At 39.0% G+C, this 138820-nt stretch overlaps 1 protein-coding gene across 8 annotated transcripts; it reads right to left on the bottom strand.

Annotated features, from left to right (window-relative positions):
- Positions 1 to 33432: 33432 nt before the first annotated feature.
- Positions 33433 to 125487, bottom strand: LOC136876224 (INO80 complex subunit C). 8 transcript variants are annotated; one of them, XR_010860556.2, is made up of 6 exons: positions 125391 to 125484; positions 78001 to 78153; positions 70629 to 70728; positions 46350 to 46417; positions 46030 to 46269; positions 33433 to 33767 (listed from the first exon to the last, which is right to left on the bottom strand). XR_010860556.2 is itself a non-coding variant. In XM_067149995.2 (6 exons), the coding sequence occupies exons 1-5, from the start codon at positions 125478 to 125480 to the stop codon at positions 33708 to 33710; spliced, it is 471 nt and encodes a 156-aa protein (XP_067006096.2). In that variant the 5' UTR covers positions 125481 to 125484; the 3' UTR covers positions 33433 to 33472; positions 33660 to 33707. The 8 variants fall into 8 exon arrangements, 5 of the variants coding, with proteins under 5 accessions (XP_067006096.2, XP_067006093.1, XP_067006094.1 ...); XR_010860557.2 differs by having other exon boundaries at positions 33433 to 33785; positions 46069 to 46269; XR_010860555.2 differs by having other exon boundaries at positions 46069 to 46269.
- Positions 125488 to 138820: the final 13333 nt, after the last annotated feature.

Here is a 138820-nt window from a genome sequence, read left to right as displayed (position 1 = left end):
AAAATCTCCTGAACTTGGGCTGGGAATTGCAACGTGATCGCCTGGATCAGCTCTTGCTCAGGCAATGGTGGATCCAAAAATTGCATCTTCTTAAGTTGCCCTATAAAATAATCTGAGTAACGGGATGTGTTTATAGAAGTATTGTACTTCTTAGCATACAACTGCAACTTAATTAAATGTTGCGTCTCTGAATTCCAAAAACGCTTCAATAGAGCTTCCTTGAATTCAGAATAAGTGTTAAAGCAATATTTAAAAGCGGAATACCATGATAGAGCGCGTCCCTCTAGTAACTTGGAAACGACACGAAGCTGTCGATCAGGACTGATTTTATTTTCTTGAAAATATTCTTCAATGTTGAGTAAAAATTCCCTAGCGGTGTATTCCTCCTTCCCAGAGAATTTGGCAGGTTTTTCATCGGTCATTCGGATGATAGTAGTAATGTTTGCGTTTTCATTAGTTTTTAATAGACTAGAAGAAAGTAAGGGAGTATCCTTCAGTTCTAAATTAGAGACTTTACTACCAAGGGTTTCTATCTGTTCTTGTAGTTCTGTTTTAACATCCTTCACCTGTTGTTTAATAGTATCTTCTACTACCTTAACTTCATCTTGGAGATCCTTTTTTAATTCGGATACGTCTCGACATATACGCGTAACGTGAGTGTGTGTAGTATCTAATTGAGATGTAAATTTTTTATCAAACTCTCCCTGTTTACTCTTTATAAGACTGACTTCATTGTTTACTCTTTGAATGTCATTTTTAAGCGTATCTCTAAGGTTCTCCTGAATAGAGGCTATTTTAACCTGGGCTAAAGATAATTGTGAATGTGATTCCTGTAACTGCGTTTTTAAGCCTTCCATCTCTTTAGCAATTGCCTGAGAAGTGGGGAGAATGGCTTTGAAGTCATCTTTAAGAAGAGCTACAACTTGGGTTTTAATTTCTTCTTTCATGACCTCCATGTTACTTTTCAATTGGTCATTGATTTCGGAAAATTTTTCATCTACCCTAGCGTTGGACTCTTTAAATTTTTGTTCAATGCGAGCACCAGCCTGAGTAAGTCTTTGTTCTAGGGCGGCATTCGCTTCTACAAACTTCTTATCTACTTCAGCATTAATTTGAACTACGGATTCCCTAAGTTGACGTTCAAGGTTAGAACTGGATTCATTAAGTTGACGTTCAAGATTGGAACTAGACTCATTAAGCCGATGTTCGAGATTAGAACTAGACTCATTAAGCCGATGTTCGAGATTAGAACTAGACTCATTAAGTTGTTCTTTGGTCTCGACGATCCTACGTTCTAAGTTTTCATTTGCTACTTTCATACTGAGCCTAAGGGCTTCAATCGCTGCCATAATCTCCTCCATTTTATTAAAATATATAACGCTAGTACCAAGTACAGAAATAATGATTGACACACTTCAAAAAAAATTATTTTTTAAAGATGTTCGAAACTTGCATGAGTCAAAAGTTCAAAGTTTTAAGTCCTAGTGCCAATGTTTCAACACACATTAATTAAACCAAGTCTTTGCAAATCACCTCTACCAAATCACTTAAATGATGCACTTATACTTCAGTTAAGTTAGTGTCCACTGAAATTTGAAAACGCTCCTATTCTGATTGAATTTAGTCACCATAGTTTGAGCTGTATGTAAGTCTTTCATGTTAAGTTCCAATGAAATCTGCCCCTAAAGGTGGGCGCCACGTATACTACCTCCTCTCTGTACCCGTAAAAATGTGTTCATATCTTTAAGGCGCTTGATATTAAATGAACGAGCATGATGCTTAATCTCAGTTGTGGCTTTATCATTGGAGCTGGTACAGAGAGGGGTATAGTTATCAAATTGAGAAATTATTTTGATAAATTGAGTTTATTGATCATCAAAAGCAAGTTCATATCACCTTCATACAGCAGCGTGGAAATGTCGTGGCTGGTTGGTACCTCCAAGTCCTGGGATGGTGCTGGACATCGACCGGGCAGGGACCACACCTGCTCGGATGAGGAATTCTGGAACGTCTGGAGGTTCTGGAAGTGTCTCGACGTTCTGGAAGTCTCGACGTTCTGGAATGTCTCGAAGATTGGTACGCGTTCCTGGGTTCGATTCGAGACGTAATTCACACCTGAATTTCCTGTACGGCACTCCACACATTCAGGACACTGTCTGAACAGATATGACCTTTTTAATTATGATTACTGCAAAAACGTTCTAGAATAATCACTCGAAGAACAAGTACTGGTAGAAATGCAAGTTCATAAGGCAAGCTCACTGTAAGTCAAGATGTTCTAGAGGATTACTGTTACTGCAGTCCTAAATGCACAGTTCTGAAGGTTGAAAACATATTGGCAATGAACTGAATAAGTAGCACTCGGAAACTGTCCTGTTGCATTAATAAGCGAAGTGAATAGCCATTAAAGAAAATAATATTTGAAAGAAAAAGTCTGACTTCATAAATTATGGATCACTTAAAATACTGGAAAGTTCTAGGCTTTAGGGAAATGCGATATGCGTATTCCGAATTGTCACAGTCTTTAAGAATCAAAACATAAGTCCCTGTGCAGCACTTGGAAAGCATTGCATATTTCACAATTAAACGTAATGTTTAATGTCCCCTAAGTTCAATGTTCCAGAAATTGATTCAAAAGTATAAGTTCGCGTAAGTTCAATGTGATACACAACACACGTGAAAATTCAATCGTCGTCGAATAAGTAAGTCCTTACGTGGCACTTAAGAAAAAAACAAAGTTCTAATGTGTAGAAATAACAAAGTTCCAATGTGCAAAAATGTTAAAGTCCCAACACGACACTCGAAGAAAATAAAGTTCCGTGACAATGTTCCAGTATGTCACCTTAAGAAAATAATAAAGTCTTATCGCGACACTCGGCGAAAATAACTAAGTTCCAATGAGACGCTTCAGAAAAAAAACAAAGTTCTTATATGGCACTTTAAGAAAAAAACAAAGTCCAATCACGACACACGAAAGGAAAGCAAAGTCCCAATGCTTCAATATGACAAAGTTCCAATACGTTGTCCGCAGAAAACAAAGTCCCATTCAGGCACTTCAAGAATATGGCAAAGTCTTGATACAACACTTAGAGAAAATACCGAACTTGGATTTCGCAGACTGTCGACTAGAAGTTCGACACGCACAACACTTCTCTTGTCACCCGTGTCACAGAGACGGCGGAGTGACAGACACTGAATTCGTAGGTCGGGTGGTCTTCCTTTTATACACGTTCGCATGGAAGTGTCTAGAACTCGGGTACTATCTACCCTTATAACTTCTATAATACTCGGTGGATTTTCTTGAAATCTGAACAGATGATGTCTATTGTAAGGGCCTTTAAGATGGCAGTGTCAAAATAGCGATAAATTAGCTCAAAGATGTACTTTTGAGGACGAGCTGGATCATTACCATATATGGTAGCGGCGAGCTGGCTTACGGCGGCCACGTCACTCGCTGGGTACGTCACTGCGTTCGGCGGGCTGCCTACCTTCCATCTCGCGCGAAGTTCAACAAACATACTTCGAACTTCTGTCGTAGCGGTGTTCCCGGTACAATATATATATATAAATCCCATACAACCTACTTTTTAGCTGTCACTATTATGTGTGTTTACTTGGCAGTAAATATAAGTGAATCTCTCCCGGTTGATGTATGTGACAGCCCTCAGACGATCGGGACACGTAATTGTGATATGTATGTAGTCGAAGCGACCTATAATTCCATGAAAATTACCCCATGTATTAATAAAATATATCGATGCCAAGAATTTATTCAATTTGACAGTGACCGGACTGTCACTTTGTCAGTCTCAAGAAACAAGTCTCTCGTAAAACGAATCCTTATTTTTTATTATCTCCCCGTGCATGTCAAACGAATTGCTGCGATTTAGGAACGGGCGACCCACAGAGAGGCCGTCGGACTAACCTTTCTTCCCGGAATCGTGTCAACATGATAATACAAATTACATATTTCACGGTACATAACCTCTGATTGTGATTTACTCCTGTCATTTGAGGTTAAACAGTACTCTCGGCAGTGTTTAAACATGACCGGTTGAACATCGGTTTCAGACAGTGTCTAAGTGATAAATAACGTCTCTGCAATGCGGCAACCATACTTAGGCATTGTTTAACCGTAGACATCGTCTAAATGCCGTTTCTGCAATCGGCCCAATATTACTTACATGTTCTTGTCACGAGGGAACCTGAAGAACGACCGCGCATTTTTCTCTACTTTGTAATTACTGCAGCCAAACACAGCACATACCTTTCCCCTCATGTTGAGAGGAGATATCAAGGAATGACACACGCTACTATTTAATTATGTCAACTCACAGAAAACGCATAAATAACACCAAAAACATCACACAAAAATACACGTGCTCTTATGACAGAATCAGTACCGTTCAGGTCTATCCGCTAGAGTGAGCTCCAGTAGCTGTCCCTCGATATCTCGCTCAGTGTCACGTACTGTCTCTACTGTATTTGATTGAATGCAGTTCTTGAAGATATAAATGCCAACCTTATAAAATCACATTACTAACATCAACGCACTACTTTTCAAAGTTAAATATGTGTGGTTACTTTGAATAGATAAAATTACATGGAACTTAACTTTTATCTGCTGGCGTTACTGGACTGGGCTGAATTCCAACTCGATCATATTTGGTTCCCCTGCTTGAGGTGATGGTTGCGTCATATTTGGGGAATGGCTACCAGTTTCGGGCTTGTAGAATCAGCTGGCCGGTGTCCATCAGTTGTCAGCCCCATCTCCGACTTAGTTACTCATCTCGGTGCCGTCGTTTGCATGCGATAAAAACATATTTAACATCTTCATTAGTTCCACAATTCAGTCTCACAACAAATTCTCCTGTTCTAATTTCTATTTTTTAAACAGGTTATTCCATCAAAATTCAAGGAAAATCTCCAGTTATAAGACTTGTAAAGTACTCTAGATAACTTCTAGTTTGTCGTAAATATATTTTGAGTTGGCGATATTTTATTTTCCTCTAAGTAACCCGTGTTAATATTCAATTTGAGCTTTGGTCTCCGATAACTTAATTCTTCTTCTCTTTTTTAAGTTTTCCTCCTCGTTAACCTTGATATTTATTTGTAGATTGGTGTAATATCTTTATAATATTACTCGTTCTTCCAATTATCCTTCAAATCTTCTTCCGTAAAACAGCTTCCTCATTCTTTATGTGACGATTCTTGTGTGAAAAACTTCATTCTGATGCTCAACGTAAATGTGATGGTTCACTTTTTCATTTTAACAATTTAAAATATTCTGCATTTTTTTATCACGGCCGCGTGGATTCTATAGGTCTGAATGACTTACTTCCTGATCATGGCTTACTTGATTCGTTAGATCTGTATTCTTTTTGACACATTCACGGCTTCTTTAATTCTATATCTGTACTTTTATTATAACAGAATCACGGCCTATTTAATTCTGTATGTCTGTACTTTCTTCTAATGTATTTCTCTACTATATAATCTTTGTCATTTTATTACAATGCATGGCAAACATTGGTGTCGTAACGTCTCATTTCAATACAATCAGGGTAATGAAATGGTACACTATTTTCACGCCAGGCCGCTTCCTTCTGTCTTAGCCCTTTCCTATTCCATCGTCACCATTAGACCTATCTGTGTCAGTGTGACGTTAAGCCAATAGCATTTCTTATAAAACGTGTTCATTTAATATTTTTTGTGTGTCAAGTTTTCTACATTTAATAAATAACTACATAAAATTATTTGATATCTACGTATTTTGTTTACGACACTATAGGAACTCTAAATAACCAAAATATTGCCAAATATAAGCTGTTATTGTAGAAAATATAACAATTATAAATTGGAGCAGCCAGGGTTAGTAATAATGTGAGGAAAAATAGGGTTAAAGAAAATATTAATAATCTTTCAAAATGTTCAACTTATGTAATCTCAATTTTTGTGTTAAAATAGTGGTATTATACCATAAATAGGTGAAACATAGTGGTTTATTGGTATCAACTTCATAATAAAATGAATGCAGATAGCGAGTTTTGTAAAAATTCTAGAACTGTATTAATATTCTACATATTCCACATAAAATTCTTTTTTCTAAATACATTCATCTATTCCATTCTAAGGTTCAAATACATCAAGTATATATTATTTTTTTAAATTCATTATTATATGGGCAGTTTTAAAAGCAGCTCTCATGAAAAAGTTTGTTTTGTTTGGTAGTAAAGGTATTACAAGAAAACTGTGACATGGGCATCAGGAAGAGGAGTTCCAATTAAAAATCAGCCAGTATATGCACTCCAGTCACGTTCTAAGTAATGATGATGTAGTTACTACTGATGGCCTACAGTGTCGTCATTTGGTCCATACACAAATTGTTTATCAATTCATTTTTCCTACTTGAAGGCCATTTCTCAAGAAAAGAAAAAAAAGAAAATAGTTGATGATATTCAAGTTTATGGAGAATATCCCTAAGAGGAAGGAACTACAACATTATATGAGGAAATATTACACACCTGGCTGTTATATAAGTAATTTAATTTTCACAATGTTTCCAGGGACTGGAGCAATAAATTTGTAGAGAGTAATATGTTAGTCTTGTACATACTATATTTTTAAAAGAATTAAATTTTAGTTGAACAATGTGTTCATTTCAGAAACAACATATCAGCCGTTTTTACAAATGTAAAGGAAGATTTAGAATTAGTTTTGTCTTCTTGCTTAATCAAAAACAAATCTTAAATATGACACAGTATGTTTATACCAATATGGTATTCTTGTAAAAATTTTGTTCTCCTTGACGTCGCCAGACTTGAATACGACCATTACTGAAAAGTCACTGTTCGATGACTTATCTTGTTTCTGAAATGAACTACTCAAATATACAGCTAAAGAAAAACTTATGGTCGGCAGTAATACTTTGTGTGCCTTAATTTTGCAGACGTAGATTATACAGAACCTAAACATGTGTTTATTTTACATAGTTTGTCATGTTGTTGTTTGAGTCATAAGTCCATAGACTGGTTTGATGCAGCCCTCCATGCCACCCTATCCTTTGCTAACCTTTTCATTTAGTTTGTCATATACTGTACATTAAAGTCTAATAATATTAAACAGAGTCAGCTTTTTAGCTTCTTTTTCCGCTCCCAAAACTTCTTCAGTCTGTCGGACCTGGCTGCCCTTGTTTGTCAGTAATGGCATGACGAATAGGAGAACAAGTGTGAGGACTCATCGAGTTCAAGTGCCAGGCAGCGCTAGTGTGTGGTAGGTCCACAGTACCGATCAGCTGGTCTTACGAATGGTGACACAGGAAACGTATTACTCCATAACTGATAAGTATATACTGTACCGGGAACACCGCTACGACAGAAGTCCGAAGTATGTTTGTTGAACTTCGCGCGAGGTGGAAGGTGGGCAGCCCGCCGAACGCAGTGACGTACCCAGCGAGTGACGTGGCCGCCGTAAGCCAGCTCTCCGCTACCATATATGGTAATGATCCAGCTCGTCCCCAAAAGTACATCTTTGAGTTAATTTATCGCTATTTTGACACTGCCATCTTAAAGGCCCTTACAATAGACATCATCTGTTCAGATTTCAAGAAAATCCACCGAGTATTATAGAAGTTATAAGGGTAGATAGTACCCGAGTTCTAGACACTTCCATGCGAACGTGTATAAAAGGAAGACCACCCGACCTACGAATTCAGTGTGTCTGTCACTCCGCCGTCTCTGTGACACGGGTGACAAGAGAAGTCTTGTGTGTGTCGAACTTCTAGTCGACAGTCTGCGATATCCAAGTTCGGTATTTCTCTAAGTGTTGTATCAGGACTTTGCCATATTCTTGAAGTGCCTGAATGGGACTTTGTTTTCTGCGAGCATCGTATTGGAACTTTGTCATATTGACACATTGGGACTTTGTTTTTTTGTCGTGTGTCGTGATTGGACTTTGTTTTTTTCTTAAAGTGCCATATAAGAACTTTGTTTTTTTCTGAAGCGTCTCATTGAAACTTAGTTATTTTCGCCAAGTGTCGCGATAAGACTTTATTATTATCTTAAGGTGACATACTGGGACATTGTCATCGAAACTTTATTTTCTTCGAGTGTCGTGTTGGGACTTAAAATTTCGACACGTTGGAACTTAGTTTTTTCGAGTGTCGTGTTGGGACTTTAACATTTCGGCACATTGGAACTTTGTTATTTCTACACATTGGAACTTTGTTTTTTTGAAGTGCCACATAAGGACTTACTTATTCGACGACGATTGAATTTTCACGTGTGTTGTGTATCGCATTGAACTTACGCGAACTTATATTTTTGAATCAATTTCTGGAACATTGAACTTAGGGGACATTAAACATTACGTTTAATTGTGAAATATGCAATGCTTTCCAAGTGCTACACAGGGACTTATGTTTTGATTCTTAAAGACTGTGACAATTCGGAATACGCATATCGCATTTCCAGAAAGCCTAGAACTTTCCAGTATTTTGAGTGATCCATAATTTATGAAGTCAGACTTTTTCTTTCAAATATTATTTTCTTTAATGGCTATTTACTTCGCTTATTAATGCAACAGGACAGTTTCCGAGTGCTACTTATTCAGTTCATTGCCAATATGTTTTAAACCTTCAGAACTATGCATTTAGGACTGCAGTAACAGTAATCCTCTAGAACATCCTGACTTACAGTGAGCTTGCCTTGTGAACTTGCATTTCTACCAGTACTTGTTCTTCGAGTGATTATTCTAGAACGTTTTTGCAGTAATCATAATTAAAAGGTCATATCTGTTCAGACAGTGCCCTGAATGTGTGGAGTGCCGTACAGGAAATTCAGGTGTGAATTACGTCTCGAATCGAACCCAGGAACGCATACCAATCTTCGAGACATTCCAGGACGTCGGGACATTCCAGAACGTCGAGACTTCCGGAACGTCGAGACACTTCCAGAACCTCCAGACGTTCCAGAACTCCTCATCCGAGCAGGTGTGGTCCCTGCCCAGTAGATGTCCAGCACTATCCCAGGACTTGGAGGTACCAACCAGCCACGACATTTCCACGCTGCTGTATGAAGGTGATATGAACTTGCTTTTGATGATCAATAAACTCAGTTTATCAAAATAATATCTCAATTTGATAACTATACCTCTCTCTGTACCAGCTCCAATGATAAAGCCACAACAGAGATTAAGCCTCATGCTCGTTCATAATATCAAGCGCCTTAAAGATATGAACACATTTTTACGGGTACAATACATTGTCTTTTTTAAAATGAGAGATTACAATTAAAATACCAGGGCAGAGAAAAATGGAAAAATATCATACACAGAAATAAGAGCTACGACCTTCATCACATGTTGCGAAAAGCACAAGTTACTCGAGTGTACATATACATAAATAACTCCCAGCATATTAAAACAAACACCCATGAACTATTTAAAGGTAATACTCTGCTCACCAACTCAGTTTGTCGCTTACTGCACTTTTGAAAGATTGCGTGAAGATTTGGCGGATACTCGAGATAGTAAATCTCGCTGGATTTCATTCATTCTGAAGAAAAATCGGCACTTCAGATAATGATAAACAAGTCTGGGGATTATATCCATAACATGTTGAAGACAACAGCCAGCTCCTGAACGATCAACTGAAATTTTGTCTATTGAATCGATACAATCAAAAATATTTCGCCCCACATCGATTTTGAGTTCCGTTTATCACCAATTACTTTCTCGGCCTGGAAAAGAATGTCACATATACTTTTCGAAGGGCGTGTTAAATTTTTTAAATTATTGTTTGAACCATAGTCTTTTATTTCGGAGAGAACTGAAAATGTACTTTGATTATTATCACGTAGAGAATGGGCACAGGGCGAACACTTAATAAATTTTGAATGATTAACAACGTACCCAGCCAAATGGTACACTAAACACTTCTCAATCGAAGAGTTTCGAACTGGACTATCAAATTCAGGTACAGAGCTTTCCCAGTCTTCGATATTTACAGCATCTTGAACCACAGTTTTTTCATTCATTCATTCATTCATTCATTCATTCATTCATTCATTCATTCATTCATTTATTTCAATTAATTCCAACGAGCCTGCAGGCTCATACATAGGAATTGTACAGGACATTACATACTGGCGGGCACTTACACATCAAAATATAGTTTGTGTATATAAGATAATTAGTAAATGGTTGAACATATAAACACATACAATATATAAAATATGTACATCATCAATATGAGGATTACAGAGAATTATTTCTGACTGTATTTACATTTACGTAACATGAAAGTTGCAAAAGTACAAGAATGGATTATGGAATATTTTCATTTACATAAGAGTTGCTGAAGTACAAGAATAATTTCAGATTATTTACAATTACATAACACAAAATTTGCAGACGTACAGGAATGGATTACAGAGTATTTATAGTATATATACATAACACAGAGTTGCAGAGGTACAAGAACACATTACAGAGTATTTACATTTACATAACATAAAAGTTGTAGAGGTACAAGAATAGTTCCGGACAGTTTGCAAGATTGTTTGGGAGAATGCCTTAAATGACATCTGATATTTTGATTTAAACAGCACTGTACCTTTCCCAAAAATAATGCTTGACTTTTTGTTTGAATTTTGCCAAAGTTGGTGCTGTTTTTATCTCCACAGGGATGTTATTAAATAACTGGATCGCAGAGAACTTCAAGCTGTTTATACCATATTTATAAGAGCAAACATTGTATAAGGCAAAGTCATTTGCATGCCTAGTACTATATGGATGGTTGTCAGAATTCAGAGTATATGTAGTGTTGTGTTGTATAAATTTATGTTTTATTTTATACATGAGTACAGCTGTATTGAATTCTGCACTCATGCTTAGGGGTGGTATTTTAGCACTTAGGTGTAGATATTTTATTGATGTTAAGTAGGGAAGATTAAGTATATTTCTAACAGCTCTATTTTGTACTACCATTAGCTCATTCAAGTCGGACTTCTTACAGCGCATCCAGATTACATTCAAATATTGTAGGTGACTATGAATTAAAGAGTAGTAGATGTGTTTTAGAAGATGTTGTGGGACAAGATAACTAAGTTTCTTTAAAATTCCTGCAACAGGTGTGATCTTTTTAGTAATGTATTCAACATGGTCTGTCCAGTTCAAGTTCCTATCAATCACCAACCCAAGATATTTGACAGTTCTAACTACTTTTATTTCAGTATTCTGCATATATATTTTACTGTGTGGGATTTCATTCTGACATTGTTTTGTCATTATCATATAATTAGTCTTTTGCACATTAATAGTTAATTTATTTGCTTGAAACCAAAAGCACAGAGTATTGAGGTCTTCCTGCATATCCTTAACAATGGAGTCTATATTACTACCAGTATAGAACAAGTTTGTGTCGTCGGCATACAGTGTGATACGTCCTTTCAAGCGGCACGTTGCAATATCATTGATGTAGACTAGGAAGAGAATCGGCCCTAATACTGACCCCTGTGGAACGCCATAGGTTACCCTAATTGCTGAGCTCCTACAGTTATTCAGCACTACATACTGTTTTCTATCGGACAGATAATTATCAAACCACTTCAATGCAACACCACGAACTCCTGCTCTCACTAATTTAGCTAACAGTCTTTCATGGTCTACTGTATCAAAGTCCTTCTTTAGATCTATAAACAATCCACCAGCAAAACTATTAAAATCTATTGACTCTTGCAGCATATTTATGAGATCTACGGTTGCTATTTCAGTGTTAGAGTTCTCACGAAAGCCATATTGTGCATTGTAAAAGAAATTATTTTTGTTTAAAAAAGTGAGAAGTCTCTTTTTAACAATAGTTTCTAATATTTTGGAGATTATGGAAAGAATACAGATAGGCCTGTAGTTACTAGGATTCCTCCCGTCCCCACCCTTGAAGACAGGAACTACTTTAGCTACTTTTAGCTCACTAGGTAATGTACCAGATGCCAAGGATTCGTTAATGATATCTGTTAGCATCCCACTTAAAGAATCCTGGAATTATTTTAGAAAGTTGGCAGTTATACCATCCTGCCCACAGCTACTCTTGCTTTTTAGATTTGAAATTATAGATCTTACTTCTGTTTCATCAGTTGGATATAGATAAAATGAGTTCAAGTAACTAGGAACTGCAAGTGTTTGAGTGCTCTGGGGAGGGATTGCTGTAGCCAGGGTTTTAGCAATATTTGTAAAATATAAATTTAATGATTCACATATTTCCTGACTGTCTGTAATTATCTTGCTATCTATTTCTAGAGATGTACAATTATCGCCTTTTGTTGTTTTTCTGTTATGTATGATTTCATTGATTATTTTCCACGTTTCCTTTGGGTTCTTGTTATGAATTCTAAATTTTTCAGAGTAATATTTGTTTTTTAAGCTCCTTTTTAGATTTGTCACATTATTTCTACACCTACGATATTCCTGATTGAGATTGATGTTATTCTTTAAGGTGGGATTTTTAAGTTTTGCATGTAAAATGTCACGTCGCTTAATGAGGCTGAGAAGTTCAGAAGATATCCATGGCAAGCTACCAGTTCTTTGTGCTTGATGACTATGTGCTTCTGTTTTTGTGTACCAAGCGGTAGCTGGTCAATAAAGGAATTATACATTATGTCAATTCTACTAGTAGTGTTGTTTATGACTTTTGTGTTATGTTCAGTGATATTACTACTTTCAGGTCTATCATTATTTTGGTCTACATTAGTTGCTTTCAGCCTTTTCAGTTCAAGCGATTGTGATGGAGATTTAGAATTTGGCAAAAGAATATCAAATATTAATATATTATGGTCACTTATATAGCTACCAACATTTGATAAATAATAATATATTCCAGAATTATTTATAGACACATGATCTATTAAAGTGCTTGTGGTATCACATATTCGTGTTGGATATACATTATTGCATTGCTTGAAATCATAGCAAGAAAGCAGGTTAATGTATTTTCTTTTTAGTTGGTCACTAGTTAAGATATCAATATTCGTGTCACCCAAAAATAGGCATAAATTGTTAGTTGTTTTACTTAGAAAATTTTCGAGGGATGCTAGAAATGGTATGGCATTATTCCTATTTGGGTTATATCCTGCAATTAAATCAATACTTTTATATTTACTACTACTAAATTTATCCCTATAAATTTCAACCCATATCAAGCTATGATCAAGTTCACAATTCATTTTCACATTTGCTTTCCAACAGTGCGAAATGTAAATACCTAAGCCACCTCCAGCTTTGCCGTCTCTGTGTGAAAAGATGCTTCTATAATTTGGTATATTATAGTATTTCGCCTCCTCACTTTTTACCCAAGTTTCTGTCACAACCAATATATCTACCTGGCCTAAAATGTGCAACAGAATTTCTATTTCCTCAAGTTTGTTTTGGATACTCCTGCTGTTTAGGTACAAGCACCTAACCGCACTGTAAGATTTTGACGGGCCAGTAGAGCTGTTTCCGTCCAGGTGAGAAGCAACTGTATATGAACTGATGTTCTGTAAAACAAAATTATTTATGGAATCGTATTGTATTTCATAACAGCCTAATGGAAAAATGGAATATTTGTTGTAACACTTAGGTACTGCCATTAACGAGTGTTGGTATGATATCTTGGCTGTGCCGTTACACTTGTGTCTTCGCTCTGCAACTTTTTAATATCATCAATGCTCCTAATTCGCACTGATCGATGGTTTTCAGTCCTTCTTACGTAGATTTTGCAGTCCCTTGTCCAAATATATTTATATCCATGTTGCCGTAGATCCCTGGCCATCTTGTGGAGATATTTATTCCCCGATGTCAGATGTTCGTTGATGTATACAGCTCGGTTAGCTGCTTGGATACCTAAATCTTTTGAGCTTAGTGTTGATTTATTTTTCCTTGCTGCGAGCAGCTGATCCTTTTTTAACCGGCTGCAAAATTTTACAAGGAGAGGAGGAGGGAGTTCCTGCTTCTTTTGGGGTAGACGATGACACGCATCAATATCACTGTCGGTCACTTCGACACCGAGCGCATTGCCAAGTGCTTTCACAACTGCGACTGGATTCTCGTCACCAAGCTGAGGCAGTCCATGAATTTCTACGTTGTTCCTCCGGACGTACTGTTGGAGGTCTTGGTTTTCCTCTCTAAGCTTACAGACTTCTTCGTCTGCTATTGTCTTTTCCCTTTCGAGGACAGCAACCTTAGATTTCAATGCCGCTAATTCTGCCATAGCGTTTTTAAAGTCATCAGTTATTTTGTGCAGCTGACGCTTAATATCGTCAAAACTCTCAGCACAGAAGGTCACCGACTTTCTGATTTCCGCTTGTTCAGCTTCGATTCCTTCTAGTTTACACAACCTTCTGTGGATGTCCCTAACTACAGATTCCATATCCCTAAGCTTATGGTCACTCGGCCCTACAGCCAGATCACCATTCACACTATCACACTTGCCGCAGTACCACTTCTTTGATTTGTCCTCAATTAGTGTCTTGAATTCCCGTTTATTTAATTTAACACACGCTCTGTGATGTTTTCTATGACACTTACCGTCACAGATGATGTAGTCGTCCTCAGCAGTAATTGATTTTATGCACTAACCACACACAGCTAGTTGCTTATTGTCCGCCATCTTGACTTGACCAATTTTCTTAATGGAAGTTTCCACTGATTGTTTCAATGTCTCATTATGCATTTCCACATTCCGGGCTAACATAAGCATCTGATTAACATACAAGGTCAAGATCATCTCCCGTTTAGGTTTACAATTTCCTCCTACATTTAAAGCCTGTTTTATAAGGACGTAGACACATTGAAGTAGATGCAAATGAGGGAAATCTATTGTCGATGGATAATCATTTGAACTGAAAGAACGCATAATTCCGAAGTGCCGTTCCAAGGGATCCTGGGTGAGCTTTCCTGTTAACACATACTTATAACCTCTTTTTCCAAAGCCATTCACATATTTCCAAAGTACTCTGTAGGGTTACCAAAGGTGATTCCAAGGTCCTGTTGGAGGCAAAGGTATTGATCTCACAGTTTGAAGAAAATTAACAAGAGTTGTATAAGAAGGTGAACCTCTACGAAGAGCCTAGGGGATGAATGCATTTAGTGCATCAGCAACAATACTTATACCACTGGTAAATGTTTCCTTGTCCTCACTACCTTGTAATCCTGCCAGTCCCATTTCTTGATAAAATTTCATACCTTTGGCAACACTGTCACTAAAAAGTTGGAAGCAAGCCTAGCATTCATTCTCTGGGGCGATGATGGGTCTAAATGAGAAACTGTCAGCTTTGGGTAGACTAGAAGTCCAGCATATCCTGATAGATCTTCTTTGAATTGTTTCCTATAGAAAATGAAATTAATGATTTTATCGTTAAGAGTGAAGTTCTACTTTATCATGAAAGTGGTTTCTTATGCATTTCAATACATGCATGAAGTCAGAGAAAGCCCAGATTTTTCTCTTAACATCTGCAGGATTAATGATGTGAGGTTGCAGAGAACTTGTCTTGCCACTGATTCCTAATGATTTCGAGGCCTTTTTATTTGTCTGACTACCATCACAAGTAAATCCAACCACCCTCGCCCCAGCCTCTTCTAACTGCAAAATCACCTGTATTCGAATTTTTGCGAGAATGTCTCCTGGAGTAGCATTTCTGCATGCATAAACAGCGACTGGTTGCACCCAATTATACATAAAAGGTACGAACATGAACACTAGTGCGTGATTTGCAAGCAAGTCCTTCTGGAGGTCTGGCGTGTGTTCACCTAAATCAACTAATCCATTTACTTTATGGGAAAAAACTATAAAACTTGATTTCTTCTCTTAGCTTAACTTCATCAAAAATAACACCACCATAATGTGAATTATAATTTTCATCCTTAAGAAAATCTGAAATAGCATTTATGCTATGCGAATTAACTCCATAAGGACACTTAAACCCTTTACAAAGTTTTCTCAAGTGACTTTCTGAGGGCAGAGGCAAGAGGTCAAGTTGCCGACAATGACGGAATCCTTTCGGTGATTTTATTCTCAACAATAAACTATCTAAAATGAATTCATTACTGTACCTCATTCCAACAGAAGATTTCACCTGGCATTCTTTAAGCATGGTATCGATTATCATCTTTTCCTTCTTGCTAAGGTGTTTTATCTCTATAATTAAATTGCTGTGTATTTCTAACCTGCTTTTCCAGTAAATTAATTCTCAATTTTGCTGAGTCTAGACTGGATCTAGCTCAAATTAAATTTCAATCAGTTTTTAGGCACCTTTTGAGCAATAATATTGTCCTTTCCGCATCAGAAAGCACACTAGAATAACCCAAATTTTGATCAACATTAGACTGACCTTTTAATTCTCCATTTGCTGCTGCACTCCCGTCTTCAATCTTCTTTCTTATTTTCCTAGTGGTGACTAGATTCTTTTTCCTGTTGGGAGTTTCACGGGACTTAATCTCATTTGAAAGGTATTTTGGCAAATTGGGGAAAATGTGAGGAACTGCTCCTGGACGTAAATTCCATCTCACACGAGACATACCCACTTTTTCACCATTCACTATAAAATTATCTGATTTTACTATCAAATCATCAGAGAAATGAACTTGACAAATTCTATCATTACGCGTTAACACAGTATCCTTTCGTGGAATAGGTTCTGGCCCAGTTTTCAAATTTATTGCTATCTTCGGTGATGAAAAGAATCTTATACCATTAACTACTCTACCATAGCCTGATTTTCAGCCAGGCACAAAACAGTACGGCATATTGAACTATTAATTTAATCAAGGCATATAACACATGTGCTTTAAGTGCACAACACACAATGAATTGAGTTTAGGAACTGAAAGCAAAGAAAATTCAACTTATTGACTTGAAATATCTTGCACAATTACGTCTCCCGCACTTTCCTACACATGACTTGCTGGTATTGCTGGAACACGTGTTGGACACCGTCGCTTGCAGTGCTCGCAGTGGCAGGTTCACAAACTACCATGCTATAACGGTTGAGTCATCACACTTGGTTCTTCCATTCGACATGGTAATGGTGTACTTCCTTCGTTCAAATATTATGAGTTTGAATCATAAGTGTTCATTCCTTAGAATCCTCTTCTCTGCCTTCAATTTGGAGCATTGATAAATTTAATTCTTCTAAACCATTCATGATCTCTGTGAACCAAGTGTTCTTTGTTTTATTTTTCCAAAAGTAACTAAATAACTGCTTCACTAGTCAGGTTTCTGGCAGCCTGAATACATAACATGTTCCTTTATTTGTACAGAAACCAAAAGTGAACAAATATACACACACGTTTACGTTGACTGTCCCAAACAGACACAGTGATCCAAAACCAAAATTCACGGCACTTGAACGCAACTGGAAACAAACTGAAACTTACCCTTAACACTTTTCGACTCTGTGTTCTCACCTTTGTCTTGCAACACAGCAGCACACCGGCGTGGCATGCGTCTGATAAGCCTCTGGATTGCATCCTGGGGGATGGTTCCCCATTCTTCCAATAATGCTATTGTCAGCTCCTGGAGTATACGGGGTTGCTGTGGGCAATTCTGGATACGCCTACCAAGTTGATCCCACAGATGCTCGATACAACTGAGGTCAAGGCTACATGTGGGCCAGTCCATTACTTGAATTCCAGGAGCTGCAAGGAAGTCCCTGGTGGCCGTAGCAGATTGTGCAGTGGCTCCATCATACACTAATGTGAAATGTTGCCCAATATTGTCTGTGATGGGTAGTACATGGTTCTACAGAACCTCTTCAATGTAGCGCACAGTTATCAATTGCCCTTCCCTTAGTCTACTGTGGACAATCTGTGTACTGACGACAGTCCCATGTGCATTAATTAGCTCATAGGTTCCTGGCTGTAATGCAGCGATTTCGGAGTGTCTGTAAACAAAAAAATCGGTCCTCAGCTGGCGTTGTTTTCCGTTTTCTTCCTGAGCCAGGTCGGTATTTGACAGTGTGTAGCTCTTGATATTGCTGCCACAACCTGCAGATGACTGGTTGAGACACTCCAAGCCACTCTGCCACGTAATGCTTAGTGTGTCCTTTCTGTAAGAGGGTTACTGTACGTATGACTTGTTCTGATGGTAAATGCCTTCCCATGACTTGTGCTGCTTCCCACTACGACAGCTCACACAGCACTGACAGACCATGCCGTACATCATTTCAATATTTCACCACATTAATGTCAACAAGGGATAAACAAACGACCCTGCAGAGCACCATGGATGTGATACAGCATTTGTGTATGCTAGTTCATACCAAAGTTGTGATTTTTTTTTGTGTGTGAGCAGTGTTTCCAGTCGAGTAATTTGGAAATGAAATGACTGTCATACGTTTTTTAAGTCTTAGAGTGCTTGTTTCTCAGTACACAAATAGATTACACACTCATTACATGAATTTGCAAATCTTCTCTCCAAGATAAATCATCTCATAAATATAATTTCATCGACACATAAGTAGAACAATAATGCTTATTGGTCTTTTCCATTTCTTTAAACCAAATTTGAGTTTTTACACACTTCTAGATAATGCATGTAATTAACTTCATTATTAAACATGCATATAGATGTAATATTCAAATCAAAATTAAAACCAAATAAAAAACATTAAATAAATGAACATTTGTCAGTAATCTTAAATCCAAATTACCATAAATGCCATAAACATTAAATAACCCTACCAACAAAGGTAATGAAGCTAATAAAGTATAAAACAACAGATATACCCCAGCTTGTAATCGCTCAGGTTGATATCCCCAACCCAAAATTAAAAATAAAGTAGGGATTAAGCTACTTTCAAGAAACAAATAAAAATAAAATATTCTCATTCTTCTAAAAGTACACATTAAAATAAAATATATACTTGAAACAACTGATTATAAAACTTAATATGGTAAACTGATTCTCTCGCCGTAACCATTAAAGCACAAATTCAAAAACTTAATAAAATGAGTCATAAGATAAAATATCGCAACCAAAATATTAACTCAAGTTATTGAATTCCCCAGATAAGATGCATCCAAAAAATAATTATGAAATATACTAATGACTGAACCACTCGCCAATAAAAAACATAGTGGGATCAAAAATAAAATCATAAATATGAACTTATCATGACTATATGTACAAATTATAGAAACCAACACAGATAACTCTAAGGCCCCTTCACATACTGCAAATGTTAAAAAAACATACTAAAATAAAGTTCATAGTCAAAAAAGTTTAAATATAAAAAAGTAAGCAAAAAAACTTAATATAATAAATTCCAAACTTAACAATATAGTTTATTATTATTATTTATTTATCGTATGGCGAGTATACAAAAGAAAAGGGAAATTTACATTATATACAAGGACAAGAATGTTGGTAGCATTCACATTTACAAATCAATGTCCAGTTGCTGTAGCCATTCTAAGAAAGAGAGTGTAGCACTGATGACATCTCGGGCTGGTCCACCATACTTCCTCAGAGGACACCCCTCAATAATGTGCTGCACTCACTGGAAAGGTGCTCCGCAATCACAGGCAGAGGATTCTCGAAGTCCCCACTTATGTAGCATGGCATTACATCTAGAGTGGCCTGTTCTTAAACGGTTGAGTTTAGACCATTGGTGTCTCTTCAGGTGAAATTCTGGGAGTCCAGTTGTGGGGTCTCGGATGCCTTGGTGCGACGTGTAGATAACCTCCTCGTGGTGTACCCTGGACAATGGACTGCTTATGCAGGACAGCTGATAGTCTACAAAAATAGGCGACCAAACTAGATGCTGGATCTCTCATGGTCAATCAAAGTTACATCAGAAGATGAAACAATATAGATAGTAAATGTTTACGCTTAGAAAAAACACTCATACCCCTACAAAAATACCAAAATCAACGCAACTCAATTTATACTTATTACTAGGGCTCGGATTCGAGCATATTAGCATATTTTTTCCTGAATAGTAGACATTGAAATAAGCCTTTCGGTTGTATTTTCATCTCTCTGGGACCAACAGAATTTAAATTTATCGAGCATATATATGCATAAAACAGCAGTTTTCAGTATAGAAGCATATAAATGCATATTCTTGTGGTTTTCGTCTAAATAGTTTGTTTTTCTTCGAATTTCCCCTCGAATTCGGGCCCTGACAATCCTTAAGGTTCTAAAACAGAAATAATTATTGAAAAGCCTATCTGGTGCGAATAGTAGAATCGCAGGTTTTTAACCTTTAGTGAGGTCATTCACACGCCCTAATTGGCCTCTGCCGGATTAGAGTGCAACTCGTCAGATAAGCTCTGGAAGCCCCGAGCATCCTTTCACTTTGAAATGTGAGGTATTTTAGTGGTGTGCCTATTTTGGGAACCAGTATTGTTTAAGTTGCTTTTCCCATGAAGTGGTGGAAGATCCGACCCGGTCAAGAGAAGTTTCTGCATTCTACTCTCAGTTCGTAATCGTATCCGTACGTACCTTATTATTATTTATAAATTTCATTTTCCGTATTGATTGGATTCAATTTATAAACAAGAAAAGTGTTCCACCGATCAATACTTATTTATTGTGAATGAATTATTACACTAGTACCGGTTTTGGCCTATCATGGCCATCATCAGCTAGTACATACCATTTTTAGTCATTAGACAAAATTAAAAAGATGTTACGTTAGATCATCCGGATGTCTAATGAAGAATGGAAGTAAAATATATTGCAGTATTGTTATGTTAAAATATTTGTGATTAAAGCGGTGGTGATGGTTACAATAAACTAAAACCTATTTAGTGTACATGGATATGTGTTCATTAAACACATTAAAACATGTAGGCCATAGTATAAAACACTTGAACAATTATAACACATTAAAACATAGTATATATTTTAAAAACGTCTATTAAAATTTGAGTTCATGTTGTGTAGCACACATTCTTCAATCTTCTTGTGGTTGTGCTAATTTAGTTGTGTTAGGTGATCGTCGAGAATGTTCTATGGCTGATATACTTTATATTGGTGTGTTGTAAGAACTCTTGTCATTAAAATTTGTTTTCTTGAAAATTGAGTACTGTACAATTCAACTATTGATGTACTCCAGTAAGTTTTATATATACCTTTAATCAGAAATATTTTAACATAACAATACTGCAATATATATTTTACTTCCATTCTTCATTAGACATCCGGATGTTCTAACGTAACATCTTTTTAATTTTGTCTAATGACTATAAATGTTATGTACTAGCTGATGATGGCCATGATAGGCCGAAACAGGTACTAGTGTAATAATTCATTCACAATAAATAAGTATTGATCGGTGGAACACTTTTCTTGTTTATAAATTGAATCCAATCAATACGGAAAATGAAGCTTATAAATAATAATACGGAAGCCAACCAGGCAAAGCGTAACGCATTCAAATACCAAAACCTGAAAATCAAGCTAGTGAACGCAACCACAAGCATTGCCTTTTTGAAGGAATGCCTTTCAAACAACTTAAAAACCGAAATTTCTCCAGAAATACAATAACAAACATAGACGAACTACTCAGACAGGCAAAACACTAAACAGGACTAATGAAATTTGGTTAAAAGAAGAAATAAAATTCCTATATCGCAAAAAACAACATCTCAATAATGAACTTTATTCAACACATCTCAAAGTATCCCACAAACTCCTACATAGCTATTGGAATTACTTTCAACAAATTTCTACAGATAAAATAGAAGATTTAGCCATAAAAAAACAAAATACATTAAACAAAAAACTGGAAACACTGAAACAACAGAGCAAACCGAAACCACTAACCATAATCGAAAATAAAGATCCTTCTAATCTTAACAAAAATTCCCAACATAAATTCCACCCACCCATAAAAATCTCACACTAACCGCATTTGACGATGTAGAGACGGCTATATTGAGCAGGGGACCCAAACACAACTGGGGTAATGCATCATCCTATCAGAATATTATAACTGCCGTCACCGAAACAGAACTCGCTTTACAGAAAATCCTGTACGATATACGTGACGAAGTTGGACACGAAATCAGTAGAAAGATCCCGCAATACATCAATAACATTCACAATAATAACCTAAACATGAACACCACCAATAAATCGAACCTAAACAAAATCAAAAACAAAATAAAACAGAACAATCTACTAATAACAAAGGCCGACAAAGGCAACACTACGGTCATTATGGATAAGAATGAATACATAACAAAGACTAAAGAATGTTTCCAAGACAACACTTTTTCAATAAAACGCCGAGATCCAACCAATAACATACAAAGGAATTTAAAAAATCTACTCAAGAACACACACTTTCTTCTCACCGAAACAGAATCGGCTAAACTTACAACTATGAATCCCCAATTACCATCCGCAAAAGCCTACCCTAAAATACACAAAGAAAATGTACCCATGAAACCGATTATAAACTATAGAGCCAGTCCAACCTATAAATTATCACAATTCATTCAAAAATTTTTGAAAAAGCATTATTCCTTTTTAGCAAACAAAACAATACAAAACTCAATAGATTTTTGCAACAGAACCAAAGAACTAAAGATCGAACAACATCATACTCTTGCTTCATTTGATATAGTAAACATGTACCCTAACATTCCTATCAAACAAACAATCAAAATAATAGAATCTAACCTAAAAAATCATAGCAACTTGAGTACCTTAGAAATAGAAGAATTCATGAATCTACTCAAATTCGCCATGAACAATAACTACTTCAGATTTCATGATACCATGTATCAGCAACAAGGCCTACCTATGGGATCTCCTGCTTCCAGAATATTAGCAGAAATACTGTATATATAGACCACCTAGAACACACATCAATCAATAAAATAGATATGTATTTTTGGTGCAGATTTGTCGACGATATCTTCGTAATTATAGATAATAGATCCATTGATGCAGATACTATACTAGACAAACTTAACACTTTAGACCCCCAAATCAAATTCACTAAAGAAACCGAAAATAACCGTACCTTAAATTACTTGGACTTGACAATAACCAGACATGACAACCACTTATCTTACAAGATCTACAGGAAACCCACACACACTTTAAATAGCATAAAAAATATCCCAAGGACAAATGAAGATCAAAATAATGAATTAAAATTAATCCACGATATAGCCAAACATAATGGATACAGCAAAGGAATGGTCAACAAAATCATTCACAAAATAAAATCCCAACCTAAAACTAAATTAATTAAGACAACCAAACCCAAAAAAGATTATGTCCTATTCACCTTCAACAACACCAATATATATACTATAACTAATATTTTTAAGAAGCACAACCTGAAAATAGCATTCAGGACCACACACAACAGCACCAACATATACACAACACCAAAACAGTCAATAATAATAATAAATACAACCAATCAGGTGTCTACCGTATCAAATGTAACAACTGTGACACAAGTTATATTGGACGTACCGGCAGAAACTTCACCATCCGCTACAATGAACACATAAATGCAGTAAAACACAACCATTTTTCATCAATAGGTCAACATGTAGAAGAATCTAAGCATAGTTTCACAGATATCAATAATGACATGATGATATTAAACATAAACTCTAAGGACGCCCTGCTCAACATAACCGAATATTTCTATATTTCTCTGGACCAATACGCTAACCCCAATCATAACATTAACGACATTACAGAGAAAACCAGCATCATTTTTGATAAAGCCATTCCTGCAATAAAGAATGACTATCTCAAAATAGTAAACACACGTCCTAACAAACCGACGAATCACAAGCCTAACCCCGCCCCTACCTCACAATAGCCACTCCTCCTTCCCCTCCACCTACATCCCTCCCCACAGCTAATATGAGCCCCAGACGTACTCGTAGCAGAACACAGCAAGTCTCCAAGCATACCGGTACACAACCTCCACAACAACAATAGTAAGTACTCTTTTCATTTTCATACATACACCAGGCATTCCTTCATACGAACACTATACTTACATTAACTTATCTTTACAGATAACAACCACATAACGCGCATAGACAAGAGAGGTGCCGCCACCAACTGCTCTAAAACCAAACCCTGTCTCGCAGTATATATAAAACTTACTGGAGTACATCAATAGTTGAATTGTACAGTACTCAATTTTCAAGAAAACAAATTTTAATGACAAGAGTTCTTACAGCACATCAATATAAAGTATATCAGCCATAGAACATTCTCGACGATCACCTAACACAACTAAATTAACACAACCACAAAGAAGATTGAAGAATGTGTGCTACACAACATGAACTCAAATTTTAATAGACGTTTTTAAAATATATACTATGTTTTAATGTGTTATAATTGTTCAAGTGTTTTATACTGTGGCCTACATGTTTTAATGTGTTTAATGTACTCATATCCATGTACACTAAATAGGTTTTAGTTTATTGTAACCACCACCACCTTTAATCACAAATATTTTAACATAACAATACTGCAATGCATTTTACTTCCATTCTTCATTAGACATCCGGATGTTCTAACGTAACATCTTTTTAATTTTATCTAATGACTAAATGTTATGTACTAGCTGATGAAGGCCATGATAGGCCAAAATCAGTACTAGTGTAATAATTCATTCACAATAAATAAGTATTGATCGGTGGAACACTTTTCTTGTTTATAAATTAAATCCGTATATACCTATCGAGTTCTTGTGATTTCCAAGTACGCGATGTTTAAAGTTAAGGAATCTCTGAGTGTTTTACTCCGACGATGTGCAAAGGAAGACCTTGACTCGTTTTCTACTGAAGGGAAAATTATTTTCTGCAAAATGTGCGAAAAAGAGGTAAGTTCTTATTGACATTTTCACATCTACGTTCTTAAAGATATTACTGGTCAAACGGTTGAAATTTCAAGTAAGCCGTATGTGCAGCATACGGTGCCTACCTACTAGGTAAGTAGAGAGAAGTCTAAGAATTCGGAGTGTAGACCAGTTAGATCCTCAGATTGTACATTTCCGAGACGGAAATTGACGTTTAGATTTGCTGGTTTTTCATGGGATCGTTGAGAGGGTGCTTGTATTTCTACTGCAATATTTGAAAATATTTTCATATTCCATAATGCATTATTTTTGTTCATTCAATGTATTTTTTCTCACTTATGCGTACCTACCTATTTATTTTCAGATCAAGATTTTGAAGGGTTTTCAATTTTCTCAATATGAAGCCACAAGTGGGCACTCAGCAAAAGTTGAAGAATTTAAAAAAAAGGAAATCGAAGAAACAAGTGCTGATACAACCTTCGTTCAATCAGCAACAGCACTCGGACGAGTTCTCTTCCAGAGTTTGTAGGTCGAACATGCTGAGATTAGAGCTCTCTTCAAGGACTTTGCAGGAAGAGAGTTGCCTCATGAGTCGACCCTACGTAAAAATTACGTTTCTTCAGAGTATGAAAAGGTATGAATTCATGCACGATTGCCGTATTCCACATTCTCGTTTAAACAATTTAGAAGTAATTTTAACATGGGTGTGGCTCTGTCGTAATGAAGGTACGCTCTCGATAATTCCTTCATTCCACGAAGAATATTCATTTAGGTACTTTCTTCACCAGGTTCTACACGCAATCAGGGATGACATCGGGAGCCGCCCAATTTGGTTATCTATCGACGAGACCACAGACAGTTGTGGAAGATACATGGCCAACGTTGTTGGAAAACTCAGTCCCAGTGAACCGGAGAAGGGCCACCTAATTCTGTGCAGGGAGCTAGATGTGACAAACCATGGTACCATTGTGCGAACAGCGCAAGCAGCTCTGCGTAAGTGTATTTTTGTTAATTTATTTTTTGAGTGTTTTGCCAAAGAAAAATAAGTACAGTCTGGCTATAATTTCAATACATTCTACGTATGCTCAGTGAAGACTCTGATAGTTCTGATAGTTAAATATCTCTCACAGTCGTACGACATGTCAGAATCTCATTAACTGAACGGTTCACCCTTCATTTTATGCATCCCTGTTTCAGGCTTGCTATGGCCAACATTTTACAGGTGAGGAGGTAAACAAAGTACTCGCATTGGTGATTGACGCTGCTCCCTACATGATTAAGGCTGGGAAGAGCGTCAAGCTTCTCTACCCGAAGATGTTACATGTTACTTGTCTTGCCCATGCAATGCACAGAGTTGCTGAGGAGCTGCGCGAAAAATCGCCCAGCGTGAACAGCGTCATTTCCTCAGTGAAGAAAATTTTCGTCAAGGCTCCTCACGCCCGTGCCTTCAAGACGATGCATCCAGAGCTCCCTTTACCTCCCGAGCCCATATTGACGCGATGGGGAACTTGGATATTGGCTGCCTTGTATTACGTTGAAAATCATAGGGCAATTGAAGAGGCAAGACTAGCTAAAATGTTTAAAATCTTCTCATTTTCAAGGTTTTCTCTGTAATTCTTTTCATATCTTTTATCTTTACTCCATCATACGGTACCTAATTCTGTAATTTTCTCAGTTATTCTCCTTGGCTAATGTTTTTCATTTTTTTTCCAGGTGATCAATACGTTTGATGAGTCATCGCGAAAGCTAAGGCTGCCTTTAAAATGAAGGGCTTGATGCTATCCTTGACTTTCATAAAAGCCTACATGAGCATCATTCCTGAGGCCATCCTAAAGTTGGAATCGCGAAGGATGGAGTTGGTTGAAGTGGTCGCTACAATACAAGGATAACAATTAAGTAAAAGGTTCCACCTGATCAATACTTTTTTATTATTTAGCCTTCGGCTAAATTTATGTCCTTAAAAACTTACAGAACATGTTTCGATTGCTTAGCAATCATCATCAGCTGTTTCACATAAAGGTTAGGTGAAAAAGCATAAAACATTTCATAATTAAAATTAAAATGTGTTAGTAAGGGACGTTTAAGTGGTGAGGGAGGGTGGATGGGGGTGGGGGTTGTGTTTGTTAGTTAAGATTAAAATTATACAAATTAAAAACTATTCTAAACTAAAACATCTTTGATTTCATTCGTTGTCACTTGCACTGGTTCATTATTAAGTTTGACAGTTTTCCGTTAATGCCTCTTGCACACATATCTTGATGGTATAGTGTTCCTTCTTTTTCTAGACCTTTCTTACTGTTCGGTGGAGAAGATTATAAAGATTGTTGGTCGAATTGTTCAGTTTTCATTTAGTTGGATAGTTTAGAGTACGACCTGTAACCGGCAGGAAAATGTTACTATTAATTAAAAATTATTTGAGGGTATGTTGCCTAAAGAAATTGTTTGCATTTTAAAAATGAAACTGTAAAGATTAAAAACTTACCCCTATCCAATTATTCGTTGTACGAATTTTATTCGGAATCATTAAGTGGGGAAGTTTGGTTTACTACCTGTAACCGGTAGAGAAAACGTGTTTGTTAATTGAGAATACCTGGAATTGTGTTTCCTAAAGGAGTTATTTATACTGTGAAAAACTTATTTAAACTTACCCTTGTCCAATTCGTTCTTGTTCCGATGTTTACGTGTTTGTATCTGTACATCTGTTTATGGATGTAGCGAAACTGATCAGTCTAATGGCATTATCATTGCTTTCGTCATGCAGACTTTCCCCTCCTATTGTTGGCACAAATTATTTTTTCCTTTCCAACTTTTGCATTGAAATCACCCAAAATCATTTTGACATCATGTTTGGGTAATTTATTCTACAGTTCTAACAAATCCTCATAAAAGGAGTCTTTAATGTGATCATCATTGTCATTTGTGGGGTCATGGCAGTTCACTAGTGATATGTTAAACCATTTAGAATGTACCCTCAAACAGCACAGTCTTTCATTCACATTTCAAAGGACAGCACTGACGATACTAGTGAATTTTGGACACAAAATGCAGTACCAAATTCGTGGGGTCCAGTTTCTTTACCACCCTTAAAAATGTATACTTCTCCATGTCCTGTATACCATTACCTAATAATCTAGTCTCTTGAATTGCAGCAATTCCCACTCTATACTTCTCCAACTGTTGACTGAGGATTTTGAAGGATTCAGGTTTATACAGGGTTCTTACATTCCAAGTTTCTATTCGTAAAGCCGATTTCCATTGCAGGGTCGTCATATTTTGATATCCATTCTTATTCATCCGAGGCAAATATGAGATATTCATAACAACCTTTTTTACGTAAGAGCTATTAACCCTATGTGCAACCCCCAACCTGGAGTGCCACAGACTTTTCTGTCAAGGTTGCCATACCTTAGCCGAGTAGCCCCAGTTTTAAGGCGCTAGGTACTCGCCTTTGTCCCTTTTATTAGAACAGGATTTGCTGGTTATAATGTATAGCAGGTGGTCCATCAGCCAAATATTTCTTGACTTTTAGCAGGTACACTTACTCGACATGAGTGCAACTCTCAAGGTTCTCAACCAGCCGATGCTTGGGATACCCATTCAGGTCTTTAATGGAATAGTTCCTGTTCCCTTCCCCATCCTATGCCGTTGGCCATCCAGTAGCTCTTCTGTCTTTAGGAGCAGTTTCTCACTCCAAGGGCAAGAGAGTGCCCTTCCTTCTAACCGCTCATCCGCCCTTCTAGGAGGCCGTTGGCATTTGGTAGAAGGTGGTCTCCTTATACCGGGAGATACTCGGTCCCTGCATTTGTCAGCCGCTTGTATATAATATACTGAAACGGGAATGCCCTGTCGACATTCACCGTCAAAGTATTTCTTACACAACTCGCGCTAACACCCGTCTACTATGATTCGTTAGCCGCTTGTATATAATATTCTGAAACTGGAATGCCCTGTAGACATTCGCCGTCAAAGTATTTATTACGCAACTCGCACTAACACCCGTCTACTATGATTTGAAAAGACCGCTGAGTGCTCCGGCAGTGGATGTGACATTCAAGCTGGTGATTGCTCGCTGCAGATAAACAGCCAAGGCCAAGTGACGTCACGATCGAACATTCCATTGCTTATATTTCGTTATCTTCAGAGTGGAATGTCCGATCAAAATTTTGACCATGTCATCGTGTAGATCCTTATAACAGATAATAATGTACCAAATTTCAAGAAAATCGGCAGAAGAATAGCCGAGTTATTAAAGGTTGAAGAATCTTGTATTTGAAACTTCGCACACTGACCCACGCGCATAAAAGAAGCGTGCTGGTTCAGTAGAATTCAGTAGGTGTCTTCATATCCCAGCTGCCACGTCGTGCGGGTCAGCTGTGGAAATTGTGCCGATGACAGGATGTGAGTGATACAGTTAAATTATCTAAGTATTAGAAGTGCAATCTTAGGACTTTAACTTGTGTGAGATTGAAGGAGGCAAATTGTCTCCAGTTATTGGTAGTGACTAACTTGTACAAACAGTGATACAAGAGTGATCGAATTGGTTTCATAAAGTGTCAAACTGAAAGGGCTTAGATGATTGATATTTTAAACAATCAAGATATGACTTGTGAATTTCATTTCAGTTCGCAAAGACTGTACCTCAGTTTATTTTACGGGACTGTTTCGCATGAACTTTTCTCAAAAGACTATGTTTTCTGTAAGACTGTGCTTAGCTCATTCCATAAAGACTGTGCCTCAACAAAAACTTAATTTCTTGCCATAAGACTGTGCGTCTCATTTAATAAGACTGTGCCTTCATGAAAGAATGTAATTTCTTTTCATAAGATTGTGTGTGCTCTAACTTGCATTCATAGAACTGCACATTCATCTTATTGTGTTCAAGCATTACGTAAGACTGTGTCCTAGCGACTTAATTTATTTTCATTGGACTGTGCCAAAGTAATGGTTCATTTCATTTCGTAAGACTGAACCTTGAAGTCATAGAAGGTTCCAGATTATTGTGTTACCCCATTAATTTCAAGTTCATTGACGAGTGTATCAGATGATAATTACTTTAATATTTTGAACTGTGCTCATTTTCCTCATCGTCACAAACTGTGATATCGAATTTATTTGAATTTCTTTGAAGTGTTTGCGTCCAACCCTACTAACTGTGGAACTTGTGAATTTTTGAACAATGTCATGCCACAATCTTTAGCGCAGTGCGGTGGAGAAGTGTTGTATCAGATTCTATTGACATTCTGTACGAAGTCCATACATTTCTCTACTCCCTTCATGGGATTTCGGTGGAATAAAAGCTAATTAAATATTCCACGCTGCATGCAGACATCAACAGACGTCAGATTCCCAGGTTTGAGTCTCATCCGAACTTCGAAGGTCATCAACCACCGTGGGATAACGTGGTGCCATGGTGCTGAGATGAGTTCTATGGAGAGGGGGAAGGAGTTGAACAACGTGGAACATCACCGACACCGAGGGACGACGTCTCTCCCTACCTCTACCTGGACATTCAAAATCTCAGTGTCCCCTCTACCACGGGGAGGTGAATGACAGAATTTCACCGTCATTGAAACTGGGACCAAAAGGTATTTCCCAATTTCTCTAGCTCTTAGCTTGATAATTCAAATTGCCACTGGTCTTTTCTTAGCCATACACTATACCGCAAATGTAGATTTAGCCTTCTCCAGCATAGCTCACATCTCTCGTGATGTCAACTATGGGCGATTATTACGAACTTTACATGCAAACAGAGCATCTTTCTTCTTTACTTGCCTCTACCTCCTTGTAGCTCGTGGGATATACTACGGTTCTTATAACTATGTACATACCTGATCAAGAGGTGTGGTAATCCTATTCCTAGTAATACGAACAGCTTTTATAGGATATGTTTTACCTTGAGGACAAATATCATTTTGTGGGGATCCTTCCATCAACTGTACCTTATTTAGGAATCAATCTAGTTCAATGAGTTTGAGGGGGATTTGCTGTTGATAACGCTACACTCAACCGATTCTTTACTTTTCATTTCATTTTACCATTCATTGTATGTACAATAGTTATAATTCACCTCGTCGTCTTCATCAAACAGGATCAAATAACCCTTTAGGTCTTAACAGTAATTCAGATAAAATCCCCTTTCACCCTTACTTCTCCTTTAAGGACATCTTTGGTTTTATTATCATAGTAGCCATTTTACCATTACTAATCCTTTTAGAATCTTACATATTAGGAGATCTTGATAACTTCACACGCGCTAATCCATTAGTAATACCAGTACATTCCAACCAGAATATTTTCTCTTTGCTTATGCTATTCTGCCCTATTAACCAAATTTTATTTTGATCGATAGTATCTCTTGTCATCCTCTTAACATGAATTGGTGCTCCACCTATAGAAGACCCATGTAATTTAACAGGCCAAATACTCACTATTTTATACTTCCCTTATTATATCTTAAATCCATTATCCTTTTATATTTGAGATAATCTAGTAAACTACAGTTTTGAAAACATAAGACAGAAGTTTAAGGGCCGATTGCAGAAACGGTATTTAGACGATGTTTACGGTTAAACAATGCCTAAGTATAGCTGCCGCATTGCAGAGACGTTATTTATCACTTAGACACTGTCTAAAACCGATGTTCAACCGGTCATGTTTAAACACTGCCGAGAGCACTCTTTAACCTCAAATGAGAGGAGTGAATCACAATAAGAGGTTATGTATCATGAAATATGTTATTTGTATTATCATGTTGAGACGATTCCGGGAAGAAAGGTTAGTCCGACGGCCTCTCTGTGGGTCGCCCGCTGCTAAATCGCAGCAATTCGTTTGACATGCACGGGGAGATAGATCTTAAAATACGGTTTCGCTTTTCGAGATTTGCTTCTTGAGACTGACAAAGTGACAGTCCGGTAACTGTCAACTTGAATACACTTCTTGGCAACCGATATATTTTATTATATACATGGGGTAATTTCCACGGAATTATGTCATTTCGACTACTGACGGTACATATCAGAATTACGTGTCCCGATCGTCAGAGGGCTGTCACATACATCAACCGGGATGGATTCACTTATATTTACTGCTAATTAAACACACATAATAGTGAAAACTAACAAGTAGGTTGTGTGGGGTTTATATATATATATATAATCGTATAAGTTTTCGGCAACTATCAGTTAGGAAAAGGCAAGTGGTGGTGAATATTGTTTAAAGAGTACTAGGTAAGAAGAGCCGTGGCCGTAATAACAGCCCTAGTATTTTCCTGGTGTAAAAATAGGGAAACTACGGAAAACAATTTTCACGGCTGCCGATAATGCGTTTCGAACCTACGGTCTCCAGAATACAAGCTACGTCCATATGGCCTGTACAATACACTCGGTTACACATTACTGTTGCTTCATCTTCCCTTCGTCGAAGCTACCGTATTTATGAGTAGATTACACTCACTGTTACAGCGTTATATTAAAGCTACACTTCCCCGTACAGTGGAGTGTCGCTTGTCGATAATACTGTGAGATTTAATTTCCACCGAAAGCGATACGGTACTCTTATCTGTGGGCGAGTCATGCTCAGCCATATTTGAGTAATGTGTAGGAAGACAAACAGCTGACTGGCGTTCGGCGAGCGCACCGACGAATTTCATTGGTTGCGACAAGCAAAGAGTTACATGAAAGATACTTCTGTCTCCATTTTCAAACCAAAATTGAAACTTTAAGCGATGTCTAGTTAAAAATCAACTGAACAATGTTTATGCAATGGAGGATCATGCTTGATTTAGACGTTGTTTAGGTAGACGATGTCTAAGGCTTAAAACTAGTCATGGTTTCTGCAACCGGCCCTCAAAATCTTCTATTAACTTTACTAAATAAAATACACTAAATAAGAAGAGAAACTATAAAAAACTTTAGTCCTAAAAAAGTAATAAAAAATTTAATGACAAAGGTAAATAAGCCTTTCATGCTAAATATATCAATTTATAATAATGAAATCAAGGAAGCATTCCACGAACCTAAATAAATATAAAAGCTAAAAAAGTAAATTTAAAAAATAAATTGTTAAAACATCCCCCCTAAAAAAATTATACAAAATAATATACCCATAAACAATATTCTAGCATACTCTGCTAAAAACATTAAAGCAAATCCCCCTCTTCTATACTCAACATTAAATCCTGAAACTAACTCAGACTCTGCCTCTGCAAAATCAAAAGGAGTACGATTGGTTTCAGCTAAACATGATGAAAATCACGCTAATGTAAGAGGAAAGGTTAGAAACATAAATCATACATAGCCTTGAAAAACTTATAAATCTTATAAGACAATAACTATCACCTAAAAAAATAAATCTTAACAAAATTAATGCCAATCTCACTTCATAGGAAATGGTTTGAGCCAGAGCACGCAATCCTCCTAGTAATGCGTAATTTGAATTAGACGACCACCCCGCAATCACAACAGTATAGACCCCTAAACTCGTACACACTAGAAAAAATAAGATCCCTAAATTACATGTAAACAAAGTCGTCATAAAAGGATAGATCATTCAGGTTAATAAAGCTAAAAAATACAATCTAAAAATAGGGAAAAAATAATACATTAAATAATTTGATACTATTGGATTGGTCCCTTCCTTTATTTTTTTCTTTATTTTTTAAATGCTATTTGTTCGGGGCATTGACCTATAGAGATCTTTTGCTCCTACTTGCACCATGTTGATATGAACCTGCGTATAATTGGAATGGAGGAAGTGTAGTGTGTTGAATGTGAGGAAAGGAACATTAAGGATGACACAAACGCCCAGTCCCCAGGACAGGGATATTAATCATTTACAATTAAAAACCTCTGACCCAGCTGGGAATCAAACTTGGTGCTGGGGTTACAGGCGGACGCGTTGCCTCCTACACCGCGGGGCCGGACGGTCCCTTCTTCGTACACACTAGAAAAAATAACATCCCTAAAATAAATGTAAACAAAGTCGTCATAGAAGGATAGATCATTCAGGTTAATAAAGCTAAAAAACAATCTAAAAATAGGGGGGGAAATAATACAATAATTTGATACTATTGGATAGGTCCCTTCCTTAGAAAATAACATTTTTCACATCAGCAAAAGGCTGAGGTAGCCCAATAAATCCTACTTTCTTAGGTCCTTTACGAATTTGAATATAATCTAAAACCTTACGTTCCAATAAGGCAAGAAAGGCCAACCCAATTAACAAACAGATAATTAACAACACCTAACATTCTTATCAACACTTCTACTATCAGTACTACCTGCAATACTATGTTACATTTTAAAATTCTAAATCCATTGCACTTCTCTGCCAAAGTAGTATTAACATTTATCATCTCAAATAAAAATAATTTTTAATATTTGGTCCTTTTGTACTAAAATATTCCACAACTATAAAGATAGCAACTGACCTGGCTTACGCCAGTCTGAATTCAGATCATGTAAGGATTTAAAAGTCGAACAGACTTATTAATTAAACTTCTACACATAATAATCCAGCATCGAGGTCGCAATCTTTTTTGTTGATAGGAACTCAAAAAAAAAAAAATTATGCTGTTATCCCTACGGTAACTTTAGCTTATCGTCAATAACGGATCAATCAAAAATAAATCACCATACTGATTACAACAAAGGCAACCCTTAATTAAATTATTAATTATAAGGTCCAAAATATGATTCAAAGGGACGTAAATCAACGATCATATTTAAAAGTTGTTGCTTTGTTTATCTTGTTGTAGGTCCCTCCAATTGCTGTTTGTCAGTTTGGTGTTCTCCGAAGTTGTACGTCCCTTTCAATCATGCCTTATTAAATTCATTATTTCAACATACTGACGTCAACAAGAGCGTATTTATTCAACAGCATTCGCCGAGGTCAAATGACAAGAAGCATTCAAATTTCTTGAAGACCAACATTCATCCTGTCACAAGTTCAATCATCAAATTGACAAGATATTTGGATCTTTATAGACTCTTATCCACAAGGAATAAATAACTTTTCTACCAGATCTCATTGCCAAGAAAATCTTCAAATTTAGCTCTTAAGATTGATTTTCAAGTCTTTCTAAGATTTTAGACATGCTACTTGTTTTAAATATTTTAGAACTTATTCTTCCACAATTTTAATGTATCTTTCCTATTAAGCACATGTAATTAAGGCATGTAACCAAAGATTCTGTATTTTATGATATTCTAATAGAGATAAGTTTGTAAAAATAGTCTAATAGTTCTTAAGTCATATGAACATAACCATTCTTCGAGATTCAGATTTGGCTGATGATGCTCTGTAAGGGAGCGAAACATGTCCCACATATAACTTTTTAACATGAAGATATTTTAAATGTGACAACATTATAATGTATTGAATAGGTGGATCATAATAAAACTTTGTTATTATAAATTGCCCTAGGTTCCCGTTCCCGTAATTTCAATTCTTTTAACTACTTCGTTTTAAACTACAGTATACATTATAATGTAGCATCACTTTCCTACGTTAAATCGAGTTTTTCTCTAAGTTACTGAAGTATGTCTTGATTCCGTTTCGTGGAAATGTATTTTGTTTAAGTCCTTTAAACCCCCTTGATTTGTGAATTAAGTATCAGTTGCTGTGGCATGACCTTGTTTCTTGTAATATTGGTTTTGATTATGTTAATATGATGAGTTTCGAGGTCATGATCTAAACCTTTTCTCCCCCGTAACTCCATACCTTCCCATGGACCTCATAGGGTTCCTGCACCTTCCAAAATCCTTCTTTGTTGTCATTTTTAGGCCTGTAAGTGTTCCCTTGTATATGATTTAATTTTGCGTATTGAAAGTTATCCGTCACGTTTCCATGCTCTGATGTGTATTCACTGCCACTGTGTCATTTTATTATTTCTTTATTCACATTTTATGTCATCATCATCATAATTTCCCTTTATCCAGCTGTAGCCGGGTAGGGGCAAATATGGTTCCTCTCCACTTTCTTCGGTCTTTCCACCATTCCTCCTCCAACACTGTGTCCCAGTCCAGGTTTCTTTCTATAATACTGCGTTGGAATGTATCCTTCCATCTCAATCGTGGTCGTCCAAGGCCTCTCCTTCCTTGGATTTGCATTTCCATCACTTTTTTTGGCATTCTTTCGTCACTCATTCTCTTTATGTGCCCAAACCATCTTAGTCGGCTCTTCTCTATTCTATCATTCATTTTTTCAACTCCAATTTCTTCCCAGATTTTCTCATTCCTTATTTTGTCTCTTCTACTCTTCTGTATCATACTTCTCAAGAACTTCATTTTGTCTGCCTGTATTCGACTCTCATCCTTCTTTATCACTGTCCAAGTTTCTGCTCCGTAAGTTGTTATGGGTACGTAATACATCTTGTACATAGTATCCTTTGCTTCCGTTGGCACATCTTTGTCCCATAACATGTTTCTTACACTATGATAGAAAGAACTTCCAGCTTGAATCCACTTATTAATCTCAGCATCCAGTCGAGCATTCTCCATTAATTCACTCCCCAGGTATTTGAACGTTTCCACTACTTCGAGGGGCTTGTCTGCAAGTCTAACCTGACCTTTCCCTTCTTTCTCCCTCTAGTCATAACGAGAGTTTTACTCTTTTCTACACTTATTTTCAATCCATATTCTTCGATCTTCCCATTCACCACATTCAACTGTTCTTGAACCTTCCTGTCGTCTTCTCCCCAAATCACAATATTATCTGCAAATAACATCACGTTCATTTCTCCTCCTCCATATGCTGCTTTTGCTGTTCTCATGATGTCATCCATTACTATTGTAAACAGGATTGGTGATAGAACACTTCCCTGTCTCAGCCCACTAGTTATTTTGAACCAACTTGTCCTGCCAACTTGTGTTTGCACGCAACTACAACATTCCTTATACAATGCCATCATCATTTTTATTAATCCCTGTCCAATTCCTTTTTGCACCAGACTGTTCCAAACTTTAGTCCTGGGGAACTGTTATATTGCCTTTTCAATGTCAATGAATGTCATCTCTTATATCATTCCCGTACTCCAATTGCTTTTCCATTAGTTGTCTCATAATAAAAATGGGCTTTATTGTTGACCTTCCACTTCTGAAACCAAACTGATTTTCCTGTATCTGATTCTCAACCCTCAACCTTATTCTACTTTCCAGTATCCTTTCCATTATCTTAGCAATATGGGATATTAGAGTAATTCCCCTTTAGTTCTTCAAAACTTTCTTATCTCCTTTCTTGAAAATTGGGATGATTATTCCTTTTTGCCAATCCTCAGGGACCTCCTTATTCTCCCAGACATTCCTGAGAACCCGTCATGTCCACTGCAGGCCTACAGCTCCAGCTGCCTTTATCATCTCCACTGAAATTTCATCTTTTCCAGCAGTTTTTCCATTCATCTTTCTTACTGCCATTTCAATTTCATTCATTGTAATTTCTTTGTCCATTTCTAGATCAACAAATTGCCTTTCCTGGTCGTCCATTGAATGACTGTCATCCGTTCTTATGTTCAGCAGCTTCTGAAAATACTCTCTCCATCTATTTCTTATTTCTTCTGGCTTTGTTAATATTATGCCACCTTCATCCTTCACAAACCTGGTGTTTACTTAATTTCTCTTTTTTGTTTCTTAAGATACCATACAATCATTTCTTACTGCACTGCATATCATCTCTCAATTTCTGTGTGAATAACGCCCAGCTTTTCCTCTTTTCTTCCTCTACTACTTTCTTGGGCAAATTCTTTGCCAATATCAATATTTATTATTATTATTATTCTATTTATTATTATTAGTATGTGTAGGCATAATTATCCCAATTACGGTAACAATATTAATACAAAAGTTGTTATTAAATACTGAATTAAATTCATTTCTTGGAGAACCAGATATCTTAAAAACCGACTAACATTTCATTACACACTCACTATTCCTGATAATGGTACCATATTAACAATATAGCAAATTAGCTGTTTTTAATTTGGAAAAAATATCATCTCTAATTTAATATTTAATATTAATTTACTTTCCTAGAAATCCATTTTCAAAATTTTTCAGTTTTCTCTCACGATACTACTTAACTATAATGAATAAATTTGTTCTATTCCTATACTAAAACAAAAAATATAAATGTTATTTAAGTTAAATAAATCTTTACCTCACTAACTCTTATAAAATTTGCACTTTCAAAATAATTCAAATCACACAAACCTCCTCTCAGTGTAAATTAGATGCTTCACTTTTAAACTTTATTTTGCATTCTAGATACACTTTCCAGTACATCTACTATGTTATGACTTATCTCACCTTAATAATGAGAGCGACGGGCGATGTGTGCATGTTTTAGAGCTAAAATCATATTATCATAATATAACAATATTACTTTCAAATCCACCTTGAAATGCACCATTTTCAATGCAAGACCCATTTAAACTCTTCTAATGTAATCCATCTCTTACTTGACCTTAAGCTGCATCTAATATAAACTCAAGAAAATGATCATTCTAAAAATATAATCTTACGATGGCAGTATACAAACTGAAAACAAAATCAAGTCGAATATAATGTGTACTATCAATTACAGGGCAGATTCTTCTGAAAAGATTAAAACACTGCCAAATTCTTTGAGTTTCAAGAATTTGAACTATTACTACTTAAGTATAACCTTTACATTTGAAATAATAGGGTATCTAATCCTAGTTTATAATTCAAATTTCAAAGCCTTACATAGATTCAAAATTCTACCTTAAAAATCTACCTTTAAACTTATAAAAACCTATTGACTTCTATACAAATAATGTTTCCTTCAGCCCTACAAATAACCGCGGCGGCTGCCACGACCCTGGCCGGCCACTTATCATATTACTAATTCTAATTCCCTTGATAAATAATATTAAATAATGAAAATCACACTTTTGAAGCATCAATATGTTCACAAAATTTCACATGTAAAAATATACAAAAAGTAAACAACTAAGCAAGAATAAAACTTTCAAATCTTATACTTAAATAAAGGGCCAAATATACAACAATCATTTATATAATAACATCTCATAAATAATCAGATGAAATATAGTGAACCCATTTGATTTGACACTTTTAGGTTACATGACATTGGAAAATGTTTGTTTGTCAGTCTATGTGGTTGTGGTGTAAAAAATCTCAGTGGCCATAAATGGCAGGAAAATGAAAGACTCTGCAGGCCTTGCAAAATTACCACAGTTGGAGCCAGAAGAGGTTACAAGGTGACTGCAAGAAGTCAACCCCATAGTTGACTGAATAGCCTGACACATTATCACCAGCAGGGTTGGGAATTTTAACCATCATTGGTTAATTTCACTGGCACGGGGGCTGGGTGTATGTGTCGTCTTCATCGTCATTTCATCCTCATCACGACACACAGGTCGCCTACGGGAGTCAAATCAAAAGACCTGCACCTGGCGAGCTGAACTTGTCCTCAGACACTCCCGGTACTAAAAGCCATATGCCATTTCAGCAATGCTCATCACTGATGGACTAAGCAATAATCTAAATTTGTGAATACCTCTGTTCTCACAGTTTGTGCAACTTATATTTTGTACCGTTTTAAGATAAAACTAATATTTGTAAAGATATTTGAAAGTTACAAGTATCTACGTTATTATTTGTTTTATGGTTTAAACATTGGAAAGATTGGAAATTATATATTGCAGAATATTTCTTTTGTATTATTGTTCATATCAATGCATTTTTTTTTTCTTGAGGAAAGTTAATTGGTACTCACTCGACTCATCCCAAAGAATACTGCAATTCAAGGCTACAGTTTCTATGGTGTCTTATAATCATATTATACTACCAGGTAGCTGATTACAGTAAATTAGTTAAAAATTAATTTTAAACACAGGTGTACAATAATGTCTAACCCAATCTATACGGAAAAACACAACTTATCCTATTCTTTACATTAACTTTCAGACTTCCATGTAACTAAAATGATAGTAAAAATAAGAGCATGAAATTAGTATTTTTTCCATTACAGCAACTTTCAAATTGGACCCATGATGCTGGTGCTGCCATCTTCATGTGAATGTTCCTCGCTCTTTGTGTCGGTCACAGGATATCTTCCTTTCAGGTACCTGGAGTTGACATATGGTAGAGGTCGAAAATCTTGTTCAGGTGGGCCTACCAGCTTGATAAACATGAATGAACCAACAGTAGTCAGATGTAGAGAAGCCCTTCTTGGTGTCATTATTAAGTTCACATTCGAGAAACCATGTTTATATTCAAAGGTAGGAAATGGGAATGCTGTTTATGGTGTTTACAAGTGGTAGTAGTGACAATGGCATTCTCAACAAGGAGTTCATGACAACCTCTTAAAACTTGCCGTCTGGAATCCTTAAATCACCTACAAAAATATTGTACTTCCATCTTCAACAAAAATTACATTCTTCTGAACATTATCTGCATCTGCTGAACATTCAGGATACAGTACTTTTGCTCATTCTGGTATCTGTGCGTCTTCTTTTGTTAAGAGGCAATTTTCCATCCATCGTCTCAAGCTGTCATAGAACATTTCAGGATTAAGAGAGCTTTTTGCATTCATATCTTGATTTTTGTCTCTATTCTCTAGGGTAACTCCTTTGAATTTCAAATTCTCAGCTGCACTTCGAGCTTCATGATAGTAAGATCCACTTCTTCAAACAGAAGAATCTGCCTGGATATTACTTTATGAGTCTTATAAAGAGTCATATTGCATGCCTCTAGTTCAACGCTGAGTTCTGACAACTCTTGAAGACCAAGATCAAGAATAAAAACATGTTTTTTTTTTTTTTTTTTTTAAAGAGACCGTCTTTACCATCTTTCACTCTTATCCCTGTTTTCAACCTGTTTTTTGCTCTTTCAAAATGTGCCACGAGTTATCCATAGTTTTTCTAAACTGCAGAAAAATCTTCTGTGACTTCAAGCTATGGAACAACTATTTAGAATTCTTCCAATGTGGTACAGTTGCCGGTCCAGACCATCACAAATATATTTTTCAGTTCTCTGGCATTTTGAGATGACTGGTGATAAAATGTATAAAGTCTGTCAAGGAATGACTTAAAATTATTAATCTGTGATGAAAACTCCTTTGTAACTACATCTCCAACAGAGAGTTAAAGTATATGGTTTGCACAGTGCCAAAACAACACTTAATCACATGCTACTGCAATAAGATTTTCTTTCAAAAATTCTTAAGAGAAGCTCATTTCATTCAAAACATTAATTAGACAATGAAAAATATCTTGGGCAGACATCTTGCTCCTCAACAAAAATCAATAAGTAGATTTGTATGTTCGTCCACATCAGGCCAATAGAATGCCTCTATGGCTCAGGCATCAGCACGCCAACCTTCCACCGCTGGGTTCCGTTATTCAAATCCTGAACACTCCATGCGAGATTTGTACTGGACAAAGAGGAGGCAGGGTAGATTTTTTTTTTTTTTTTTTTTTTTTTTTCCGGCATCTTAGTATCTTGCATATCATTGAAAAATCAATGAACAACATACAATTCCACCAGATGTAACAATTTAAAGATTGGCATATAAAGAGTGTATGATTTTTACCTGCTAAAGTAACAGGTGATCTGCAGTACGTACCTGAGTGAAGGTTGAAGAATCATTTCTTTTGTTAATTACTGTACTTGCTATCTTAGCAGCTTGTAGTTCCTGTTTGGTAAACGTACATTGGTGACATTTTCTTTCTTTTGATATCATGTGCATCCTCTGCACTAACAGAGCACTTAACAGTCAGGAGTTCATATTAGCACGGAATTCAGTCTTGCTCTTCCTCATCACACGCATCTGAAAAATCGTGGCTACAAACACTACAAAACAAGTGTGAATGAGATTCTGAGGAAAGCAGTAAACTGGGCCATTCATTCGAGTATTTCTCCCTAAGTTTTTGAACTATTTTTGGTTTATTACTAGCGTCACTAGTCACGGCAACGTCATTACATGTATTTTCCTGCAAAAGAAATCGCTTCATTATTTCAAACCTTTTGCATTTCGTAACAACATGATTAACATATATCCTAGAAGCAAAATCGCAATAAATACTTCTTCAACAGTCACGCACACAGCATTCACAATGAAATGGACTTTGTCACCACTTTGCCGCCAAAGCAAAGACAAAAGAACTTGCATACTTGCATGGAAGTCTGATAATGTGACGAACAAAGACAACAACTCCGCAAGATATACCACTTCACAGGTACCTATTTTTTCAGTACTGGAAGCACATACTGAGTTCGGCACATGAAAACTCGAAATATTCATAAATGAGAGACACGAAAGGGGTTTAAATGATTATTGAGAAATCCGAAAATAATATTCTGAGAATTCAAGCTGTAATGGTATTCCTTGTGTATCCTTTTGAACACTTCATACACTTAGATTTAAAAATCAACAAAAAATCATAATTTGTGGTGTGTGATTCGTAAGGGCGTAATTATAATGGGCGATTCATAATTAATACGATTGAATCATAACAGTTGGCATCTCTGCAACGTGCCTTTCGTCATCACTTCAATATTTCCGAGGTTGTGTTCCTGATCGGAGATGTGTTTTAATGTGGGTGGATGCCTTCACAGAAACGGGAAGTGTCTCCAAAGGGAGGAAAGGACCTTCAAAGACCGTTAGAACACCTGAAAATGTGGACAGAGTTCGTGTGTCTATTCTGCTGTCACTCAAGTGTTCTGCACGTAAACAGGCATTTAGCTTTGTTATAAGCCTGTATGTCCAAATGTTAGGGGATGTTTGGGATGTTGTCCCATTCTCTTTGTCGAATTCTTCACTATGAGTTCCATATTCACCCATACAAAATGATTGGGGTCCAACAGCTTACGGAGCAGGATAATGTAACCCGACAAACATCATGTGAGCAGTTATGTGACCGCATGCCAAATGACTCAGTTGTGTTCATCTCTGACAAGGCACATTTTCACCTCAGTTGCTGTGTGAATAAATAGAACATGTGGTATTGGAATGCAACAAATCCCAAATAACTTTATGAGAGGATCGTGTCATGGTATGGTGTGCCATATCAAGAGTAGGGATCATTGGTCCATACTTTTTTCAAGAAAACGTTTGTGCTGTTACCATCAATTCAGACTGTTATGTGACAATGATCCAACAATTCTTACCTGCTCTCCAAGAAATGGATCATGACCACGTGTGGTTTCAACAAGATGGGGCCACAGCCAACATCTCCAGGGTTTCCATGGGTGTTTTGAGAGCAGCCTTCTCGAAACGACTGATCTACATGCAAGGGGACGTAAACTGGCCTGCGTGCTCGCCTGATTTAGTCCCTCCTGCTTACTTCCTATGGGTTCATCTCAAGTCCCTATTTTACAAAGATCGTCCCAACACCCTGGAAGACCTACGGAACAACATCCAAGCCGAAATTGACAATATCCTGGTCAATATGCTTGAAAAGGTGACTCAGAATTTTCGAAGTTGACTGAATCAGCGTATTGACAATGGAGGACGACACTTAACAGACTTTGGGCCGATTGCAGAAACGATGACTAGTTTTAAGCCTTAGACATCATCTACCTAAACAACGTCTAAATCAAGCATGATCTTCCATTGCATAAACATTGTTCAGTCGATGTTTAACTAGACATCGCTTAAAGTTTCAATTTTGGTTTGAAAATGGAGACAGAAGTATCTTTCATGCATCTCTTTGCTTGTCGCAACCAATGAAATTCGTCGGTGCGCGCGCCGAACGCCAGTCAGCTGTTTATCTTCCTACACATTACTCAAATATGGCTGAGCATGACTTGCCCACAGATAAGAGTATCGCTTTCGGTGGAAATTAAATCTCACAATATTATCGACACTAAAGCGACACTCCAGCATACGGGGAAGTGTAGCTTTGATTATAGCGTTGTTACAGTTGAGTGTAATCTACTCATAAATACGGTAGCTTCGACGAAGGGAAGATGAAGCAACAGTAAATGTATAACCGAGTGTATTGTACGGGCCATTCTGGAGATTCTGGAGATCGTAGGTTCGAAGCGCATCATCGGCAACCGTGAAAATTGTTTTCCGTTGTTTCCCTATTTTTACAGCAGGCAAATATTAGGTCTGTTGTTATGGCCACGGCTCTTCTTCCCCAGTCCTCCTCTTTAAACAATAATCACCACCACTTGCCTTTTCCTATCTGATAGTTGCCGAAAACTTATACGATCATATATATAAAAAACCCATACAACCTACTTGTTAGTTTTCACTATTATGTGTGTTTACTTAGCAATAAATATAAGAGAATCCCGCCCGGTTGATGTATGTGACAGCCCTCTGACGATCGGGACACGTAATTCTGATATGTTCTGTATGTAGTCGAAATGACCTATAATTCCGTGGAAATTACCCCATGTATATAATAAAAGATATCGGTTACCTAGAATTGTATTCAAGTTGACAGTTACCGGACTGTCACTTTGTCAGTCTCAAGAAACAAATCTCGAAAAGCGAAACCTTATTTTAAGATCTATCTCCCCGTGCATGTCAAACGAATTGCTGTGATTTAGCAGCGGGCGACCCACAGAGAGGCCGTCGGACTAACCTTTCTTCCCGGAATCGTCTCAACATGATAATACAAATTACATATTTCATGCTACATTACCTCTTATTGTGATTCCCTCCTCTCATTTGAGGTTAAACAGTGCTCTCGGCACTGTTTAAACATGACCGGTTGAACATCGGTTTTAGACAGTGTCTAAGTGATAAATAACGTCTCTGCAATGCGGCAGCCATACTTAGGCATTGTTTAACTGTAAGCATCGTCTAAATACCGTTTCTGCAATCGGCCCATTGTGTTTAAAACTGTGTAAATTCAAATTTCCACTGTTGTGCAGTAGGCAAAAAATAACAATAAAATTGAATGAAACATATAGTATGTTTTATTGAATTTTCAAAACAGGAAGTTTCCATGCCCCACCCTGTATTTCATAAAATAAAACAATACAGCCAAGCTTTTTATTTTTCATGATCAGTCATTTTTTCACAAAACTCAGCTTTTTATTGTGGAGTCCAACACTTGGGAAGATTTTTATTTGCAATCGCGTGTTCGGTAGTCACAACTACGTGTTCAACTTTTACAAATTCCATCACAGCATTTTCCTTCAAACTTGTTTTCAGCACACTATATTCACTTTATTCACTCTCAGAAAGTTCAATTTCTTACCTGCCAGAGCGGAAGAGAAGAACCGAGTGATTTTCAAGTTCACTGTGTTTGATAAAGACCATAGGAAACAAACCGATTCACGTACAGAATGCACAACACACACAACCACAGCTCACAGCAACAAAGTTAAGTGAACAGGAAGTGAAGTGAAGCTGATCACAGTCACATGAAGGATATTCCCATATTTTAAGTGACAGGCACATACAGTCGATCGAGTAGTGCTATCGAACTGGATCGATATCATATACTTTGATACGCTCGATAACTATGGATGTGAATTAATCTATCAACATTTCCTGACATCAAAATTCAACATCAAGCGATGATGGCAGCACCTAAGTGGAGACACACTTTATACAATAAATACAAATTTTCATCACAACTCTTACAATCTGAAGTTTACCAGTACGCATACTGGAGCGCACCAGCAGAAAACAAGCCCTGTTTAATATGCAACTAATACCTAACAAAGATATTTGAGAATTCCTATCTTGATCCCTCGCCCAATATCACTACACTACCGAATATTAATAAAATAATGTACACCCTGAAGCACAATTTGACTAACACTCAAGTTTCGAGTTTAGGGAAATTAAATTCTGTCATGCCTCAATGAACAAACAGATGGACAGACAAGAACTGAGCCAAACTTATGTTAGACTCCTGTATACCTAATCCAAGATATGAGGAAGAAATATGAAATGTACAAACAAAATTACAATTTTATTTACATAGATGATACTTGGGTTCATAAACGACACAATGAAAAAGTGAGAGTGGGAAACATAGATCACAGATGGCAGTATAGGTATTACACTTCTACTGTACGAACAGAAACTCTCATATCAAATTTTTAGGACATGCTATGTATAACATATTTCTTTTTGTCAAAACTTAAATTTTCTCACTAACATTTTCCTGATTTGTAAACTAATATCAAACATGACTTTCAATAATTAATATTAAGTATAAGTTGACAGTAATCAGAATATTGAACAGGATTACCTAATATTTTAATATTCATAACAATAACAAAGTCAATACCATCTACTGCAATGGTCCAGCATTCAAATGGATAACCAAAGGTTGGGAGGAGACAATTCCAATATTTGGTCAGCCCATAGGATTATTTGCTCTTCTCAAAGCAAGGTAGCCAGCAGTAATATCCATGGGCAAACTACGAACTGTGCTGAATTCTTCAGCCATAGCATAATATAACTTTGTCTGTGGGTCAGTATATTTGGCCTGCAGAGAACAAAAGTAACATGTTTTGAATGAATCATTATTAAGTACATAATTACTATGGTGAATCTAGTAATACGTACCAAAAGACCTGATATATCTGAGTACTTTTTTGCTGGTTTGAAGGAAGGTGGAGCATCAATGCTGCTGTCTAGAAAAGCAGAAAGAAGAGAAGAAAAAAAATTATTTTGAACAAATTTACAGGAAAAAATCACTTGGTGTACTGGAATGAGAACAAACAAGTGTATGAATATGCACCAAAAATAGGAAGTTAGGAAGGAAGGTACAACATACAGAAAGAACAAACAAAGTGACAGGCTGTGGGCACAGGAAGCAACAACAAGAAGACAAGGACTGTTATAAATTGGGTATCATAACGGTTTTGGTTAGTGTTTGTCTCTGTCATATTGAAAGAAAGAAAACAAAAACAGGTCAGTAAGAGAAAAGTGTTATTTGATTTTCTTGTGATATTCCCAACATTTTTTTGGTGACCCTGACATGATCTTCATGACTATACAGTAAGATTAAGACATTTATAACTTAGTTATTTTGAAGATATGACAAATACAATTTTCATTAAGAATATGACGCCGTATATTAACTGCGTGTGATCACATTTTACAAGAAAACTACTTGAACTAGTGCCATTTAAATAGTGTCCGGCTCCATGGCTAAATGGTTAGTGTGCTGGCCTTTGGTCCAGAGGGTCCCGGGTTTGACTCCCGGCCGGGTCGGAGATTTTAACCTTAATTGGCTAATTCCAATGGCTCGGGGGCTGGGTGAGTGTGGCGTATTTAGCATTAGAAATCATCCTAGGTAGGGCACTCATCTTCACAGACATGCAGGTCGCCTAATAGGCCGTCTACGAGAAAAAGACCTGCACCAGGCCTCTCCGGAGGCCATACCCCATTATTATTATTATTATTATTATTATTATTATTATTATTATTATTATTATTATTATTATTATTATTTAAAAACAAATAAACTAAGAAATGGAGAAAATGACAAAAGCTAGACGACCAGTGAGAATTCTGTTTAATAGGGGGAAAAAGGTCATACTCGCAAATAGTGGGGTTATGTCGTCCGATAATAGCTATCGTTTACAGGTGTTTTTTTTTCTTTTGCTATTTGTTTTACGTCGCACTGACACAGATAAGTCTTGTGGTGACAATGGGATAGGAAAGGCCTAGGAGTGGGAAGAAAGCGGCCGTGGCCTTAATTAAGGTACATCCCCAGCATTTGCCTGGTGTGAAAATGGGAAACCATGGAAAACCATTTTCAGGGCTTCCGACAGTGGGATTCCAACCCACTATCTCCCGATTACTGGATACTGGCTGCACTTAAGCAACTGCAGTTATCGAGCTCGGTACAGGTTATTTTTCAGCAACTAGAAGAGGTAATGAAAGAAATGAGGGGATGAGATGAAAAGGTTATGAATATTTTATTACAGAATGATGGAATTGAAGAAAGCATTTTAGAAGAATGTGAGGGGGTTGAAGAGTATCATACAGCATTTGAGAATATGAGACTTAAAATACATAAAACTCTAAGAACAAACACAACATTCAAGGATGCTGATGGTCTTTCCTCTATGAATGAAGATTTCAGAGGCTACAGTCTGCCAACAGAAGCAAAAACAAGGTCATTAAAGTGGCCCAGAATTGAACTTAAAACCATTTAATGGGGATTTAAAGGAGTGGCTTGGTTTCTGATCTTAGTTCAAGAAAATTCATGAAGTTAAGACTTTGCCACATGACTCACAACAGCTGCCCCATTCAAATAAATGGAGGAATTTCATACATCCTGGCAGGCGTAAAAACATAAAAGTGCAAACTGGAATGTTATTGGATATGCTTTGTTTACTACCAGCATAAACAAAGTCATTAAGCAAATTAGTCAGTATATTACATCAATGATAATGTACTTTTGAGGCACTATATGATATACGCAAGGATAGGATGGATATTTTTAGACTACATCAATAGATCTGTTTGTTTTTAACTGTAAAGCCAAACACAAATGGAATGTACATGACTAATAGAACTTTCCTGAAGATTATCACGTTGTATTTGTAAATCAAATGGATGATTCAATTTGTGAACAGACCTACCTGAGTTTCTTAAAAATTTAAATCTGTGATATAATCAAATATGGAACATAACAGCTAATATAAATTTTGTTTGATAGAATTATGCTCAAGTACTGGCCACTTACACAAAAGATAGAGAAATATATGTACCCCCAATCTTGAAGTACGTTGTTTGAAGACTTAACATTTATTACTTAATCACAACTGAACACTGTCCTCTTTTATCATGCACTTCTCTTGTATTTAAGCTATTTGGGCTTTCTTTCTACTGAACAGAAGTATCACAACTATACTGTGGTACAGAGTGTTGACATGTAAGAATTTTAAACCATATCAATATCCACACAGTTTTACACTTATGAGCACAATGGAATAAGCTTTTTGCCAAATAGCTGAGATTTCAACTTGCCCTACTTGCTGCAGTGATTCTCTTGCAGACAGTGGTACTGGTGCTACCTCTAGTGTATTATTTACTAACTCTATGGTCTCGGCGACATGGCTGCTCCAATACACACGAATAGGCCAACTGTGCTGCAAGGCGTGCAGTTCATACAGAACCTTAAAACGACACTTAGGCACTTATTGGAGAAAGCTGTAGCTAAGTGTGCGCTCCTAATGTTCTGTCATTCACAGATCCTAACAAGGTTGCCAGATCACCAGTATCAGAATGGGTATCGATCTTTGGCTCAATAACAACATTTAATATGAAGGATGGGATCGATAATCGCTGTTCTGCAGCTCTGCAGATCGTATTATGAAGCCGAACCTGATGTACAGACATGCTGTACCCACTTGAAGAGTCGAGCTTAGCCAGAAGATTTGCTGCGGTCATGGCATTCCCATTCTGGCAAGACCCCAAAATTCGTCTGGATAATTTAATGAAGTTCATACTTTCAGAGGTAGAAAGTGAAGAGAGGATTACTATGGCAATGACAGGATTTGGTCTTACAACCTCAGAGTCTAAGCAAAAGAAAGGCGGCGGCAGGGGGGAGAATGTTTGATATTCTCAGGAAGAGGTGCCAACTGCAGCTGGCTTAGTACACTGTAAACAGGTGGCTGTCCTAATCTGTTGACGTGTGGCTTTTGTACTAAGAAACACCGCAACTCAGGCTGTTCTCCAGCCCAAGATATGACACTGACAAACACAAGATTTTCGCTAATAAGACATGTCATTATACAAATAGTCAGGCTCCATGGCTAAATGGTTAGCATGCTGGCCTTTGGTCACAAGGATCCTGAGTTTGATTCCTGGCAGGATTGGGAATTTTAACCATCATTGGTTAATTCTGCTGGCAAGGGAGCTGGGTGTATGTGTTGTCTTCATCATCATTTCATCCTCATTACAACGCACATGTCGCCTACTGGCGCAAATCAAAGGATCTGCATTTGGTGAGCCGAACATGTCCTTTGACACTCCCGGCACTAAAAGCCATACACCATTTCATTTCATCATAAAAATAAGTGTAAAATCAGTATAAAGTGTGGTCTTTATGGCAGAAAACACTTAGTTTTTATGTGTCCTGAATTGGCAGTAAACAGCAGAGCTAAAGTTACACTGTATTCAAGAGGAATGGAAGAGGTCATAACTAAAGAACAGGATTATGTCTTAGCTAGTCTAGCAAGCTGCCCACACATGTTTCTACAAACTGTGATGGTTAAAATACAGGGGACAAGAAGTGAATTTGATTCTGGATCTCAAAAATCTTATGGTTCTTTTTTTTTTTTTTTTTGCTGTTTGCTTTACTTTGCACTGACACAGATATGTCTTATGGCGACGATGGGATAGGAAAGGCCTAGGAATGAGAAGGAAGTGGCCGTGGCCTTAATTAAGGTACAGCCCCAGCATTTGCCTGGTGTGAAAATGGGAAACCATGGAAAACATCTTCAGATCTTATGTTTTCGAGTCTTCGGCTGCAAAAATGTCTTACGAACTTTGGGGAAAGGAAATTATAGTGCATTCCTTATTTGATGGGGTAGATCAGCAGAACACAAACATAAGCAGTATCAAATTCATCTTGCTAGTGTGGATGATTCTTGTAGGTGTAATTTTGAAGTGTTAGATCCCTACATGTGATATTTCTCAAGTGACAGTTAGACCTTGACTAAAGGAGCTAGTTAAGCTGGGCATTGTTTTAACAGACTAGGAAGACCAACCTGGTCCTATCAGTATTTTGACTGGTGCTGATGTACGAGTGAAGTTGTTCACAGGGCACAGAGTGTTTTTGTTTTCTGGGCTGGTTGCAGTTGAGACATTTCTAGGTTGGATTCTAATGGAGAAGGTACCAGAACAGTCCGTTAATACCAACATGGCTGTTATGGTGACCTCATGTTTGTTCAAGAGGCAGGTGTGTCAGTGTTGTGACTACTGAACACAGTAGGAATGTCAGAGACTTGTACGCAAAGGTCAAAGGAGGAAAAAGCTCTAGCAACAAAAAAGGGCACTTTCTAGAGACTGTTTATAGAGATGGGCGATACGAGGTTCGTCTGCCATGGGTTTACGGACACTCTCCTCCACCTAATAACAGGATTATGGCTGAGAAAAGATTATCTTCAGTAACTGTAAGGCTACAGGTATAAGGTTTGCTTCAAGATTATGATGACATCCTTCGAGAATGGCAAGGAGAGGAAATAGTGGAGGCAATACTTAAAAATGGTAATAATGTACATTACCTGCCACATAATGCAGTTGTGAAGGAGAGAAGCACAACTACCCATATTCGATCATTCTTAGACAGATCATCTCAAGAAAAGAAGGCACCTTTATCCTGAATGACTGCCTCAAGATTGGACCCAATTTAATAGAGCTTGTTCCTGATAATGATGATGATGATGATGCTTGTTGTTTAAAGGGGCCAAACATCTAAGGTCATCAGCCCCAGAGATTATTCCCTTAGAGATACAATGATTTAGAGAAAGATATTTGGGAGTTGTTGCTGACATAAGAAAGGCATTTCTGCAGATTTCTGTATTTCCACAGGAGAAACTTTTTAAGATTCTTGTGGTAATTGCCTCCATAACAACATTTGTGAACTTAGAATTGTTTCTTTCAATTTTGCTGCTGAATATTGTTTTAATCTGATAACGGTCATAATTTAGTTTCATTTATATTTAACTTGAAAGTCTTCAAAATAGATGAGAATTTTATGTAGTATTTTCTGCAAGTGTATTCTAATTGCCAGCCAGTAATGAAATGCTGTTGGAAGTAGAGGTTTTTGTTTTAAATATTAAAATTATAGTAGCAATACAATTGTCTTTTAGGAGTTCATTGGGAACAAAATTGGGACACTAACAAGGGATGAGTAATGAGGAATACTGTAGTGGATAGAAGGAAGTGTTGATTAAGTGGGGGTTGCATTGGGTCAGGAGAACAATTTTTAAAAATAATTCTGTTAGCTTACCATGCGGTGATGGTATTAACAGTAGTAGTTACTCTGCATTACGTAACCTCCAATATTTGACTCCTATATTTTTCCGGCCAAATGCTGTTTTTAGCGACACTTGTCTTAGTGAGCCTTTTTTATATTGACTAGATACCTACATCCAGAATGCCTAATCATTGTACATTCTGTACCGGTATGTTATCTGGCCGACTCGATTTGCTAGGCGGTTGCAAGAGAGTAGTTTTCACAGTTACGCTTTTGACTTGCCCACATTTTGAGCTTATTCTCGGTGTAGGTAATAGCTTATAGGACTGACATTTCCAACAAATCAATAGTTTCTCTTTAAATATCTTTTGCAGCATTAAATTTGTATATTATGTTTGGTTGCTTTTTGTCTGCGAGTGAGTTATTGTAGGACAGAATCGCTGTTAAATGTTGACTAAGTTGAGTTACGCAGTTAATAATAATAATAATAATAATAATAATAATAATAATAATAATAATAATAATAATAATAATAATAATAATCATATGGCTTCAATTACTGTGTTCAGACACTTTAATTTGATGCCATCTGGCTGTCTGCTCGTCAACTACAGCGTTTTGTTTTACTCTTGGCCTGCTAGATGGCAGAGTGAAATGAATCTCTATTGGGTGTTTATGGCTATGAATTTTGTCGGGCAAATGAAATGTGTCATCTTTTACTTGTATATCCTGTTCAAAAACCAGACTCCCTCTAAAGGGTTTGAACCTGCTATCTTGGAATCCGAGGCCGACATTCTACCACTGATCCACAGAAGCAGTTATTACCATACCTGCCAACTTTACAAAACCTAAATCATGAAAAATCAGGAGAAATCAGAAGCTACAATTGCTCAAAACTGCTTATTCTACATGTCTTGCGCAATACAGTTCTATGAAATAACACTTATTGTCTCAAAGCCCGACTGCTGCTATATGAGGCTACAAAGAATTCGGAGTAAACAACAGCACCCGCAGACCCACGCCAGGTATGACAGCTTACAGCCTGATTATAGGCCAAGTCTTGCGATTGTGCAACAACCCTGGAGGAGACAACGCACTCAAATAGGAACAATCAATGTACTGAGTTTGACTGGGAAATGTGAAGAGTTAGTGGACATTATGGAGAGAAGGAAAATATCAATCCTAGGACTGAGTGAAACTAAATGGATAGGTAAAGGGAAGAAAGAGTTGAGGAAAAGCTATACCTTCTACTGGAATGGTAACAACAGAGAGATGAGAAATGGAGTAGGACTGATATTGTCTAAAGTGTTAGATGGTATTACAGAGTTCCAGTACATCAATGAGAGGATTATAAAGGCAACAGTTCACCTTGGGAAAGAGAAGCTGACACTGGTGCAAGTATATGCCCCTCAGATGGGTTGCAGTCAAGATGAAAAGAACTAGTTTCTCGAAGACCTAGAAGAGACCATCAGTGAAGAGAGGGTAATCATCATCGGGGACCTCAACGCACAGCTCAGGACAGACAGGAATGGCTGAGAAGGTGATGGGACCACATGGCTATGGGAAAAGGAATTCAGAAGGGGAACATCTCCTAGACTTCTGCATAACAAACTGCTTGGTAGTAAAAAACAGTTGGTTCAATCAAAGAGTCAGTCACAAGATTATTCGTTACAGCTGGGATGGAAAGAGCAAGACGGTCACTGACTATGTCATTACAGATAAAGAAAGAAGTAGACTTGTGACTTATGTCAAGGTGATTCCAAGTGAGAACCTCAATAGCGACCACCGGTTATTAGTAGCAGATCTGAAAGACATTAATGTACCAAAGATAACAATCAGGAAATTACCTAGGATTAAGATGTGGGAACTACAACAGATTGGAAAAAGGACCGACTATCAGGACCGCATAAGAGGACAACTGCCTACAGAAGAAGTGGAGAGTGGTGAGGTAGAGTGGACAAGATTTTAAAACACCTTGATAAAAGAAGCAATGGTGGTTTGCGGGAAGACAAGTGCAAGAGTAAAGGAAAAAAGAGACACCCTGGTGGAATGAAAGAGTAAGATCCTCAATCAAGGAAAGGAACATAGCACAAAAAGAATGAGATAGAGAAAAATCTAAGCCAGAACAGGTAAGGGATGAGGGGAGGATCAGAGACCTCGAGCAAGTTTACCGGGACAAGAAATTGAGAGTTAAAAGAGTAGTAGAAGAGGAGAAGATAAAGTGCTAGGAGAAATTTACTAAAAACTGAAGGAAGAAAGCAGAGACAATATGAAACTATTATTCAGAGTGATCAAAAACATAAGGAATTCACTTGAAACCAACAAAGCAATTGAGGATCTTTATGGAAACCTGGCCAAGAAAGAAGAGGACATCAGAGAGATTCTGAGGAATCATTTTGATCACCTATTGAACAGAACGGAAGCAGATCAGAGAACAAAAGAACCAGCTGTTTAAACCTGTACAGAAGAACCTCCCATTACATGGGCACAAACAGAAGCAGCCCTTAAGAAGATGCCGCAAGGGAAATCGCCAGGAATCGATGAAGTAAGCACCTACATGATTAAAGTAGCAGGAATCCAGGGTTTACAGTGGCTACACAGAGTGCTCACTGCAGTTTGGAAAGATGGCAAGATACTGACTGATTGGAGCAAGGGTATCATTATCCCCCTGTTTAAGAAAGGAAATTGCCGAAAATGCTCCAACTACCGGGGAATAACACTCCTTTCTCATGGGTTTAAGATTCTTGAGAAAATCTTAGAGAGCATATTGGAAGTCATCTTAGAGCCACAGTTTAAAGAGGAACAGTATGGCTTCAGGCCTAACAGGTCCACAACAGACCTAATCTTCAGTGTCCATATGTTAATGGAAAAATATTGGGAAAAAGGCAAAGATCTGTTTATGGTTTTCCTAGACATTGAGAAGGCATAGGACAGCATTGCAAGAGATAAGATATGGGAATGCCCGAGAAAAAGAAATGTGCCAGAGGAACTGGTGAGGAAAGTTCAGATGCTGTATGAGAACTGTACCAACTGTGTGCAATTGGGTGACGGACATTCGTCCTGGTTCAAGACTGAAAGTGGAGTCCAGCAAGGCAGTGCACTATCCCCATTATTGTTTATTACCATCATGGATGGCATAATCAAGAACATCAAGAAAACCTCTGGTGAACTAAATGCAATGGCTTCGCTGATGATGTTATGATCTGGGGAGAAACTGAAGAACAAGTACAGCCAAGACTCAATGAATGGAAGGTTAAGTTCCAGGAGTTCAGTCTCAAGATAAGCGAACTCAAAACAGTAGTGATGGCAATAAGCAAAGAGGGACGACCAACAAACATCATGCTAGGAAACCATCCACTAGAGAGTGTGGAAAGCTTTACATATCTCGGCAGTGTAATATCTCGAGATACACTAGCCACAAAGGGAGGTGGCAAATTGAGTGCAGAAGATCTCTCACTTTTACCAGCAAATACGAACACTCCTCTGGGATCCCAAGTACCAACAAAATCAAAGCTGGTGATGCTCAATCAGTACTTCATACCAATATTAACCTATGGCATTGAAACCTGCACCCTCACTACGAAGGACTCATCAAGGTTGCAGGCATCCGAGATGAAGTTCCTTAGGTCCACAATTAGGAAGGAAGCTGGGATTATTACATCATTGTTAGATCGGGTCAGCATGTCCAGACTGAGGTGGTTTGGGCACGTAATGAGGTTGGAGCCAACAATGACAGCATATGTTGACTTGGGGAGACATGTGGCAGGGAAACAGATGGTGGGAAGACCAACAACCCACTAGATGGACATCATATAGATGGACATTGCAGATCGGGGAAGGACATAGGAGGACGTCATTATCAACAGAACGTACCTCAATAAGACAGAATGGAAGAGGCCTGACAACAGTACCCATAAAACTGGAACTGTAAAATGATGATGATGATGATGAACCCTTAGAACTCACGTGGCGGGCCATGCCTGACAACAAATTTATCCCGCACAGATCCAATGTCAGGCAATGTCCAACATGATTTTCTTCTCTGCGTAACTCCTTTGATGGGTTACATAAGCATGAATCACAGATTCAGCAACCTACTGCTATCTGTTGATGAAAATTTGAAGCCCTGTATTGCAATAATCTCTTTGAACTCAGGCTGTGCAGAGGATTCTTTGAAGACCATGCAAGGTTGTAAACAGACATTGCTTAGCAACATGGCGTCATTTGAGGAGCATGAGAAATAATCACTTTTAACCAAATGAAATGGCATATGGCTTTTGGTGCCGGGAGTGTCTGAGGACAGGTTCGGCTCGCCAGGTGCAGGTCTGTTGATTTGACGTCCGTAGGCGACCTGCATGTCGTGTTGAGGATGTAATGATGATGAAGATGACACACACACCCAGGCCCTGTGCCAGCAAAATTTACCAATGATATGGTTCATGTTTGTGGGTTACTGTAGTCACATCCTAGTTTGTGAGCCATGGGCAACGACTGAGTGGCCTAGTAAGTGATCCTGAGAGTCGGGATACCAGTTGCTATGGAATGGGAGTGGGCATCTCGGACATATTCTGAGTCCTGGCCCTCCTTGTGCTCAGGCGGCTAGGACTATACAATCCACCGGTGGTCCATAACCCGTTAGAGGAGAGATCCTCACTTGGACTATGTGCAAGTATGGTAGCATTCTGCTTCATGAATTTACCGAGCTCAGAACATTTTAAGCAAGCCTCGGACCTATGGGAGTAATGAAGTCCCACTCCCATTTGACAGGCGAGGGACTCCTTGGAAACAACTTGGCGAACAAAATGGAATTCGATGGGGAGCTATCAATATTATTGGGGCTTATGGAAGAAAGAAAGTAGAACTGGCTGAGTCAGCAAAGAGGATGCATCTGGATGTGCTAGGAGTAAGTGATATTCGGGTAAGGGGAGATAACGAGGAAGAGAGAGGAGACAGGTGTTAGAAAGGGAAGGGCAGAGTCTGGGGTAGGGCTCTTTATCAGGAATACCATTGCATGCAACACAGTTTCTGTTAGGCATGTAAATGAGCTAACGATGTGGGTAGATTTGTCAGTTGGAGGAATTAGGACTAGAATTGTGTCCGTGTATTCACCATGTGAGGGTGCAGATGAGGATGAAGTTGACAAGTTTTATGAAGCATTGAGTGACATTGTGGTCAGGGTCAACAGCAAGGACAGAATAGTGCTAATGAGCAATTTCAATGCAAGAGTTGGGAATAGAACTGAAGGATACGAAAGGGTGATTGGTAAATGTGGGGAAGATATGGAAGCCAATGGGAATGGGAAACATTTGCTGGACTTCTGTGCTAGTATGGGTTTAGCTGTTACGAATACATTCTTCAAGCATGAGGCTATTCACCGCTACACATGGGAGGGTAGGGGTACCAGATCCATAATAGACTATTTTAACAGACTTAGAATTCAGGAAATCTGTTAGGAATGTACGAGTTTTCCGTGGATTTTTTGATGATACAGACCATTATCTGATCTGTAGTGAACTAAGTATTTCTAGGTCTAGGGTAGAGAAAGTGAAATCTATCTGCAAACGAATAAGGGTAGAAAATCTCCAGGATGAGGAAATTAGACAGAAGTACATGGATATGATTAGTTAGAAGTTTCGAACAGTAGAAAGTAAGGAGGTTCCGGATATAGAAAGTGAATGGGTGGCATACAGGGATGCTGTAGTAGAAACAGCAAAGGAATGCCTAGAAACAACTGTGTGTAAAGATGGGAAAAGGCGAACATCTTGGTGGAATGAAGTGAGAGCAGCTTGTAAGCATAAAAAGAAGGCTTATCAGAAATGGCTCCAAACAAGGGCAAGGCAGACAGGGATTTGTATGTAGATGAAAAAAACAGAGCAAAACAAATAGTTATTGAATCCAAAAAGAAGTCATGGGAAGATTTTAGTAACAACCTGGAAAGGCTAGGTCAAGCAGTAGGGAAACCTTTCTGGACAGTAATAAAGAATCTTAGGAAGGGAGGGGAAAAAGGAAATGAACAGTGTTTTGAGTAATTCAGGTGAACTCATAATAGATCCCAGAGAATCACTGGAGAGGTGGAGGGAATATTTTGAACATCTTCTCAATGTAAAAGGAAATCATCCTGGTGGTGTTGTGAACAGCCAAGCTCATGGGGAGGAGGAAAATGATGTTGGTGAAATTATGCTTGAGGAAGTGGAAAGGATGGTAAATAAACTCCATTGTCATAAGGCAGCAGGAATAGATGAAATTAGACCTGAAATGGTGAAGTATAGTGGGAAGGCAGGGATGAAATGGCTTCATAGAGTAGTAAAAGTAGCATGGAGCGTTGGTAAGGTACCTTCAGATTGGGCAAAAGCAGTAATTGCACCTATCTATAAGCAAGGGAACAGGAAGGATTGCAACAACTATCGAGGTATCTCATTGATTAGTATACCAGGCAAAGTATTCACTGACATCTTGGAAGGGAGGGTGCGGTCAGTCGTTGAGAGGAAGTTCGATGAAAACCAGTGTGGTTTCAGACCACAGAGAGGCTGTCAGGATCAGATTTTCAGTATGCGCCAGGTAACTGAAAAATGCTACGAGAGGAATAGGCAGTTGTGTTTATGTTTCGTAGATCTAGAGAAAGGATATGACAGGGTACCAAGGGAAAAGATGTTCACTTTACTGGGGGACTATTGAATTAAAGGTAGATTTATTAAAATCAAAGGCATTTATATTGACAATTGGGCTTCAGTGAGAATTGATGGTAGAATGAGTTCTTGGTTCAGGGCACTTACAGGGGTTAGACAAGGCATAGGATAGGAGGATAGGTTACCTAGGAGAATAATGGACTCTGCTATGGAGGGTAAGAGAAGTAGAGGTAGACCAAGGCGACGATGGTTAGACTCGGTTTCTAACGATTTAAAGATAAGAGGTATAGAACTAAATGAGGCCACAACACTAGTTGCAAATCGAGGTTTGTGGCAACGTTTAGTAAATTCACAGAGGCTTACAGACTGAACGCTGAAAGGCATAACAGTCTATAATGATAATGTAGGTATGTATGGTTAAAATTCCTGACCCTGCCGGGAATCGAATCCAAAACTCTAGTGACCAAAAGCCGGCACACTAACCATTTGGCCATGGAGCCTGACACTTTTAGACAAACTGATGTTGATTTGAGCGATACTGGAAGCAATTTTTAATTAAGTGGTGATGAAGTTATTACAGAATTAGATTGTATTAGTGAATTCAGCGATGAAGACCCCGATAACGAGAAAATTATACGAAATGACGGTGCTAGTACCTCTACTGACAGCTGACTCAGACTTCGACTTCAAATGAATCCCATTCACAGATTCGTCTAGTTATAAACCACACCACACGACTAAATCTAAGAGTTTGATTCTTTTAAATTATTCATGACTGACGGGTCACTGATGGAAAGTGCGCGAAACTAACCGGTATGCCTTTGTAAATATTCAGAAGATTACACCCGTAAATGGTCTAAATGGTCATTCACACTTCATTTATTGTCATCTACAGAGGAGAAGTAAAGACTGCAGTTTTCAGTGACCGAGTAGAGAAGGGACGGTGATGTGAGATAGCGTTTTTTTGTAATGCATGTACAAGAAAGCCTGGATTACATCCGAGCGAGTGTTTTGAGAAGTTCCACAAAAAACACAATAGGAAACATGCATGGTCCGGGGTTTTAATTTAAAATGTGTTAATCTGATTCAAAATTTCATCCAGAATTCGAAAATATGGTCAGAATAGAGAAATAATAACTCCAAACATGATAAAAATCCAAATTAAAGTATGAAAATGTCATGTGATACATGTACGCGATCTCATTGGTCTGATGTCATCGTTCAGGTTGACTGTATTAGCAGACGAAATAACACATAGTGACTTGTGTCTAGGGAATGACGACGTCCAGCCATAAACGGCTATACTCGGGACTGCTCGAGGAATCTTGGCATTTAGTCCTTTCCACCAAGCATTTCCGCGAGATGCAGCTGATGCAGCTTATCATGAAGCTAGCAGTACTTATTCAATAGCCAGTAGCACGAGTGCAAACAGTTGTTACTTTTTAAAATTAGGTAATCAGTTTAATAGCCACAGGTTCTCATCTTTTTTTGTTTTTTTGTTTGCTAGTTGCTTTACGTCGCACTGACACAGATAGGTCTTATGGTGACGATGGGACAGGAAAGGCCTAGGAATGGGAAGGAAGCGGCTGTGGCCTTAATGAAGGTACAGCCCCGGCATTTGCCTGGTGTGAAAATGGTAAACCACCGAAAACCATCTTCAGGGCTGCCGACAGTGGGGTCCGAACCCACTATCTCCCGGATGCGAGCTCACAGCTGCGTGCTCCTAACCACATGGCCAACTCGCCTGGCAGATTCTCTTTTGATTGTGTAATTAATATAATTATATTTCAGTTATTCCTATGTTGGTCTCGTCATTATATACACTCGAGCACATTCTATTGTAAAATTTGAAAAGCACTGTTATTAACTTAAATAGGAAACCATATTGGATGTGGTCAGTACTTCGATGGGTGACCGCTTGGGAACACCACGCGCCGTTGGCTCAATTCAGCCGGCCCCGTAGTGTAGGGGAAGCATGCCTGCCTGTTGCCCGGAGGTCCCGGGTTCGATTCCCGGCCAGGTCAGGGATTTTTACCTGAACGTGGGGGCCGGTTCGAGGTCCACTCAGCCTACGTGATTAGAATTGAGGAGTTATCTGACGGTGAGATAGCGGCCCTGGTCTAGAAAGCCAAGAATAATGGCTGAGAGAATTTGTCGTGTTGACCACACGACACCTCGTAATCTGCCGGTCTTCGGGGTGAGCTGCGGTCGCTTGGTAGGCCAAGGCCCTTCAAGGGTTGTAGTGCCATGGGTTTAGTTAAGAAATCATATTATATATGCACATAATATAGAGTAGACCAAATAGAAAGAATGTAATAGCAAGAAACTTATCTAAACATAATTCTGGACCCCTTCAGCTGAACAATACTTGCATGCTGTTTAACATCGTTAGCTCATCAGTTTCAAAGTCACAACTCACAAAATATTTACAGTTTACAAAATATTTACACAATTCACCCATACAGTAGTTGTTACGAAACTGTTGTCTTTAGGATTGCTCCTATAAAACAGTTTATTGTACTGAAGTAGGGCCTATAACACATTTTGCTTACCGGAGTAACAAATCTGCAACAGTTACCTGTTGTGTTCACTCTCAGTACTGTAGGCCTTGACAAAGATGAAGCAGTTTTCTTATTGGGCTTTTTCATGGAAAATAATCTTCGCTGTGTTTCGAACTTTACCTCCTTTGGAGTTGAAGGTGCTGAGCTGATCATTGCTTTTGTGCTATGGGCTTGTATAGTTGGGATTATTGGTTGGAGGTATTTCTCAATTAAATCTACATGTTCTGGTGATCCTATTATTGCGAGAATACTTCCAAATTTTTGTTGAAGCTTGGCCTTGCGTTCATCTATGTCCACACTTAGCCTTCTTTTCAGGGGATTATGCAATTCCTTCAGAATAATGTATTTTTCTTCGTTTGAAGGTGCTTCTTGAATGACTAAATTGGTGCCCAATTCTAAATTTTGTTCGTTAACACCACCATTATATTTAACCACTAGGTGTATATGTTTGCACACATTAAATTTAATGGAAGTGTCATGGCATGTACAAACATACGAATGAATGCAGGTATTGCACTCTGTACACTTCAGGTCTCAGTCGCAATTCATTTCACCCGTTCTTCTGACCTCATACAGTTCACTTTTCTTCGCAGACGGAACAGTCCATACATTCTTGCCGCAAATAACTTTTAGATAATAAAAACAAGAATTGTAAATACTAGTAGGAAGTTCAATACGGATAAAAATATGGAATTGGTCTTTTGCAAATAACTTTGTCATGTTTGTAATAATAATGAATTGGCATGCCTTAGTTATTTGTGAGAGTTTATTTGTAAGTTTGCCATTGTTAATGTAAATAAGGCGGTCATAAAGTTTATCTTTCACAAATCGCACGAGGCTATGGATTGCGATGTCTCTTAGGTTTCTTACCCTCCATGTATATGTGATTTATCACTCCATGCATGCGCTCTAGATACATGTTAGTGTTGAGCCCAGCACCGAGACATTTACAATAGACCCAGCTAGTTGCAGAGTGTTAATAATTGGCCTCGAAATAAATACCAAAGTCTCTTGTGTCAGGGTCAATTTTTAATTAATTAATTTCTTGATAGAGCATTCTCGAAAAAGCAACCTCGTCTCTTTCCTCCAACAACATTCTCACCCTCCTTGTACAGTACACCTCCACCTGTCTTTCTCAGCCTTTAATTTTAGAAAGTTTTTTTCCTCCATGCACAGTCAACATACCACGAACAGAACAGGTGGAATTTTGCAGGCATCATTACGCATGGCCTGGCACTGTAAAATGTTTCTGCCATGTCTGACATGAACACTTTTGGCTGTAGTGTCATCTCCAGAGCCTCTTTAATAAATCTGTATTACGCTTCCATCACAAATGCATCCGTCCTATTCGATAGCATGAACACACACGGAAATCCTTGGCACTTGTCATCTATGACTAGGAGGGTAGTTAGTTCAAATCCGTACTTATTTAAACCTTGTGTGCTGTCAATACAAATGAACTTGTCGCCGTATCGTCGTAACATTTCTTGCTGCACCTTTTTCATTATAATTAGAAAGAAGTCCTCTGGTTTTAATTGATGGTGCGTCATAGAAGACATGTTTTGACCCTTGTAAAAGCATACTATGCCTCCACGTTCTTCCATTTCATGAATCCATGATTCGACACTCGTACAATCATTCTCATGCCGCACAGCTTCAGATTTTTAAGTGTAATCTTGCTCCACGTTAAATAGATCCTTTCTGGTCAGAAGATGAATGCGCTCAATATCAGTTTCATCAATAGAATCTCTAACCTCATAAAGGATTCTATCGAAAGGAATCTTCATTGCAATCTTCCTCGCTGAGTCATTTCTTTCCGAGAACGATAATCCCATGTGACCTAACTCTTCTTAGTGGCCTACGAGTGTTACACAAAATGAAACATACACTTCTCCAGACTGAAAAGTAACATCAGTTTTCAATGAACAATGACCACTTATCTTGTTGCTTCCAAGTACTTTCTGGTGACGCTCATGCTTACCCCTTGACTTAAAGGTCCCATCCCTGTGACACCTGCATTTCATTTTAGATGAACCATCTTTACATTCGTACTTGAAAAGGAATTCACACACTTGCTTATTTTCTTTATCACTTTTCCAGTAAAGGAAATCCTCTTCATTCGCAAATGTTGAACTTTCGTTCACGATACGAATCTCATGAAAATATATAAAATGTGCCACTATATCAGATTTTGTAGGATATTGTACACAAAGCAGACATTTCACTTGAGAATGTTCACACTTCGTAGGCTTATGCTGTGAATTTTTATGCCATTCTAAACTGTATCTTGTGAGAGAGTTAAAACTACACAAATCACACGAAAATTTAGCATTTTTGTTAATGTGCTTTATTCTTATGTGATGATTTAAATTTTTCCTGCAGTTGAAGAATTTATTACACTCATTACAACCAGGCGAGTTGGCCGTGCGGTTAGGGTCGTGCAGCTTTGAGCTTGCATCCAAGAGATAATGGGTTTGAACCCCACTGTTGGCAGCCCTGAAGATGGTTTTCCGTGGTTTCCCATTTTCACACCAGGCAAATGCTGGGGCTGTATCTTAATTAAGGCCATGGCCACTCCCTTTCCATTCCTAGGTCTTTCCTATCCCACCATCGCCATAAGACCTATCTGTGTCAGTGCAACGTAAAGCAAATAGCAAAAACAGTAGAGTCTCGTTAATCCAAACTAATTGGGACCGGAGGCTGCTCGGATTACGAAATTTTTGGATTAACCGGAACATATTTTCTAATAATAATGTTATTGTATTTATGTCCCGCTAACTACTTTTACGGTTTCCGGAGGCGCCTAGATGCCGGGATTTTCTCCTGCAGGAGATCTTTTACGTGCCGGTAAATCTACTTACACGAGGCTGACATATTTGAGTACCTTCAAATACCACAGGATTGAGGCAGGATCGAACCTGCCAAGTTGGGGTCAGAAAGCCAGCGCCTCAACCGTCTGAGGAAAATAGTTTCTACAATACTGTACAGTACATACTGTAATTTGAAATGTCCATTCTTTAGCAGTTACATTAATAAAATACTGTATACAATTACAGTAGGGTAGTTAAGAACCCGTAGCGGAGAAAACAACAATGAAAATGACAGTAGCGAGTGGATGGAAGCTGACTGTCATCAATTACAAACAGAGCAGGAAATTGTAGCTATGGTGGAGAAAGAATCTGGAGTTGATGAGGAACAGAGTGACGATAAAGAAGATCACAATGAACAACTAATTTCACATTCAGATGCCGCGGCAGCCTTAGAACTTGCCATACGCTACGTCGAGCAACACTCCGCTGATACGCCCACTGATGTGATGTTTATGAGACGCTGGTTTAACACTTCATCTTCGAGTAGGTTCCAATCACTGCGGCAAAAGAAACTAACTGACTTTGTAAAGATAAACGACGAGTGATTGATTGTTTATGATGTGTAATTATGTTTACATTAAGTTCTTCTAGTAAAATATGACTAATAAAATGCAAGTAAATCTTCATTCTATAATATGTTCTTTTTTCAATAAGGAGAATTTTTTTTAAATTTAATATTTCAGTTCGGATTAAGCGGACTTTCGGATTAACGGGACTCTAGTGTACCACAACCATCGTGCAAGCAAAAGAAATTCACTTCAATGCGCAATAAAGCACTTTATGCACATAACTAAATCACTATTTCATGACCTGGACACTCAAACCACTGTAGGTAAGGTAAGGGTTGTTCTGCCTGAAGGCAGGTCCGAACCTCCGCAGAGGTGTTCCTGAGCCGGAGTTTACGTACGGTAGGGTGGCCAGTTCCTTTCCGCTCCTCCATTCCCTTACTCCCCACCAACAGCGCGTGGCAACCCATCCAACTCCTGACCACGCCCAATGTTGCTTAACTTCGGAGATCTCAAGGGATCCGGTGTTTCAACACGGCTACGGCTGTTGGCCAAACCGCTGTAGAAGTCTATTAATACTGCCTGTCCTTCACAGCACCATGATTTAAAATAAATTCCATTACCCATGAAATTAAACCAAACCAACCACGATTTAAAAAAAAAAAAAAAAAAAAAAAAAAAAAAGACTCATTCCCGTGAAATTATGCGGCACTTGGCGTAAAGACTTGGAAAGTTATCTTTCACAAAATAAAACATAGCAATACTGAGATGCATTCCCTGTAATTGGGCAGAAATCGCTTGGTAGGAAGGACTAAACGCCCAGATTCCTCGAGCAGTCCCGAGCATAGCTGATTATGGCTGCACCTCATCATTCCCTAGACACAAGTCACATAGTCTGCTCTGAGAAACAGGATACAGTTCACGTAATTCTCCTTTATGTTAGTGTCGGGTAAAGATAGATTATTACTCAATGTATAGAAATTTAACTAGTGTTATTTTCTGGAGTTAAAATGAATGCAGACAGTGAGGCAGAAAAGTTATAAATGGTGTATAGTTTTTGTGTACTAATATCACCGGGAAAAAAAAGGAGAAATACCAGTGATATATTGGAAAAGTCTACAATTTATTACTGTGAAGATCACATTTGATAAGTTGAATTTGTTTGAACTTTTAATCACTTTTCCATGTCTGCTATTCTAGTGGTAAAACTTTAAATTAGAATCTATGATGCTTCAATTAAATTTCGGTATATGAAAGTAATACAGTGCATAAGTTACTGCTGATTATTAAAGTATTCTCTAAACCTAACCCAAGTTTTGGGTGAGTCATGTCAAATTAAGAAACCAAAGTGTTTATGAACCAAACTGATTGCTCTAATTATACCAATTTATTTATCTTGGCATGTGGCAGTTATTTATTTATATGGAGGATAAGAGGAGTAGAGGGAGACCAAGACAATGATGATTTGACTCAATTTCCTACGATTTAAAGATAAGAAAACTAAGCGAGGCCACAGAACTTACAGAAAACAAATTCTCATCTCTACAAAGCCAATGCTTGACGGTTAAGGTGGTCTCAGTCTTAAAAATTAATTATGCTCATTAATAATCATTGAAATAATATTAATGAAATAAATAACGTAATTGCATATGCTGCAGTGAAAATACATTACTACAAATAATAGTGATATTGATGTTTATAATATTGTCCAAACTTAGCCTATGTTTTAGATTATACATGCCAAATTAATAAACCAAAGGGTAAAAATCACAGCACCCAAAGATATTTATATATTGAGTGATTCAAATGCAGAGGTGTAACAAATGTGATAGGGCCCACCTGCCAAAATAAAAATTCACCCCCTTCAAATAAAATGTAAAACCTATGAATAACTAATATCAGGTAGAACTAATTCAATATATTGTCAAACTATATAAACATAGATTTTTAAATACTGTCAGATTATTAAAAATAATGTTTAAAAGGTTTTATTTGACTGCCTTTGTAGTGATCGGCTAAGCTGCTGAAATGACAACTGAACACCACTTAGCTGTTTGTACATAAAATTGGTTTCATTTTTCAGTAACTACAGAACTACACTTCGTAACCGATACCGAAGTCTCACTTAATAATGTATTCGATTACAACACAGAAAAATACACAGATAGATTTAAATTTAAAAAATGTTCAAATAAAATTTGAAAAGTATCAAACTTATCAACTGATAAGCCTGTTATTACCTTCGCTCAAAGACAGTTAGTTTGAAACTGAGTTGAATGATTGTTACTACACCAATTTATTATTGACATTATACACATATGTCGAATGAATGTGCGAGAAAAGTTAAATGTTCAGCAAAATTTGTGCATAATAAGGTTTCGGTGCACTACACATCAAGAAAGTATCATTTTCTAAATAAAATATGATATTTTGGAATCAATTTTCATTGCCACAATTATTTTTAAATAACACGGTGCAAGCCTTTTGTGAGGAGTGTGTCGCAGCGTTGCAACAGATGGCAAAGGCAAGCACTGTTTACAGCTGTGCTGTGTTACACTCAACACATAACTGCTGCTAGAAGCAACCAAATGACAATTCCTCTTAAGTACAAATTGTAAAATGAACTATTTCTACTTAATCTACAAAATTGCCCTCACCATTTCTATACAGAGTGGAATTAGGCCAGATATATATTTTATTTAAATTGCAAGGAGTCTGAGGGGACCCCTTAAACGCTCAGACCGGCTTGCACTGCAGGCCCTGTAGGCCACAACATTACGCCCCTGTTAAAAATGTCACCATAATGTGCTTGGCATGTTCAGCTTGTGAAAAACTAGAAAAATGAACTAAAGATATTTAATCAATATATTTCAGGAATAATAGGTTATGGAACTATAGCACTATAATGCTAGCCATATTTTATGTTAGTGCTGAAGTATGACTTGTTACTTTAGTAATGGTTAAAGCCCGAAAATTTGGGAACCAATCTAGAAATAAAGTGTTAAGGTTATTTAAGTGATATCTATTCATATTTCTTGTTATTCTAATACTATGAGTTACAATACATTGCACGTATTGCACTTACCATTTTGCTTTTGATCCGAGAATTTCTGCAGCCACAAAACAGTCTCTATTTTTCATGAATGATGCAACCATGATGGCATCCATACATGGCAGATTGTCTGACTGCCCTTTTTTGAAGCCTTCTTCTGTCCTTTTGAAGTTATTTGCTAACACGAATAATAAACATTCGGCTTTTAGTAACAGCTGATGCACAATGGCTGGTAGAGGTTCATGCGGTACTGAACGGTGACGTCACAGCCCGCCGCCTACGTCACGGGATGTTTTACTCACCTTGCGGAAGGAGACTTTTAAATATTTTTTTTACAGACAGAAAACAAAGCAACGTATCACAATGTCATATGTTTCCGAAATATTTCATTGGTGTACTTTTCAAATAAAATATTTTTGAAAATTACGCATGTTCTCTATTAACGATGAAAATGTGACTGAGATAATTTCAGGGTTAAAAATGCTGAATATTACACCTGTATTATATACTTGCATTATATTTATTTTGTATTTGTTTTATTTGATTTTTATAAATATGCTGCCCACATGTTTGTGCAGTCACTTACTTGTCTGTAGACAGATTTTTCACTGGAGCTGGAGAGACAAGCGTGTTCAGAAAGAAATGGAGGGCTAAGGGTTAAGAATCACTTTGGCTTGGAGTCGCCCACTCCAGAGTGATTAAGCAGCATTAAACAAGTTTTTATGTAGACAATGTCGCCAGTAGTGCATATACTAAGTAGGAACTACAAGTTTTCACTGAATATTCCCATTGGCTGATGGCTGCAGGAGGTTTCAACCTCACAGCATGAGAGCTTACTGGAGTTACATCAGATGAAAACTTGAGTGAACAGTCCAGTGTGTTAGGATTGTTGTGGAATCATTGAACAGATGTTCAAAGCATGATTATCGAGTTTCTACAGCAAACTGCCTTATTATATATAACAAAATGGAAAATATTGTTGTGTCCTAAACTCTTCCTCTATGGAATGACTGAGATTCAGAAGATAATGGAAGAAAGAAATTTTTGAGATGCTATGAAGAACTGCCTGCACTCCGAAATGTGAAGATTCCCAGGTGGATAGATTTTAACACTACCAACAATGAACAACATTGTGTCTGTACCTTCACTGATGCTAGTAAACATGCTTATGCCACAGCCATTTTCTTGAGTGTAGAAACTGACAGCAGAGTGGCAATACAATTATGGTTGCAAAATCTATAGTTGCACCTTTGAAGAAGATTATCATTCCACGTCTACAGCTCATAGCTGCTGTGGTGGGAGCTTGTTTGACAGCTTCAGTATTGGAGGTGTTTAAGTGGGATTCAGTATCTGTTTGTTACTGGAATGATTCTACCACAGTTTTGGCTTGGATACAAAGAGAAGGAAACTGGAGCATGTTTGTCTGGAATAGAGTAGCTGAAATCACAAAATTAAGCTGCAGTGAGAATCAGTGACACGTACCTGGAGAGTTTCCTGCTGATGTTCCTTTAAGAGTTTGCACTGCCAACCAGCTGTTGAAATCAAAATAGCGGGAAGGTTCTGCATGGATTAGAAGCCCGACCATGGAGTGACTGAGTGAGGAGATGAAATACAATCCTACAAAGGTCAACCAGGAGAGAAAGAAAGGTGGTCCAAAGGATTGTATGGTGACAGAATGCCTGCAGAATGAGGAAGGTTGTTTGTGAGTGAGTTGTGCAAGACCTCTCGATCTGACTCTATAATATGTAGGACTATTCATTAACTCTGCTGTGGGTATTTTGGGACTAAATGGTACTTCAGACATTTTTCCTAGTATTTGTTTGAAGATAGTGTAGCTGTTAGCCTGGATATTCAGATTTGTGAGAAACTGTCATTTTGTGAACTTTTGAAGAAATAGGAAGATGATCAGAGGCTCATTGCAAAATTCATTCAACAAGTATCATTTGGTGGTGAAAGGGACAAGACAGTTACTCCGTTGAACCCATATACCAATGAATATGGACTGCTAAGGTTGAAAACAAAAAAAAGAGATGATGATTTCATTTTTCAGTGTCCAAAGCTGCTCCCAGCCAAACATCCAACCATTAGTCCTTTAATCTTTGATGTCCATGTGTCAATGCCATGCTGGTGTCCAGATTCTTATAAACCTCTTTAGAGAGAAATATTGGAATATTGGAAGGCAATGAAGGAAAAAGCTGGAATTCCTTCACATTTCATTGCCTGTGTATTCAGATAATGGCACTAATTTTTTGAGGATAGACAATGCATTACACAGGGTAGAGTGGCAGAAAATCGCAAAATATGGAACACTTCAACAAATACAAAGAATCTTTAACCCTCCAACTGCAGCATGTTGGGAGAGGACGATGCATCTTCTTAAAGAACTTCTTAGAACTTCTTGGTAGAACTTGACTCTCCTATGTCTATGGTCCTCTGTTATTGTGAAGCTGTAATTAATGCATGGCCTCTAATGTATGTATTCCTCCAAGAAATTAGGAGTTTGAATTTCCAGACCTTGATGCCATCAACAGAACTAGTCTCAGAGACCAACAACTGTACTGGTAGAAGATAAAAGATGATTTGCATCAGCGATTTCAGAAAGAGTACCAAGGGCAACTTATTCATCATAGCAATACAAATTCTAGAAATCGTAACATAGTGTTGGGAGACATTATGCTTCTAAGCAGTGATAATTCCAAGAAATCTGACTGGCCATTTGCAAGAGTGACAGAACTAATGTCCAACCAAGATTGCGTTACTAGAACGATACATGTCAGAACTTCCCAGGGTGGATTGTTGCGTCCTATTCAATGTTTGTATCCCTCAAAATCTAGCAAGCTGACAAAGAACCAAGAACCAAGAAACTGATCAGCCAATATAGCAGTCAGAAAGGCTGAATCTGTCTCTCAAGGAGTTGGTGTAAGGTGACATTACCAGAAAGATATACCTTACTGTATTGATTGGACATTTTTGTTTTATTTTGTATGATTTAATTTTTCAGGAAGACCCTTATAAATTTATAATTACATTTCAGGTATTTATAATTGTCTTTCAGGTCTGTTGAGTAGTTGTAGGCAACCACTCAAAGGGGGAGAACGTAATGTAAACTCCAAGAATTCTCGTCGGACTAAAAAATAAAAGGAGAGGGAAGTGCTCAGACACAGCCAGGTTGAGGTGATTTTGTTTGAAGACTGTGGTGTTATGTATTGCAGTGCAAGTATTTGTAAAATTATGTGCATTAAATAGTGTTAAAGTATAATTGCTTAATTAAGATTCTTTGTAACACTTACAATGGACTGAATCATCCTTCCACGGTAAGGTCCGCTCTTGAGCCACAATCTGCTTTAGGGACTTCCACGCTCTCTTCTTATTGCTGCTTTTACTGGTGTGCTTAAAAAAAAAAAAAAAAAAAAAAAAAAAAGCATATGTAATAATTCAAATGAATCTGTCTTTTAACATTAAACAAATTAAATTGATGTAGTTTCTGATCAACTGTTAGGAAGTGCATTAGTTGAAATGAAAAAGAAAGGCTGTGTTACTTCCAATCAGTTACCACAACCTACATATCCATGGTTTTCCCAAGCTTAGAGAAATAATAAAGAATTTGATTCAGATAGTATTAATTCTTCTGCCTTATCATATAATCACATCATCATATAATACCTTAATTTTTGTACCACTGATAGCCCAATAAAAGTTAACAGAAAATAGTCAGGACAGAGAGAAATCAAGACCCTTTACCTAGATGAGAGTTATGCCCAGGAAGGAGGAGGAGAAGGAGAAGAAGAAGCCACTAGATACTCAGTTGGTATTTATCCACTCTATTGAGCATAGCTCAAAACCTCTAAAGACTGTCTAGTGAGCTAGTCTGAGGTTCATCTCTTGAAGACAACTGTACTAACAGCAAACTGAGAAATAAGCTGTCACAGCTCAAGAACATGCCTATCACAAATGTTACATTTCTACTATAACAGTGACATATTGTGGGTTCTTGTGTAGATGTGTTAGAGCTTCAGCAGTAGTCCACCTTCTTCTGCAAGCATTACTTCTTTTTCCATCTGATGATGGATGGGACATGTTGACCTCCATCTTCTCACTTAAGGGCAAGGATTCAGAAAAGAGATTACAGAATTAAATTCTGCAATGAGGAGACCATTTGATGGTTAATCATGAAGGCTTGAGTGGAGAAATCCTAACATGCACAGACACAATCACACCACATACTGCAAGTGTGTGCTCTGGTGCAGGTGCCATACGATTAGAGGCCCTAGGAAATACCTTCTTCCCTACTGGCTTTAGAATTTTAGTTGAGCTAGCTGTGCAGGGCCTTAATTTTCAGGACCTTCCTCTCTCAAGTATAATGGACAGTTCCCGTCACAAGGAGGGTGGATTCCAAAGGCATTTAGTGCACTAAGGTGGAAGAATGCACTCTTCTATAATATGCACACGTAGACTTGTTGCCTGGAAATAATGTGTCTGAACTCTTGGCAAAATTAACACCACATAGTAGGTGGGATGTAAGACTTCACACGACAACAATGGCTGGATTTTTTTACTTTGTCTAGAAGCATTAATGTATTACTCTTGAAACAGCTAGGCATCAGAACAAGACTGACTACCCTTATCAGCCGAAGACAACTCAGGGGACATGGCCACGAGACCACAGGCAACAGAAAGATTCATTATAGACAGTAAAGGTGGTGGTGACTGATTGATTGATTTAAGAGGAAGTACAACTCGGTAACCATTCTCTATTACCACTAATCAGAGGGAAAAAATGGAAGGTGGCCGACACTTCAAAAAATGAAGGTATCAGCCAAAGAAAGACAAGGGCCACGAAGGGCATGAAAATAAGACTCTCTAAGCCTCAGAAGCCAAATATCATAGGGGATGGAAAAGAACAAGAGTTGGCCAACGAAGTCCAGATATGACAGATGAAAGTGAGGAGTCTGGCACAAATAAGAGGAAACAATGCCAGGACTCAGCCAAGGATCCCATGGTCATAAAACAATGCTCCAAAACTCCTGAACGCCCCTTTTAGCTGCCTCTTATGACAGGCAGGGGACAATGTGATATTATTCTACCGCCTCACCCACAGGGCGATATAGAAGGGACATGCACCATTGTAATGGATGGACCAGATCAAAAGACTGACCGAGATGTGCCACCAACAAACAAGCAAGTCACCATCAACAGGAATACAGCATTATGCTACTACACCCTTGCATAGGATGAGAGTGTGTGTGTAAGAGAGAGAGAGAGAGAGAGAGAGAGAGAGAGAGAGGACATGGAGGGGACACTGGAAGAGCACAATGGGGCTATGAAGTCATCAGTTTTTAACATCCTTATTATTAACTCTGCCCATTGTGCACCAGACTTCGAATTTGCCAAGGTCCTTGTTGCCCTCCTTGAACCGTTCCTTTTTTTTATTGCTAGTGGTTTAATGTCGCACTAACACATCTACGATTTTTGGTGACAAGGATGAGATTGGGAAGGTAGCAGCCATTACCTCAATTAAGGTACAGCCCCAGCATTTGTGTGTTGTGACAAAGGGAAAACCATGGGAAACCATCTTCAGGACTACCAATGGTAAGATTTGAACCCACCATTTCCCAAATGCAAGCTCGCAGCTATGTGAACCTAACTGCATGTATGGCCAACCCGCTCAGTCCTTTTTGAACTCTTCATCAGTGTTCAAATCCAGGTTCTAGTGATATGCAACATCACGGATCTGATTCAGAGGTTTGTGCTTTTCCACTTTGACTGGACATTGTCAATGTGATCATACTTCAGCAACACCTTCACTTGGGAATGCTGCAGGTCTGGAGCAGTTAGCTACCATTCCACACATTCTGAATTCCCTCTGGTTCAACTAAGATACTTTATATATTTGGAGAACACAATGCTCTTCACAAGTTTGAAATCATTTCTATCAATCCTGGCAGCAATCAGGAACTCTGGGAACAAACACCTATTCTGTTCTGCTACTCTTGTTCCCTATGTATCCTCCCCAAATGTCACTGATTTAGATTGTGGGCCATCTCTGTAGCCACCATCTAATAAAGGCAACACCTGCTTAGCTTGGAAAATATTTCTCAGGGCCTGATGTTGAATTATGCTGTATTAGGATATACCTCATAGTATACAGATGGTTTTCAATTCAGGCATTATTCAACTATGCAATGACCCGCTTTGCCTGGCAGATACTACTGCTGGATACACTGAGCTTACACCCAATGGGATATGGAACTATTTGGGCTGTCAAGCATAGTTGCAAATGTTTCACACATGTGAGGTTCTTCCCAATGTAGCATTAACAAGAATCCTGATTGCTGGACCAAAAGGAGCTGGTAGTTGAATCCTCTAGAGATAAACAAATGCCAAAAGATCCTTACAGTCATCCTTTATGACAGGTAGAGGCTATCCATGGGTGCATTCTTTCACTCATAGCAGGATCAGTTCACAAATACCAAGCCATAAACCAGAGCATTGACTAGCAGGGGTGAAAAAACACAGGTTTCTCTTGGTTTAAACATGTATTTAAAAAATTAAACTATGTTTTATTTTATATTAAGTTTTAAAAATTTAAACTAGAGATGGGTTAATACCAGCTGTTGGTACTAGATACCAATAATAATATGTTTTTTGTCTCGATACTCTGATTCTGTCATTCTTGAAATAAAATAGTAAAATAAAAAATTCTCAATACAGTATTATTTATTAAATATGCATTTTTTATTAAATAGGCTGGGGCACATAAAATATCCTAAGATGCAGAGTTTATCATCTTGGTCTTTAGTGCTTCCCCAATTTCATGCCATGAAACGATTGCGATAATCAGTAAATAATCAATGGCCAAAACATAAAAAATAATCAACAAGCAATAAAAACTTGCTAAATCTAACATTAATATCCAAATGATGACAGAATATAACCTCAATTTTTAAAACGGAATCTTATGTCATATGACTGGAATCTCTTTTACTTGTATTACTCATTCATTGGGTCCCATTTTCCTTGCACTTTGCCTTCTACGATCAGCTTTTCCATAGTCCCAGTCCTCCTTGATATGTGGCTAGAGTATCTCAAATAGACCTGACTGATTTTCACGAGCCTGTCCTGGATCTTGAGCTCTTCTACGATAGAAGCGTTTTCGTCAGGTGCTCTGTCCAGGTTACTCTTAGAACTCAGCAGTATACTCTTCTTTCCAGTGCTTCAATCTTCCTCCTGTCGGCTTTATTAATTGTCCAGGTTTCAGCTGCATATGTGGCGATGGGGAACACCAGAGCATTTACCAGCCTGAGTTTGTTGTTGTTAGTGAAAGCTCTGTCTTTCCAGGTCTTGAAGTGTGCTAAACTGATTTATGCAAAGATTGCCAGTGAACAAATTTCTATGTACATCATGCTTTCTCTACACATAAATTTGTATTATTTTATGAAAATGATTCGCAGAAAATATCTTTGCATGAACTTCAACCACCTAATACAACTGTTGTTAATGAGCTCAAGATGGGAATCGGGGAAGTCTTCACGGGGTTCTAATTTTGATCTCACATGTAAGGTTACAAATTTCACCTCATTTGTTGCCACTTTTGACCCTTTTGTCAAACTGAGTTATGATGACACTTGTATCCGCGCAGTGAAGTTATTGCGTTTATTTGCTATTGATTGCATTGTGAAAACTGGGTTTTTTCATACTGTGGAGTGCTTAAGCACCTAGTATTTTATCACTTGTGGCGGCTTGATATTATACGAGTGTTGGAACTTAAATAGTGGCAACACTGCTGTGGAGACGCTATGCAACGGAATCTAATATTGTCGCTGATAGCACACGTTGGTTACATACCTACCTTACCTCAGAGCAAATGGACTCGCCTTTCCCACATCACCTGCATGTGCACAAGCGAAAGAAACACAGTCACTTGTGAGCTAGCGCTCTAACGTAACGTTGTGACTATGTTTTCCAAAGAGGAACAACGGAGTTGGATCAAGATTGAATGTGCGAATGTGCCAGAGGTCGTACAGCACGACACTGTCATCAAGATCTTCAAGAAGCTTGCGGGGAATCTGCGTTGCCTTCCAGAACAGTGGCACGTTGGGTAAAAGCCTTCGACGATGGTCAGCAAACTGTGGCGGACATTCATCAGGCAGGTCGTCCTATGAGTATCAGTGAAGAAGAAGTGCATGCTCTTGCCGCTTTACTGGACAGTTACCGTGTGTTCCAGTGCTTTTGTCTGCAGTTTTAGGAAATGAGGACTTAACAAGTTTGCTGGGCGGGGGTTGCTTGTTGGGTGGGGATTTAGGTTATAATTAATTGTCTGTTGCGCATAGTGGGGGTGAGGGAACTGGTTTTGGGCCGAAAGTAGTTTAAGAAGAAGTAGGTTGAGGAGGATGGAGGTGTCTTGGCTGTGTTGGTTGTTGTACTCATGAGTGAGGAGACCGGGGTTCGAAGGTGATGGAATTTTAAGACTCAAAAGTGGAGGAGGTTTGGTGTTTGTGTGCAGATGTTGTGCACGTCTATAGTGGTCTTTAACTGCCTTTTTGATGAAAGGGCAGCCAGGGAATGAGGCGGCATGACTGGTGTGACGGTGTGACCCGCCACATCTGTTGCAGCAGGTGGGTTCAGAGCATGTAGCTGCAGAGTAATGTAGCAAAAGGCAGTTAAAGCACTGGGTGACAAGTGTGGGTCTGGGAGGGGTGCGGATTTGAGTTTCTGTTGTGTTGGTGTCCCTTTTTTTTTACTTAGGAGGAGGTTTTTACATCCGCTTCCAGTCTGAGTGTACTTAGTTTGTGTGTCTGTGCCCGGTTGTGAGACTGATGGGATCTCAATCCCGGGCTCGGTTTCCGGTTGGGGGTAGAGGGGGGAAGTGAGGGATGTGTCTGTGTTAATTTGTATGTCTTCTGTCTGTGATGTTTTGTGTTCGTTGTTTGCATGGGTTTGTGTGAATTAAGTGAATCTTTAGAGGTGAGGGGTTGGTTTGTGCTGCTGTGTGTTTGATGTCTGGTTGTGTTTGAGCTACTGCCATGTCTCATCATTTGTATGTGGAGCACTCGAGTCCTCGCAATGATGTAATCCGCCTCCCAGCCAAGGCTACTGTTTTTCGTGAATCTCGCTGTATAAGCCTGTGTGATTGCACTGATCAATAAAAGAATTATCTTATTTGATATGGTAAATTGTCAACAAAATGCAGGATGATTCCACTTTTGGATTTTGGATTTTTTAAAATCTCCAGTGAGCGCAGACAGAGAAAATTAAGACAATTATACATCCTGTTAAGTTTTTGTTGGAACAATAAAACAGGCACAATCCCATTAAAAACAGGATGTCTGGGAACCCTCTATTATATCTCCCACTCTTAAAATTAACACATTCCTAAGTCCAACACAAAACTGCCTAATTCCTATCAATGCCCTGTAAGTGAGTCCAAGGGCAGAAGTCATCATACTCCCTACAAATTCCCCAGGCAAAGATGGCCCAGGTGGCTTTGATACAGCATAACTGTGGTATTCTGTTTTAAAATCTAGGTCTTTAAGGTATTCAGTTATCTAGTTTACACACTGTACAAGAAATGTAACATTAAAGTTGAAATTTCATTAAATATTTTACCTGAATCATTTTCGCTTTGCCGTAAGCACACTTTGCTACATGACTTTACATTCTGATAACGTGGACCTCTATTTCATAACCACATTTTCAACATTTTCTTGATTCCTTTTTAACTTTATCAAATGAATGCTAAACAGTATCACATTTTCTATCAGTCACATTGAACTGTTAAGCTTAAAATTCTCAAAAGCCAATGCCCAACAAGTAACACACGTACACACTTTGCCATGAGACTTCATAAACTGCTCTAGCTCCTTGCTTCACAACCTGCACCTGCATTTGGAAAGGGAATTTACATTTGGAAGGAGTACTACCGATGTGCACTTGGAAGGGGTTTCCTTAGAATGGGAATTCCAATTTGCCCGGTGTATGTGTGTTCTTTTTTTCTCCCAGGGTATAATTCATTAGGTTATAATGAAAGGATTATTGAATGATTTAACTGGGCTAATGTCAATGACTAAATGGTTAGTGTGTTGGCCTTTGGTCACAGGGGTCCCGGGTTCGATTCCCGGCAAGGTCGGGAATTTTAACCATCATTGGTTAATTTAGCTGGTGCATGTGTCGTCTTCATAATCATTTCATCCTCATCACGACGCGTAGGTCACCTACGGGTGTCAAATCAAAACGCCTACACCTGGCGAGCCTAACATGTCCTCGGACACTCCCGGCACTAAAAGCCACACGCCATTTCATTTTCACTGGGCTAATTATACAGAAACACAAATAAATGTATAGTAGTAATTAGCATTACATGTTATTAAAATATCACATTGGTTTATTTTTAAAAAACTTGGTTAAACCACCCAACCCTGTCGCCTAGGTCACACATTTTAGTATCTCTTATGACTAGTGGGGTAAATCACGGATGCATTCTATCTCCTACTCCACAGCAGGACAGACTAAACATTCCTTGAAAAACAATGAATCTATAAAACAGAAGTGCAACTGAAAAACCCACAACTTGGTTCAAATATTTGACATGAAATGTTTGACATGGGAATTTGAATATTTCTAAACTTTCCTTTTTTGGTTAGTAATGTATTCCTAGATACATACCTGAAAGTCTGGAACCTTAAATATAGGTCTCTTCTCCTCTTTTCCCTCTTCAGTGCTAGCCATTTCAGTAATGGTTGCTCCCGATACAGGGCTTGGTGCAGTTGATCCACACACACTGCTAGGTGTACTATAACTGTCTCCTTCAGCAAGGGGCTGGAAACAACATTGAAGTTGCTAATAGGACAATAAGCAGGGAAGACTTCAATACCGTCTTTAAAGTACAATGTATGAACAACCACACTAACAGTAGTTCTTGCAAATTTCATTTCTGTTGTGCTTAGTAGTGACATACGGTACGGTACCGGTATCGTAATTAGGATACGTCTGAAAGTAGTTTAAAAATTACTGTAGTGTACTGTACAGTAGTATACGAGTAATATCCTATTAGAATTTAGTGTGCTTATTTTATTATTGTAAAATATTTGTGTAGTACTGATGTAGTAGAGGTATCCGTAGAAACTCTTACTAAAATATTGTTGAAATTAGGATGGGCTTAATTGCAGTTTGGAATTGTGTAGTTCTTGTGTATTACTTTCGATATTCAGTAATTAACAGCAGCTTTTATCCTGTTAGGGGTTGTAGGATTAAAAAAAAATAAAAAATAGAGCACGACTAAGTAGTATTGTAGTGTAGTCGTATATTAATTACCTTATTGTTGTGTACTATCCCAGACAATATATCCCTCCGTTCATTTATTCTTTTTTGCAAATAAGTTATTTTATTTTTTAATTTAAAATTTTCCCCCCGTAAAGAATGGCTAAGGAGCGCGAGTGTACTTATTGTGGGTGTGGTGAGGCATTGAGGGGTATGAGGGAAGAGTTGGAAAGTTTGAGGGAGATAATTAGGATTCTCACAGAAGACAGGAAGGAAGATAGGACTCCCTCAAATAATGTACAGGTTACAGTAGGTGGAGTTGTAGAAGACAGGTGGTCTAATGTTCTAAGGGGAAGGAGATTGCAGGCCAAGGGCTCTATTCAGGATCAGAATTCAGGACAGGTGTCTGTGCGAAATCGGTACGAGTCACTCCAGGGAGAACAACACAGGGAAGATGAGGGACAGGGAACTGTTGCTGAGATGCGTGGAAGTAGGAGGAAGGGAAAAGGTAGGAAAGGGAAATGTAGACTAGAGGATAGGAAAAGACAGGTGGAACAGGGTCATGGGAAGGAGAAAAGGGAGGAGGAAGTAGCTTCTGCAGCTATCAGGAAAGATAGGGCTGACGAGGAGAGGAGGGGATCAAATGAGGTGGGTAGGGTTGAGGCTCTGGTCATGGGGGATTCCATCGTTAGACACGTGGGGAAAGTGTGTGGAGGAAAGGGAACCAGGGTAGAATGTTATCCAGGAATTAGGTTGAGGCAGATGTTGAGGAAAGTAGAAGAGAGGGAGGAGGGGAAGGAGAAGGTGGTAGTGTTTCACGTTGGTACCAACAAAGTAAGGCAAGCTGATATAAGTACCAACATAGTTGGAGATGTGTGGGATCTGGTAAATGCAGCACGGGTGAAGTTTAAGAAAGCGGAGATTGTTATTAGTGGAATACTGTGTAGGAGGGATACTGACTGGAGGGTGATTGGGGATTTAAATGAGACTATGGAGTGGGTATGTGGGAAACTGGGAGTGAAATTTCTAGATCCTAATGGGTGGGTAGGAGATAGGGATCTGCGCTCGGATGGCCTTCATTTAAACCGCAGTGGTACGTATAAGTTAGGAAATTTGTTTGGAAGGGTAATAGGGAGGTACATTCAGGGAAACGGGATGGCCTAGGGAGCAGTGATAAGGGAACAAAGAACTGGAAATCAAGTTGGGATGACATAAAATTGTTAGTGTTGAACTGTAGAAGTATTGTAAAGAAAGGAATAGAATTAAGTAATTTAATAGATATATATTTACCAGATATTGTAATAGGAGTTGAATCATGGCTGAGAAATGATATAATGGATGCAGAAATATTCTCACGGCACTGGAGTTTGTATCGTAGAGATAGGATAGGAAAGGTTGGAGGGGGAGTTTTCATTCTGGTGAAAGAAGAATTTGTAAGCTACGAAAAAGTTAAAGATGAGACACATGAAATTCTAGGTGTGAGGCTCATTTCTAAAGATAATAGGTAACTTGATATATTTGGAGTGTACAGATCGGGAAAGGGTAGCACTGATGCGGATTTGGAATTATTTGATAGGATAGTCAGCTATGTGGGAAGCAACATGGAAAGAAATGTGATTGTAGCGGGAGATCTGAATTTGCCAGATGTCAATTGGGAAGGAAATGCGAACGACAGGAAGCATGACCAACAAATGGCAAATAAGTTAATATGGGAAGGACAGCTGATTCAGAAAGTGATGGAACCAACCAGAGGGAAAAATATTTTGGATGTGGTGCTGATAAAACCAGATGAGCTCTATAGGGAAACTGAAGTAATAGATGGTATTAGTGACCATGAAGCTGTTTTTGTGGTAGTTAAAAATAAATGTGATAGAAAGGAAGGTCTTAAAAGTAGGACTGTTAGGCAGTACCATATGGCTGATAAAGCAGGTATGAGGCAGTTTCTAAAAAGTAACTATGATCGGTGGAAAACGGTAAATAAAAATGTAAACAGACTCTGGGATGGGTTTAAAGAAATTGTTGAGGAATGCGAAAACAGGTTTGTACCTTTAAGGGTGGTAAAGAATGGTGAAGACCCACCTTATTATAATAGAGAAATAAAGAGACTAAGAAGGAGGTGCAGACTGGAAAGAAATAGAGTTAGAAATGGCTGTGGAAGTAAGGAGAAATTGAAGGAACTTACTAGAAAATTGAATCTAGCAAAGAAGGCAGCTAAGGATAACATGATGGCAAGCATAATTGGCAGTCATACAAATTTTAGTGAAAAATGGAAGGGTATGTATAGGTATTTTAAGGCAGAAACAGGTTCCAAGAAGGACATTCCAGGAATAATTAATGAACAAGGGGAGTGTGTATGTGAGGATCTTCAAAAGGCGGAAGTATTCAGTCAGCAGTATCTAAAGATTGTTGGTTACAAGGATAATGTCGAGATAGAGGAAGAGACTAAGGCCAAAGAAGTAATAAAATTTACATATGATAACAATGACATTTACAATAAGATACAAAAGTTGAAAACTAGAAAAGCGGCTGGAATTGATCAGATTTCTGGGGATATACTAAAGACAATGAGTTGGGATATAGTACCATATCTGAAGTACTTATTTGATTATTGTTTGGCCGAAGGAGCTATACCAGATGAATGGAGAGTTGCTATAGTAGCCCCTGTGTATAAAGGAAAGGGTGATAGACATAAAGCTGAAAATTACAGGCCAGTAAGTTTGACATGCATTGTATGTAAGCTTTGGGAAGGCATTCTTTCTGATTATATTAGACATGTTTGTGAAATTAATAACTGGTTCGATAGAAGGCAATTCGGTTTTAGGAAAGGTTATTCCACTGAAGCTCAACTTGTAGGATTCCAGCAAGATATAGCAGATATCTTGGATTCTGGAGGTCAAATGGACTGTATCGTGATTGACATGTCTAAAGCATTTGATAGGGTGGATCATGGGAGACTACTGGCAAAAATGAGTGCAATTGGACTAGACAAAAGAGTGACTGAATGGGTTGCTATATTTCTAGAAAATAGATCTCAGAGAGTTAGAATAGGTGAAGCTTTGTCTGACCCTGTAATAGTTGAGAGGGGAGTTCCTCAGGGCAGTGTTATCGGACCTTTATGTTTTCTTATATATATAAATGATATGAGTAAAGGAGTGGAATCGGAGGTAAGGCTTTTTGCGGATGATGTTATTCTCTATAGAGTGATAAATAAGTTACAAGATTGTGAGCAACTGCAACATGACCTCGAAAATATTGTGAGATGGACAGCAGGCAATGGTATGTTGATAAACGGGGCTAAAAGTCAGGTTGTGAGTTTCACAAATAGGAAAAGTCCTCTCAGTTTTAATTACTGCGTTGATGGGGTGAAAGTTCCTTTTGGGGATCATTGTAAGTATCTAGGTGTTAATATAAGGAAAGATCTTCACTGGGGTAATCACATAAATGGGATTGTAAATAAAGGGTACCGATCTCTGCACATGGTTATGAGGGTGTTTAGGGGTTGTAGTAAGGATGTAAAGGAGAGTGCATGTAAGTCTCTGGTAAGACCCCAACTAGAGTATGGTTCCAATGTATGGGACCCTCACCAGGATTACCTGATTCAAGAACTGGAAAAAATCCAAAGAAAAGCAGCTCTATTTGTTCTGGGTGATTTCCGACAAAAGAGTAGAGTTACAAAAATGTTGCAATGTTTGGGTTGGGAAGAACTGAGAGAAAGAAGAAGAGCTGCTCGACTAAGTGGTATGTTGATATTCTGAAATATTTGTCCTGAATGAGTAAATTTATAATACCAATATAAATGGTCCGTTATTGGACATTATAAATTTTCCAGCTAACTCATTCTTGGTTGCCAGCGTTTCGCCCTCGTGTGCTAGGGTGGGCTCATCAGTTGGTACCTAGCACACCTACCAATACGCTGGCTAGTGCATACCGTGGAGGCCACTGCGTAGGCTAACTGGAGCCACCGGCAGTGCCAATGCACTAAGAGACTTTGTCTCATAACTAAAAATTGATGCCTGCTTGGCCATCAGATGATATTCTGAAATATTTGTCCTGAATGAGTAAATTTATAATACCAATATAAATGGTCCGTTATTGGACATTATAAATTTTCCAGCTAACTCATTCTTGGTTGCCAGCGTTTCGCCCTCGTGTGCTAGGGTGGGCTCATCAGTTGGTACCTAGCACACCTACCAATACGCTGGCTAGTGCATACCGTGGAGGCCACTGCGTAGGCTAACTGGAGCCACCGGCAGTGCCAATGCACTAAGAGACTTTGTCTCATAACTAAAAATTGATGCCTGCTTGGCCATCAGATGATATTCTGAAATATTTGTCCTGAATGAGTAAATTTATAATACCAATATAAATGGTCCGTTATTGGACATTATAAATTTTCCAGCTAACTCATTCTTGGTTGCCAGCGTTTCGCCCTCGTGTGCTAGGGTGGGCTCATCAGTTGGTACCTAGCACACCTACCAATACGCTGGCTAGTGCATACCGTGGAGGCCACTGCGTAGGCTAACTGGAGCCACCGGCAGTGCCAATGCACTAAGAGACTTTGTCTCATAACTAAAAATTGATGCCTGCTTGGCCATCAGATGATATTCTGAAATATTTGTCCTGAATGAGTAAATTTATAATACCAATATAAATGGTCCGTTATTGGACATTATAAATTTTCCAGCTAACTCATTCTTGGTTGCCAGCGTTTCGCCCTCGTGTGCTAGGGTGGGCTCATCAGTTGGTACCTAGCACACCTACCAATACGCTGGCTAGTGCATACCGTGGAGGCCACTGCGTAGGCTAACTGGAGCCACCGGCAGTGCCAATGCACTAAGAGACTTTGTCTCATAACTAAAAATTGATGCCTGCTTGGCCATCAGATGATATTCTGAAATATTTGTCCTGAATGAGTAAATTTATAATACCAATATAAATGGTCCGTTATTGGACATTATAAATTTTCCAGCTAACTCATTCTTGGTTGCCAGCGTTTCGCCCTCGTGTGCTAGGGTGGGCTCATCAGTTGGTACCTAGCACACCTACCAATACGCTGGCTAGTGCATACCGTGGAGGCCACTGCGTAGGCTAACTGGAGCCACCGGCAGTGCCAATGCACTAAGAGACTTTGTCTCATAACTAAAGATTGATGCCTGCTTGGCCATCAGATGATATTCTGAAATATTTGTCCTGAATGAGTAAATTTATAATACCAATATAAATGGTCCGTTATTGGACATTATAAATTTTCCAGCTAACTCATTCTTGGTTGCCAGCGTTTCGCCCTCGTGTGCTAGGGTGGGCTCATCAGTTGGTACCTAGCACACCTACCAATACGCTGGCTAGTGCATACCGTGGAGGCCACTGCGTAGGCTAACTGGAGCCACCGGCAGTGCCAATGCACTAAGAGACTTTGTCTCATAACTAAAAATTGATGCCTGCTTGGCCATCAGATGATATTCTGAAATATTTGTCCTGAATGAGTAAATTTATAATACCAATATAAATGGTCCGTTATTGGACATTATAAATTTTCCAGCTAACTCATTCTTGGTTGCCAGCGTTTCGCCCTCGTGTGCTAGGGTGGGCTCATCAGTTGGTACCTAGCACACCTACCAATACGCTGGCTAGTGCATACCGTGGAGGCCACTGCGTAGGCTAACTGGAGCCACCGGCAGTGCCAATGCACTAAGAGACTTTGTCTCATAACTAAAAATTGATGCCTGCTTGGCCATCAGATGATATTCTGAAATATTTGTCCTGAATGAGTAAATTTATAATACCAATATAAATGGTCCGTTATTGGACATTATAAATTTTCCAGCTAACTCATTCTTGGTTGCCAGCGTTTCGCCCTCGTGTGCTAGGGTGGGCTCATCAGTTGGTACCTAGCACACCTACCAATACGCTGGCTAGTGCATACCGTGGAGGCCACTGCGTAGGCTAACTGGAGCCACCGGCAGTGCCAATGCACTAAGAGACTTTGTCTCATAACTAAAAATTGATGCCTGCTTGGCCATCAGATGATATTCTGAAATATTTGTCCTGAATGAGTAAATTTATAATACCAATATAAATGGTCCGTTATTGGACATTATAAATTTTCCAGCTAACTCATTCTTGGTTGCCAGCGTTTCGCCCTCGTGTGCTAGGGTGGGCTCATCAGTTGGTACCTAGCACACCTACCAATACGCTGGCTAGTGCATACCGTGGAGGCCACTGCGTAGGCTAACTGGAGCCACCGGCAGTGCCAATGCACTAAGAGACTTTGTCTCATAACTAAAAATTGATGCCTGCTTGGCCATCAGATGATATTCTGAAATATTTGTCCTGAATGAGTAAATTTATAATACCAATATAAATGGTCCGTTATTGGACATTATAAATTTTCCAGCTAACTCATTCTTGGTTGCCAGCGTTTCGCCCTCGTGTGCTAGGGTGGGCTCATCAGTTGGTACCTAGCACACCTACCAATACGCTGGCTAGTGCATACCGTGGAGGCCACTGCGTAGGCTAACTGGAGCCACCGGCAGTGCCAATGCACTAAGAGACTTTGTCTCATAACTAAAAATTGATGCCTGCTTGGCCATCAGATGATATTCTGAAATATTTGTCCTGAATGAGTAAATTTATAATACCAATATAAATGGTCCGTTATTGGACATTATAAATTTTCCAGCTAACTCATTCTTGGTTGCCAGCGTTTCGCCCTCGTGTGCTAGGGTGGGCTCATCAGTTGGTACCTAGCACACCTACCAATACGCTGGCTAGTGCATACCGTGGAGGCCACTGCGTAGGCTAACTGGAGCCACCGGCAGTGCCAATGCACTAAGAGACTTTGTCTCATAACTAAAAATTGATGCCTGCGAAACGCTGGCAACCAAGAATGAGTTAGCTGGAAAATTTATAATGTCCAATAACGGACCATTTATATTGGTATTATAAATTTACTCATTCAGGACAAATATTTCAGAATATCATCTGATGGCCAAGCAGGCATCAATTTTTAGTTATGAGACAAAGTCTCTTAGTGCATTGGCACTGCCGGTGGCTCCAGTTAGCCTACGCAGTGGCCTCCACGGTATGCACTAGCCAGCGTATTGGTAGGTGTGCTAGGTACCAACTGATGAGCCCACCCTAGCACACGAGGGCGAAACGCTGGCAACCAAGAATGAGTTAGCTGGAAAATTTATAATGTCCAATAACGGACCATTTATATTGGTATTATAAATTTACTCATTCAGGACAAATATTTCAGAATATCATCTGATGGCCAAGCAGGCATCAATTTTTAGTTATGAGACAAAGTCTCTTAGTGCATTGGCACTGCCGGTGGCTCCAGTTAGCCTACGCAGTGGCCTCCACGGTATGCACTAGCCAGCGTATTGGTAGGTGTGCTAGGTACCAACTGATGAGCCCACCCTAGCACACGAGGGCGAAACGCTGGCAACCAAGAATGAGTTAGCTGGAAAATTTATAATGTCCAATAACGGACCATTTATATTGGTATTATAAATTTACTCATTCAGGACAAATATTTCAGAATATCATCTGATGGCCAAGCAGGCATCAATTTTTAGTTATGAGACAAAGTCTCTTAGTGCATTGGCACTGCCGGTGGCTCCAGTTAGCCTACGCAGTGGCCTCCACGGTATGCACTAGCCAGCGTATTGGTAGGTGTGCTAGGTACCAACTGATGAGCCCACCCTAGCACACGAGGGCGAAACGCTGGCAACCAAGAATGAGTTAGCTGGAAAATTTATAATGTCCAATAACGGACCATTTATATTGGTATTATAAATTTACTCATTCAGGACAAATATTTCAGAATATCATCTGATGGCCAAGCAGGCATCAATCTTTAGTTATGAGACAAAGTCTCTTAGTGCATTGGCACTGCCGGTGGCTCCAGTTAGCCTACGCAGTGGCCTCCACGGTATGCACTAGCCAGCGTATTGGTAGGTGTGCTAGGTACCAACTGATGAGCCCACCCTAGCACACGAGGGCGAAACGCTGGCAACCAAGAATGAGTTAGCTGGAAAATTTATAATGTCCAATAACGGACCATTTATATTGGTATTATAAATTTACTCATTCAGGACAAATATTTCAGAATATCATCTGATGGCCAAGCAGGCATCAATTTTTAGTTATGAGACAAAGTCTCTTAGTGCATTGGCACTGCCGGTGGCTCCAGTTAGCCTACGCAGTGGCCTCCACGGTATGCACTAGCCAGCGTATTGGTAGGTGTGCTAGGTACCAACTGATGAGCCCACCCTAGCACACGAGGGCGAAACGCTGGCAACCAAGAATGAGTTAGCTGGAAAATTTATAATGTCCAATAACGGACCATTTATATTGGTATTATAAATTTACTCATTCAGGACAAATATTTCAGAATATCATCTGATGGCCAAGCAGGCATCAATCTTTAGTTATGAGACAAAGTCTCTTAGTGCATTGGCACTGCCGGTGGCTCCAGTTAGCCTACGCAGTGGCCTCCACGGTATGCACTAGCCAGCGTATTGGTAGGTGTGCTAGGTACCAACTGATGAGCCCACCCTAGCACACGAGGGCGAAACGCTGGCAACCAAGAATGAGTTAGCTGGAAAATTTATAATGTCCAATAACGGACCATTTATATTGGTATTATAAATTTACTCATTCAGGACAAATATTTCAGAATATCATCTGATGGCCAAGCAGGCATCAATTTTTAGTTATGAGACAAAGTCTCTTAGTGCATTGGCACTGCCGGTGGCTCCAGTTAGCCTACGCAGTGGCCTCCACGGTATGCACTAGCCAGCGTATTGGTAGGTGTGCTAGGTACCAACTGATGAGCCCACCCTAGCACACGAGGGCGAAACGCTGGCAACCAAGAATGAGTTAGCTGGAAAATTTATAATGTCCAATAACGGACCATTTATATTGGTATTATAAATTTACTCATTCAGGACAAATATTTCAGAATATCATCTGATGGCCAAGCAGGCATCAATTTTTAGTTATGAGACAAAGTCTCTTAGTGCATTGGCACTGCCGGTGGCTCCAGTTAGCCTACGCAGTGGCCTCCACGGTATGCACTAGCCAGCGTATTGGTAGGTGTGCTAGGTACCAACTGATGAGCCCACCCTAGCACACGAGGGCGAAACGCTGGCAACCAAGAATGAGTTAGCTGGAAAATTTATAATGTCCAATAACGGACCATTTATATTGGTATTATAAATTTACTCATTCAGGACAAATATTTCAGAATATCATCTGATGGCCAAGCAGGCATCAATTTTTAGTTATGAGACAAAGTCTCTTAGTGCATTGGCACTGCCGGTGGCTCCAGTTAGCCTACGCAGTGGCCTCCACGGTATGCACTAGCCAGCGTATTGGTAGGTGTGCTAGGTACCAACTGATGAGCCCACCCTAGCACACGAGGGCGAAACGCTGGCAACCAAGAATGAGTTAGCTGGAAAATTTATAATGTCCAATAACGGACCATTTATATTGGTATTATAAATTTACTCATTCAGGACAAATATTTCAGAATATCATCTGATGGCCAAGCAGGCATCAATTTTTAGTTATGAGACAAAGTCTCTTAGTGCATTGGCACTGCCGGTGGCTCCAGTTAGCCTACGCAGTGGCCTCCACGGTATGCACTAGCCAGCGTATTGGTAGGTGTGCTAGGTACCAACTGATGAGCCCACCCTAGCACACGAGGGCGAAACGCTGGCAACCAAGAATGAGTTAGCTGGAAAATTTATAATGTCCAATAACGGACCATTTATATTGGTATTATAAATTTACTCATTCAGGACAAATATTTCAGAATATCATCTGATGGCCAAGCAGGCATCAATTTTTAGTTATGAGACAAAGTCTCTTAGTGCATTGGCACTGCCGGTGGCTCCAGTTAGCCTACGCAGTGGCCTCCACGGTATGCACTAGCCAGCGTATTGGTAGGTGTGCTAGGTACCAACTGATGAGCCCACCCTAGCACACGAGGGCGAAACGCTGGCAACCAAGAATGAGTTAGCTGGAAAATTTATAATGTCCAATAACGGACCATTTATATTGGTATTATAAATTTACTCATTCAGGACAAATATTTCAGAATATCATCTGATGGCCAAGCAGGCATCAATTTTTAGTTATGAGACAAAGTCTCTTAGTGCATTGGCACTGCCGGTGGCTCCAGTTAGCCTACGCAGTGGCCTCCACGGTATGCACTAGCCAGCGTATTGGTAGGTGTGCTAGGTACCAACTGATGAGCCCACCCTAGCACACGAGGGCGAAACGCTGGCAACCAAGAATGAGTTAGCTGGAAAATTTATAATGTCCAATAACGGACCATTTATATTGGTATTATAAATTTACTCATTCAGGACAAATATTTCAGAATATCATCTGATGGCCAAGCAGGCATCAATTTTTAGTTATGAGACAAAGTCTCTTAGTGCATTGGCACTGCCGGTGGCTCCAGTTAGCCTACGCAGTGGCCTCCACGGTATGCACTAGCCAGCGTATTGGTAGGTGTGCTAGGTACCAACTGATGAGCCCACCCTAGCACACGAGGGCGAAACGCTGGCAACCAAGAATGAGTTAGCTGGAAAATTTATAATGTCCAATAACGGACCATTTATATTGGTATTATAAATTTACTCATTCAGGACAAATATTTCAGAATATCATCTGATGGCCAAGCAGGCATCAATTTTTAGTTATGAGACAAAGTCTCTTAGTGCATTGGCACTGCCGGTGGCTCCAGTTAGCCTACGCAGTGGCCTCCACGGTATGCACTAGCCAGCGTATTGGTAGGTGTGCTAGGTACCAACTGATGAGCCCACCCTAGCACACGAGGGCGAAACGCTGGCAACCAAGAATGAGTTAGCTGGAAAATTTATAATGTCCAATAACGGACCATTTATATTGGTATTATAAATTTACTCATTCAGGACAAATATTTCAGAATATCATCTGATGGCCAAGCAGGCATCAATTTTTAGTTATGAGACAAAGTCTCTTAGTGCATTGGCACTGCCGGTGGCTCCAGTTAGCCTACGCAGTGGCCTCCACGGTATGCACTAGCCAGCGTATTGGTAGGTGTGCTAGGTACCAACTGATGAGCCCACCCTAGCACACGAGGGCGAAACGCTGGCAACCAAGAATGAGTTAGCTGGAAAATTTATAATGTCCAATAACGGACCATTTATATTGGTATTATAAATTTACTCATTCAGGACAAATATTTCAGAATATCATCTGATGGCCAAGCAGGCATCAATTTTTAGTTATGAGACAAAGTCTCTTAGTGCATTGGCACTGCCGGTGGCTCCAGTTAGCCTACGCAGTGGCCTCCACGGTATGCACTAGCCAGCGTATTGGTAGGTGTGCTAGGTACCAACTGATGAGCCCACCCTAGCACACGAGGGCGAAACGCTGGCAACCAAGAATGAGTTAGCTGGAAAATTTATAATGTCCAATAACGGACCATTTATATTGGTATTATAAATTTACTCATTCAGGACAAATATTTCAGAATATCATCTGATGGCCAAGCAGGCATCAATTTTTAGTTATGAGACAAAGTCTCTTAGTGCATTGGCACTGCCGGTGGCTCCAGTTAGCCTACGCAGTGGCCTCCACGGTATGCACTAGCCAGCGTATTGGTAGGTGTGCTAGGTACCAACTGATGAGCCCACCCTAGCACACGAGGGCGAAACGCTGGCAACCAAGAATGAGTTAGCTGGAAAATTTATAATGTCCAATAACGGACCATTTATATTGGTATTAAGTGGTATGTTCCGAGCTGTCAGCGGAGAGATGGCGTGGAATGACATTAGTAGACGAATAGGTTTGAATGGCGTCTATAAAGGTAGGAAAGATCACAATATGAAGATAAAGTTGGAATTCAAGAGGACAAACTGGGGCAAATATTCATTTATAGGAAGGGGAGTTAGGGATTGGAATAACTTACCAAGGGAGATGTTCAATAAATTTCCAATTTCTTTGAAATCATTTCGGAAAAGGCTAGGAAAGCAACAGATAGGGAATCTGCCACCTGGGCGACTGCCCTAAATGCAGATCAGTATTGATTGATTGATTGATTGATTGACAGGGCAGTGTTACTACCTCCCTAATTTTCTGCTCTTCTTTTTCAAATGTTCCAGTCTTTTACTTTGGTCCACCTTAACATCAACTGTCATACAATGCCAGTGGTGAATGGAAAATGCATGTGTTCATTCACATGTATCTAAATATTAGTATACTGTTATGTTAAAACAGTGCTATTAAGCAAGCATGTTTGGAGTTTTATGTAATATATCAGGCCACATAATCTACAGTTTTATGTGGAATACGAGCAAGAAGGATGGGACTTCCCATTTCAAACATTTGATGCACAGTGTTTTCAATTCAAATTGTAGCTATACTGGGGGAAAGCAGGAAACTATACATGAACTGTTACATCCAAGGTGTGCTGATAAGTAATTGAGTACAAATTAATTAATTACCAGTAACTATTACTGCACTTCATTGTTTATAAGATCTCTGGTGACACATACATATGGTGTTTAACCAACAATATTAATTTTAAAACTTGATCTCAGATTGTCCAGGAAAGTCTTTATTTCTCTTGCATCTGGTAGAATACAAGGCCTGTTCAAAAAATAATTGGAAAATAACTCCTTAGTGGCTTACTTGCAGCCTAGTTAGTTTTGTCCTCTTCGAAGTATTTCCTTCCTGTATTAACATAATGCTATTTGCTTTACGTCGCGCCAACACAGATAGATCTTATGGCGACGATGGAGTAGGAAAGGCCCAGGAGTGGGAAGGAAGCGGCTGTGGCCTTAAGCCCCATAATTTTACTGGTGTGAAAATGGGAAACCACGGAAAACCATCTTCAGGGCTGCCGACAGTGGGGCTCGAACCTAATATCTCCCAATTACTGGATACTGGCTGCACTTAAGCGACTGCAGCTATTGAGCTCAGTTTAACATAATGCTCCCACTGCTAGCCCCAGCTTGTATTCCCCAAAACTGAGTAGGAAATTTTACAGGAGACACATTTTAAAGTTTAAACATTACTACACAAAATACTACAAAGGTATTTTATTTGTATGTAGGTGTCTAAATAATGATCGCATATCTGTGCATTATATCCATCAATATGATGATTCTAAGTTAACAGTTACTCTAGTAACATATTTTTCAGTTAATTAGTGTAAGGACTATGGGCATATTTCCTCTGAAGTCTCCTATATGAATGTAAACATCCATGATATTACAATGATTATTCCTTCAATATTGCATTAATAATACTTCAATATTTGTATTTAAAAATAGTTTTGACAGTATGTTACAATCTTTTTTTCTAAATTAAGAAATTGAAATTAATACAAATTAAAATAAAAACATTATACTCAATTATGCTTTTATTGTGTTAAGATCACTTTAAATATTCACACATTAAAATGTTTCCATCAATGTCTTGTTAAAAAGGTTCAATTTGTACAATTCTGGACTTCGATTTCAAAAATTAAAATAACCGGTACATAGAATAAACAGTAACTTAAAAATTTTTATAACTGAATATGGCCATACACATATACGAAGGTGGATCAAGTATAAACAGGAATTCGAATGTACCGCTGCTGTTAGTAATAATTCTGAGGTGGGACTTTGCCAGAATGTTGGTAGGGGTGTCTGGAGAAGGGGTTTGCGAGCACAAACGACAGTGGAGAGCTGGGCTGCTTCAATACGCCATGAGTAAGCAAGAGGTGCACACGTCTGTTGCACAACGCATCATTATCAAATTTCTCGCAAAAAAAAAAAGCACCAAACCTTCCGATATTTTGAGACGGCTCTGCACACAGTTTTGGGAAGAAATACTTGCACAGACTTGAGTGTATGAGTGGACTAAAAAAAATTGTGGCAGGAAGAGAAGCTGTGGAAAATGAATCTCATGAAAGGAGACCACTGACAAGCATCACTGCAGACAACATTGTTGCCATTCGTGACATTATTGGTGAAGATCGGTGAATAAAAATTTTACAAATTGTTTTAGTCACAGGAATAAGTTACGGAGGTGTTTAAAGCATCATTCAAGATGAATTCCATTTCAGGAAAATGTCTGCCAGGTAGGAACAAAAAACTTTACGCGAGGAAGTTTGTCAGAGACTCCTGTGTTGCTACGAGGAGGAAGGAGAGGATTTCTTGTGTCGTACTGTAACTTGTGATGAAACTTGGGTGCATCATTACACCCCAGAGTCAAAGCAAGCAAGCATGGAATGGTCGTGAAGAGACGAAGCTGGTCTGGTCAAGGCCAAAACACGGCCATCTGTTGGAAAGGTGCTTGCAACCGTTTTTTGGGACTCCGTGGGTGTCTTGTTGGTGGATTTTCTTCACGAACAAAGGAGAATTAATGCAGCCTATTACTGTAGCTTTTTGGATGAAGAAAAAGCTGCGTAACACAACGGACGATGCTGTCAACCGATCCGAAACGTTATTCTCCATCACAATGCAAGGCTGCATACTGCCACTCTTAACGCGGGAAAAACTAGAGGAAATTCACTGGACACCTTTGGAACACCCTCTGTACAGTACAGATTTATCGCCCTGTGACTACCAATTGTTTGAACCACTCGAACAAGACCTAGGAGGACAGCGGTTCGATGATGACGATGCAAGTGTACAAGAGTTTATGTGCAACTGGCTCTGCCAGGGCGGCATAAAAAACTTACCAATCCGATGGAGAAAACGTGTATCAAAGGCAGGACACTATGTAGGAAAGTGATCTTTATAGGTGTATATTTTTTTTGATTAATGCAATCATTACAAGTAATAAACTTCATTCCAGTTCCATATTGACTTTGAATATCTAAGACGAAATTCTAAAAGAATTCAATTATATTAGGTCCACCTATTCAATACATTTCTGCCATTTATTAAATGGTCTATTTGAAAGTTACATAGTAGTTTAAAATACCTTGTACATGTTTCGACCTGACTTAGACGTCATCATCAGCAAGATAACAAAGAAGAAAGACATACAACACAAAACACTGATACATAAAAATCTGAGATAAAACAGAGTCAACAAATGCAATAGGAGTTTACATTAAAATGTACATAGCTTCACTATTTAAAATATATTTGACAAGTACAATGGAAAACTGCTAAAAATGTACATGGATAAACTTGGACAAAATAAATTGATAGTGTAGGTTGAAGCGCATTTTGTACCATATTACATAGCTGGAGGACATATTTAAGAACTAGTGAAGACAGTTGGATGTTGTTCTAATCTATCATATTCTGGAAAACGGAGTGAACCGGGCAAGTTGGCCGTGCGGTTAGGAGCGTGCAGCTGTAAGCTCGCATCCGGGAGATAGTGGGTTCGAATCCCACTGTCGGCAGCCCTGACGATGGTTTTCCGCGGTTTCTCATTTTCACTTCAGGCAAATGCTGGGGCTGTACCTTAATGAAGGCCACGGCCGCTTCCTTCCCATTCCTAGCCTTTCCCATCCCATCATCGCCATAAGACCTATCTGTGTTGGTGCGACATAAAGCAAAATAGCAACAACAAAAAATGGAGTGAAGTTTATAAAAGATCCATTGTAATGCATCACAGGGAACACTTGTAAAGCTACTTTCAGATCATGTCCAAGGAATTTATACTACTATGTAACTTTCACATAGACCATTTAATAAATGGCAGGAATGTATTGCATAGGTGGACCTAGTATAATTGAATTCTTTTAGAATTTTGTCTTAGATTGATGCAATCAATTTTAAAAGAATAAATCCTGTTTATATTTGATACCCTCGTATATATACTGTAAATCTCCTAAAGCCACATACGTAGTTGCCTAGGTTCCCCAGACCCTTCATGAATCACCCTACCTAATATTGAAAGGAAAGCACCATAATAAACAAAAGCCCTTGCCAAATTCTACTCACATCTTAACTGTGTCTCTTAATATTGTCATCGAGCCTTACCATTAGGTGACAATGTTGTTGCAAAAACACAGACCCGCAGCACATGTAGGTACTTCATCACTAGTTTGGACTTCATCCAAGATCCACCTACCATCTATCATAGTACCGGGAGCATGGAATCTCAGGATACCTGGAGGTCCGCCGCCCTAGATCTGGCCCTCGGCGATGTCAGCCTCTCTCACCATCAACTACACTCAAGCATGCCTGGACATTTTGGATGCAGTCGCCTGCATTGAGTAAGCATCCACCGATGGATTTACAACGTAATATGGGCTAAACCACAAGATTTTATTCAAACTCAAACATTTTGTTGTTGTTGTTAGAAAATGTTTTAAAGTTTAGGAGAGAGAGGTCTACCAAGCCGAATGACATACAAGAAACAACCATGAAATTAAACGAAGACCTATTTAACATTAACGAATGGACTAGTAGCCACTGCCTGAAGGTAAACCCATTAAAATCTCAAGCCATCATAATAGGATCTAAAAAAGCGCATGCCAAGTTAGAAAGTATCAATATACCGGTTATCAAGATCAATGAAACACCTATAACACTGAAAGACTCCGTTAAGAACCTTGGAATAATTTTTGATAAATATTTAAGTTGGTCAGAGCACGTAACAAAAATTTGTCAACGTGTATTCGGCTCATTACACTCACTGCACAAACTGAGGGACTTTCTTCCTGTCAAAACCAGGAAACTGCTCGTTCAAGGATTAATTCTACCAATATTTGATTATGGTGACATAGTCTATAATAACATAAGTTATTCACTTGGTTCCAAACTTCAACGGGCGCATAATGCCTGCATTCGATTCATTCTAAATGTTCCGCTCCATTCCCACATCAGGCCATTCCTCCATCAGCTGTCCTGGTTAAGATTATGCGATAGACGCAAGCACCATGCTGTTTCTCTTCTGCACAAAATACTACGAACAGGTAAACCAGACTACCTGAGAATAGATTTTAGCTACCTCTCTCCCTCAGGCAGAACACCCGCAAGGTCATCAACACGATCCCTGTTGTCCATCCCCATTCACCACAGTAGGATGTAAAACAACTCATTTGTACCAGGGACCATACGTTCCTGGAATTCCCTCCCGGCTGAAATTAGAGACATAAGCAACCTAAAGGTATTCAAAAGAATGTGTTGGAACTTTTATCTACAATCAGAATAATTTACTCCAAGAAGTACCCTCAAATGTTAGATTAAGTCAAACGAATAAAATGTAAATGTAAGATTAGTGACATTGACAATTTTCGAGGTATAGTTTTAATAATAGTAAATACTATAAATTCATTTTAAAATGTTAAAAACAAATTATTAAATTAAATTTCACGTTAATTTTATATTATATTAAACTTATTTTTAATTTTAAGTAGTTATAATGTTCTGTTTACACAGGTGTACAATTTTATGGTTTGGCGTAATAGCAGGCTTCATAGCCTGAGCCCTGCCATGTACAGAAAGACATTAATAAATAAATAAAAATAAATCAATAACATGAAGAAGGCCTCTCCCTAGAGTTAGGCAACACCTTAATCATCTGGCTTAGTGACATCTTGTAGTGAAATGCTGGACTATCCAGTTAGCAGTTCTGTAGTCTACCTATACGTATTACTTTCACGGATGGTGGCTGCCACCTACGAGCTTGTACTGGAACTTTACTTTTGAGGAAGAATTATAATGGTTAGTAGTTGGCACCTCCTGTAATTTCTCTCCTTAGAGTTGCCTCTACTGTTTTCTCTGCACCCAATCAAAGGCCAGTCTGCTATTAAGAGGCTCGGAGAAGACTGCTAAATTTGTCTAATCTTGTTTGGTCATCAGCTGAAGTTCGCACATTGCTTAAGGCGGCCGGCGCAACCATAAGATAGGCTACTACATCATAACATCATGTAAACTCTAAAGGCTTCGAGAAGCATCAAGTGGCCAAAGGAGATAATTATTCTCACATATCTTTAGAGCATAAAGTTTAGGGTAGTGCCATTACCCGATCCATTTTAATGTAGGGATTCTGCCAACTTAATTATTTCTGTATTATGCAGGTTTTGTAGTTTCTTTGAGTGATGTAGCAGCCCTAATGGGTATGGGTATAATATTTTAAAACGAAGCACGAGTGTAGACCCTTGTTTCCCTTTTTTAAATCTTTTCTCTTATGGCTAGGACTTTCAAAATTTAACCTTAGCTTTTTCTGCTCTAGTTTTCCATTTCCCTCATCACAAGGTAGCATGGGATTATCCTCTGTTTAACAGGGCCTCACGCTCCGTTAGGTTTTATTTTTATGTCATGGGATCACTTGGTTAGTTTCAGCATCTCCTTTCTCTTTTATTTATTTATTATGGCTTCTTTTATGTGGCGAAGTTAGGGCAAATGGCCCTCTCTTATACTTAACTCTTACACTTTTGTGCCGGATGATTTTCTAAATTTCATTTCTGATCTTCTTTCGGAATTTAATTTGTTCTTGGCCTGTATGTAGTATGAACTTAGCTCCTGTTTACCTCACGATTCACTCCCTTCCATATTGTGTGTTGTTATTGCCTTCCTTTACAAATAAAAAGGCAATGAGTGTGTGTGTTTACTCTTTTATCGGGAACTCAAGTTATCCCCTGTTAATAATGAGGTTCTGAGAGCACTCAACCTGTTGTAAAGTTCACATATCTTATAAATGTTATTGACTGTTATCTTTGTTATTGAGAGTGGTCAATCACACATTATTGTTGTCATTTTGTTAAAAAAAAAAAAAAAAGAGAGAGATAATAAATATATTATAGATTGCTTTCACGTAGGAAGGAAGGAAGGAAGGAAGGAAGGAAGGAAGGAAGGAAGGAAGGAAGGAAGGAAGGAAGGAAGGCCATGGAATGTATTAGCCAAGGATATTGCATGTGATCTTTATAGGGTTATTCTCTTACGTGATATATTCTTCAGCATAATAGGATTGTGATTGTGGTTATTTATAGTGATTTTTATATGATACTATGTTGTCTATGTTTTCGTTAGCCTATTTTTTAAATATAATCTATTCAAGTTGAACGTGAAGTTGAACGTGTATATATCTTCAGTTTGGGAAGCCATATTTGTTTATTTACTTACAGTCCTTAGTGACCACACCACTCAAATGATCAGCTGGTGATCACATATATTGAGATGGATGATTCAAACAGAAGTAATGTTTCGGCTAATGAAAAATGTAATTCCTCTCAGTCTGTGTGTAATCATTGCAGGCAACTGTTTAAGTCCACTCGGGGTCAATATTAATATCTCAAAAGCACATCCAAATGAGCACCAAACATGGTTAGTGAATAGACAGATAGCTGGAACATCAAACCACAAAATAAGTACTGAAATAAATTTAGGAACATCTGCAGAACAGGGCATCAATATAGAAAAGAAATAAAACAACAAAACACATGTAACTCGTACTACCAAGAGCAAATGGTGATATGGAGGGGAAAACTACAAAGTGACATCAATGATTCTGAATTGTTCTTATTTGTAGAAGACTTTCTAAAGTTTCTGTCCACTGCTATTGATTTTTTGCCTGGGCATAAACACCCAGCAAGAAAATTTTATGAGGCACGTAAAAATAAATCGTATGTTAATACAGAAAAAGGATATAAACAAAGTTCAAATCCGCAAAGGTCGGCTAATAGGGAAAGAGAAAAAAGACAAAGTGAATATTTATATCAACCCAATTTCAGTTCCACAATCAACGTAGGAAAGCAGAACAGTCCTTCATGAAAGCAATGAACGATGTATGATTAATTCTCAACATGTATATGGCTATTTCCATGAAATAATAGGACACCAGCGAAAGAAAATGATCCCCCAAAAATTAGCGAAATTACTCAAACGGTTCACAATGACACGTTTAATGATGCTATAGCTAAAGATGAAATACAACTTGCAAAAAGGAGAATCGCAGTGGACACTTCACCTGGACCTGATTATGTCATCGTTACAGCTATTAAAAGGGACATAGCTTCCGAGATAATCGCTACAATAGCCACTCGTATGTTTCAAACAGGTGCCATCGTGTTTTAGAAAGGCAAGAACCATTCTTATACACAAGGGAGGTGCCGTTGATGACATTGCAAACTGGAGACCAATCACAATCTTTTCTATCGTTAGGAGAGTAATTGAATGAACTCATGATAAACGCCTACGAGAATACGTTGCTTTTAATCCACAACAACGGGGATTTATATCTTCAGCCGGTACACGTATCAATATTTCTACCCTCGATTTGGTTTTAAATTCTGCAAAACTGAACAAAACTGATGTAACAATGATTATTCTAGATGTCAGAAATGCGTTTGACAATATTGGGCACCATCATTTACACGAGACCTTGAGGACATTAGGAATTCCTGAGAAATTAAAGGAATTAATAGTTAATCTCCAGATAGCAAACACTACAAAAATAGAAACTGTAACTGGAAAGCCAGCCACCTTAAGTCTAAAAAGGGGTGTTATGCAGCGCTCACCTCTTTCTCCCTGTCTCTACAATCTAGTAACAGATCATATTTTAGACCAACTAACTGAAGACTCTCTCACAAGCCACTATGGATACTACCACATCTTGCACCTTTAACGATCATAGGTTTCGCTGATGACTTGGTTGTCATAGGCAATAGTCGAACAGCAGCACGTAAGCTCTCAAAAATAGCCACAAGGAGATTGCATGAAATAGGGCTTTATATCAACCCAATGAAATCTACTGCAATCTGCATTGAACGCGGAAAGTTAATCAAAGACCCAGCTAAATTTAAGAATTATAATAAATCAAGTTTGCAACATGGAGAAACAATCCGCTATCTGGGAGTTAACTTTTCAAATGAAATAATATTTCAACTTACACAGGAACTTAAACAATTACAAAATAAAATGAAATTGATTTCTTCTCCACTATTACATGCTGATCAGAAATTTAAAGTAATAAACACAGTTATATGCCCATCTCTCATATACCCATTCCAAACTATCAAGCCAGAGAAAATTCAAAAAAAAGCTCCTTGCTGATACAGACATACTAATACAAAGTGCTCTTAAGGAAATTCTTCAAATACCTACAGACGTTCTTAATGGAATGGTCTACACTGAGAAAAAATATAAGGGGCTCGGTCTCCTCTGCGCCACTTGGGAAGCGCATCTTCAGCTCATTAACATCTGGAAGGTACTATTAAGCTCAGGTGACGAATACATCCTTGCCACAAGAAATCTGAAAGAAGAAATAACTCTCTCACTACAATCCCTTAATGTTCCTCCATCTGACAATTTGCTCCATCCTCGCTTAGAAATAACTGATGCCAGAAAAGTGAGAAGTGTACTGAGAAAAGGGCATTCAGTGAGTGGTGTAACTTGCAGCAGAAACTAAGAGGCGTATGTTTATACAATGATTATACTCCTGCCAACTACTGGATTCGAGATCATCAAGGCTTGTCGTGTAGTAAATGGCGCGAGGCAATTAAGATGACAGCAAACATTGCAGCAGTCAGATCGGTACCAGGAAGATCTCAGAACGATTCCCTTTGTAGGCGCTGCCTCAAGGAGATTGAAACTCTTGCGCATGTTCTGGGATCTTGTCCTCATGGTGAACTGTTAAGGAATACACGTCACCATAACATCCGCTCATTAATTGCGACAACGCTGAAATACCATGGTTTCCAGGTATTTGAAGAGATCCATGGCTTAGCGGACAACAGAAGCCACAGAAGCATCGACATCATTGCCTTCAAAAAATAAGAAGAGAGGTTTTCCATCTGAGCTTTTAATATTCATAAACCTAGTTTTCCTTTCTCCAAAGATTTCCTTGATTTTCCTGTATGCAGCATCTACTTTTCCTAGGACCATACAACCTTCAACATCCTTGCACTTCTCTTTCAGCCATTCTTCCTTAGCTAACCTGCACTTTCTATCTACTTCATTCTTTATTCACCTGTATTTTTTTCTGCACTCCTCATTCTTTGCATTCTTGTAGTTTCGTTGTTTGCCAATCAGATCTAGTATCTCTTGACTTATCCATTGTTTCTTAGTTGATCTTTCCTTTCTTCCTACCTTTTCTTCAGCAGCCTTACTGATCTCATTCTTCATGACAGTCCATTTTTCCTCTACCGTGTTTCATTCAGCCTTTTCATTTAGTCCTTGGTGTTACATGTTCCTTGAAACAATCCCTCACACTCGTTTCTTTCAACTTCTCTAGATCCCATCTCCTTGCATTCCTTTCTTTCTTCAACTTCTTCAATTTCAGATGGCATTTCATGACCAACAAGTTGTGGTCAGAGTCCACATCTGCTCCTGGGAAAGTCTTGCAATCCAACACCTGGTTTCTGAATTTCTGCCTAATCATAATGAAGTCTATTTGATACCTTCCAGTGTCTCCAGGTCTCATCCATGTATACGGCCGTCATTTGTGGTGTTTGAACCAAGTGTTAGCAAGGAGTAAAATTATGATCAGTGCAGAATTCATCCAGCTGGCTTCCTCTTTCATTCCTTTGTCCCAATCTGAATTCTCCTCCTATGTTACCTTCTCTTCCTTGGCCTACCACTGCATTCCAGTCTCCCATTACAATTAAATTCTCGTTACCTTTTACATATTATATTAAATCCTCTCTCTCTTTGTATATTCTTTCTATTTCTTCATCATCCCCTGAACTAGTAGGCATATAGACCTGCACTATTGTGGTGGGCATTGGCTTGGTGTCTAACTTGACAACAATAATCCTTCCACTATGCTGGTCGAAGTAGCTTACCCGGTGTCCGATTTTCTTATTAATTACTAAACCACCTCCTGCATTTCCCCTGTTTGATTTTGTGTTGATAATTCTGTAGTCGCCTGACCAACAATCCTGCTCTTCCTGCCAACGTACTTCACTTATACCAACTACATATAACTTTAGTCTATCCATCTCCCTATTCAGATTCTCTAACCTAACACACCGAGCTTGATAGCTGCAGTCGCTTAAATGCGGCCAGCATCCAGTATTCGGGAAATAGTGGGTTCGAACCCCACTGTTGGCAGCCCTGAAGATGGTTTTCCGTGGTTTCTCCATTTTCACACCAGGCAAATGCTGGGGCTGTACCTTAATTAAGACCACAGCCACTTCCTTCCCACTCCTAGCCCTTTCCTGTCCCATCGTCGCCATCTATGTCGGTGCGACGTAAAGCAACTTGCAACAAAAAAAAAAAAAAAAAAAAAAAAAAAAAAAACAACTTACCACAACGATTCAAACTTCTAACATTCCACCCTCAAACTCACAGAATGTCAGTATCCATCTTCCCGATGATTGCCCCCCCTCCTGGAGTCCCCACCCAGAGATCCAAATGGGGGACTATCTTACCTCCGGAACATTTTACCCGGGAGGAAGCATCATCAGTACAATCAGTACATCATTCATACAGGGAGAGCTGCATGTCCTTGGGAGTTAGTTACGGCTGTATTTTCCCGTTTCTTTCAGCCGTGTGGCAGTATCAACATAGCTAAGCCATGTTAAGTAATATTACAAGACCATATCAGACAATCATCTAGACTGCCGCCCTTGCAACTTTCGAAAGGCAGTTACACCACTTTCGATGAACCATTCGTTAGTCTGGTCTCTCGAGAGATACCCATCCGATATGGTTGCACCTATGGCTTGGATACCTGCTTCATTGGGACACGCAAGCCTCCCCACCACAGCAAGGTCAGATGGTTCACAGGGGAGGGTTAAAATGTATATTTTATGTATTATGGGAAAATGCAAATTAATGATTTTGGGTTAAATAAAGTGCGGAATTGAAATGGAGAGTATTTATTAGACATTATTTTTATGATAAACGATACTCTAATGGCCGTTAAGTGCTAATTTACAGAGTAAGTGTTCACCAAATGTTATGTAAGTAGAGTAAAGAGAGGTGAATACTTTAAATGTGTATGGTCATTTAGGTTGGTTTCCTTAGCTTATTTTTTGTATGCAATGTAAATTTCGATTGCTTCCTTAACATTCAAGGATTTACTTTCATTTTTGATGTGTAAAACTTTTAGTTCTGTGTTGATGTCTGTGAAATGGTGTGAACTGAGGGAGGAGGGGTAGGAGAAGGTGGCAGTGTTTCACATTGGTACCAACAACGTAAGACAAGCTGATATAAGTACCAACATAGTTGGGGATGTGTGGGATCTAGTAAATGCAGCACGGGTGACGTTTAAGGAAGCGGAGATTGTTATCAATGGAATTCTGTGTGGGAGGGATACTGACTGGAGGGTTATTGGGGATTTAAATGAGACTATGGAGTGGGCATGTGGGAAACTGGGAGTGAAATTTCTAGATCCTAATAGGTGGGTAGGAGATACGGATCTGCGCTCAGATGGCCTTCACTTAAACTGCAGTGGTAGGTATAAGTTAGGAAATTTGTTTGGAAGGGTAATAGGGAGGTACATTCAGGGAAACGGGGTCGTCTAGGGAGCGGAGATAAGGGTACAGTGATCTGGAAGTCAAGTAGGGATGACATAAAAATGTTGGTGTTGAACTGTAGAAGTATTGTAAAGAAAGGAATAGAATTAAGTAATTTAATAGATATATATTTACCAGATATTGTAATAGTAGTTGAATCATGGCTGAGAAATGATATAATGGATGCAGAAATTTTCTTACTGAACTGGAGAGTGTATCGTAGAGATAGGAATGGTGGGAGGAGGAGTATTCATTCTGGTGAAAGAAGAATTTGTAAGCTACTAAAAAGTTAAAGATGAGAAACATGAAATTCTAGGTGTAAGGCTCATTTCTAAAGATAATAGGTAACTTGATGTCTTTGGAGTGTACAGATCGGGATAGGGTAGCGCTGACACGGATTCAGGATAATTTGATAAGATAATCAGCTATGTGGGAAACGACATGGAAAGGAATGTGATTGTAGCAGGGGATCTGAATTTACCAAATGTAAATTGGGAAGGAAATGCAAACGACAGGAAGCATGACCAACAAATGGCAAATAAGTTAATATGGGAAGTACAGCTGATTCAGAAAGAGATGGAACCAACTAGAGGGAAAAATATCCTGGATGTGATGCTGGTAAAAACCAGATGAGTTTTATACAGAAACCGAAGTAATAGATGGTATTAGTGATCATGAAGCTGTTTTTGTCGTAGTTAAAAATAAATGTGTTAGAAAGGAAGGTCTTAAAAGTAGGACTATTAGGCAGTACCATATGGCTGATAAAGCAGGCATGAGGCAGTTTTTAAAAAGTAACTATGATCGGTGGAAAACGGTAAATAAAAATGTAAACACACTCTGGGATGGGTTTAAAGCAATTGTTGAGGAGTGTGAAAATAGGTTTGTACCTTTAAAGGTGGTAAGGAAGGGTAAAGACCCACCTTATTATAATAGAGAAATAAAGAGAGTAAAAAGGAGGTGCAGATTGGAAGGAAATAGAGTTAGAAATGGCTGTGGAAGTAAGGAGAAATTGAAGAAACTTACTAGGAAATTGAATCTTGCAAAGAAGGCAGCTAAGGATAACATGATGGCAAACATAATTGGCAGTCGTACAAATTTTAGTGATAAATGGAAGGGTATTTTAAGGCAGAAACAGGTTCCAAGAAGGACATTCCAGGAATAATTAATGAACAAGGGGAGTATGTGAGGATCTTCAAAAGGCAAAAATATTCAGTCAGCAGTATGTAAAGATTGTTGGTTACAAGGATAATGTCCAGATAGAGGAGGAGACTAACGCTAAAGAAGTATTAAAATTTACATATGATAACAATGACATTTACAATAAGATACAAAAGTTGAAAACTAGGAAAGCAGCTGGAATTGATGAGATTTCTGGGAATATACTAAAGACAATGGTTTGGGATATAGTACCATATCTTTATATATAAAGGTAGATGAATTTTGTGACCAACTATAGTCTCATTTTGGAACTTTAAACAAGACCATTATTCCAAATGTTAAATGTTTGAACTTTTAAATGTGTATATATGTGTTTTTTGTACATCCAAAACTAGTACTATTCAACAATATAAACCAGGGCCTCTCAGAGTGCATGCACTGTGCACGGTGCAAAAGACGACTTTGCTTGGTTGACCAGAGTGCAGACCACCACGCTACAATTTGGAGCAATAGCGCTGTCTCTCTCTTTTCCCACGCCTGTCTTGCTTGCTCCCCTTGTCTCCCTCTTCCTCACTTGCTCCGTAGTGCTCCAAATCCGAGCCTAGTTGAGCCAAGCTTAGCCGAGTAGCCCAGAGACGAAGCGTTGGTCCAAGCCGAGCCGAATGGGACCGATGCACTGTGCACAGGAACCCTGCGCCTCAATTTGCATGCATGAGATTTTGGGTGATTGAGAGGCCCTGATATAAACTATGTATTGATTAGGTGGAAGAATAAATTAAAATGAAATTTATTGCATATACTAATATTGGCTGTTTTCAGTTATTTTTATATCCCTCCCGTCTTACCACTCCTCAGGAGCAATAACAACAACTTGTAAAATTTTCAGCAAAAACTATCCAGCCGCTTTTGTGTCTATACAGGACAAACAAACGAACATTCATTTTTATACACAGGATGCGGCAGAAATACCTGATGAATTTCAGACGTAAATAACTCAGCAACGCAACAGGCCATTCACAATTTTGTTGCACAGTTTAAAAGAGCAGGATTTACCATTTGTGTAACATACAGTAGATTGGAGCGAACTAAAGATCGTATTGACCAAGCTTTCAAACAGGTGTTATTGTCGTGGTGCGCACAGTCTTGGCCTTGGCAACCACGTCCAGGCTAGTCAGTAAGTAAGCCAGCCAGTCACTAGCATGGCGTGGAGTGGTGAACACCGACGTTTCGTGATTGAGACTTATTTTTAAAATGCCGACTTTATTAGCACAATACAGCGTTTGTTTCGCAGACACTTTGGCTTAGGTCGACATGGAAAAGTTCCGAGCCGGAACACCATTCTGTTATGGGTGAACAGTTTGAGAAAACGTGGTTCGAGGGTGAAAACGAAGCCGCCTGGTAGGTCTCGTAGCGTCTGAACACCAGAGACCGTCCGTGCTGTTACGCAATCTCCTCAACGTTTAGTGCGTAGGCATTCACGTGCTATGGGACTCTCGGATCGCCACCGTAAGGAGGATTTTACACGCAGACATCAAGTTCCATCCATACAAAATGGTGGGTGTTCAGAAACTCAGTGAACATGATTGGGCCAACGCAGAGTGTGTTGTGAGACTATCCTGGAAGCTGTAGCAGCTGACACCAGTGTCCTGGCAAGTAATGAAGTGCACTTTCATTTGTCAGACTACGTTAATAAACAAAATTTTCAGTACTGGTCCACAACCAATCCTCAACAGATCCACGAGTGACTGACCTCTTCACAGTGAGCGTATTACTGTTTGGTGTGCTGTCGCTGATTTCGGAATTGTAGGCCCTTACTTTTTTGAAGAGGAAGACAGAACTGTAACAGTAACATCGGATCGTTATGTACAGCTGTTACGCAACTTCCTGCAGCCGACACTCACTGACTTAGGGAATCCTGTTGTGTGGTTCCAACAAGATGGTGCCACTGCACACACAGCCAGGGCGTCGATGGGTCTCCTCAGAGAAATGTTTCCAGGACGTCTCATCTCCTTGCGGGGTGACGTTCCATGGCCAGACCGTTCCCCTGACCTCGCCCCGTGCAATTTCTTTCTCCGGAGATATTTGATGGATCAAATCTTCTGTCGTAAGCCGCGAACACTACATGACCTGAAAGCTGCCATCCGTGAAGAAATCGAGGCAATACCACAAGACATGCTCAAGCGAGTGATGCGGAACTTCAGCGAGAGACTTCAGAGGTGCATCGAACAGGACGGTCGGCATTTGGAAGACATTATTTTCAAAACCTAGTGTGTATGTGTGTGTGACACAAATGGCAAACACTACTCTTTCCAACTGTGCAATAAATATTTAAATGGCTTGTTGTGTTGCTGAGTTATTTACGTTTGAAATTCGTCAGGTATTTCTGTCGCACCCTGTATTATATAGACAAGAAACTTCTTTCCCTCCAGAAACATGAAGAATTCAGAAATCATCTTGCAGCTGTCTTGGTATTCAATACCCAACTGGAGATCTCCCCATTATTTGTCTTTTTAAGTTCCTTTCCTCTTTTCACCAACACAATACTCTCTCTGTTACTATGCTTGCCATTCCCTTTAGCACGTCAGCTGCCTATAATCGCTCATTTATTGCAATGGGAACTAGATTATGGAACTAGGTTCCAAATAACATCCTCAGCATGAACTCTTCAATGTCATTCTAGTCTTCATACAGAAAGTACCTCTTAGATACATAAACCAATAGAGTAAATTGTGATGAGTGAATGATAGTGTGCATATGTAAATTGGATAATTTTATCGTTTATCTTTGCAAATTAGTAGTTTGAATAATAATATGCACCTATTAATGCCTTTACTGGCAGGACCTAGTATTTAGAGTGCACTATGTCTTCTGGTATAGGCTAGAGCAATTTTGTTACTTTCATTGACCTGTCATAGTCTTATCCTTGGCTCTGACAATATGAAAGAGACTGAGGTATAAGCGATTCTAGTAATGCCATTCCTTATGCAGCCAGTCCCTGCTATGAATGGTGTGAAAATGTTGCTCATAGGGTCAGTTGATGCATGCATTTCAGTGGGCTTGGCAGACTGATATGTAATAGCAACTTCTGGCTCGGTGAGGAAAGCAACGGGAAACTACCTCACTCCTCATTTCCCTAGCACGCCTTTTCAGTGATGCCTAGGCCATCTATGACAGCTGATGGCGGAGCTGTTGAGGATCCAACCAGCCTTCGGGCTGACGACTGAACATACATACATTAGTTCAAAGTGATTCTTATTTTGTATTACTATTCGAACGAGCTTTTATCATTTTTACAGTACAATAATGTGGTTAAATGTTAAAAGAGTAACATGAGTCCTAACTTTGTCACAACAAAATACAAGTAAATAATACAATGTTTAAAAAAAATATTTCAACAAAATGTTTTAGACAGTAAATAATAAATGATTCAAGAACTGGAAAAGATCCAAAGGAAAACAGCACTATTTGTTCCGAGCGATTTCTGATAAAAGAGTAGTGTCATGAAAATATTGAAAACTTCGAGCTGAGAAGAGATGAGCTGTTCAACTAAGCGGTACGTTCCGAGTCACTGCAGGAGAGACAGCATGGAATGACATTGGTAGACAAATAAGCTTGAAAGAAGATTTTAAAATATTTTGAAAAGTATGAAAGATCATAATATGAAGATAAGTTTGAATTCAAGAGGACAAATTTGGGCAAATACTCATTTAAGGGGTATTAGGGATTGGAATAATTTACCAAGGGAAATGTTAAAAAAATTTCCAACGTATTTGAAATGATTTAAGAAAAGACTAGGTTAACAACTGATAGGCAATCTGCCACCTGGGCAGATGGGTCTGACAATAAAACCACAGGTGATGATAGGTGACACCAAATTCAATATAAATAACACTGCTTAACAAAGCATAAAAATAAATCAACTTAGAAAGTGAAAGAATCTTTATTTCTTTTTTTTTTTTTGCTAGTGGCTTTACGTCACACCAACACAGATAGGTCTTATGGTGACTATAGGATAGGAAAGGCCTAAGAATTGGAAGGAAGCAGCCGTGGCCTTGATTAAGGTACAGCCCCATCATTTGCCTGGTGTGAGAATGGGAAACCACGGAAAACCATCTTCAGGGCTGGCGAGAGTGGGATTTGAACCCGCTATCTCCTGGATGCAAGCTCACAGCCACACGCCCCTAACCGCATGGCCAACTTGCCCAGTAATCTTTATTTCTAACTTAAAAGTTATTTTCAACAAACGAAAACACATTCATTCATTTTACCATCAGTCTATGCATGATTAACTGTTAATATACAAAGGTTATTGCGTAAATTATTTAAAAGGGGTGCTGAATGAGGTGTGGCAATTCCAGAAGACGTGTGCAAGGCCCCTCTTGGTAATGCCCTTGCCTGTGATTCTAATCCTTCTAATGTAATGAGAAGAACGACGTAACTGATCATTTTCTCAATAAGTTTCCTATTTGACACTGTAATATGTAATGGCCAATCTGTGACAAAGTTATTGAACTCTTCCAATTGATTAATGTTGATGCAGATGCCAGAATCTCGACAGGCAGAACATTCTTTTGACTATTATCATGCCTTTTCCTCTTATAGTTTTGCAATTAACTTTTGGAACGTTTGGATTAACACTTTAGAAAGATCATGAGCATGAGTTCTTTTTTCTACAATAGCAATGGCCATCTCTCGCCGATACTTCACACTTTGGTCGCAAGTCACGACTTTCTAGTTTCCATATCAGAGTAATTAATTCTGGACGGTTCATATGCTTCCACAACTGTCTTATTTAAATTTTTCCAATGAGATTAACGCAACCAACAAGAAATTAAATCTCTTTTATAAAAATGATCCCCTTACGTTGAAGATTATTAATGTAGACTGCTTTTATTTTCAAATGAAGTAGGTAGAATTCATTGCTATAATAATAATAATAATAATACATTATAAATAGGTAGGATAACGTGTCTTGATAAAAAGTAGCTCAATGCACTGCCCAGGTGATTTTTTTTTAAATGTTTACTTTTAGGATTTGTACTACCTGTTAAGTATGCGTGAAGTAAATTTTGGATATTTCTTTATTTAACGTTGATTAATATTTTATGAAAGATTTTGTAGTTTTAGAGTTATTGTTATGTATTTCATTTAAAGTTTTAGTTTTGAATTATTTTGTTTCACATGGAACTTAGTCTTTGCATCAGCCCAGATTGTCTGGGAAGTGGCTGATCTTTTCAAATCTAATATATAAAAATGAATAATTGTTTATTCATCTCCAATGGATTCATAAATTATAGGACCGATTTTGCTGAAAATTTCACAATTTGTTCTTATTACTCCTGAGAGGGTTTAGGACGTGATTTGAATGAAATGCAATAGTTCATTTTTTATGATGAGTAATTTTAGGTAATTAATTAATTACAAGGCCGCACAAAGGTTGGATCGACCTTGATGGACATACTGTCACTAGTCGATGACTACTTACTCTGTACCATGATAGTCTGGTAAGAAATCCATATATAAATAAAGTTGTAGACCAAGCGAGTTGGCCGTGCAGTTAGGGGTGCACAGCTGTGAGACAGTGGGTTCGAACCCCACTGTCGGCAGTCCTAAAGATGGATTTCCGTGGTTTCCCATTTTCACACCAGGCAAATGCTGGGATGTACCTTAATTTAGGTCATGGCCACTTCCTTTTGAATCCGAGCTTTTCTCTATCCCACTGTCACCATAAGACATACAGTATCTGTGTTGGTGTGACGTAAAGTAACTTGTAAAAAAAAAAAAAAAAAGTTATAGAGGGTCCTCTGTAATTTTGTTTATTTTGCCAATTTTTCAGAAATGTATCTGTTTTAGGTCAACTCAAGACCGTATCAGTGGTCTTTAGATTTTGTGTTTGTCTGTTCCACCATCACGGTGAAATGGCTGCATAGATCTCAAACAAACTTCATATTTAGAGTATGCTCATACAGGAGCCGGTTTTGATATGCATATGACTTAAAAATAGTGGAACAGACTGGGAAATTATAGGGAGATCAAAAGAGTTATTTGATATTTTCTCATATACTCTTGATTTTCTGTAAAATCTGTAGACTATAAATGTGAAACATTCCTTCATTTAATTTCTTAAAAATCTACATCCTCCCCCATGGTCTGGTGCCTTGACGTGGTGGGGAGGCTTACGTGCCACAGTGATCCCAAGAGTGATGCCGGCGGGAGCTTCGGCTCCTGGCAGGGTCACCCTTGCCGGTAAGGTTGAGGGTGAGGGGCCAGACTAAATGACAGACCTTCAGCTGTAGGTCCTGAAGGAAGAAAATCTTTGTCTCAGGGAGTAGGGAATGAGAACACCATCAGTCCTGAAGTCGCAGTATGGCAGGGGCAGAGGCCAAAAGAGGGAAGCCCTCTCACTGCCCTATAGGCACTGTGGGCCCATATCTCACATGCCCGAAATAACTTCCATGAAAAGTCAAAACGAGAGATACACCGGACTGCTGAACCCGATGGCAACATGGCGAGGAAAAAGGATTATGAGATTTGGAACATGGAATATACAAGGATTAGCTGGAAAGGAGAATGAACCAGTAGCAGAATTCGAGAGAGCAAGACATGTAGTACTGGCACTGACAGAGACAAAAAAGGAAAGGTCAAGGGGTGGATACAATGGTGAACGATCATGTACTCATTTATAGTGGAGTTAGCATCAGACTAAGGGCCAAATCAGGAGTAGCACTACTGACCCACAAGAACTTCAGAAATAAGATTCCAGAATGGAAATTCCACACGGATAGGATTCTAACGGTCAGCATACGATTAGATCCTGAGACAGAGCTGATAACGTTTATTGTGGTTTACGGAGTGAACGACGATGTAAGAAAGGAAGAGAAGGATAGGTTCCACGAAGAGCTCCAGAATGTGGTGGATGACACTCGAGGGGAAATCATTGTATTAGGAGATCTCAACAGCAGAGTCGGAAATCAGCCAGAGGGAAGTGGCGGAGCTGTTCGCCGGCATGGTGAACACGTGGTTAACAACAATGGTGAGAGGATTGTTGATTTCTGCGTTGCTAATAATCTCGTCGCAGTGAACACCATGTTCCCGCATAAGACGATACATAGTTACATGAGGGAGGAACCCAGCTGAGATGAGCGCTCCATCATAGATTATGTGTTAGTGAAGAGAGATCACCTCCAAAAGGTGACAGATTGTCGAGTGTACCGTGGCTACGAAATAGGAAGTGACCATTTTCTCTTGATAACAACAATGGAAACAACAGCAAAGGTAAAGAGGAAACAACCTAAGAACAAGAAGCAAGAAAAGATTAAGGTGTACAAGTTAAGGCCGGCCCCAGGGTGTAGGGGTAGCGTGCCTGCCTCTTGCCTCTCACCCAGAGGCCCCGGGTTCGATTCCCGGCCAGGTCTGGGATTTTTACCTGGACCTGAGGGCTGGTTCGAGGTCCACTCAGCCTACGTGATTAGAATTGAGGAGCTATGTGACGGTGAGATAGCGGCCCCGGTCTAGAAAGCCAAGAATAAAGACCGAGAGGATTCGTCGTGCTGACCATATGACACCTCGTAATCTGCAGGCCTTCGGGCAGAGCAGCGGTCGCTTGGTAGGCCAAGGCCCTTCAAGGGCTGTAGTGCCATGGGGTTTGGTTTGGTTTGTTTGTACAAGTTAAGAGAGAACAAGGAGGTACAGGAGCAGTTCACACAGGAAGTGGAGGAGGAGTGTCAGAGGATAGAGGAGAGGATGAAGGAAATGGACCTGGAGGGAAAGTGGAACACATTCAAGAAGATACTATTGGAAGTGGCAAGTAAAGTATGTGGAACAACAAAGGTGGGGGAGTACAAGAAAAGAACAAGCTGGTGGAATGATGACATCAAGGAAGAAGAAAGAAAAAGGAAATATGGAAGAAATACTTAAGAAGCAAGGATACTGAGGACCATGAGATGGATAAGGAACAAAGAAGAAAGGTTAAAGACCTAGTGAAAATAGCGAAAAGACAGTCTTGGGAAGAATTTGGACAAAGAATGGAGAAAAATTATAAAAAGAACCAGAAGCTGTTCTATAGAGCACTGAAAAACATGAGAAAGGAGAAACAATGCCCTCTAAAGTTTATAAAAGATAAGGAAGGGAAAATCTTAACAGAAGAGAAAGAAATAATGGAGAGATGGAAAGAATATTTTAATGATTTACTGAATGGAAATGAGAATGAAGACAGGCCATGGTCAAGTGAGGAAAGAGAGGAGATGGGGAGAGAAGGAGAACAAGAAGAAGGAGAGGACTTACGGATAAATGAAATGCAGTTGGCTATTAAACAACTCAAGAATGGGAAGGCCCAAGGGCATGATGAAATCACCCCAGAAATGATTAAGAACTTGGGAAAGAAAGCCGAAGACTTTATATTCAAGATTATGATGGAAGCTGGAAAACAAAAGAGGTACCTAGGGATTGGGAGGTAGCAGTCATCATCCCCATCTTTAAGAAAGGAGACAATCGAGAGTGCATTAATCATCGAGGCATACCGTTGTTATCAGTGCCTGGGAAGGTCTTCTCAAAGATCCTGGAGACTAGATTAAGATTAAGATTAAGAAGCTTGAAGAAGCTCAGTGTGCCTACCGCCCAAATAGAAGCACGCAAGATCTCATATTTACTGTTAGGGTACGAACATACCAAAGATGCATCGCAGCTCGCGGTTTACATCGCGGTCGATGCCTCAATGTCACCTCCTGGTAACACAAACAAACAGTTTTAAATGAAAGAGTTCATGTCAAAGATGCTCGCTTCCATTCACCATCGCGATTTACCAGGAGGTCTAGCGCAATGACAAGAAAGTTTGTGTTCCCATCGCTGTAGAACGGGAGGCATCGATGTAGCTTGCTCCAGATTGGCTTGTCCGGATTGAGATCACGTGATATATCCCCCCGTTCTACTGTGTCCTTGATCCAGGTGTTCACAGAGCCCACGTGTGCATTCGTGTGGTAGTTATTGTACTTCCCAGTATCAATTTTTTATTCTACATTGTTGTATATGTATTGGAATGTCTCGAGGGACATTCTCATGTTTCTCATGTATGAATGGAATCTGTCCGGGTGGTGTTTCAGTTCTCCAAATAAGTTGTGATATTCCCCCAGTTTCTGCCTTCTTTGTTTTATAGGATGAGCATTCCACTGGCGGACTGACTGATTTGAAAGTAACCACCATCGTGTGCTTATGCACAATGAATCACTATCTCCACTGTCACTTGAATACATACTGTATACTTGTAAATGCTCAGCAATAGAGGATAAATTATCCTTACCTCGAACGCGGAGATCTAAACATTACGTCCACTAACTGTAAACACATCTCAGAACACTGAAAGGTAAACCTCTCCGGTATGTTCACCCTCCATTGACCGCGACATAAACTGCGACTGCAAGGTGCGATGCATCTTCGGTATGTTCATACCCTTAGGATGGCCAGTGAAAAGCTACTGAAGAAGAACAAGACCCTTCATGCTGCCTTTATTGACCTGAAACAGGCATTTGACAGAGTCCCGAGGTCCAAACTCTGGAAAGTCCTAAAGGAGTATGGAGTTAGCAAGTCACTTTGCAGTTCAATCACGAGTTTGTATAAGAACTGTCGGAATTACATGCGGACAGGAAATGTGAGGTCAGCAGAGTTCACTACGAGACAAGGAGTCCGGCAGAGCTGCAGTCTTAGCCCTCTTCTTTTCATCATGTACCTCGACCGAATTATGAAGTTGTGTCATGAGAGAATCAAGAAATTGACAGTCAGAAATTACCTTATGCAGTCAGTACGATTTTCTGACCTGGCATTTGCTGATGACCTGATTGTTGTTGCCTCCAGCGAACAAAATCTGCAACACAACATCAATGTATGGGTGGAAGAGCTTAAGAAATAAGGTATGGAGGTGAATGTGGACAAGAAAAAGACTATGGTTATCAGCAGGAATGAGGAGAGACACTGTATCATGGTCAATAGTAAACCATTAGAGCAAGTCACCATGTTCAAGTATCTTGGCTCAATCATCAGCTCATACAGGAAGATGGAGGAAGAAATAACAGAAAGAATAGGAACAGTAGGCCGCTTGTTTTATGCCATCCGAACAAACTTCCTCAACAAGAAGGAGATCTCAAAGGGCACAAAATTAGCCATTTACAAATCCACCTTTGTACCCACATTGACCTATGGCTGCAAATCCTGGGCGCTAACAGAAAGAATCAAGAGCAGAATCCAGGCGGCAGAGATGAGGTACCTGCAGAAAGTAGAGGACAAAACCAGGAGAGACAAGATCAGGAATACAGCCATCCGGAAAGTATTGAATATGAAGCCACTGGAGAAAACCATCCAAGAATATCACTTGAGATGGTTTGGCCATGTCCACCGAATGTCGACAGACCGCTTGCCGAGGTTAATGAGGAAGGTGAGAGTGGAAGGAAGGCTCGAGGAAGACCACGGAAGACATGCGAGGAGGGGATTAGAGAAGCACTGCAGGAGAGGGGACTCTCTGTACAAGAGGCTGTTGCCATTACTGGAGATAGGAGTAGATGGAGATCTCTCGTATCCTCGACACCTCATGGTACAAGAGGACCGGATTAAGTAAGTAAAAATCTACATACTTTTGCCTACTCTTCAAATAATAGAGAAAATTAATTTTCTATGGGTTTCATGCTCTGCGTCGAGTGACGGACACCCTTGCAGACCGACAACGAACCTCTGGCGGGGTTCAATGAGGCCATAACGATGTTAAAATAAAAAACAATGTGTGAAAACTATATACAAATTTCACCCTATTCATGGTTTCTTGCTAATAATGCTTGTTGTTTAAAAGGGCCTAACATCTAAGTCATCAGCCCATTCAAGGTTTCTAACCCAGTATAATGCAGAAATAGAGGAGATACGAAAAAATACCATAGGACTAAGCCTGTAGACCACTAAAACTGGGCATCTGATGGCGCAATCGGCTTGTCGATATGACGTACCGTTTAGCAGCAGTTAATCTCGAAATGAAGGTCTAAAATTGTAAACAACCATATTCTTTCGTATCTACTGTTACACTGAAGTCGATTTGAAGCAATCTAGAAAGGGAGGCCTGCCATCATGACTAAAACTCTCCAAATTGATTGTGACTGTCAGTAGGAGAGAAGTCTGCAACTGTAATCAAAACTCCCCTCATCGACTGCGGCTGGCAGTAGGAAAGGGGGCCTGCCATTGTAAAGAAAATTCCCCTTCTCAATTTCACTGCCAGAAGACAGGAGAGCCTGCAATTTTGGTCAATTCTCCTCTACCCTATTGTATCCGTCAGTAGGCAAGGTTGTCAGCCATTATAAACAAAATTCCCCAACTAGACTGTGACTGGAAGTAGGAAAAGTGGCTTGCTTAATCAAAACTCCCCAACTCGAGTGTGACTGAAAGCAGGAAAATGTGCCTCTCATTATAACGAAAGACACCCCAATTCTATTGTAACTGCTAGTATGCAAGGGGGCCTGCTGTTATAATGAAAGCACCCTAACTCATTTGTGACTGGCAGTATGCATGGAGGCCTGCCATTATAATCAAAACTCCCAATCTCACTTGTGACTGGCAGTAGGCAAGTGTGCCTGTCATTGTAATTGGAAATCCCCAACTCAATTGTGAATAACATTAGGAAAACGGGCCTGTCATTACAATGTAAACTCCCCAATTCGATTTTGAACGGCAGTAGGCAAATGGGTCTGCTATTATAGTAGAAACTCCCAAACTTTATTGTGAATGGCAGTAGTAAATGTGACCTGCTATTTTCATCAAATCTCCCCAACGCACACCTTACATTGAAAACAATGTATCGGGAGCTCCCCGTGTTGATTCTTGGATAATGCTAAGAGACATGCAATTCAATAAAATCTTACTCACTGCGCGTACAGTCATTTACGTAGAAATCCGAATACAACGTAGGATACCGTAGCGAAGCATACGTACGTTTGCTAGCAAATAATAAAAATAAGTGATAACTGTATGTATTTATGCACTGCATTACAGATATGATGTACAAAATTCAAACTGTCGTTGGGACAGTCACCAATCAGTCTAGAGACCCCAAAAACTGTAGATTCAACACTAATTTCAGTCATTTTATTTTTCACTCCTGCCTCCATGCCAATGGGAGGTGAAAGTGTTCTTATATGGCATTTAGAGTGTCACAATTCATCTCAGCGACCCTGAAAAGTATGGGTGTTAGGGGTGTCTTACCCCCCAAAGTATTTTTTTCCATACATCAAGTCATACTCGAAGTATTTTCTTCCATACAGTAAGTCATACATGTAAATTATTTTTTTTGCAAGCTGCTTTACGTCGCATCGACACAGATAGGTCTTATGGCGATGATGGGATAGGAAAGGGCTAGGTGTGGGAAGGAAGCGTCCGTGGCCTTAATTAAGGTACAGCCCCAGCATTTTCCAGGTGTGAAAATGGGAAACCACGGAAAACCATCTTCAGGGCTGCCGACAGTGGAGTTCGAACCCACTATCTCCCAAATATTGGATACTGGCCGCACTTAAGTGACTGCAGCTATCGAGCTCGGTGTGTAAATTATCATTCAACTCACCTCCTGTTGCATGCAATGAAGATTTTTGAGAGAATCCTTGATCAACGACTGCGTGACATCGTCAGGATAAGTACAAACCAATGCAGCTTCGTCAAGGGTACTGGAACATCCGATGCAATCTTCACTGTCACAATGCTCATTGAAAGGTACAGAGAGAAAAAATAGTCACTGCATATTGCCTTCCTTGATCTTGAAAAGGCTTTCGACTGTGTTATCGTGTGATCTGGTATGAACTTCCATGACCATGATATACCAGAAATGCTCATCAAGTGGATCAAGATGCTATTCTTGAACACCTCAAGTCATGCTCTTTGTCCTCGTCATTGACACAATCACACAGGACCTGCAAAGGAGAGTCCCTTGAACTTTCTTATATGCAGGTGATGTCACACATGCTGATACCACCAGAAGAGGACTGCAGCGTTTAGTTGAAGATTGGAACAGTGGTTTTCCACAACATGGTCTTATACGAAACAAAAACAGAATACCTGAAAACCATTCCAAGCAATGACTCCATCCAATATGATGGAGATATCTTAACGAAGACCATAAGCTTCAGGTATCTAGGATTTACAAACTGATAGTGGGATAGGTGATGAGGTGCTAAGGAGGATAAAGGCAGCATGGATGACACGGAAGGAAATCACAGGCATGTTTTGCGACAGAAGGATGCAACAACATCTGAAGTCCAAAATATACTGCATGATAGTATAACGGACTCACCTTGGTCACCTGACTACTTCATACTTTAGGAATCTTTCCCAGTATTGACTGTGGAAAGTACATTACGTCCACCTCACTGCGTGCTCTACACTGAACTGCATCACATGCTATCCCGCCCAGTAACTGTGCTTTAGAGCTTGAATGAGCTCATTTGTTGCCTCTCGATCTGCATGTCTGGTCACCACTTGCCAGCCGAGGTTAAGGTAGGGCTTTGTCTTGAATTTTAAATGCTTGCTTTTAACTGGGGACTCAGTCACTGCCAAGTCACTATGGACTCTAATCCAAAGTTCCCTCTATTCTTCATTCATCTCATGGTAGTGCTTTCTGCATAAACTTTCCTCAAGGTGAAATTGTATTCCCTGTCTCAGGCAGTGGGATAGCAACGGATTACAGACTGTTCTATTGCCAGCAAATTGTATGAATAGAAATGGCATTGTATCTGAAGGAACTTCATTATATCTTACTTAAAACTATATTTTAAGGTAAATGAATTGTCGGACTATGTTTCTGCGGCTTTCCCCTGTTTACTCTGTGAAAAGTGCCTATCTGTTGGTTTACGTGGTTTATGTGAAAACTGTGTAATTACTATTAGTATTTGGGTTAGAAATAAGTTCATGTAAATTTGTATGACTTGTAGGTCTTAAGCCCACTCACATGATTGCTTCATGTATTATCTTGTATTGCCAAATGTTGTGTGGGTTCATCTCTCCTCCACGACATTATGATCGTAAATTATATTGTACTAATCTTCAGTCTGCTTCATCTCAAAAACTAATGAATTGACATTCAGTCCATCTGCCTGTCTCACCCATACCTTCTTTTAAGGGTGAGAGTACCTATGACTGATAACGAAAACTATGGTTTCAGAATACTATGTAATTCTTCTCTTTGCGTGGAGTTTGAGTATATTAGCTTGTTTGACAATTTCTTTTTTTTCTTTTTTCTTTTTGCTAGGGGCTTTACGTCGCACCGACACAGATAGTTCTTATGGCGACGATGACAATTTCTTAGTAGTTAAGGTACCTTCTCTCTGGGGTTTTTCATAACCTATCTTGCAAAGATGCAGTAAATGATCTTTGTTCATTAATATTCTATTTACTGTATTCATCATTGCAACGTTTTTTAAAATCTTTGTTATGATCGGTACGTCATGTATCTGCTTCTTGGGCTTTATTATTATGATAGTTCTGTCGAACACCCCTCCCTCTCCGGGTCCAACCTTTCTTCTTTATTATCCTTAAGGGTGTATATGTTCAGAATTTTTTTCTTTATTCAAACGCTGGTCATGAAAATTTGGGTCTGAAACAACTTCTTTTTTTGTTGGAAATAGCTATCCTTGAAACTAGCCCAATAGTTTCTTTTAAGTTTAAGATTCAACTAACACTGTTATTAATTGCTTACACACAATTGTTATACTGACTGTCCTAAAGTTCTGAAGGGGAAAAAAAAAGGGAGGGGGGATATACACTACTTAAGCAGAGATTACTATAGGCTTGTTGATGCTTTGATTCCTACAAATTTGCACGAATTACTTGTCAAAACCTTTTTGTTCTTTCTTTTCTCAGGAGCTATCCCTGATTGTGAATATTTCTTTTGTAGCTAAAATATCTTCGTATTCCTTAGTTTGACCAATTTACTATTATTCATTCCTATCCATACCTTTGCCACCCGGACCCCACATTTTTCTTGTCTGTCCTTCAAAAACAAAAAGCGGGAAACTGCTGTCTACTAGTGTGCCACTCTATGTAGGTCTGTTATGATAATATAGTATCTATAGATTTAAGTACCTCTCTAAAGAACCAGAGAAACAAGGAAATGCCATTTGGTCCTTGATTCAATGATGGTGAAATCCTGACACTCACCTCCCCGCAGTAAAGAATATTTTATATGCAGGCGGCTAACAAATGAAGGGACCGATTATCTCCCGGTATAAGGAGATCCCCTATACCAAGTGCCAACAGTCTCTTTGAGAGTGGATGAGCTGGTATGGGTAAGGGCACTCTATTGTCCTGGGGACAAGAAATTGTTCCCAAAGGCGGAGGAACCAGTTTGGTCAACGGCATTAGGATGCAGAAGGCAACGGGAAACCACTGCATTAAATATCCTGAGAGATATTCCAATACATTCACATGGCATGGCTGCAACGTCAGGATCAGAGCTGGCCGTGTGGATCGTCTACCTCCGTTTGGAGACGACGTCTTAAGAAGAAGATTTAAGTACTTTGCCTAGTTGGAATTAATTCTCGATCCACTGGTTAGCCAATAATCTTACTGTTAGGCTATTCTCATTTGTCCATCTTGTGTTCTGTGAGACTTAGTGTGTTGGTTCCTTTTATGGTACTTATCCTTATGCATTACTGTACTTTATGGTGGCTACGATAACCAATCCATCATCTCATAACTAGTCTGATTACTTGTTGGAGAAGAATGTATCTGGCTGCTACTATAGTTAATTGTCATCCTTGCATTTTAACATGGCTGAAGTATAATAACTAAGGTATGGTACGAGATCATAGTGCCACTGTAATAGTACGTCCAGTTGCTTTATACGGTGTTCAATATTGACCAGCTGACAAAGCTATGGAACACTATGGAAATGCATATGCTCCGCTGGTCGATGGGCAATACACTCCGACATCATGTAAAAAGCGACATTGTTCGCTAGCAAATGGGCAATGCACCCATCAATGAGAAGACACAGGAAAAACGTCTTCAATGGTATGGTCACATCCTACGTGCTGTACCTGGAAGAGTTGCCAATTTCACCCACTCCTTTGAAACTAATGGGCAACGACCATGTGGACATGCAAAGCAACACTGGCAAGACACAGTAAATGCCGATATGAAGACTCTGAACTTAATGACCACGTGATGCCCAAGATCATGCAAAATCACGAGCCAAGGTTAAAATAGGAGACCCTGCACAAGCGGAAAAACTCTAGGAAGAAGATGTGTACCAAGTTTGTACGAGAGCTATGCTGAAAAAAAAAAACCCACACACACATCCATAATCTTAGTCATTTTGGACATTTTCTTTTTCACCCCTTTCCCAGCCCCCATGCCAATGGAGACTTAAACGGCATTTGGAGCGACACTATTCATCTCAGCAATCCCGAAAAGTATGGATTTGATACTAATTTAGTCATTTTTTATTATTTTTACATCACTTCATCCTAAACCCCAACGGTAGCGGTGCTAGGGTGTCTTACCCGCACAGAACTTTTTTCCAGATAGTAACTCATGTGTACAAAGTCTGTTGAAATTACAGGTTTGCGTATGGTTGCCTGCCATTTTTAATCTTCCTCTTCACCGATGTCTTTATATAAAGGTATTGCTCCTTAACTGTGTGCAACCTACTAAGTGGAAAATGCATTGTGGAGTAAAACAAGCCTTCGCCTGCAATTAGTGGAGTGGTCATTTAGTGATTTCATTTTAGGATTATTCAAAGTTAACTAAACAGAGACTTATCAATGCCTGATGATTTCTCAGCAGGTAATTCCAGAGAGAATAACAAAAAAGGATGAAGCAAATCGGTCCAGTAGAATGGCTAGCTATTTTAGTACTTTTTTAAACATATAGGTCATAATAATCAATAAGGTGACGATATATTCCAGTTTTCCTCGTACGTGTCCCAATATTTTAAATTTTGTCCCAGTTTTTACAGAAACAGTTATTTTCATTCTTAATTTTGTTAGTTAAAAAGAACCATTAAAAATTCTTAGCAGGACTTTACATATATTGTCCACATATTCAATACAAAATTATACACCACTGTATAGCCATGATGTCCAGAGAAAATGTTAAAGCCATCTTCAGTTTAATAAAATGATAAGACATACACAGAAAAACCACTACGTCCATATGAATAATTTTACAAATCGAAAAGAAAGGTTTTTACATATACAGTAAAGCGTAATTTTACGAGAAAGAAAGTTTGACATAGATTTAAAATCTAGCTGCAATTAATACTGGTGGTGATTTGACTAACACTCCAGCTGAATAAAAAGTGCCTGGCTGGAGGAATATTGTTGATATCAGTGGACTATTTACAATGGTAATGTCTGATATGATCAGTCGTCAATCTCAGAACAGGCGTGAAATTTAAATTCTGTTTTTTCCATCAATGATGAATAAATACTAAGTCAATACGGAACTGAAGATGAAATTTATCACATGTTAAAAGATTGGTACGTCTGTATGAGAAATATTCTCTTTGAAAGTAACAATGTATTTTCATCATCTGTTCAGTAACTTTTCTAGCTAGTAAGCAGTGAGGAAGATATTGCCGTGCCAGCTTTCTGTTCATCTATCTTTCATCTATCTGTGGATTGTGAAATTGAATACTATACGCTGAAATGTCAGTGCACATTTAATGAAGCATGAATGAAGGACGACGATAAAATGTACTGTAAGTTCTTAACAGTGATCTGAACATAGGACAAAATCGAAAATCCGCTATTTTGGCCCATACTAAAACTATTAAACATTGTAGTCAGTTACTGAAATCAGTACTCCTACAACAAAGTTAACAGACTTATTTCGAAGCAATCAGTGCTGAAGAGACCTAAACTTGGCAGCAAAGGAAAGCACATTTGCTTACCATGTTATTAAACACAGGTATAGCTTCAGATCCCAAGGATCGATAGTTGCAAGTTATGCTAACTCTCTGAAGCAAAATTTTCTCCTTCAAGGACAAAACTAAAGCAATTTTTATAAGTGGGTTAGCCCATTTCGGTATACATGAACTGTGAAAGGAATTACAGAAATCAAATTTCATTTCTGTTTTTAGAGATACATAAAATAAGTTGGAAAAGAAGCTAATACAAGTAACTGTTCATTATTTTGATCCCTTAGTTGGTTTGGAAGTTAAGTTACTAGACTTTTTAACACATAGTGAAATATCAGATATTATTTCTGGCTACATACCAAGATTCCATAGCTGAGAGGACATTTCTAACAAAACAATAGCATTCTCTGCTGATGGTACTAAGGCAAAACTACAAAGATGTTTGTATTTGTAATTAATATTTGGGTGGATTTAATTTTAATTTAATATTTTATATTGAAGTTTCCCTTAAAATTATTCATGGAATGGTATTTCATAATTATCTGCAATTATGACAGACTTTTAAGAATTGGCCTCAGCCCCCCTTGGTCCTATGTGCAACAACCAAACCTCGGTACTTGTAGCGTTAAGTTACAGTAGTTCCCGAGGTCTTCGGCCATGCGGAAAAGTAAACAAAACTCATTACGAGCACGCCATACATTATGGTGACAGCGTGATACTGCCTAAACAGAGAACATAGCCTGAGAGTTCACAAACAACACACCCTACGCCTGACCACATTTCAACACTAAGCTTCTGATTAGTGCATAGTTACGCTTATGCAAGCAAGTTGACTGCCCCTCTCTCTCTGCAGGAAATGGTATGACACCTCTAGCATGGTCACAGAATCCAGCAACTGATAGTACTTCCACCACGTACACTTGTCAAAAGATGTTGGTGGAATGAAAGTGTTTCCAAGTAGTTACAGACGTCAGTGGAAATCTTCACAAATTGTGACAGCTTTTTCGATGCATCGGCTATGTATGTGTGAAACAATATGTAACAAGTGAGAAGATTCAAGGATAGAAAAACAAACTAACTTCACTGTACATTATTTAATAGGCCTTAGAACTTAAATGGGTTGAAGTATTTTTCATTTTCAAAGTCAGAATATTACATAAATTGACAAACTTCTTGAATTCATACATGTTATTACTGGAAGTAATGAAAATCCACAGCCTGTTTCCAGTCATTCGACCGGGTCAGGAATGGAATGAATGAAGCCCCCATCTAGCGACTAGGATAGGAATTGTGCCAGCTGCCGAAGCCTGTCGCACTCCTCTGGGGTAATGATTAATGAATGACAGATGAAATGAAATGATATTGGAGTGTGTTGCTGGAATGAAATATGACAGGAAAAACTGGAGTACCCAGAGAAAATCCTGTCCCACCTCCGCTTTGTCCAGCACAAATCTCACATGGAGTGACCGGGATTTGAACCACAGAACCCAGCGGTGAGAGACCGGCGCGCTGATGCCTGAGCCAAGGAAGCTCTACTGGAAGTAATGCAGACGTCAAAATATTTTTTTTTTTTTTTTGCTAGGGGCTTTACGTCGCGCCGACACAGATAGGTCTTATGGCGACGATCAAAATTTTTTTTTTCTTCAATATGATTTATGAATAATCCTAGTATAGCATCCACTCAGAGCTCTGACTCGGAGTTAGAATTCATGGCTGATGATGCCTGCAATGACAGGTGAAACATGTACCATACTTAAACTTAATATAATGACAGTAATATAGTCCTAAAGACAACTAGTATTGAATAGGTGGTTTCAATAAATTAAATGTTTTAACATTTAAAAATTGAATTTCAATACATTCATATGAAAATAATCACTTGTAAGCTGCTTCACATCGCACAGCCACATATAAGTCTTATGGCTACGACGGGAAAGGAAAGGGCTAGGAGTGGGAAGGAAGCGGTCGTGGCCTTAATTAAGATACAGCTCAAGCATTTACCTGGCGTAACATTGGGAAACGACGGAAAGTCACCTTTAGGGCTGCCAACAGTACGGTTCGAACCCACTATCTCCCGGATACAAGTTCAGGTTAGGAAGAAAGCAAGCATGAAACAGTGAAGGTTGTTTTGACATGTAAAGGTGAACCTCTGATGATCGTAAGTGTAAATGTATGACAAAATGAAGAAAAACGAAACTGTTTTACATTAAATCCATTCATCCCAGAAGTACAGTTCGTTTCAGTAATCGAATTTATGAACCAAATGAACTCTCAGCCAGCCTAGTCATCAGCTTACCGGGCGAGTTGGCCGTGCGCGTAGAGGCGCGCGGCTGTGAGCTTGCATCCGGGAGATAGTAGGTTCGAATCCCGCTCTCGGCAGCCCTGAAAATGGTTTTCCGTGGTTTCCCATTTTCACACCAGGCAAATGCTGGGGCTGTACCTTAATTAAGGCCACGGCCGCTTCCTTCCAACTCCTAGGCCTTTCCTATCCCATCGTCGCCATAAGACCTATCTGTGTCGGCGCGACGTAAAGCCCCTAGCAAAAAAAAAAAAAAAAAAAAAAAGTCACCAGCTTAAACTGGTGTACACAAAATGTGAGTCATTAATTTATTTTTGTTAACGTTATTTTATTTGCATCTGTGTGCACTAACTTTGTTTTTTTCCCTAGCATGCTTAAACATCTCAGCAACACATCGAAGGGTTTAGGCAACACCAATTTGGGAACGGGAAAGAGCTAGGATGGGGAAGGCGGCGTCCGTTGCCTTTAAGGTGGCTACAGCAACAATCTCAGCATTTAAAGTACGAAAACCACGGTGAGATTCAAACCTAAACGTGACTAAACCGCGTAGCCAAGTAACTCTGCGTGCAAAAACTAGAGACGCATTTAATTATAACAATTATCACGAGTCATGTCCCTGTATGAACTTCCCAAACTATGTTCACCTTAAAATTTACGGAAACAAAGCTGAGGAATTGATTGATAGCTAAGACAAGAGGTTCCATTTTCTTGCCTAATCTATCCTTCAAAAGCTACAGCCAAGATGATTATAGGATGAAAGCTGTACAGAGAATGAAAGGGAGTACATTACTAAATTACATTTTCTAGAAAATAACCACACAAATCTTACCGTGTTAGGACGTTTCCTTTTCACCATGTTTACATAGAACGAAAGGAGAAAAACAAATCTTAACCCACAACAGCAAACCTTTATATTACCTATCAGAGGCCAACTATTAAAGAGACTATGCTTGCTACAAAGGAATACAAATTAAATGTATATAATTTCAATTTATGTATTTATGTATGGTTTCAATATGGACAGAGCATGAAATACACTGCCGTCGTACTTCGTAATATACAGACCGTACTGTAGAAAGCGCGCCAAGCCAATCAGCTGTTCTTTGTTGTTCTTGTTGCACTGCCTGCTCGATCTGCATCCGATGTCTGCTTATACTGCCTGCTCATTATCACATTTTAACATGGCACTAAATGAAACACTCCGTTTACAAATACCCACAGCAGATGGCAGCACCAACCGGCTCCTGAACTGTAGGAATGAAATAGCGGGAAATACGGACGTGACGTTACTCACAGCCCCTGCTCCTCTACCCACGAGCAAAACCCACAAAACTAAAAACACTTAACGATAATGTAACAAGAATGAAACGTGATCAGTGATCTCAATATATATTAGAGCTCAGTGGTTTACACTTACTTAGTATAGTCAAGTATAGTCAAATATCGCCCATAGTGGTGCGTGTGCATAGCAAATTGAATAAAATAATTGGGTAAAAATACTGTTTGACTGTGCTTTTTGTGACTACTTTATGTGAAACTTTCGTGTGTCTCTTCAAATTATGTGTTTGACAAGTAATGCATTGTGATTTTCTATTTTTACTGGAGTAGAATATCACAGATTTACAACCTGACGTAGGCTATACACAATGTATTGCAGTGTATAATTGTGCAAGAGCAGTGTATAATTTTGTGGTCGGTGTAAGCGATACTGTCGTTTCTCAATTCCCTGAAATAAAAAGGGCCTACATCAATAAATTTAATGTGACTTGTGTTTATCCACCGATCTGAGTGTGCGTGTTGTCATCTGATAAAGTGCCCATTTGGAAACTAGAAGAGAATTACACCCTATTCAAGTGTTCAGTTTTGTAGATATGGGTATAAATTAATTTTAAGCATTATTTTATTTATTCGCGATAAGTGATATCTGTCTACGACTCAGTGCGAATATCCTTGCAGTAAAGACTGCGTGAGCCATTGTTGATTCAAACAAGTATATCGATAGTGACGGTTACTATTTGAAATCACGGCCTACCAGATCCGAAACTGATCCAGTGTCATTAATTGCGAACCATTGAGTCTTGCGTTTGATTAGTGCTCGTAAATACCTGTAATTGCACCATAATCCTTGTAATTTGTAATCGTCAGTGTTTAGTGCTAGCTGTTTACACAACAGACCCACACGTAAGAGAAACTTGTAGAATATAACGAGCCTTTTCGTCCGTAAATAACAAAAGCGAAAACAATATGTCGGATAAGAAACAGCACAAGGACTTGGAAGAGTGCAAAACATGCCGTAAACCCTTCTCCGATAACGACAGCTCAGTTGAATGCGAAAGTTGCAATTCTTGGTCTCATTGGAAATGCTGTATGACCAAAGGCGAGTTCGATCAGCTAATAAGAGACAAATGTAAACTCACCTGGTTATGTGACATATGCAAGCCCAAGCTAAAAACAATAGGTGCCATGGAAAATACAATCCTACAACTAACCCAGAAAATGGACATTATATTAGAGCTCGTGATGAAGAACGATTCAAATATTCAAGAAATAATAAGAAGCACGATCCAAGAGGAACTGGAAAAATCTTCGGCAAAACCAAACCAAACTTTAATAGAAGACTCAAAATCGAACGCCGATTTGATGTCAAATGATCGCCTCAAACGCCCCGAATGTTTGAGAAGCACTAAAACTCCCCCGCACAACAAAAAGAATCGTCCATCTGAAATCAGACAACTTGAACCAATCATCACCCCTCATACCGACATTGTCGTGATAAATCCGGAAAAGCCCCAAGAACCTCACGAACCTGACAATGATCCAACGGTAAACGCCAATCAACTCTGGACTGTGGCCCAATCCAGAAGAGGGAAAAAACTCCGCACACAGTCAGTAATTGGAACGAAGGAAGCTGAGGATGGTCTACAAGCAGCTGACAAAACGGCGTGGCTATACGTAGGAAAACTGAAGAACAATGTCACCACAGACAAAATAAAGTCGTACCGTATCAAAAATGGGTTTGAGGGACAAATAGCATGTGAAGAATTGAAGACCCTCGGCGAAAAGAAGGCCTTCAAAATTTGTGTTCCTTTCACTTACCTGGAAGAAACATCGGACCCACATTTTTGGCCTAAAGGAATACTAGTGAGGCGTTTTCGTTTCTACGGAGAAGAAATGACGGGGCATCCCTGGAGTAAAACCAAGGATCTCAAGATAATACTATGGAACGCAGAAGGCCTGAAAAATGCATTCTCACTAATACCGCAAGAATCGATAAATCAAGCAGATGCACTGATAATTACAGAGACCTTCCTTCTCCAACCGATAGACATCCCAGACTTTTATGGAATCCATGCTCTCACAAAACCAACTGAAGGCAGACCAGAAGGGGGAGTCTCATGCTTTCTGAAACCCTCGATAGGTAAACTAAAAGAAATGTACAAAGACGACAATATGGTAATAGTAAAAACAACTGACATCAACATAATTGGCGTTTATATCAGCCCTGAAAGTTCGGCAGGGGACGTCATAGAGAAACTTTCCTCAGCTATATGAAAAACAAACAACACCAACATTATCATAGCAGGCGACCTAAACTGTCGTGTCGATAAACCGCTTCGAAAATCCGAGCTGGTGCTTGAAATGCTAACAGAAGAAGGCTATAATCTAATAAATAAGAGAGAAGAAAAGACCTACATTGCCTACAATGGATCAAGCACTATTGACCTCGTTTTCTATAAAGGGGATTGAATCGCCATAAAAAATCAAGAAGGACTGTGGACCTCAGGTGCAGCCCCAATAACGAAACATATACCAATCGCAACAGATATCATTCTCCATTGCCCAAAACATACCTCAACATCAAGCAACAACAAGATAAAGTATTCCAAAAGAATAGATACAAGGATTATCAACCATGAAGACATCCTTAAGGCAGAACAGCTTGCTACTGAAGGCCACATAGATGAAGCACTAGAAATTGTTACTGACCAAATACATAAGGCATCACTACCAATCAGAAAACGAACAGCTCAACCCTGGTTCGACGAAGAGTGTTACCTCAAACGAAAGAAAACTCTAGAACAGCTACGGAATGCCCGTACTGCTGGCTCAGACAATCACCTTCATCTTTATGCACGAGGCAGAAGAGAGTACAAACAACTTCTACATTCCAAGAGATCTAAATATTTGGAAGCCGAAGCAAAAAAACTAGCCACAACAGCAAAACTTGCCCCTTTTATAGTCCTTCGAAAAAATACCGTATCAAGACCTCAAGAAATCCCTATGGATAAATGGGAAGAACACTTCAAAGGCGTCCTGAATCTGGAAAACAAAACCCAGGCGTTCCCTGCAATCAACACGACTCAAGACGGAAAAATAATCCAGGTTACTTCCGATGAAGTCAGAGAAGCGGTGCATCAGTCGAAAATCAAGAGAGCTCCCGGCCAAGATGGTATCCATACAGAACATCTCAAAGAAACTCAAGAAATGTTATTGCCTTTCTGGACGATCTTATTCAACGCCTGTCTAAGATCTGGAATTATTCCTGAGGAATGGAGAAGATCATCAAAGAAAATCCTATACAAGGGTAAAGGACAAACAAATGACCCAAATTCTTATAGAGGCATTGCATTGGAGAACAACATCCTCAAAATATTTATGAAGATCCTTACAAAGAAATTGCAAGATTCTGTAACAATCCCGGAATGCCAATTCGGATTTATGCCCGGAAGAAGCACAATTCATGCTGTAAAATACCTGCTACATGAAATAGAAGAAGCATTAAGACTACCCAAAGGAAAATACTATGCAGTTTTCGTGGATTTCACGAAGGCTTTTGACTCCGTTAATCGAGAAATTCTCCTAACCAAGATCAAAAACATGATCAGCGAAGCTCATCCCCCTTTTAAGTTGCTAAATAATATCTTGATAGTAAACTACATAGAGATTGATGATGGAGTCGACACCTCGGACCCGATCAGACAAACGAATGGAGTACTGCAGGGTGACCCGATGAGTCCTTTACTGTTGAACATCATCACTGCAGACATCACGAATATAGTCAATTCTTCACCCGACACGACAGTCATCCTCTACGCAGATGACATGGTACTAGGATCATCAAACAAAGACAGCTTACAAGCCTCCTTACTAGAGTTAGAAAAGTGGGTTAACGAAAACCACCTCACGATCAATCTTCAGAAGACGGTGCAAATGACCTTCAGAGAAGGACGGAGACTTGCTACAAAAGACACTCTTACCCTCTGTAACAACGATCTAACAGTAGTCAGCAAATTCAAGTACTTAGGAATAACTCTTCAAACCACAGCTCTGTCTTTTAATTATCACATAGAAGAAAGAACCGCGGCAGCGACAAGGGCCATCTACAAGATAAAAGATCTCGCAGCACTATCTTTATCCACTGCAATAATGTTATTCCACACAGTAATATCACCTGTCTTGTCTTACGGATTCGAACTAATTTGGGACCATCTCAAACTCAGAGATCTCGAAAGGATAGAGAAAGTAAAAGCACGCTTTCTTAAATGTACTCTACGAGTTGGAAAATCGGCCCCATCACGTCTAGTATATGAACTGGCCAAAGAAATTTTTACATTCAGGACCTCAGAATGAGGCTCCATCTGCCATCTACTGGAGCTTACAATGAACTCCTACGCAGAAGGGAAGAAAAGAAAAAGGAAATCGACCCCGACTTCTATACCTCAGATGCCATGTTGGTGAGAAACTGGACCAAAGAAAATCAAGATCAAAGACATATCATAACACGTCTTTCCATTCATGGTTTTCACCACAAGATATGCACAGTGAAGCCTTTTCATAATCCAGATGTAAACTGTATTTGCTTTTTATGTGGCAAACAGTGTGACAGGTATTACATCAAGACTTGCAACAAGAGAACCAAGTCGATAAGTGAATATTGTAAACCCTAATGCCCATTCGGGTGCCCTTTCTAATAATAATAATGTAAGTTCTGTGATGTAGTCCTATATACCGGCTCTTGAACTTCTATGGTGGCTTCAGAGTTCCTGATTGGTGGAAGTGAATCAAGACGACTTGGGCGGAGTCCGACCACGGGGAGGAGCCAAAATTCGCAGTAGTGGACCGTAGTCGACAGGTAGTGGGAGCAAAATTCAAATTTTCCGAAGCGAAGCGCATTAAACCATAAAGAAGAAGAAACTTTGTCCACTGTAACGCTTCTGCATTTGGATCAAGAGCTTTATGAACGAAGGCCTAATTTTTATTTTATTTGTGGTAAAATTCTGTGAATGTGTGTTTGTAAGTAAGTATTTCCTTACACCTCGTGTTCTGACCACCCCTGTTTTCATTTTAGTATTTTTGGGTAGAGTTCGTACTAACGAGTGCTTTTATTTTGCGGCAGTAGCGTTTCACTGTACTCCACTTGTTCTGAGCGGGGCTATTTTAAATCCGCCTCGTGTTTACTGCCATTATTTAATTTAACGTATAGTGATGCTTTCTTCTGTTGCAGGTTATGACTTTCGAATATCGCTGTTTTCCGTGTTTAATTCGTAGTTAGTGGGAGCAGACTTCATATTTTTTGCCAAGGAACGGTTCGTGTATTTTAAGTGCTCTACTATAAGCCCTATTTTTATTTTTGGTAAGATTAAGTGAATGTGTAGTTTTGAATATAGTTTTACACCACGTGTTCTGATCATCCCTGTTTTTAGATGGTGGAAGTAGCGTTTCGCACCTTTCCACGTGTTCTGAGCGTGGTTGTTTTAACCATTTTGCGGTAAAATCCAGAGATTGTAATGCCTCGTATTAGGTGCCAGTTATGTAATTTAACGTATAGTGATGCTTTCTTCTGTTGCAGGTACTCAATGTGTTCTCACCTTTGAACATATTTTTTTTCCTCTTTTGTAGGAAAATGCAGTGAAAGTATTTTTATTTCGTGTTTTGTACGCTGCGTGTGTTTATTGTGTTCTGTATTTTGACACTGGGTTGGTAAGTAGCGTTTCTTACAGCACTCCATTGTGTCTGCATGGCTATTTTTATTTTTGTATTGAGGTAAAATTCCGTGAACGAAATGCCACCTCCCGTCAGCTGCCGAATTTGTGAGAAAACTTTTCCCAGAATGTACAATCTGAAACGACACATTTCTATAATTCATCCCGGAATGGAATATAATCCACAAGAAACTAGGCCTGTAATGAACCCGCCAGTTAATCTGTTTAGCTGTCAATTTTGTGACAAATCTTTCCCCAGAGCGTTCAATTTAAAAAGACACATTTCTAATATTCATCCCGGAGGTGAATATAATCCAGTAGAAACTGTATCATGCCTGTTTAAGTGTGCAATTTGCCAGCAAGATTGTTATGACCTTGACATTTACAAGAAGCATTTGTGTGAGACCCATGATATTACAATCAAGTCAGAAAGTCACGAATTTCTATCGGAATCAGAATTTTCTAAGTGGAAGCAGACGGTTGAGCATAAGGACAATGCATCATTTGTGATACACAGACAGGGCAAGACTCTATGTGATAATTCTTTTGTTGTAACATTTTATTGCCATAGATCGGGGAAGTATAGGACAAATGTTTTGCCAGAAAGTAGACAAAGAGAATCAAAAATACAAGGAACTTCAAAAACAGGTGGTTATTGTCCTGCTAAAATTAATGCCGTTTTTAAAAATGGGCACGTAGCAGTAGAATTTTGCAGTACTCATATAGGCCACCAAAATGAACTGGCAAAACTTTCTTTAGGCCCAGCTGAACGCAGTGATTTAGCAACAAAAATTGCAATGAAAGTGTCTCACGGTGATATTTTAGATCAAGTAAGATCGTCCGTAAGTAAAGATAATCTGAAACGAGAGCACTTAATCACAAAACAAGACCCTTACAATATCGAAAGGGCTTTCTCCCTAAATAGTGATGCTGTTAGACATCCTAATGATGCAGTAAGTGTGGATGCATGGGTAGAAACAGAGAAACAGCTGGGATCTAATAGCGTTCTGTTTTAAAAGCCTCAAAATGTGGTCCTACCTGAATACCCATTTTTGTCGAGAAATGATTTCTTTCTAGCCATATTCACGGAGGCACAGCAGGAGATGCTGCAGAAATTTGGCTCGGACTGTATCTGTGTGGACAGCACTCATGGTTTGAATGCATATGGGTTCGAGATGGTTACGGTACTTGTTTTAGATGATCTTAGGCAAGGGCTGCCGTGTGCCTTTTTTATAGCTAGCAAAATAGATTCTGCAACGCTCAGAGTATTTTTTAGTTGCATCAAAGAGAGAGCTGGAGTGATCAGTTGTAACGTATTCATGTCGGACATGGCAGAATCGTTCTATAATGCATGGCAAGAAGTTATGGGTGAATCCAATATGCGTTTGTTTTGCACATGGCATGTCATTTGGGCATGGAAAAGAAATCTGACAAAAATTAAGGACACAGAAAAGCAAAAACTAACTTTCGAGAGATTGAGATCTCTTCTGCACGAGACAGATGAAGCCACATTTAACCTTGGGATAGATGAAATTACACGTCAGTTATTGGAGGATGAGGAGACAAAGGATTTTGGCTTGTATTTCCAGCAGCGGTATGCAAGGTGCTGTAAGGCGTGGGCATATTGTCATAGGATTGAATTCCGGTATTAACACTAACATGCATTTAGAGGCAATGCATAGAACTCTGAAACACATGTTATTGAAAGGGCAACCAGTAAAACGACTAGACAAAGCAATTCATGCTATAATGCAATTGGTTAAAACTAAATTGTTTGACCGTCTGGTTGTTATAGAGAAAGGAAAAGTGACTGCAAAATTAAGGGATCTTAGGGATCGTCATAAGAAATCGTTACAATTGAGGTCCAATTTGGTATCGGAAAATGGAGACGGTGGTTGGGCTATTGCCTCGTCAAATGTTCCACAGTTATATTATACTGAGAGGCTTGTGCAACCAGACTGCAGTTGTTCCATAACATGTACACACTGCAAGGCTTGCATACACAAATTTAGTTGCACTTGCATTGATGCAAGCATTAAGTGGAACATGTGCAAGCATATACACTTGTTATGTCGTACATTAGCACCTTCTGAATGTACCATTCAGTCTTCAGGAAATGCTAATATGGGCGAAGAACATATTGTTGCTGCCGAAAGAAATGCCATTATAAATGAAGTTGGCAATGGTGAATTAATAAGTAGGCCTGCAGTAGTCGATATTGTCAGATTAAGAGCAGACTTGACTCGGCAATTTAATAATGTTCTCCTTAAAGTTAATAATGTAGAGCAATACAACATCAGCAGTCAGAGTCTGAAACGGTTAGTTCCTCTTCTGAATGCTTCTGAACAGCATATTGCAACTTTACCACAGATCAAGAGCAACGTTAGTAAGAAAATTGAACTTCAGAGGCGCTTTAAATGCACAAGGCAGAAATTTAAAGGTAAAAAAACTTCCAGGGCACAGACTATGCCAGAAGCAATTAACACTGCAGCGAGTACAATAGTCTCTCAAGGAAATGACTAAGACAATGGCCTAGATGTTAGGCCCCTTTAAACAACAAGCAGCAAGCATCCTCATTAATAAAGGAGAGAGACGATTACTTCATTCTTCTTGTAAAATTTAGCTTTTAATGAATCCCACTGGAGGTAATCTCCGACTTAAAGGTCTGGAATGTGGGTTAGGTTATACTTATACCAACCAAATTCTTTGAATTTGGGCACCGGCACCCGGTATTAATGCCGGGCAGGACCGTTATGTAGGGTATGATTCTATCATTAAACATAAAGTTCTACAAAGTACAGTACTCAAATTTAAATCGTTACCGCACATGAACTTATTCCGGAATTGTTCTCGGTGTATTCATTTTCTACTACACATAAAGACAGTCTATAACTACACATCGCCTCTCCCTCTCGGTTAAACAGTGCCACACACACCTTTCCCCTAGCTTCCCTCTACCAACATGTTCTACTCTTTGGGAAGCTGCGAGGGAGGCAATGGCATATCACCGATTCGTAATCACTGGCAATTTGACGTAACATAAAAATTTTGCACATATATAAGTTAAAAAGTGATTTGAAACCTACGGTAATTATGTTATTAATGTTGGGTACTTAAGTTTTTTCTTAATCTTGTATTAGTTTTAGACACATAGGAAACCACCTGATGTAAATAGTGTGTACTGAATTGTATGGAATTTTCTAGTTTTTCTTGATCTTGTATAAACTTGACAGTTGTGTATGAAGAGATAAGACCTGTAAGTAGTGTTTACTTTATTCTCTAAGCTGTAATGACAGAAAATAGGTTGTAAGGTATTTCCTAGCTTTTCTTAATCTTGTATTAGTTAGGAACCAGATTACCAAGAAAATTTATAGAGAAACTGGAATCTCAATTAACAAGTAGGATGGATTAAGGAAATTAGGGAGCATATGGAAGAACTACAAATAACTCTGGATGACTTGTAAAACAAAACTGAAAATGTAAAGAAACTGAAAAACATAGAAATAAGATTTAAACCAAAAAGAGACAAGTGACATGCAATGAAATGGGTACTTACAGATGTGGAACGACAGAAAAGACCAGAACAAATGAAAAGCTACTGGGCAATTTGGAAACAAAACCCATTAAAGATGATGACCAGAGAATGATGGACTGAAGTGGTCCAATGAGGCCGTAAAAGAAGAGAGGCGACCTCCAAATAGTGTGTACCCCGAACGAGTTGGGCCGTGCAGTGGCTGTGAGCTTGCGTTCCAGCCCCACTGTCGGCAGCCCTGAAGATGGTTTTCCGTGGTTTCCCATTTTCACACCAGATGAATGCTGGGGCTGTACTTTAAGGCCACGGCTGCGTCCTTCCTTCCCACTCCTAGTCCTTTTCCCCATAAGACCTATCTGTGTCGGTGCAATGCAAAGCGAATTGTAAAAAAAAAGAAGTGTGCGTGTGCTTTATCCTATATGATGCTGTGAGAAAATAGTTTGTAGGGCGTTTTCATCTTAACCAGCATTGTGGTAAGGGTTTATCATTAAATAAAATATTTATTTTCTTAATTGCTAATTTTCAGGAAATGGTTTTGATATGTTTCGACACTGGGAGTAGATGAAAGCGTAAAAATGTTTAAAAAGAAAAAAACGATTGTGATCTTGGCTTACAGGAGGAAATGGGTAACGGTGGAATTACACCTTCCTCTATTCCCTGGGAAATGGTATATAACTGCTGAAGCTTGTTACTATCAAGAGCACAGGGTGCTCGCTTATGCAAGAATGGTAATCAGATTTAGAAACTAAAACCAGCGTTAACACTGCAAGAAGAACGTTCCTTGTGTGTTACTGTTACCTCAGGTTTCAACCTTGTTGTGAAGTGTTGATTTACCTGTGCACCTATAGTGTGGAAGGGTGAACTGGCTCAAATGTAGGTGTATCGCAGAATGTTGCAGATCCTCTGCTATGCCGGGAAATCGTGTGCTCAAGAAATACGGCAATGTAGAAGGGACACCATGTGCGTGGGCAGAGATCATCCTGTTCACGGAACAGTTCGAACTCTGTGATAAGATAAACTCTTGAGGTCATCGATGTCTGAATACATTTGTTTTACTGTGACGTTCGAAGGGACCACTTCTTTGACACATGGTCACTGGCAAGGGAATAACTTCCTTGTAAACGACTCTTTCACATCATCTTTATAGTGTAAATTGTTTTTATTTGCGGCAACAGAATTTGACACTTGTTACTTACTAAGAAGTGTGTGGGTTTTTCACCACCCACAGGCTAACAGGCAGAGAAACGTATGCTGCTGGCAGGGACCCACACTGTATCCTGCATTACTTTGCTATCTGTCTTTTTAAGTCATCTTCCTGCTCAATGTTAAATGTGAACCCTTTGTAACTATTCATCGTGTTGTACCAATTATCCTTGAAATCCAACTCCATAAAGAAATCAATAATCATAATTGTTATCTTCTTTCAGCTTTATTGTTTTCCCTGGTAGGGACCGATAAATTATTATGAACCCTATTTGAAAATTTAAACCTAATTAAAGAAGATGGCAAGTTTGTAATCCTTACGTGATAATTGTCAGAAAGATCTTAAATTTCCAGTGGGAACTCCCACCTGTCATGGTCCTTTCTTGATGGGTTTTAACCCCTTCATTCCTCAGTTTCTTCTCCTTATTGATCTTTCATTGCACCTAAGGATTGTATCAACTCTTTATACATTAAGGATTTCATTTTGGACTTTACATATGATTAGTATTGCCAGAGTATGGGAAATAATTTTACCCTATTAATGTACATTTTCTTTCAGGTGTCGGTGACTTGCCAATCGTCGCCCTCGACAAGTGATCTGCTTCCGGGTGAAGATGTTTTGGTGTTTTTCAACTAGGTTTATCTGTATATTATGTAACATTTGTAACTTTCTGGTGTAAACATTCGCCTAACAGGAAATGTAAACTTCACTTTTGAATAAATGTGTTGGTTATTTAAAAATATAAACCGTGTACTTTGTTTTTTATTACCTTTTTACTGTTCCATTGCCATTAGTGTCATGGGGCGAGGGTGAACCAGGAAATTTGGTAATGTAAATGGGTATCTTTGGTAATTATAGTTAAACTGACCAGGCATCACAGACTAAACACAACAATCCTGTGGTTGGATGTTTTGTCCATTCGGTGAAGATAAAGGTTGCTTCACAATTGCTGACGTATCATTTTCAAACATCACTGCTCTAGCGATGGCTGTCAAACAAATAAGTTATTTCTTGTTCTTGAGTAGTTCGATCACATATTCTGTTCTACTGCACGCAGTCAATCTGGGGTAGGCAGTAATTTGCCAGGCGATTTAGCCGTGCGATTAGGGTGGCGCAGCTGAGAGCTTGCATTCGGGAGATAACGGGTTCGAACCACATGTCGACAGCCCTGAGGCTGAATTCTCATTTTCAAACCAGGCAAATGTTGGGGCTGACCCATAACTAAGACTACGGCCATTTCATATCCCATCGTTGCCGTAAGACTTGTCAGTGCTATGTAAAGCAAATTAAAAAAATTATTGTAGGTAATAATTTGTTTATCGGTTGAATGGATTTTCTCCCACATGAACAAAGTGGGTATTATACTTAAATTTGTGCTAAAATTTAACTCTCCGAGTATAGAAACTAGATCTTGGCATTTTTGTTTTCAAGCAATTTGTACAGCACAAAGATTGAACTTTTACTTTTTTTATAATTTGCTTTAGGTGCACTGACACGGATTAGGTCTTGTGGCGATGATAGGAAAGGACTTGGGGCAGGAAGCAAGTGACCATGACCTGGTGTGAAAAAGGGATACCACGAAAAACTAACTGCAGGGCTGCCGACAGTGGGGTTCAAACCCACTATCTTCCGAATGCAAGCTGACTGCTGCATGGCGCAAACCACACAGCCACTTGCTCGGTTAAGTTTGAATCAAAGTGAATCTTTGAAATTTAGAATTAAAAATGGTTAACTATAACATGTATCGTATGTGATTTGTGCTGATATTCAACCTCTGAATTGTTAAAATTTCCAAAATCCCAGAATGACGCCTGTAGACAATAAATCTCGCCGTCGATTTTGTATTGCCCGTCATAATTTATTTAATGTTTCACAATACGCATTAGCATTAATCGTGTCTCCACGGGCCATGAAATCAATGAGCAGTACACCTCGGTGATCCCAGAAAACGGTTGCCATGAGTTTCCTGGTGGACAGAACGGTCTTGAATTTTTTTGGTTTGGTTGGTGAATGAGCACGATGCCACTCCATTGACTGTCGCTTACTCTCAGATGATGCAAAACAAACCCATGTTTCATCCCCAGTAATGATGCGAGTCAGGAAAGGGTCTCCTTCATCGGAATAACATCCCAGAAACGTCAGTGCTGCAGCCATATACTTGGTTTTGTGCTCCTCTGTAAGCATGCGAGGGACTCACCTTGCACAAATTTTTGAATAATGCAGATGGTCTTTGACAATTTCATGAACAATTTTTCGAGACACATTAGGAAAATGTTCACAGAGTTCATCAATTGTGACGCGCCGATCGTTCCTCATGCATTCGTCTACTGCGCTCAGCAGTTGGTCTATAATGACAGATGGTCTCCCTGAACGCTCCTCGTCGTGTGTATTCCCCCTCCCCAGGTTGAAGTTGCGACACCAGCGCCGAACAGACGACTCGTCCATCACATTGTCTCCATACACTTCCCTTAATTGGCGGTGAATATCACAAGGTCAAACGTTTCGTGCATTAATAAATTTAGTCACGGCCCTCACTTCACTACTGGCAGGGTTCTCAATTAGTTTAAACATTTTAAACGATCATGGACACAACACAGGCAATGCTAGCATCACGCAACCTCGCACAGAGCAGGCAGACAAGCCACTGACGCCGTCTGACCTTGCCCAGCGGCTACCCGAGTCGTCAGCGCTTCATGCGGCGCTAACGGGTATTCCTTTTTGGATGGCCCTCGTATATGGATTTTTTTTTACAGCCGGACA

This window comes from Anabrus simplex, chromosome 6 (assembly GCF_040414725.1).
Source record: "Anabrus simplex isolate iqAnaSimp1 chromosome 6, ASM4041472v1, whole genome shotgun sequence".
Lineage (NCBI taxonomy): Eukaryota > Metazoa > Arthropoda > Insecta > Orthoptera > Tettigoniidae > Anabrus > Anabrus simplex.
This window is presented reverse-complemented; position numbering and strand designations above follow the sequence as displayed.

What these genes read in the sequence shown, in the direction of transcription:
- LOC136876224 (XM_067149991.2), bottom strand. Translation starts at nt 125,480, where the DNA reads ATGCAGATCGAGCAGGCAGTGCAACAAGAACAACAAAGAACAGCTGAT. An exon ending in TACGGTCTGTATATTACGAA is followed by an intron (nt 78,154 to 125,390) that starts GTACGACGGCAG and finishes TGTTGTTTCCAG; the next exon opens with CCCCTTGCTGAAGGAGACAG. An exon ending in CAGATATATCAGGTCTTTTG is followed by an intron (nt 46,270 to 46,349) that starts GTACGTATTACT and finishes TGTTCTCTGCAG; the next exon opens with GCCAAATATACTGACCCACA.